Raw genomic sequence first — 144,179 nt, forward strand, 5'->3', positions numbered from 1 at the left:
AGAATAAAATGAGACGCTAAACCCTATTTCCTCTTCATTTCATTACTTCGAAAATGACTCAAAATTGTCACAGCATACATTCTGCTATCTAAAGGCTTTCGGTGCGTAAATGTTGTTGTTGTTGTTGTTGTTGTTGCTGCTGCTGCTGCTGCTGCTGGTAGTGGTGGATGTCTTCAGTGCTAAGACATATATGATGTAGCACTCAGCACTGGAATATCCTTTGCAAGCCTTTTCATTTCTTCATACCTACTGCATCCTACAATCCTGTACTTAAAAACGTAGGACCCCATCTACAATTTTTGCCCCCCAACACTACCCTCCATTACAAAAGTGACGACTTTTTGATGCCTCTGTATGTGTCCTATCAACGTTACTCGTAGACAGGTGAAGCTATACAGTTCCATTTTCCCCAATTAGATATTGTAACTTCTCCTCAATTACTCAGTCTACTTATCTAAATTAAAGCACCATATTTCAGAAAGCTTTCATTCTTCCCTTGTCTGAATATTTTTCATCCACATTTTACTTCTGTACAAGGGTACATTCTAGATCAGGCCTGGCCAAGTCTACTTGGCCCTCCCACTTCCTCCACCACTGCTCTATTCCAAGGCTTGTGAGTGAGACAGCTCTATGCAGAAGTCTGCACTCGCTGGAAACGCACTTCGATAGCATCGGTGTTGTCCACCAAATCTGTTACCAAATCACTTTGACCTCACTTTAAGACACTTAAAGAAGTCAAATAACTGGTGATAAGGCTATAAAAGATTTTGTCACCACTCAATTCTTTTCCATAATGGTCATCTTCAGTTCAGGCAGCATTTACCGTCGTTCAGCAGAAGACAAGTGCACCCTTTTGTGTTTGTGGCTGACACTGTGAGTGTTTCTTCCAGCTCATAAAAGTGCAATGGCACATTAAGCACTTTACATGGCGTTTAAACGATACGAAAGGTAGGATAATTCCGATTCGGTATTGAACGATGTGGTTTCTGCATTTTCCTTCTTTGGACAAGTGCATAGACGCCATAGTATTCCTAGTGTACTACGTAAATCTAACGCAAGTAGGTTTCTCAGCGAACTGCTTGGTGTCAGACAAAGCGACTTTTTTGTTGTAGCGGCGTCCGCCTGCTGCCTTTTCCTGTTCCTCTTAGCCATCTGCTCCTCTAACCACTGCCTCTTTTCTCATAAACGTTTTTCTTGATATTGCCAGTCTGCACTTTTAGGCAGTATCAATTAGATTGCTGCAACCAATACCAAAACTAATCTACGGTTTGTGGTGTCTCATTTCCTAGTTTAATTCCCTTGTGTTACCTTTGTTGATGTTCATATGAATGGCTTATTTCAGTAGTGGTACAAGTCCATTACCTCCACTTTTCAGCCTATAATGCTTCTGAAACTAATGACCCAAACAAACAGAAAGAAAGGTTCATTTCTAGCAAGAATCCATGTGCTTGAATATTTCTGGTATCTCAATTGCAGATTTTTCAGCGCTCATTTAACTTTAGGACTCTGTATCTCACAATGAAGAAAAATGGACTTTTACCACTATTGACATAAGCCCTTCATATTATAGCCACTTTCCAAGTCTTTATACGTTACATCCAACTATTCTTCGAAGACTTTACCATCTCAGTCACCACCACTACTGTCGTCACCAAGCACCAGAATTTTGAATTCTTATCCTGAACTTTAAGTCCTTTTTACAATTTTCCTTCATTTCCTTGACAACTTGCTCGGTTTACACATCGAATAACATCGGGGATAGGTTACAGCATGGTCTCACTCCCGTGTCAACTACCACTTCCCTTTTATGTACTTCAACTACACTCCTGGAAATGGAAAAAAGAACACATTGACACCGGTGTGTCAGACCCACCATACTTGCTCCGGACACTGCGAGAGGGCTGTACAAGCAATGATCACACGCACGGCACAGCGGACACACCAGGAACCGCGGTGTTGGCCGTCGAATGGCGCTAGCTGCGCAGCATTTGTGCACCGCCGCCGTCAGTGTCAGCCAGTTTGCCGTGGCATACGGAGCTCCATCGCAGTCTTTAACACTGGTAGCATGCCGCGACAGCGTGGACGTGAACCGTATGTGCAGTTGACGGACTTTGAGCGAGGGCGTATAGTGGGCATGCGGGAGGCCGGGTGGACGTACCGCCGAATTGCTCAACACGTGGGGCGTGAGGTCTCCACAGTACATCGATGTTGTCGCCAGTGGTCGGCGGAAGGTGCACGTGCCCGTCGACCTGGGACCGAACCGCAGCGACGCACGGATGCACGCCAAGACCGTAGGATCCTACGCAGTGCCGTAGGGGACCGCACCGCCACTTCCCAGCAAATTAGGGACACTGTTGCTCCTGGGGTATCGGCGAGGACCATTCGCAACCGTCTCCATGAAGCTGGGCTACGGTCCCGCACACCGTTAGGCCGTCTTCCGCTCACGCCCCAACATCGTGCAGCCCGCCTCCAGTGGTGTCGCGACAGGCGTGAATGGAGGGACGAATGGAGACGTGTCGTCTTCAGCGATGAGAGTCGCTTCTGCCTTGGTGCCAATGATGGTCGTATGCGTGTTTGGCGCCGTGCAGGTGAGCGCCACAATCAGGACTGCATACGACCGAGGCACACAGGGCCAACACCTGGCATCATGGTGTGGGGAGCGATCTCCTACACTGGCCGTACACCACTGGTGATCGTCGAGGGGACACTGAATAGTGCACAGTGCATCCAGACTGTCATCGAATCCATCGTTCTACCATTCCTAGACCGGCAAGGGAACTTGCTGTTCCAACAGGACAATGCACGTCCGCATGTATCCCGTGCCACCCAACGTGCTCTAGAAGGTGTAAGTCAACTACCCTGGCCAGCAAGATCTCCGGATCTGTCCCCCATTGAGCATGTTTGGGACTGGATGAAGCGTCGTCTCACGCGGTCTGCACGTCCAGCACGAACGCTGGTCCAACTGAGGCGCCAGGTGGAAATGGCATGGCAAGCCGTTCCACAGGACTTCATCCAGCATCTCTACGATCGTCTCCATGGGAGAATAGCAGCCTGCATTGCTGCGAAAGGTGGATATACACTGTACTAGTGCCGACATTGTGCATGCTCTGTTGCCTGTGTCTATGTGCCTGTGGTTCTGTCAGTGTGATCATGTGATGTATCTGACCCCAGGAATGTGTCAATAAAGTTTCCCCTTCCTGGGACAATGAATTCACGGTGTTCTTATTTCAATTTCCAGGAGTGTATTATAGATAGAGTCTGGTTTCTGCACAGTTTCTACCTAACCCATTGGCCCTTCTGTTTTACCTCTGCTATAGGCCTATTTCCCCCGTTGCAGTTCTACATTGCCTAACGCTCCCTCTGGATCTCTCAACAATTTCGGATTCATTCAGGTGTCTAGGTCCTAGCTCCTTAAATCCCCACCTTCTTGCAATGTATTCAGTTTTGACCTGCCGCTCATAATCAATAAATTACTGTCAGAGTCCGCATCAGCCACTGGAAATTCTTTACAGTTTAATGTCTGGTTTCGAAATCTCTGTCTCTCGATGACGTAATCTATGTATCTTAAACCTATCGTTGTTTCCAGGTATCGTCGATGTGCACGTCCTTCGTAAATGAAGTGCTAGCGGTGATTATTAACGTATGCCCCTTGCGAAATTCCACCCATTCCATGTTCTCCTACTATTCATCCTCCTCTTCATTTTTCCTACTAGCGAATCCCAGTCCTCCTCCAAAATTATATTTTCCTCTTCTGTAACTATCAGCATAATTTATTTTATATAATTATACAAGCTTTCATACTTCGACTACTGCGTTGAGGTTTCGTACCTATCTTGGTTACAATAATCCGTTCACAATGTTGTTCATACTGCCTTAACCGTGTTCCATCTTTATATGTATTATTAGAGCTAATACTGCATTACGTATACTTGGTATTTTGTAGATAAATTTGTACTCATCTGACTAAAAATCCAGTTCTTATTACCATGGCACTTCAGTAATTCTCACTATTTCTTATTTCAACATCTCTAGTCTCTTTTTAAATCCTCTCAAGTCCCTACACAGGGTGTTATCATCAGGAAAAACAAAACTGACGTTCTGCGGGTCGGATAGCTTAAAAACGTAGACGTAGGGTTTCACAGATGATCTGAAGGTTAGCAGATTCCGCCTCGCTGATAGATCAATAATTCACCTGGTCAGTACCAGTGAGGACCAGAATAATTAACAAGTCTCTGAATTCCGGAACTAACCTTAACTCAGCATATGTCAGAGTACCGAAAGATAACATCCACGCAGTAACAAGCTGTTAGGAAAAAGCGCTGCAGCAGTATGAAGCGTGATGTGTGATCGCGGGCTGTATATCGATAGCTCAGAAGATAGAACGCTGTCTGATAGCTTTTCAGATCAGATCTCAGCTCCCTGTCGAATACAGTGGTTGAATTCATTCGTTATTCCTAAATTTTAAATGTATAAAAGAAAAGTTGCAACCAATTTTTTATGTAACATCCCTTTCCATCAACGGTACACAGCAATAAGGCGATTCACGTACCTCATTTCCTTCGTAACTGCACCAGATGCGTCGATAACGTACCCAGCGAAGAACTGCTCGTACGCAGTACAACTGTTTATTGCTTCCAGACGTCTTCCTTGCACTTAAATCAAAGGCTAGCAGTCCAGTTATCCTGCAGTGCACGGCGAAGGCCACAGGGTATCGAAATTGATGAGAACTCACTGGACGACAAATATTTCAATAAACATTCGTGTTTACGAACACCTATGACGAGTACTTGACCAAATATCTTTACGTAAGAAGTTGCAGAAGTTCGCGTAGGAAAGTAACTTTATGTAGGCAAACAGGTTGTCACGGTCCGTATACCAGTGTACGCTTGTGTTTTTTTTCTCACTGCCTAAGACAAGATTCTGAAGCCGCTATATCTGGTTTTTGCTTCTTTCTTTGAGACATGTTGCAGTGCTCCGCTGTAGCGCTGATCAAAGAGCGGATTTTTCGGCTGCAGAGCTTTCGTGCAATTCCTCTGAGCTGGTTTGGCTGGACAGCAAGTGCAGAAGTTTCAGTTAGGTGCATCGAACTAACTGCTTTCTGTTTTTCTGAGAAATTTTCAATACGTCTGGGAACAGAAATCTTCAGAAACTATCGCATTTAGGTTTGCTGCAGAGGGATTGGAGATGCAGAGAAAGTTATTATATATTAAAATTTACTAACCTCTTTCTATGTAGTTTTTCTGTATGTTCTCGAGTAACGTGTCCTTTATATATCGTTGTCAACTGCTGAGCATAACTCACTGTTGGTTGGCCTTAGTTGCGTATGTGGACTGAATCGTGAAACAAAACTCAAATCATAAAGAAATTGTAAGTAGGCTGTTTAGGTTTTTATGTTGGTAACGCCACGTAGCGCTCTGTATGAAAAATCACTGACTGTGCTGTGTGCAGTCTGTTGCTGGTTGGACTCATTGTTGGAATATTCGCTTGTGTAGTGTTGGGCAGTTGGATGTGAACAGCGCGTAGCGTTGGGCAGTTGGAGGTGAGCCGCCTGCAGTGGTGGATGTGGAGACAGAGATGCCAGAGTTTTGAGAACAGACGATCTGGACGTGTGTACACCAGAAAACGGAAATTTGTATAGATGGATGTCATAATCTTTCATTTGCTAACTATGCCGATCAGTAGTTAGTGCCTTCAGTAGTTAGAATCTTTTATTCAGCTGGCAGTATTGGCGCTCACTGTATTGCAGTAGTTCGAGTAACGAAGATTTTTGTGAGGTAAGTGAGTCATGAAAGGTATACGTCATTGTTAGTCAGGGCCAGTCTTTTGTAGGGATCATTGAAAGTCAGATTGTGTTTCGCTAAAAAATATTATGTGTCAGTTTAGTGATGATCAGAATAAGTTGGTTGGTTGGTTGGTTTGGGGAAGGAGACCAGACAGCGTGGTCATCGATCTCATCGGAATAGGGAAGGATGGGGAAGGAAGTCGGCCGTGCCCTTTCAGAGGAACCATCCCGGCATTTGCCTGGAGTGATTTAGGGAAATCACGGAAAACCTAAATCAGGATGGCCGGACGCGGGATTGAACCGTCGTCCTTCCGAATGCGAGTCCAGTGTCTAACCACTGCGCCACCTCGCTCGGTCAGAATAAGTAAAGAGAGATCTGTCTGAGTACGTTCAGTTTTACTCAGCTGTCTCTGTATCAAATAACGTAGTTTACCAGCACAGTTATTCATAATTTTTCGAAGGGGAATTTGAAACAATGAAAATGAATCTTATTAAAGGCGAAAAGAAACTAATTACGTTCTCAGTGAAAACTATTTAATTGACACTAGATACTGAAGCACACTGTGAAACTTACATAACATGAAGAGTAATGTCTGATTTGAAATATCCACAAAATAAAATACTGCTCAACACGGCAGGAAATAACTATTTAATATTACTATTACTGTCCACTGTTAAATTAATATACGTATCTTGTACAATTCCTGAAAATTCTGACGACGTACTGTTTGCTCACAAGAATGCAAAGTGAGATCTCCCGTGAAAGAAAAGTAACTTACCTCTTGCTTAGCATGCCATTTTGTAGCTGCTGTACTAACGTTCTCGCAAGCAAATTGAAACCAGCAAATATAGCAGCTAAAGAAAATTAATGTACTCCAAATTTTCTTTGCTTGTCAGAAACAAGACGTGACTTGCATGTGGCACAAGGTGCAATGCACACACCATAGAATATTTTTAATTTTAATAAGACTAATGTACAGGGGTTTTGCTTTAAAGGAAAGTATTCTTGAAAAATTAAAATCATGACTAGAGTTAAATAAGGCTGTACAACTTAAGAAGACTCTAACATTTATGAAATTCTCTCATTACAAAAAATTATGGATATTTCAACTAACTGTGTGATTTATGATATAATGAAAACAAGGAGATCAAGCTGACATACGTCACGAATATTATTAGTTACTTAAAGGTCAAAGATTTCCTTCAGTTGACAGTTGCGACAGACAGACATTTCACTCTTTCGCTTGCATGGCTTATCTTGAAATATTCTTCCAAAAATCTTCTCAATCAGCACAATCAATAAAATAGCTTTACAAACAAGTTCTCAAACTCATAATAAATTATAGCAGACAATTTCTCCCAGGTTCACAGATATCAAGTCCCCTTTTCTAAAAACTCAACTTCTCGCTACTGTGCCTCTAATAAGAATGACCTAACGCTGCGCAGCAGACTGGCTACCAAGAGCACCACGAATCACATTAAACATTTATTTTACTTATTATTTATTTATTTCACTAACAGTACAGAGTAACCAAGTGCCTTGATATGTAAAGTGAGTCGGGCGTTCCTAAATTTAACATCAAAGACTCTGTATTATTACAATCTTATTGGTATACAGTTGATAATGCTTTTTTAAATAATATAAAGAACATAGCACAAACATTTATCCAAGATTACAGAGTGTGGAATGCTTAAGAATTGTTACGGCTGTTCTGTATAATTTATTTCTGCCTAGTGCATGAGAATTTACTTTATACAATGCAAATGTCACAGAAAAAATGTAATACAGAAAGTGTGGTGAAAGTAAGTATGTAGAGGGATGTGATATACTATATTTGGATGTGTAATATAGTCTATGCAGCTTGTTGGTTGATAATAGCCTATTTTTACCTACTTCAAGTGAAAAGGTCTCAGTAGAACCTCGAGCTATTCTCATCTGAAATAGTTTGTGATTATGTATGTTTATTGTGTTAGTGTGTTCTGATGTATTACTTGGAGTGTTGCATGTCAGGACACTACATGATATTCATTAACACTTAGTCAAGTATATTATCCAGCATCTTTGTCCTAGCATAGTAAAAGTGAATTATTAACAACAGAGATAACATATGAATACTTCACAGTGTGTGGTAACGAAAATTCCATATTCACGATAGTGAGTCGTGCATAATACTGGCTCGTTTAGTTGCACTTCCATAGATTTAATTTTGTAAAAGGCTGACGCTGTTACCAGAGTATGGAAAGACTTGAAGACAAGGATTGAATTTAAAACAACAGTAATGTTGTAAAATATTAATTATTTTATGTACTGTACCGTTGTAATTTTCTGCAGCTTTTTAAATTTTTCACTATTGTAAATTGTTTAATTAGCTTTCTGTACATTATGTGGGGAGTCATTCTGCGACAAAATGTCTAATCTTATCGTACTGTACTGTGTGAGTTTCCACCTCTTTCACCCCACCTCCGTGATAATCAGTGCAATCCTATTCATCGTACAGCAAAACTGAATGAAAGAGTGAGTAGTCGTTCTTATCTTCAGTTAGAAAAGGTGTAAGGCGATAAGTGACTTTTTTCTCATCTGCTTGTTACTCACTGGACACCTTGATACGCTTCCCTCTTATGCAAAATAATTGTCACGATTCAACATGCTCTGAATAGCATCTATGTGTAGATCCAAACATTCCTGCATCTCCTTCTCCTCTTGTATCCTTTCCCTATTGCCTCCTATTTTGCTCCGTTAATATGACACCACGTCAACCCGCCAAGTTAGCTGAGAGCGCTAATGCTTCGCTTCCTCGACTCAGATAGGCGCAGCTGCCCCACATCGAATCCGCCCAGTGGATTGGCGACGAGGGCCGGTGTGCCAGCCAGCCTTGATGTGGTTTTTACGCGGTTTTCCACATCCCACTAGCTGAATACTGGGCTGATCCCCATGGTCCGTCTCAGTTAGACGACTTGCAAACTTTTGGAAACGTTTGCACTATTTCATGGCTTACACTAGACGCAGGCAGCTGGGGTGCACTACCTCCATCCCGGCAGGTACACGGTGGTGAAAAGAAAGGCATCTGTCCACACTCTGACACTAACATAACCATATCTGTAGTAATAGGACCGACCCCACGTTGAAGTGGGACAAAGGCTCAAGACAACGATGATGATGAATATGAAACCACATCAATTGACAGAATGGTATATTATGTAACATGTACTTAAACCTATTGTAACAAGACTAGTATTCTAGTAAAAGTAATCATAATGGTAACTATTTTCGCTTTTATTATTCTCATAATTATTCATGTGGATAACATAAATAAATTCAGTGCAAAAGGAAAAACGACGCACCACGAAGGGATTATCCGAACAGGGCAAAAATCAGTAGATGTGACGTACATGTGCAGAAGAATACATATTACAATTTCAGTTAAATGGGATGATTTATTCAAGAGAAAGAGCCTCACAAATTTAGCAAGTCAGTAACAAGTTGGACCCCCTCTGGACCTCATGCTGGTAATTATTCGTCTTGGCATTGACTGATGATGTTCTTGGGTGTCCTCGTTGGGACATCATGGCACATTCTGTCCAATTGACGCTTTAGATCGTCAAATCCCGAGTTGGTTGAATAGACCTGCCCATAATGCTCTAAACGTTCTGAAATGGGGAGAGATCTGGTGTCTTTTTGGCTAAGGCAGGGTTTGGCAAGTATGAAGAGAAGCAGCTGAAACTCTCTCGTGTGAGGGCGGGTATTATCTTGCTGAAATATAGGCTGAGAACTGCATGCCACGAAAGCCAACAAAACGTGGGGCAGCATATCGTCGACGTACCGCAGTGCTGTGAGGGTGCCGTGGACGACAACCAAAGGGTAAAACTTTGAACATAGCTGCTAAGGTTCAGTGACCGTGTCAGAATTATATTGTAACAAATAAGCCCTCGGTCACAAATATTAAGTCAAAATTGACCTGGTTTCGGCGCTACTATGAGCGTCGCCTCCAGAATTAGACTAACTGAACTAAAACATTAGGTATATAGTACATTAATAAAATTAAATTTTGTACTGACTCGAAAAGATGCAGTATTCACAAGTCACATATTAAAAAAGATCTCAGCCGGAAAGGCGACGTCATGAACACTTGTCAGATGGCGAGCCGCTAAGGGCTGCTCGTACTGTGGACAAGGGTTGCAACAAGACTGTGGTGCCCACTTACACAAGATACGTTGATGATATTCTAGTCATCTATAACGGACCCGCCGATAGAATTGATCATATATTTAAACTTTTTAACGACCTCCATGAAAAAATTTCTTTCACTATTGAACTCGAAAACGATAACCGCCAATTAAATTATTTAGACTTGACGCTTACAATAGAAGACAATAACATCACTTTCAATATTTTTCTAAAAGAAACGTATACTGACTAAATCGTGCCTGCTTCCTCTTTTCATCCACAGTCTCAAAAAATGGCATTTTTTCACTCTGCCGTCCACCGAGCCACCTCCATACCACTTTCAACAGAAAAGTTTAATGAGGAGATTAATTTACTTTTAACCATAGCAGTCAATAATGAATATACGCCTAACATAGAGGACGATAACCTAAAAAATAAAACACCAAGAACTACCACGCTCAACACCTCATGCACTGAAATTAACCCAAAAAAAGTTTTTCTATTCCTTTCATAGGACCCATTTCCTATCAGATTCAGCGCATGTTTCGCAACAAATACAACTGCAATGTTGCCTTCTCTACTAATAATAATCTAAAGAGAAACTTCATTCATAATTTGAAATCCATTCGCTCCCCTACAGAAAGTTCTGGCGTTTGTAAGATCATCTGTGATACCTGCTCCTCCTATTATGTAGGGCAAACTGGACGTGCTTTCACCATCAGATGTAAAGAACATCTTTTGGGAAAGAACGGCACCAGTCCCCTAAATTCATCCTTTGCCGATCATCTCTTAATTACTGGACACGTGCCTAAAGCCAGAGGCGATAACAATATTCTGCATACCGAAAAGAAAGGGCATAGGTTAGATGTCTTAGAGGAATTGGAGATTTTCAAACATCTCACTCGTCATGATGGCCTCATTCTCAACGAACAGCTGCAGCTGCGAAATAAAAACTTTTTTGACTGTATAAAGCCATTGCTTGGTGTTTGATTCAGATTTCCTCATGCAGTTTACCGAAATGTTGTTTTCCTGTCACATCTTCGCTGTTTTCTTGTATGTCATAACTAACGTTTTTACGTTACAAAATGTATCTCCACTTAAAGCAGATATATATGTAACTTCATCCTGTTATTATTAATGCTTACGTTATGCCTGAATCAGCTGCATCACAATTTCATGTGTCTAATTTTGAATGTACAGTAGCCTAGTTGTTTCTGCGGCTACTAGATGGCGCTCGTAGCAACACCATGTTTACTTACCCACACTTTCTAACGTGGGCACCTCAGTCTTGTTGCAACCCTTGTCCACAGTACGAGCAGCCCTTAGCGGCTTGCCATCTGACAAATGTTCATGACGTCGCCTTCCCGGCGGAGATCTTTTTTAATATGTGACTTGTAAGTATTGCATCTTTTCGAGTCAGTACAAACTTTAATTTTATTAATGTAATATATACGTAATGTTTTAGTACAGTTAGTCCAATTCTGAAGACGACGCTCATAGTAGCGCCGAAACCAGATCAATTTTGACTTAATATTTGTGACCGAGGGTTTATTTGTTACAAGACAACCAAAGGGGTTGTTTTCCCCTCGCAAACTTGTTCTACATTTACGCATTAGCGTATCTACCAAATATCGCTGTAATACAATAATTACAGCCCACACTCACGCATTAGCGTATCTACCAAATATCGCTGTAATACAATAATTACAGCCCACACTGGACCTCTGTGCGTAGCTACACTTTAATTATAACCATCCAGTACGTCGCTTAGTACATTCACATGTTTTCCCAGTGAAACGTCTTAATTTATCACTTGTTCACTAATAAATCTATCCGCGACCAATTTCAAGACAGTAACCAGATATACCACCAAACATACCTGCAAAATTATATCATTGTATGACAGACAGTTCAGTAAATACGGCGTTTTACACATGAGCGTCCCAATTCTTTATAGAATAGGGGAGTTGGTTTACTGATTCTCCAGTAATCAGAACGTTGTCAGTTCATGAACGTGGACAGGTATTACGAAATTTTTGATTTCTTCGCGAGTGCGATATACATTGTTCTTTCTGGCTGCCAACTACGAGTGGCGCTGGTGACGTTTCGGAGAGGACCGAGCGAGGTGGCGCAGTGGTTAACACACAGGACCCGCATTCGGGAGGACGACAGTTGAAATCAGCACCGCTCCAGCCATCTTGATTTATGTTTTCCGTAATTTCCCTAAATTGCTTCAGGCAAATGCCGGGATGGTTCCTTTGAAGAGGCACGACCGACTTCCTTCCCAATCCATACCTAATCCGATGGGACCGATGACCTCGCTGGTCGGTCCCGTCCCCCCAAATCAACATAGATTTGCTGCGAGTTCAAATAACTCATGCGAATTTATGCGGGTAGCCACCTCGATAACCGCTGATATTTCAGCAGGTGAACACTCCGTGTGAGTATTGTTTTCTGACCACCATCTATGACTTGTGCCGTTTGAGGATGTAGAAAGAATGGTCTTGGTTCGCGTGAGGCGCGTGTCTAACGCATACCGTGACATGTGACTGGTGTATTGTGCTCAAGCGTCGCACTCGTTCACATTAGTTCAGTAAAATCTGCTGTTGCAGAACACTGTCTTACCTGTAATCCGGTGAAACGTAGCAACACCGACATTCTGGTACGCTTAGAGTTACTGTGATAGTGCTGCTACATTATGATGTTGAGGTTAATGTAGCACGTGACCATATAAACAGAGAAGGAGTTTGTTGCTTAAGTTCTACATGGAATCAAAATGTTCAGATGTGTGTGAAATCTTATGGGACATAACTGCTAATGTCATCAGTCCCTAAGCTTACACACTACTTAACCTAAATCATCCTAAGGACAAACACACATACCCATGCCCGAGGGAGGACTCGAACCTCCGCCGGGACCAACCGCACAGTCCATGACTGCAGAGCCTTAGACCGTGCCCTTAACGCTAGGATTTCATCCGGAACAAGTCCCGCCCATTCATCCCCCTCCACGCCTGTCCATAGTGTAAGGCCCTCTCCTAAACGGCCGCCAGTTCCGCAAACTGGAAGCTACAACAAAGTTGTTATCGTCGCAGTCCAACACGTGTTATACTGTGATAAAATTCAGTAACGATAAGAAATTTAAGCTTTTCTGGATAGTAATGTAATATGAATCTGCATTATTAAAGAAAAAAAAATATTTATAGAGAATTGAAAGCATCGCCAGCAATAGAAAACAAAAAATAACGTGATGTTATTTAAGGGCAATAAGGAGAAATTTTCATTAACTAATTCACTTACTATAATACGTTTATTTGAGGGAAACAGCAGAGCAAACATACAATGCGAAAACAATGGTCTTGAATCTGTCATGTCGGCAGTAAAGCCACGGATGCACTCGAATAACTCTGTTGTCTAAAATCACCGTTATATAGAAATAAGTGAAGGTTGTTTTGTTTATGTAGGCCCTCATAGTAGCTCACGAAAATTAAAGAATATAAGAATATCATAAAGTAGAAGTGCCTAATGAAAGCAGTAAGATATTTGCATGTATGACATATTTCGTTAGTATTTGCATGGGTAATGGGTGAATTTTAACTTGTAAATTCTTCTAATACCATACCTGCGCATTATAAACGAGGTTACAAAGAATTGTAGCTGTTTCTGCGTGATTAGTGACCTATATGCTGTTGCAAACGTCTCAGGAATATAATGTGTCGTTATTCTTTGTCCTGTCTGTTTTTAACCAAAAGATTTATTAATTTCGTAAACGTCATTCAAACCATTTAAAAAATAATAATAATGTGATGTTTATGTTTGTCACAGAGCAGTAATGGAGGAAATATATGCTGCGGTGTTTCATGGCTGTGAAACGTCCTTCATGCTGTGCTAGTTCTTCTTTCACCCCTAAAATATTTCAGCAAAACTATTCAGTGAATAGCACGCGAAATACGCTTGGATCGATCTAGCAACAACAAAGTAATTTTGATGCCCTCTGGAAGTATAGTGAACATTGGTGCTTGTTTCACATATACTGTCTGAGTTCTGAAACTTAAGTGTCAAGTGTACTGTGGTTCCTCTTTCTCCAAACAAATTATTCTTTGAGGGTAGGTTTATCCTGTTTTAGCTTTGGGTGCTATTCCTCACATAGAAGTATGTTTATTCATAGGCTATTCATCTGGATACTGAGTTCTCGTATTTAAAGAATTCAGTGCTACATTGTTTTCTGTTATGTTTGCTGTGGAAGTACCTGGCACAGCTGAGGCCAATTGTGCACGTTTCTTGTAATGTGTCTTTTAACTACCTGGGAAAATTTAAGACCTAGCAAGATATTAATGTAACATTCACTCCAAGTGCAGCCGAACGCGGTAAGCCATGTGGGTCAACTGAAACGATGCCCAGGCGCCGAACAAAGACCGGGAAACCGGGGGTGAGTGGGCGGGACTTGTTCCGGGTGAAATCCTAGCGCTGACGATTCCTAGCCTGAGACCGCTCGGCTAATCCCGCGCGGCCTACATGGAATCCTTACCTTTCCCTGGTCAAACACCAGACCAACGGAGTTAATAACATCCCGGATGCATACACGAAAATTGCCCGCTGGTAATCAACATTTCTATATAGCTAGCGTCTGATGTCGGCCACATAGCGTATAAATTTCTATGGAGTGAGCATTCGGATGCGCAGAACGAGAAATATGTCCGCAACACCTCCTGTTGCTCAAGTTACGTAGTATTGGGACGGCGCATGTTAGTCCGTATAGTGCTTAGCGTATTTTGAGTGTTATTACTGCGCTACAACAGATAGATCACCTTCAGAAGTATCCTGAACCTTTGTATATGCGTTTTAAAGACATCTTAACAATTTTATACCTGGAACTGAAACAGTTTTAAAGCTGTGAAGAGCAAGGGGATTGTATTTTTTGCCTCAGTATTATAGCTCAATTCCACTTCACCTACGTTTTTTCGGGTGCGGGAAAAGAAGTGTCAGCCAACAATACCTTTCTAGGTTCTCTATTGCACTTACTCATGTTGTCAAATCTCCGTTATAATCAATTACGTCACGATGACACTGTATTGGGCACCGATGTATCACAGGAGAGGGGGCAAAACGCATTTGTGGCAATGAAATCGCTAAAGTAAATAAGCAATTTACACCATCTGCGTGTTCATTATCTTCAGTTTTTTATTTATTTTTTGTAACTGGTCCTCCTTTCACGTATTTCTCTTTACATCCGTAACAACAACAATATTGCACCATGGCTTTTACTACTACTACTACAACAACGTGAAAAAGTATGTAAAAACAGGTGAATACGTCTAGTATTTAAGTTTCACTGTTACCACAAATTGCAGACAAGCAGCGACGTCCCATTACCACGTGACTATGCCGGTTTGACGTTGAGAACATGCGCAGTTTGCTCTGATCACGCCATAGATATTTATACTCTATGGTTGACCATATTTGTTTGTGTGATGGCACCAGTTGTAAACAGTGTTGTCTTTCTGGCTAGGCTGTCTTTGGTTCCTGGCTGGCTTACAAGGGAACGTTCCCAAGTATCAATAAGCGACCTTGATGAAACTTGGTGGGTGTGCCGAAGGGGCAAAATATTGCAATGCATATTGTTTTGTTAGGGCTCAGTTCCACTTTCAAGGGATAAAACACACCCTGAAAGGTAATTTCGCATATTAGGTTTAGAGGAAATATCTTCGAAATGATGATAAATAAAAAAGTTTCTCATATAGAAGTAGATAGGTAATTGTTACTTTTTTGTGGTCCTGAGACTGGTTTGATGCAGCTCTCCATGCTCCTCTATCCTGTGCAAGCTTTTTCATCTCCAAGTAACTACTGCAACCTGTATCCTTCTCAATCTGCTTAGTCTATTCCCTCTAAGGTTTTAATCCTCCACGCTTTCCTCTAGTACTAAATTCGTGATCCGTTGATTTTTGTGGTAAGATCTTATGGGACCAAACTGCTTAGGTCATCCGTCCCTGAGCATACACACTGCTTAATCTAACTTAAACTAACTTACGCTATGGACAACACACACACATCCATGCCCAAGGAAGGACTCGAACCTCCGACGGGGAGAGTCGCACGAACCGTGAAAAGATGCCCTAGACCGCACGGTCACCCCGCGCGGCAACATCTGATTTCTTTGGGATTGAAATTGTTATATTCTTCTTGAAGTCCGAGGGTATTTCACCTGTCTCCTAAATCTTGCTCACCAGATGGTAGAGTTTTGTGATGCTGGCTCTTCCAATGGTATCAGTAGCTATAATGGAATGTTGTCTACTTCCGGGGCCTTGTTTCGGCTTTGGTTTTTCAGTGCTCTGTCAAATTCTTAGCGCACAATAATATAACTCCCATTTCATCTTCATCTGCGTCCTCCTCCATTTCCATTATATTGCCGTGAAGCACATCGCCCTTCTATAAACCCTTTTTATACTCCTTCCACCTTTCTGCTTTCCAATCTTTGCTTAGAAGTGGTTTTCCATCTAGTGATATATGCCTCTACATCCTTACTTTTTGTCCTCCAGCCATCGCTGCTTAGCCATTTTACACTTCCTGTCGGTCTCATTTGTGAGACGTTTGTATTCCTTTTCGCCTGCTTCATTTACTGTATTTTTATATTTTCTCCTTTCATCAATTAATTTCAATATCTCTTCTGTTACCCAAGGATATCTACGAATATTAATCTTCGTTTTTTTACGTAGTCGATCCTCTGCTGCCTTCACTATTTCATCTTTCAAAGCTACCCCTTCTTCTACTACTGTATTGCTTTGCCTTGTTCTTGTCAATCTTTTCCTGACACCCTATCTGAAACTCTCTACAGCCTCTGGTTCTTTCAGTTTATCAAGGACCCATCTGCAGTTTCTTCATTTTTAATCTACAGCTCATAACCCATAAATTATTGTCGGAGTCCACATCTGCCCCTGGAAACGTCGTACAATTTAAAACCTGGTTCCTAAATATCTGTCTCACCATTATGTAATCAATCTGAAACCTTTCAGTGTCTCCAGGCCTCTTTCACGTATACAACCTTCTTTCATGAGTCTTACACCAAATGTTAGCTATGATTAAATTATGCTCTGTGCAAAATTCTGCCAGGTGGCTTCCTCTTCAAATCTTTACCCCCATTCCATATTCACCTACAACTTTTCCTTCTCTACCTGTTCCTACTGTCAAATTCGAGTCACTCTGACTATTAAATTTTCGTCTCCCTTCACTATCTGAATTCATTTATTTCCTCATACATTTCTTCAATCTGTTCATCATCTGCCGAGCTAGTTGGCATATAAACTTGTACTAGTATGGTAGGCGTGGTCTTCGTATCTATCTTGGCTACAATAATGCGTTCAATGTGCTGTTCGCAGTATCTTATTCGCGCTCCTATTTTTAATCTTTATTAAATCTACTTCTACATTACCCCTACTTGATTTTATGTTTAAGACCATCTAGTCATCTGACCAGGACTTGTTTATCCTGCCACAGAACTTCACTAATTTCCACTATATCAAACGTTTAACTGTCCATTTCCCTTTTTAAATTTTCTAACCTACCTGCCCGATTAAGGGGTCTGACATTTCACGATCCTGTCCGTAGAACGCCAATTTTCTTTCTTCTGATAACGACGTTCTCCTGAATAGTCGTTCACCCGAAGATGCGAATGGGGGACTACATTACCTCCGGAATATTTTACTCAAGCGGACGCCATCATCATTTAACCATACAGTGAAGCTGCATGCGCTCGGGAAAAATTACGGCTGTAGTTTCTCCTTACTTTTAGCCATTCACAGTACCATCACAGCAAGGCCGTTTTGGTTAACGTTACAAGACCAGATCAGTCAATCATCCAGACTGTTGCCCCTACAGCTACTGGAAAGGCTGCTGCCCCTCTTCAGGAATCACACGTTTGTCTGGCCTCTCAACAGATACCCCTCCGTTGTGGTTGCACCTATGGTACGGCTATCTGTATCGCTGAGGCACGCAAGCCTCCGCACCAACAGCAAGGTCCATGGTTCATGGAGGAAGGATGTTCTTGAAAACTATATAACCGAATTTTTTGATAACCTCAAATTTTGCAAAACACTGCAGCAGTATTAATTTTGTAAAATGGAAACTTCTATTACAACATGAATTAAAGGAGCTTTCAAGCTACGTATACCCAAGTGTAACAAAGCTGGTTTTTCGGGAAAAAAGTGCACAGTGAGCAGTCAGAGCATTTTCAAAATATGTAATTGAAATATGTGAACATTCATTATTAGTCTGTGCTACTTCTGTATACAGGTGTCCCAGTGTCAGCTTCACGTTTGAAGCACCTAACAGCTTTAACTACCGGGACGTAAACTTCGTCCGGAGCACATCATGAGGGTAGCCAAATTCAGATACCAGTGATGAAAAACTAGAGACCTGGGCAGAGAGTCATGATCTTCAGCTAATTCATGATCCAAAGCTGCCGGCATCCTTCAACAGTGGGCGGTGGAGGAGAGGCCACAACCCCAATAAAATATTCGTGTCATCAAAAGTTGCTGGGAGCTGTGTCAAGATGATGGATAAGCCCATCCCATCCACGCGACCTAGACCTGTAATCTGCAAAGTGAATGCCATGGTAATGCCGGAGGAGGTGCCTTTCATACGAAGATTTAATTTTCAGAAGGCCGACTGGGAAAGATTCACCAACGAGCTCGACACAGAGATTGCCAAGATTCTACCGCAACCTGAGATGTACGATGCAATCAAATGCGTCCTGACAGTTTCAAGAAGGACCATCCCAAGAGGCTGTAGAACAAGTTACATACCAGGACTGACCGATAACAGCAAACAGCTACTGAACCGCTACAAAGACCCTTTCGAGGTAGATCAATTTGCTGATGACACATCGAGGTTGGTGAGGAATTGCTGCAAACTATCTCAGCAAATCGCAAAAGTAAGTGGACCTCGTTGGTAGAGAACCTTGATATGAACTGAAATAGTAGCCGGGCTTGGAAACTCCTGAAAAACCTGAGTGGTGACGCAACGAAATCTAGAAACGTCACCGAAATAGCAGCAGACCAGAGTACAACACAATTACTAAAGAACGGGAAGGCTAAAGGTCGGAGTACACGGGAGCAACTGGGACGAACCCCAGAATGCCAGAGCCATAACCACCGAGAACCATTCACCTTGGATGAACTAGACTCTGCCATCTCCACCTTGAAATTGAACAAAGCTGCTGTCATCGATGACATCAAAGTAGAACAGATCAAGAAGTTAGGCCGTACCACTCTGCAATGGCTGTTTACAATTTCTAATGAATGTGTATCAAGGTTACATATTCCCAAGCTCTGGAGGAAACCTCGTGTGGTTGCACTACTTAAGCCTGCCTGGTAAGGAACGAAACGACCCTAAAATCTTTCGCCCAGTATCAATGTTATGCCATTGTTTCAAGGTCTTCGAGCGTGTTATCCTTAACCAAATTAGAGGCATCCTCGAAGAAAAGTTCACCCCTCAACAATCTGGCTTTCGGCCTGGAAACTCGTGCTGCAGTCAGATACTGAACCTCACTCAACACGAAGATGGTTTCGAACAGGGTAAGATAACAGGAGTTGCCTTTGTCGACCTAACAACTGCATACAGCACTATCAACCACAGGTAGCTGCCTATAATCAAGAAAGCTTTCAAAACTACACCCCTCACTGGACAGCAGCGGCAAGGCGAGGAAACGTACACTACCGTTACATACACTAAACCCCCAGGGCAGGTAACTGGGGCGTTAGCGGCAACCAGGCAGGAAAAATACCGCTGGATGCACTTAACCAATAGCAACAAACTGAATGCAACAAATAATAATTAGACATCCATGAAAGCTAATCATATCCGTCTTCCCCATTCACTCCACTCGCTGCTCTTTGCCTCAGCAACACTACGAGCATCAACATGAACCCAAGTCACTGGAGAATCGCAAGATCCCGCAGTGGTGGAGGTTTCTCTACTTGAATCCAAATGCACTCAAAGCTTGCAGGATCCGGTATATGACGAAGTTGTGCACCCTCGTGACCACAGTCCATTTTCGCGCCGCCAGCGGTGCTGGCGCGTTCCCGCACTGCGCAGACCTGGCTCCTCCTGAGTGCCCAACCCAACTGCACACTGACACAGCCTCGAAGAAGCACGATGGCTCCACAAAGGTAGGGCCACAGTTACTGCATATCGATAACCCCCGCTGCTGCCACTGGTGGACAGGCAACGCTTGCAAAACCAGGTGGCGCCAGTCAACACGAGAAGAAGACAAACAACCACAACCATGTCAACTAAACGATGTAGTCTGGCCTCCAACAGAGGAAGGAGACCTACAAAGAGCACCAACGTGAGCCACAGCACGGCTCAAGAAACATCCCAGCATTAGGTTTGATTCATTTCGGGAATCTACGGAAGACCTGAATTAGTATGACTGGACAGACATGTGAACTCCACTCCTTTGGAACGTGAGCTGGATACCTCATCCACGGTGGCCTAATTAGTAGTTATTTGAAAGCTAGTGCATCGCTTCTGTTTTCTATACCAGTTTTAGACGTCCGGAAAGGTACTACCGATGTACGTCGTGGAAAGCTGGAAGGACCCGAGAGAATACATCCACCGCCCCACACCCATGTGGCATCGTGGCTACAAGCCTAAGTTATCCCTTTAACCGTACGCCTCATGGGACAGTAATGACAAAGTCGTCACGTGTCCTAAACCTAGCTACGAACAGCAATACCTCCTCCTTTGAGGAGCTCAAAATACACTGACGTGACAAAAGTCATGGGATGCCACCTAATATCGTATCGGACCTCCTTTTGCCCGGTGTAGTGCAGCAACTTGACATGGCATAAACTGCTCAAGTCGTTGCAAATCCCCCTCAGGAATATTGAGCCATACTGTCTCTATAGCCGTCCATGATTGCGGAAGTGTTGCTGGTGGAGGATTTTATGTCTGATAAATATCCAATGGCATTCATGTCCGGCGAACTAGCTTCCAAATCGTTAGCTCAAATTGTCCCGAGTCGTCTTCACACCAGCCATGAACAATTGTCGGCCAGTGTTGTGGCGCACTGTCAACCAAAAAAAGTCCATCGTTTTTTGGGAACACTGAGTCCCTGAATGGATGCAATCGTCTCCAAGTAGCCTGACGTAAACATTTCCAGTCATCGATCGGTTCAGTTGAACCAGAGGACGCAGATCATTCCATGTAAACACAGTCCACACCATTATCAGCACCCACCAGCTTGCGCAAATCCTTGTCGACAACATGCATCCATGTCTTCGTGGGGTTTCCACCATCAGCTCTTACCAACTAAAATAGGGACTCATCTGGCCAGACCACGCTTACCCCGTCGTCTTGGGTCAAACCGATGTGCTGACGAGCCCAGGCGAGGCGATAAAGGGTATGTGCTGTTGGCAAAGGTACCCGCGTCGGTCGTCTTCTGCCATAGCCCAGTAAAACCAAATTTTGCGGCACCGCCCTAACGGATACGTTCGCCGTACATCCCACGTTGATTTTTGAGGTTATTTCACGCATCGTTGCTTTTATGTTCCACTGACAAATACATGCAAACGCCGCTGCTCTTGGTCGTTACGGGACAGCCATCGGCAATTGTGTCGACCGTGGCGCGAGGTAATTCCTGGTATTATCAGCATACTCTTGGCACTGAGGATATCGGAATATTGAACTCCCTAACGATTTCTGCAGTGTAATGTCCCATGCGTCTGTCTCCAAGTACCGTTCCGCAATCAGAGACTGTTAATTCCCGTCATGTCGGAAACTTTATCACATGAATTACCAGAGTAAAAACGACAGCTCCGCCAAGGCATTGCTCTTTTATACTTCGTGTAGGCGATACTACTACCATCTGTATGTAAACAAAAGGGCACTGATAATTTTTTTGTAACGTCAGCTGTAAAAGTATAGTATAAAAACCATTAGTGCAACCAACGATTGTGAAAAGAGGTTAGTGATTGACGGAAAGATCACCGGAAGTGCCGAAACGATCACCAATACTTTCTCCAAAGGGCGTGATGGGTTCAACTAGATGCCTGTGAATATTCGATCTGCACAATGAACCATGACTGAAATTAACTATCTTTGCAAGCCCCTTGCCGTGGTGGCTGCATTGATAGCGCGTGCTTAGTACTCATTAAATGTGTGAAAGATGGCTGCAGAAGTGGCTGGAAATTCTTAAGTCCAGCTCGGCGTCTGTACTTTGTTCCAAGTCGGAAACATCTCTCTCCGAATATCTCTAGTGGCTGACAAGGGAACCTCCCCATCGCACCCCCCCTCAGATTTAGTTATAAGTTGGCACAGTGGATAGGCCTTGAAAAACTGAACACAGATCAATCAAGAAAACAGGAAGAAGTTGTGTGGAACTATGAAAAAAATAAGCAAAATATACAAACTGAGTAGTCTATGTGTAACATATGCAACATCAAGGACAGTGTGAGGTCAGGAGCGCCGTGGTCCCGTGGTTAGCGTGAGCAGCTGCGGAACAAGAGGTCCTTGGTTCAAGTCCTCCCTCGAGTGAAAAATTTAATTTCTTTATTTTCGCAGTTATGGTCTGTCCGTTCGTTCATTGACGTCTCTGTTCACTGTAATAAGTTCAGTGTCTGCGTTTTGCGACCGCACCGCAAAACCGTGCGATTAGTAGACGAAAGGACGTGCCTCTCCAATAGGAACCGAAAACATTTGATCGCAAGGTCATAAGTCAACCGATTCCTCCACAGGAAAACACGTCTGATATATTCTATACGACACTGGTGACGGCATGTGCGTCACATGACAGGAATATGTTGTCGACCCGCCTAACTTGTACACTTGGCGAATAGGTAAAAAGATTCTTCTACCTTGCCCGATTTAGGTTTTCTTGTGGATGTGATAATCACTCCCAAAAAAGTGATGAAAACATAAGAGTTTGTCACATAAACTGCAACAAATGACTGCAACAGTCGCACAGTTTTCCATGTGATCTGTCAAAACATATGTTTTTAACGTTTTCAAATTTTTCCGTGTGTAGACCTTCAAATCCTGCATATGTCCAAGCAAATCTGAACGTGTCCTGGAATTTTGGAGAACGAAGTTAATTGTGTGTGTGTGTGTGTGTGTGTGTGTGTGTGTGTGTGTGTGCCTGAACTTTGATAATTGTCTGAAAATAAAAAATTAAAATTTTCACTCGGGGGAAGATTCTAACCAACGACCTTCGATTCCACAGCTGTTCGCGCTAAGCACAGGACCACGGTGCTACTCAGGTAGTACTATCCTTAATGTTACATATCTTGAACATGGACTATCCAGTTTGTATACTGTATTTTGCTTATTTTTTTCATAGTTCCACACAACTTCTTCCTGTTTTCTCGATTGATCTGTGTTCAGTTTTTCAAGGCCTATCCACTGTGCCAACTTGTAACTAAATTTGAGGGGGGTGCGATGGGGAGGTTCCCTTGTGAGTAAACTGAAGTGCATTTTCAGTGGCGTCCCTCTAGCAAGACTCCACATTGATCTCTCTGCCACAAGTGTGTTCTGACTTAACATAACTTATCTGGTTGTGCCAGTGTGGGAATCTCACCACCCAGTAGCAGAAGACATCGTGAGTTTTGGCTGGTTACACTTTCTTAAACTAGTTCAACAAATCCAATCCCACTGATTTTCTCATGGTTAACCAATAGGGCAAAAAATGGTTCAAATGGCTCTGAGTACTATGGGACTCAACTGCTGTGGTCATAAGTTCCCTAGAACTTAGAACTACTTAAGCCTAACTAACCTAAGGACATCACACACATCCATGCCCGAGGCAGGATTCGAACCTGCGGTCGTGCGGTTCCAGACTGTAGCGCCTTTAACCGCTCGGCCTCTCCGGCCGGCCAATAGGGCATGCCACAGGGAAGAAGGCAGAAAATGACTTCCGCTACACGATACATTTCCAGCCATGGTGAACAAAGATTTTTGCATGTATGCGTGTGCGGTCTCATCCCTTCCACTGAAATTACTGCTACGAGCCAATCACAGAATGCCTTACTAGTTGTTGAACAAACGTTCCTGCACGGAATGGCAGCACGCAGTGGCTGCTCCCACTCTCTCAATCACTATCTTTTCACCTGGCCTTCAGATCTTCTCTAAAGAAAAAATTTTATTTGTTGCATCTCTTGCAATGTAATTATTTCAGTACACATCCCAGCTGCCTTGCCCCATTCTATACCTGCCCTGAGACAGCTTTCAGCTCCCAATCTCCTAAGGTTACTACCCTGTCATGATGAAGCTAAAAAGCCCCCAAGGTTACAGAAATGACATATCTCCTTCACCATTTTCAGAGGAAAAGAAATGAACTTGAAGAACGCCTACTTATCAGTGCAGTCATTGGTAGCAGAGAATATTATTAGCAGTTTTCAAGACATATTAAGAAATTGACTTTGCCGACTTTTGGGATTGCATATTATGTTACAAAATTAGGTTACGTGAGAGTCACGGCATAAACTGCAATGGAACACCTTCTACAGTCCAAGCATAACCTTCCTTCATCTCACAACATCACAAATCACTAAAGTGACCTCGCGAAATTTGTCTGGGAACGTCTAGATCAGAGTCAGTCGTGCTGAAAGATTGGCAGAGTTCGCTGTGTGGTATGATGGCAAGGAAATAGGTGTCTAGCTGCTGGTTCTGAGCAGCCAATGAGAGACCAGCACACAAACCCTGTGTTTCAAAGCAAGAGGCGAAGGAATACTGTCACATTCTCACCTCAGTGTACCACAGGCCCCAAACTGTAACACATTTAAAAGAAACTGACCAATATTTTGACAACCAAGATTATTAATTTAATTTAACTTGCGCAAGTAGGTCACAGCCTCACCACAATCCCGTAATTCGTGACATGCTTGGAGAAAGAAAACGACTCGTTCCCTCTCGTCTGTGATTAATCGTCTTTTAAAGTTTCTTGATGTGGAAGTGTAACGCATTATAAATATACACTCCTGGAAATGGAAAAAAGAACACATTGACACCGGTGTGTCAGACCCACCATACTTGCTCCGGACACTGCGAGAGGGCTGTACAAGCAATGATCACACGCACGGCACAGCGGACACACCAGGAACCGCGGTGTTGGCCGTCGAATGGCGCTAGCTGCGCAGCATTTGTGCACCGCCGCCGTCAGTGTCAGCCAGTTTGCCGTGGCATACGGAGCTCCATCGCAGTCTTTAACACTGGTAGCATGCCGCGACAGCATGGACGTGAACCGTATGTGCAGTTGACGGACTTTGAGCGAGGGCGTTTAGTGGGCATGCGGGAGGCCGGGTGGACGTACCGCCGAATTGCTCAACACGTGGGGCGTGAGGTCTCCACAGTACATCGATGTTGTCGCCAGTGGTCGGCGGAAGGTGCACGTGCCCGTCGACCTGGGACCGGACCGCAGCGACGCACGGATGCACGCCAAGACCGTAGGATCCTACGCAGTGCCGTAGGGGACCGCACCGCCACTTCCCAGCAAATTAGGGACACTGTTGCTCCTGGGGTATCGGCGAGGACCATTCGCAACCGTCTCCATGAAGCTGGGCTACGGTCCCGCACACCGTTAGGCCGTCTTCCGCTCACGCCCCAACATCGTGTAGTCCGCCTCCAGTGGTGTCGCGACAGGCGTGAATGGAGGGACGAATGGAGACGTGTCGTCTTCAGCGATGAGAGTCGCTTCTGCCTTGGTGCCAATGATGGTCGTATGCGTGTTTGGCGCAGTGCAGGTGAGCGCCACAATCAGGACTGCATACGACCGAAGCACACAGGGCCAACACCCGGTATCATGGTGTGGGGAGCGATCTCCTACACTGGCCGTACACCACTGGTGATCGTCGAGGGGACACTGAATAGTGCACGGTACATCCAAACCGTCATCGAACCCATCGTTCTACCATTCCTAGACCGGCAAGGGAACTTGCTGTTCCAACAGGACAATGCACGTCCGCATGTATCCCGTGCCACCCAACGTGCTCTAGAAGGTGTAAGTCAACTACCCTGGCCAGCAAGATCTCCGGATCTGTCCCCCATTGAGCATGTTTGGGACTGGATGAATCGTCGTCTCACGCGGTCTGCACGTCCAGCACGAACGCTGGTCCAACTGAGGCGCCAGGTGGAAATGGCATGGCAAGCCGTTCCACAGGACTACATCCAGCATCTCTACGATCGTCTCCATCGGAGAATAGCAGCCTGCATTGCTGCGAAAGGTGGATATACACTGTACTAGTGCCGACATTGTGCATGCTCTGTTGCCTGTGTCTATGTGCCTGTGGTTCTGTCAGTGTGATCATGTGATGTATCTGACCCGAGGAATGTGTCAATAAAGTTTCCCCTTCCTGGGACAATGAATTCACGGTGTTCTTATTTCAATTTCCAGGAGTGTACTTAGTTAATACAGCGCAGACCACAGAAGCCAACACTTAGAAGCTAAATTAGTAATTTCATGTGCATCACTTTTCCTTATTTCAAGCGTTATATTCAAGTCAAAGTGTCCCCATAATGAGGGAATGATTGTGGGGGAGCAGACGTAGGAATTCTGCACCGCCGCTCATGACAAGGTACTCGTGGAGGCGGTTTACAGTTGCCTTTCTCCAGCGTAATACGAAGTGTGTATGTATCTCGGCCGTTTGGCTGACTCTGGTGAATGCTTGTACAGCATAGTGTTGGAATTGTGTTGTTACAGATGAAAGGAAGGTGGGGGGTGAAACCGAATGCTGCCACACAGCCTATTCCGCTTGTATAGAACCAAGGGCGCCACTGGGCTTCACATCTTCATCCAATGGATAGACCACCAACAACAACGCCACATGCCCTCACTATATCAGGCACTGTGCAGAGGTTTGGACTTTAATCTAGGCCGCGCCCGATTAGCCGAGCGGTCTAAGGCGCTGCAGTCCTGGACTGTGCGGCTGGTCCCGGCGGAGGTTCGAGTCCTCCCTCGGGCATGGGTGTGTGTGTTTGTCCTTAGGATAATGAGGTTAAGTAGTGTGTAAACTTAGGGACTGATGACCTTAGCACTTAAGTCCCATAAGATTCAACACACATTTTGAACTTTAATCCAGGGCATTGGCGCGAGGACTGGTGATCAGGAAGTTTACCCCATCACCTGTCGTCTCCTTGACGGTCAAATACTGGCAGTGAACATTTTCCTCCACCAGAATTCGAACCGACTTACCCCCCAGGTCGAGCGCTACAAGCGTATGCTAGCAACCTCGGCTGTGGATTTGGATTGCCTTATACTGGCTTTATATTATTTCTTCACTCACTTCTTAAGTCTTACTCAGCTGATCACCTCTTTCATTTCAGTTATTTACAGTACTTCCCTAAAACCAAACGCAACTTGAAGGTGATAAAGACGATTTTTTTGATTGTGCTTCCTTTAAAAGGTGCGGTAAAGATGGTTATAAATAAACGAATTTAATCAATCTAATGAGTCTAAAATAAGTAGCAAACTCCTGAGACTTGGTTCCAGAAGTTTGATGAGAACGATGCTATTTTTGCAAAGAACACAAAGTAATTCTTTTGTATTTTAGACACCGAGTAGTTTATTGTGACATCTAGTCATTTGATCATAGATGTTTGCTTGTTTTATTTATTTAGACAGAGTCATAGGAAGGTGAAGCTGTCCACAGCACGAACTTTGAGTTGAAGTTGTTATTTAATAGGCATGGTCGTTCCGGAGGTGTGTGACGTTACTTTCCTCCGACCTCTGAAATGGCTCAGACATAAAGCAATACAGAGACCTCCAGTTTCTCTTTCCTTCTTGGTTTCTTTTCTTTTTAAGTTAAACATAACATATTTCATTCTTGTGAGTTACAGTTCCGAGGAGTGATATAACGACAGAGGGGACTGATGTTGGTAACATTACTACGATGGCGAAATTCCCAGTATTTCACGAAACAACAGTTGATTGCTTTAATTTAGAGTGGGAACACACAGATTTACAGGCGTATTATGTTTAGCTCGCTTTCGGATAATTTTTTTTTTTATTGACCTGAAGCTTATACCATACAGCCAGCTTATTCTTAAATGAACTATACTCACACAGCATTAGTGTCAGGATATTTATTTGTTTCTACACACGCACACGCACACACACACACACACACACACACACACACACACACACACACACACACACACATACTTATATGTGCTCATGTCGAAAACAAAACACAGATAGCTAAGATAGACCAAAACAGTACGTTCATTATTAATGCAGATGGTATACAACACTTTTCTGTAGCCCATTGGCTGAGATATTTTGGTGTTAGATGGAGATACTTGTGGCAACAGTGAATCTGTACATCGTGTTAAATATCGTTGTGAAATACCTGTGCAGTAAGCACCCAGTCTTCATCTGATTGGGTATTAATTACATGTGGTGTTCCTCAACGTTTAATCTTGGGTCCATTGTTTTTTCTTGTATACATTAATGACCTCTCATCTGTTAAACTGCCAGATGCTACGTTTGTTTTGTTTAGCAGATGATACAAACATTGCAATAAGTAGCAAGTCAAGTACAGATGTAGAAATAGCTGCTAATCAAATTTTCACTGATATTAATGAGTGGTTTAAAGCTTATTCACTGTCAAACTTTGAGAAGACCCACTATATACAGTTCAGAACCTGTTAGAGTTTTCCTTGCAGCATGTGTATAACATATGAAGACATGCAGATCGAAGAGGTTGACAGTGTTAAATCTCTGGTATTACTTCTCGATGACAAATTCAGTTGGGAAGGGCATACCACGGAATTGCTTAAGCACCTAGAGAAGTTTCTATTTGCAGTAAGAATGATGTGAGATGTAGGAGATTTAAATATAAAAAACTTGCGTACTTTGCTTACTTTGATTCTATTATGTCATATAGGATCATATTCTGGGGCAACTCATCAAACCAAGCAAAAGTTTTTAGGGTCCAAAAGCATGTGGCGTAAATTAAAGATCATATAGAAACCTGTTCAAGGAAGTTAGTATTCTAACCACAGGTTCTCAGTATATTCATTCCTTAATGAAATTTTTTGCAAGTAATACATCTCTATTTCCAACCAATAGTATCAATACTAGGAATAATAACAATCAACATAAAGACTAAGATCACTTACCTTGATCCAAAAAGGGGTCCAATATTCAGGAACACACATTTTCAATAAATTGCCAGCAACCATTAAAAACTTGGTTTAAACAGAGTTTGAAAGATCTTTTGATATGCAACTCCTTCTACTCTATAGAAGAATATCTTACCAGAGACTGTTCAGCCAGCTTAAGTGAAAATGTTTGTCAGATTTAGGTTTTAACAGCACTTGGTCACGAAAGTCAAGATTAGGTATATTGTGTATGATAAATTTATTAATAGTGCATTACAATGTTTCATTTTGACAGTGTGTTAATTCTGTAAATGTAATCTGTTGCAGTTTACCACATTGTATTCACCTGTTTCGAAAATCTCCTGTGAAATGATAAGGGCAATAGGTATTGTATACAAATGTTTTATGTTTTTATGTTATACTTTCTGACATGTTCCACACCTACGAGAATCATCACATTTTTTTGGGTCCATAGAACGTAAACTGAATCTAATTTAATGTAATCTAACCCAATCTAATCTAAACAAACTGTGACGGGGTGTTGCTAACAAAAGGGCCACGCAGGTCTGCCCTGGATGACAAAGCTTCACAAGTTCTTGTGAAGAATTGTAGTACTTCCTTGCAGTCTGGGTCACCCGAAGAAAAGCTAATCTGCGTCGCTTTCTTCTCCACAAGAGCAGCACAAAATCGCCTCTACGTTGATCAGCCAGTGGAGGTGTTTACAGAAACAGTTGTGTTTAAGTTTGGCTATAGGAGAGGCGAGGTGCCATTTAATGTGTACAGGTTTTCGTGGAATAGGAGACCGACGGGTGAATTACTGCTTAGATATCTTTGTGGCTTATGTAATCCGGAGGTCCCGGGTTTGATTCCCGGTTCTGCCAGTGATTTTTCATTGGTGGGAGGACTGGTGCGGGGTGCTCTCAGCCTCGTGATGCCAAATGAGGAGCTACTTGACCGAGTACTGGCGGCTCCACCGTCTGGAAAGTCTGCAAAACGGCTGGGAGACCGGTGTGCTCACCATACGCCCCTCGAAACCGCATCCACATGGCACTGCAAGGCAGAGGATGACACGGCGGCAGGTCGGCATTCGCTGGCTCTTCACGGTCTTGCCGTGAGCTCGTTGACTTTCTGCCTTGAGGTTTCCTCCCAGTCCCGTGGCACGTATTCTATGATGACTCTGTGTAATACTTATCAGTAATCTGTAATAGGGATTGGAGTCATTATACTGTGTCCTGTAACGGCAGCTCCCAGCTAGAGACCGCATAGTGTGATTTCACTCAAGCAGAAGTTAGTAGTGTGGCCTTCTTCACGAATCGTCTCCAGCATCTGGATAATCCTGTGAACAGAAGGTTTTTTTGGTCATACAAGTGCTAAAATTCTCAAGTACTGTTAGAGCAGATCGTATGTACAATGTGTCCCAGTTCCGTTAGGACCGCTTGTGCGAAATTCCAAATTGCAGTGCCATCTCGTGGCGAGTTGCGGCGTTACGATCCTTGAAGTTTTAAAAACAGCCGTGTGGAAAGCAAAAGCGCTAGCTTTTTGCAGAAGGCATCCAGCCTTTTGGGGGCAAGAATTCGTCGAATTCGACCCGAATACCGAGACACAGGTTCCCTTCTTAGTGACACACCAGCTCACAAAGGGAAGATTGTGCACGAGCGTTTGGCCAGCGAATGGATCACAGTGCTGGATTACCATCGTATCCGCCGGATTTGGTCTCAATATACTTCGGGTTGTTCCGCAGATTGAAGACGGCAATGAAAGAACACCGCTGTGATCAAGGAAATGCGAGAAAACTGTACTGCAGTACAAAGTGCAGCTCCAAAAAATTTTAAAACGGTCTAAGCTGCGTTTTGATTCTGGGAGAGACTATTTTGAACAAAGACAGCGATTTTTGAACGTAATGCTTTTTTTTTCCGTAGCTACACTCCTAACGAAATTGGGACACGTCCTGTATTGATTCGCTGTGTGGTTTTATTGCATAACGCTGTTGAACGCGGGTGACCTTGAAACGGACTTGGTCGCTGGACGTGGAACCGCGCGGATCGCGCTAGAGTTTTAACTAAGCGCGATCCGCTGGCAAAGTCTGCTTCCGGTGTCGCCATTGCGCTACTGAGCGGGCTTACTTCCTGCCACGCTCTGATAAGCTTATCAGTATGACGTTACTGGACTGTTTATCTCTCTCTCGAGAGAACAGCATGCTTATTCGACTCGAGGCAGCAGCACGAGCAACAGCATGTTATAGACAGCCATGCTTCATAGCAGTAGCATCTTAAGATACAAAAGTTTAATTATATTACTACACATTTATCTTGCCAAAAGCCAAGAAGCGATTCTTCTTAGTGTTGTAGCTCCCTGGGGCAATCTGGGATGCTCTCTGGGTTCTCCTGTTCACTCTGGGATGGTCTCTGGGTTCTCCTGGGCACTCTGGGATGCTCCCACAGTACTCTTGGATTATCTCTTTAATGATCTGTATCTTGTAAAGGGTGCGGGAGTTCCCACTCCTGGGGAGGTGGGTGGTTTTTTTTGCATGGCTGTCTCAAGTTCTTTTTAATTCTTTTTATTAATTTGAGTTATTATTACTATCATTTCATTCAATTCTTTCTTTTTATATCGTGAGATTTTTTTTAATTAGTTCAGGTGACATTTCTATTTAAGGATGTTTATGAGATTTTGATCCTTTCGTTGTATCTCGTGAGATTCTTTTATAATTAAAAACGTACGGGGTAGCGATATGCACATACGCAGATTGCGGCAGTCTCCCACACACAAAGTGCAAAAGAGCAGTGAATTGGCGGTGCTGTCATCTGCACTCAGACGATTCATGTGAAAAAGTTTTTGACGTGGTTATGGCCATACGACAGGAATTAACAGATTTTGAACGCGGAACGATGGTTGGAGCTAGATGCATGGGACATTCCATTTGGGAAATCGCTGGCGAATTAAATTTTCCGAGATGCACGGTGTCAAGGGTGTGCTGATGAAACGAAATTTCTGCCATTACCTCTCACTACGGACAACACAGTGGCCGACGTCCTTCACTTAAGCTGCGTTTACCTTCAGTCGTCAAAGCCGACAGACCAACAACATTGCGTAAAACAATCGCAGAAATCAATGTGGGGCGTAAGCCGGACGTACCAGTTAGAACAGTGCGGGGAAATTTGGCGTTAGTGGGCTATGACAGCAGACGACCGACGCTAGTGTGTTTACTAACAACACAGCATCGCCTGGAGCACCTACCGGGTTCGTGACCATACGGTCAGATCCTAGACGACTGGAAAACCGTGTCCTGGTCACATGAGTCCCTATTTCATATCGTAAGAGCTGATGGTAGGGTTCGAGCCTCAAAGAGCCATGGACTTAAAGTTGTCATAAAGCTGATGGTCGCTCCGTAATGCTCTGGGATGTATTGAAATGGAATGGACTGGATCCTCTGGTCAGACTGAACCTATCATTGACTGGAAATGGTTATGTACGGCTATTTGGAGACCAGTTGCAGCAGTCCGTGAACTTCATGTCCCGCAGACAATGATTTCGTGGCAACAGACCACAACTGTTTGCGATCGGTTTCAAGAACATTCTAGACAGTTTGAGGAATGACTGGGCTACCAAGATCGCCCGACATTTATCACATCGACCATCCACGGGACATAATCGAGAGGTCAGTTCGTGCACAACATCCTGCACTGCTAACACTTTCGCAATCACGAACAGAGACGAACTGCTTACACTTTAGCAACAATGGACAAGATCATAAATTTTGCCTCACTTGGTAATTCGGATTTCCCCGCACTTCTGCAAAAGTGATAGGTAATTCACGCTTCAGGCAGTGTCACAGCGTTTGGAGTTGTTACTACGGATTGCCTCGGGATGCTTTTTTAAAACCTGTGCCAAAGTTTTTCTGCTGATGCGGGTCAGTTAATTGTTTTGCATTTGTGTATTAATGCGGATTAACATGCTTCGTATATAGCCATTATTTTAGTCTCTCTTATTTCGTAACGAAGGAAGGAAAGAAAGTCATTGCCCTACTGATAACTAGGTGTTTAGAGCGAAAGCTCCAGGTCAGCATTAACTCATTGGTGTCAATAAAGATCAAATAGCTTACTCCTTAATGGGTATTTGTTGTAAACAGCCCTTTATAGGTCAATCTGAATATTCACTCTTCATCTTTACACCATCTTTCACAGTTTCACAGTTCTAAACTAAATATATTCAGTTTATAGCTACCTAATACAATGAAGCGAAAAAAGTCTTGGGATACCTCCTGATATCGTGTCGGATGACAACGAGACATGGGCTCCTCAAGTCTTTGCGAGCTCCCACTAGGCATATTGAGCCTTCCTGCCTCTACATCCGCCCATAATTCCGAAGCTGTTGCCGGTGCAGGATTTTGTGTACGAGCTGACCCCTCTGGTATGTCTCATAAATGTTAGATGGGATTCATGTCGGGAAATCTGTGTGGCCAAACAACGAGGTACTGGCGGAAGTAAAGCAGTGAGGACGGGGTGTGAGTCGTCCTTGGGTAGCTCATATGTTAGAGCGCTTTCCCACGAAAGGCAAAGGTCCTGAGTTCGAGTCTCGGTCCACCACACAGTTTTAATATGCCAGGAAGTTTCAATTCTCCGGAATTCTCCAGAGTGTCCTGACGTGGCACATCGTCATCCGTAGAAGTTCCGTCGTTGTTTGGGAACACGAAATCCATGAATGGCAGCAAAAGCTCTCCAAGGAGCCAAACATTACCATTTACAGTCAATCAGCAGTTTGTTTGGACCAGAGGATCCAGTCCGTTCCACGTAAACACAGGCTACGTCATTATGGAGCACCCACCAGATTGCGCAGCGCCTCATTGGCAGTTTCGTTCCATGGCTTAATGGGGTTTCCTACACACTCTAACCCTATCACCAGCTATTACCTAATAAAGTTCGGACTCGTCCGACCACGCTACGGTCGCAGGTTCGAATCCTGCCTCGGGCATGGATGTGTGTGATGTCCTTAGGTTAGTTAGCTTTAAGTAGTTCTACGTCTAGGGGACTGATGACCTCAGATGTTAAGTCCCATAGTGCTTAGAGCCATTTGAACCTTAATCATCAACGGTGTAGTCCTAAGCTACAAATCGAAATAGTTAAATCTGAAGCACAAAATTATTTTGTACGTCGATACATTTACAAGGCATAATTATTGATGCGAGATTTTTGTTAATTTCTTATAGAAAACTTACCACTAACGACTACTTTCTAGAGTATTGTGACCAACTAGCGTCTTTTATCTTTCTTGTTAGACAAATTCACTTACTTCTCAGTCTGTTCTTTCAGTTTATTTTGGTGCAAGACATTTTAACCGAATGCCAATATAACATCATTCAAATCACCGTATTTTCTTTTGGATATTTACAGCATCCAGGAGAGCCTTTCACTGCAGTCCTCCACAGATATCCAGGATAAGGCGCGCTCCCTAACCTCTTCCGTTTCGTTCCAGCATTCGTCTAAAATTATTTGGGGAAAAAGCAGAAAATCTGAAACTCAAAAGCGTTCTTTTGGTAGTGTATCCACTCTCGTATAGACAAAATTCCAGAGCGGATATACCATACTCTATGGAGAAATCCAATATTTTGTATCATTTTCACTTTATCAGAAATATAATCAACAAAAGAAGATCGCTATGAAGATATTTTAGGTATCCTGTAGTCAAGTGTTACGTGGTTCTATTAATCATATACAGTTGCTTTTCATGAGTTATATGGAATCTCGCATTTATCTGTGATAATGGTGTAGGCCAGAGAAATGTATTTAAATTTTTGCCAGCATCAGGATTCGAATCTAGGTCTTCTACTTACCACACAGATGCGCTATCCATTACGCCATACTGTCGCTACAGGTACCACTGCTGCACAGACAACCCTTAGTACACTTCCTCACCGATATAAATTCCAACTCACACGCCAATCGCTGTTCCCCAATACATGCACCAAGTATATACCATTAATATGTCACCTACACCTGAGGTACAGACAGCAATAACGCTATTTCGCTCATTGCCAACGTGCTATTCCAGTATGGAAGAGCCTTTGCAACGCTGATGCAAGTTTGTAAGGGGAATAGCAATGGGCTGACGCGTCAGTTGGAAATGTGTTTCAGTGACGCAGATGTGTTGGAGGTAGTCCGTGTAGTGCTAGTCTGATGTAGCTGATGGCCCGTCTCCGTAGATAGCAAGATATCTGGATTCGAATCCTGGTAATGATACAACTTTTAATTCATTGGTTTGGTCTACACCGTTATCAAAAACTTTTTAGTTGCTTCAGTTGAAACCTTAGAAACGACTTTCGAAATGTCACTTTGCTATTCCCTAAATAGTTACGCCCATGAGTCACAATCGACGATTACTTGCTTTTGTATGAAACTGAATACTGTCAGGAAATTTACTGACACGTGATTTAAACGTCGGCGTATAAGAAATTAGGGCAACGGCTTTGCCGCAGTTGTACCACCGATTCCCTTCAGATCACCGAAGTTAAGCGCTGTCAGGCATAGCTAGCACTTGGATGAGTCGCAGTCCGGGTCTATCGAGCGCTGTTGGCAAGTGGGGTGCATCAGCCCTTGTGAGGTCAATTGAGGAGCTGCTTGATTGAGGTGTAGCGGCAGCTGATACCAGCCTGGTGAGCAGTGTCTCACCTCATGTCCCTCCATATCCGCATCCAACGACGCCTAGCGGCAGAGGGTGACACGGAAGTCGGTCGGTACCATTGGCCCTTACTTACAAACAACAGCCAGGTGAGCGGTGTCTGACCATATTCCCCTCCATATCTGCATCCAGCGACGCCTAGTGGCAGAGGATGATACGACGGTCGGTCGGTGCCGTTGGTTTTACGAACCCTGTACGTACGGAGTGTGTACGTCGGAAACTGGGGCTGTATAATATACGACAGAGTTTCAGACCATAAGGAGAAGTTCCAAAAGTTTATTTTCTGGGGACAGATTGCAATGTACATCAGAGTACTTCCTGTAAAATCTACCAGAGCGAGTGCTAACTTATTTCCGTATCACAGAACAGTAATGTGAAATCCTCAAGCATTGGCTATCTTTCGTGATTTGGCTGGCTATACAAGTCTTCTCCTTTCCATGTGAATACGGTACAGAAAATGTCTTCTCGTATACCTATTGTGCTGATATCAGTAACAGACCACTTGCACTCCATCTGTCAATGAACATATACGCAACAGCACGTCTATCGTAGAAATTATGCAAGAAGACGGAAAACGGTGGATGGCAAGCTCACAAGGGTAAATGATGCTGTGAGTATTTTATTACCATCTTTAGCTTAAATGCTGGATTTAAGATAACGATGTTTACAGCCACTGACGGAAAAAATAGAAGGACCAGAAAGTAATGAAGCTGGAGTAATAACTTTCTTGGAGTACATTTGTCTAGATAACATATTTAAGTGATTAACATTGCAAGTTCACATGTTAACGTACGTGGGAGATAAGCCATTGTAATTGCTAAATGCTGGTACATTAAAAACCGATGTAGCCACCAGAATGTTGAATGTAAGCATGTAAACGTGAATGCATTTTGCTTTACAGGTGCCGGATGTCAGTTTGTGGGGTGGAGTTCCGTGCCTATTGCACTTGGTCGGTCGCTACAGGGGCGGTAAATGCTGGCAGTGGATGACACGTCCCACACGTCCTCGGTTGGAGACAGATCTGGTGGTCGAACAGGCCAAGGCAACGTTTCGACACTCTTAGCGCATGCTGGGTTACAACAGCGGCACGTGGGCGAGCGTTATTCCGTTTCAAAACACCCCCTGGAATGCTGTTTAGGAATGGCAGTGCAGAAGGTCCAATTACCAGACAGGCGTACAAATCTACGCTCAAGGCACGTGGGATAACCGCGAGGATACTCCTGCTGTCATGCGAAACCACACCTCAGACCTTAACTCCAGGTGTGTGTATCACGCAGACCAATTGCTTGCAGGCTGTCACCTGACGGTCGGCCTGGGTGGCCGAGCGGTTCTAGGCGCTACAGTCTGGAACCGCGCGACCGCAACGGTCGCAGGTTCGAATCCTGCCTCGGGCATGGATGGGTGTGATGTCCTTAGCTTAGTTAGGTTTAAGTAGTTCTAAGTTCTAGGACTGATGACCTCAGAGTCATTTGAACCATTTTTTGTCACCTGACGTCCTCCTAATCAGCATAATTGCTCCTCCGTGTTGAGATTTTTTTCTGTAAGTGTCCTCTTCCTCGCCTCCCCCCTCCTCTCTCCCACCCACTTACGCGTACAACGGGAGGATGTGGAATGGGTAATGGGGATCGAAAACGGACTCTGAAGTGCTGTCTACCAGCCTAAAGCCATTCACGTTGGTAGGCCCTGGATCAAGAGACGTTGGCCTTGGAGAGCGTGCGAGTCGAATTTAACAGCCACTCAAACAGTGGTGAGACAGTTGAGCGTGCATGATGTTGGACAGGCACACCGGTGGCCTTGAGTTCGATAGATGTAGTGTAACATTCTCAAACTCAGATAACAATGACAACCTGTCGAGTGCACAACATGTTTAAGGGCCATGATAATGCTTTCGAAATAAAAGCGAAACGCGTCAGCAGTAAAACAGTCTTAAATTTCAGCACGCCTAAAACAGAAAAAAACAAATAATTGTTGATACATACTGCGTAAAATGGCCACGCCAACAGTATATTAATTTTCCTTTTTCGGCGACGGAACGCGTTAGTGTATGTGCACCAAAATAGGGGAGAATTTCGCTTGGATGCTGGTTTAACCCGGTTTAAAAAAGGTCTATACATATGAGCCAAGACTACAGTTGGTATTTAAGGGAATAATATTCATAAATTATTAAAGGTACAATAATTTCAAATTTTGGTTCTGTTTGCTTATCTACCGTTACACCTGTTGCAGTATTATGCAGGGTGTTCTAGGAGTAATGGTCAGTATTGAAGGATACAACAGGAACAACCATTCGAAGCAAAAATGTATAGTAAACATGGGCTCTGAGACGCTTCTCCAGTACTGTCAGACACATCTTAACTACTGTAAGCGCTTTGGTTTACATCTTTTGGGAGGTGGTAGTATGGAGAAAAACAAGAAAAAATTGTCTAGTAAACAGGGGCTCTAAAATGCATACGTCAGGAGATATGAACACTTGTTCAGTTGAAGAGATGTGTTTGATAATAACGAAGATGAACAAGTGCCCATAGATCTTAAAGTTTGCACCTTACTGCCCGTGTTTACTACACACTTTTGCTTCGAATGACCGTTCCTGTGATGTCCCTGAACGTTGGCCATTCGTCCTGGAACATCCTGCACAATTTCGACCGTATTTCCACTTACTTTCCCCACAGAGTTCTTACAGACGCTAACGTGCCACATGCTCTTCGACCAGACTTGTCATCGAAGCGTAAGATCCATAGGATGCAACAGAACGGTTTTTGTGACATAACAGGAGGAAAGACGGCTCTACCTGTTTTTGAATCCCATAGGCTCTTTGCTAATTTAGCACACAATATATACTCAACAACCATCAATCACAAACCGGTATAAGCTTCAATTGTCATTTAGTCTAATTCTTCTCAGGTGTCACTATAAATTTTTCGACGCTCAATATTTTCACGCCAGTAGACGTACTCTGAATATCATGGTTGGTTGGTTGGTTGTTTTGGGGAAGGAGACCAGACAGCGAGGTCATCGGTCTCACCGGATTAGGGAAGGACGGGAAGGAGGTCAGCCATGCCCTTTGAAAGGAACCATCCCGGCATTTGCCTGGAGCGATTTAGGGAAATCACGGAAAACCTAAATCAGGATGGCCGGACGCGGGATTGAACCGTCGTCCTCCCGAATGCGAGTCCAGTGTCTAACCACTGCGCCACCCGAATATCATGGTTCATAAGAGCCGGAAAAGGGGTTTTTATATGATCTTATTCTGGATATCACATCTTGTTGGACCAGGAGTCAGTTGTATAGCGTTTGAACTGCGTGCTCTTCCACATCTAAGACACTTGCACCGCTACCCCATTTCAGTATGAAGTAGGCCGTACTAATCCTCAAGTGTCTTCTGACTCAGATACACAATGAATGCTGTCGTCACTGCTGTGATAATCTTCTTCAGAAATATTCTCTTCGCTGCCAGATGCATTTACTAATTCTGCCGACTGAACGTTAAAAATTGGTTCAAATGGCTCTAAGCACTATGGGACTTAACATCTGAGGTCATCAGTCCCCTAGACTTAGGACTACTTAAACCTAACCAACCTAAGGACATCACACGCATCCATGCCCGAGGGAGGGATTCAAACCTGCGACCGTAGCAGCTCGCGGTTCCGAACTGAAGCGCCTAGAACCGTTCGGTCACAGAGGCCGGCAAGTGAACGTTAGAAAAATCGATTCGTCAGGATAGCCGCGCAGAAAATACTACGTCAGACACATGAATTACGTCCGCACCAAACAATTGATAAAATATTACTGGTAGTGATTATGCTTTCCCAATTTGAACGTAATAAACGACCTACATATGTTATGTAACTTCACATATTTCGACAATAAGTAAGTCAATACCTGCATTGTTATAAAGAAAAGACGTTACAATACGTGTCATGCATTTAGAAATAAACCTGTACTAGCGGTATTTGAGTTGGTAGTAAATTCTTAAGCAGCTGGGTCATATGCACTCAAGGGATACAAATCTAAGAACTTACGATGTAAGACGGGGAAGAAAACAATTTTCTTCCACTTGAGCGTTGAGCTATATAGAATGAACAGCGAAACAGGCATTATAATCCGATTAAAATTGTTTTGTGATTGACATTCAAGCGTATCGAGTCTCGGGGGCCACCCATAACCCACCCATAATCCAATCGTAATCTGTTCTTGAGTACCACGTGCTCTCTGTATTGCGTGTTCTGTAGGTTACGTGTTTTAACCGGAATATGCGTTTATGGAAGAACAAACTCCTCTCCGGATCATACTGATCCGAAGATAGCAGCAGGATTAAGGATATTTACTTTAAAATTCTTCGATTTTTGGAGATACATTTTCTTTTGTGGGTTCTTTTGTTTTGTGTGCTCACTTTGCAGGGCCCTGCTTTCGATGATCAATTCAAGAACCAGTTCCAAAGAGCACTTGGAATGTTACAGAACGAGAGCACTGTTTCTAAAAGCGAGGATTCAATTATAATACATTCCGAGCTTCACTGGATGTTTTTGCGCTCACCTTCATTAACTAACCTGACAAACTAGGCATGAGAATGATAAAAAAACAGGGTAATCTTAGTTAAACAAGTTTGTCCCTAAATTAAATCTTAATACTACTAGATTAAACTGTGTGCGTGTGCAGCACAGGGCGTATTCAAAATGAAAATAGCGATTACGGTTAGGGCTATCTAATGTAGGCGTTACTTGGATACCAGTTAGGGAGAATGTAAGAGGAATTTGAAAATTTCGATGGAGCACACGCTCATATTTTTAAATCAACATCTTCCATACCGTTGGAGTATTGCTGTAGGACGTGAAGCTGATGTATTCTGGTCTTGGTATTTAGATCTCGGGACATGATAACCACGGATTTATTTCTTTGGGGTTACGTGAAAGATCTTACGTACGCCTCTCTTTTGCTGAAGACAGTTCCGGCTTCGAGTCCCGCTGCAGCACTAATTTTCATGTTATCACCGATAGGTATGATTTCCATAGCTAGTACAGCTGTCAAAAATATTCGCAGCTACGACAAAATTTCGTAATATTACTACAGCTGAAGATCGTCACCAATGTCTGCTCCTTCAGACACGCAATCATGTCAGACAGAACAGACGTTGCTATAAGAATTGCAGAACTCAAATTGCACAGTTCTAATGCGCTCGCGTAGGTGATTCCATACGTACTGCAGGATGTATGGCGTGAACTGGATTATCACCTGAGTGTTGTCCGTGTGTCGAAAGGGTGTCACAAAGATTCTGAATAGTTTTGTGTTGGTCAGTCAGGCAGAGACATAGCAACTCGCGTGGGTGATCGTAAACGCAGCTGGAGGTAAAGGAATCCTGACTCCGCTTAGGTTAGCGTGTGGTAAGTGAGGGCCACAGGTACCATCTGTAGTCCCGTGCTCTCCCCCTAACCAACGAAGTCCTGGAAATCAGTAAGCATTTTGCCCGCAGTTGCGATTTAATCCTAAATGACCAAACACAGCTCAATACGTTCTGTCTTCTAAACGTTACTCAGTCCTCACAGATTCCCAATTGTTCCCAAACTGTCTGTTCTACAGCAGTCACTCATTTTTCTTATATTTATTTACTTTATTCAAAACTGGCTCTGAGCACTATGCGACTCAACTTCTGAGGTCATCAGTCGCCTAGAACTTTGAACTAATTAAACCTATCTACCCTAAGGACACCACACACATCCATGCCCGAGACAGGATTCGAACCTGCGACTGTAGCGGTCGCTCGGCTCCAGACTGTAGCGCCTAGAACAGCTCGGCCACTCCGGCCGGCATTTTATTTATTGTGACTGCGTTCATACTCTATACATTTTGCAGTAATTTAAAAGATCGCAGGTTCGAATCGCAGGTTCGAATCCTGCCTCGGGCATAGATGTGTGTGATGTCCTTAGGTTAGGTTAGGTTTAAGTAGTTCTAGGTTCTAGGGGTCTGATGACCTTAGATGTTAAGTCCCATAGTGCTCAGAACCATTTTTTATTTACAGCTGAGCGTGTAATTCACTGTTTATCAGTCAAACAGCTTTGTCTTGTATCGCGAACTAGGTGAAAGGTTGCAGTTTTCTTTGTGGTCACTCTGTTTACGAAATGCAGAACTGTATATGTCATTTTTTGTGTCTAGAGTGTCTTTCATTTCTGCAGTTGTTGCCAACTTCCCCAGCTTTTGCCTGCAATTGTTTCTTGTTTGACTGTATGTATGTTGAGGTAAGTTCTGTGTGTGAGTGTATGTGTGTGTGTGTGTGTGTGTGTACCCTTTTTATTTTTATTATGTATTTATTCCCTTACTTATACTTATTCTATAACCTGTATGTGCTGATGATAACCCGTTTGTGCAAACGAAAAAATTGTGTAATATTTCAGGAGACCCACTGAACATGTCTTGTAAGTTAGGCGAAACGCCTCTTGGGGACAAGTTGTATAAAAAAAACGGGCAGCAAGCAAAAACGTGTTTCTCTTTTGAACTACTGCAATTTGCACGCAGCTTCTGCGAAAATGGCCACTGCAAGAAACTTGTGCCATACATGTTATTGTTACAGATGTCAGTTTCATCTTTCATTTGGTTCTCTATTGCCTTCTCTTCAGTTTTCTCATCAGTACTCTTGTCACACACTAATTTTACTTTATTGGGATTGTTAATTTAATTTTAATTATTTTAACGCACCTAGTTTTTTAATTGAGTTTGAATGTCCTTCTGGCTTTTTCCCTTTATATTTATTTACTGTTTAACGTTTTAAATTGTTTAACCAGTGCGCTGTCAAAGATGACATTTACCCGAAATTAGTGCCTGATTCTCGAAGTGTAGCGCTTTTCAGTGTTTTTGTTCAAAGTTGCACACTCTTCGGCACGATGGTCAAAATCTGATGATGGCTTGTAAGCCAGAAACTGTTTAACAAACTACATTAACATTGTAGAACATTAAAAACTTGTTTACAGTTATGAAGTTGTTTCGCCAAGAAACGACAAAAGTATCGTTTAACGTCATACAACACACCTGCGAATCACGTAAAAATGTGAACTGTCATTTACGTCCTCTGGAATTCTTATCGATATTTCACTACGCATGAAATATTTATAGCCGTCTGCAATCGATTTATTCATTTTGAACTGTACCGTAGTAAATGTGGTACAAACTGTGTATTATCTTTTTGTTATCTATTTTGTAATAATCGTGGTGAAGGCCTAATCAGTTTTCATCAAAAGCGAAATAAAACGGGAATACAGAAAACGAGAGTAGAAAACAACGTACATTTTGTCCGGTGATCAAACCTACGCCACGCAGCGTAGAAGCTTAGCCTGTTACGCGACTGAGGACTACAATAGATGTAACTTGAACGGATGTTAAATTCCTCTCGCGCGCTTTTCCGAGGCTGAACGACGGCCTTCCAGCGTGAATGGCTTAAGGGTAACATAGATGGAGCCTTACACCAGATGAACTATTTAGTCCGTTCTCTAAGCTGTACGCTAGAACAACCGCTCTCCTCATGTTTAACCTATGAATCGGGCTCGCAACTGTAGTATAGTGGAATGCTGACACGTGTTTAGCAACGCTCGAAAATTATAGAGGTTAGTGAAAAGAAAATGAAATAAAACGACCGTACGGCACTGATAGTCCACACCTGGGTAAGATCGGCAGCCTAGTTACAGTTCTTTCCAGTTGACGCCACATTGGGCGACTTACATGCGATAAAGATGATGATGATGAGGACAATACAACTGCCAGTCCCCAAGGGAAAAAAAAGATCTCTGGTTTCGCCGGGAATCGATCCCGGGCCTGTTGATGGTAATCAGACGCGCTGAGCACTTTCCGCATTTTCTGTTCGTTATTGTTCGTTGTGTTTGGTTGTAGCGGATGTCACATGACATCCGTTGAAGTTCGTTGTTGATCCTTTCACTCGGTTTTTTTTTATTACAGAGAGCAGCAAGCTCTCTGACAGAACACGCTCACCTACCGTGCTGGCTCAGCTAATAGTTTGGACGGTTATTGGAGAAATATTGTGAGAGAAACTCCACGTGCATGTGTGATATCCAACATACGAACATATTAGAACTACAAAGATACTCACGAATAATAACAGATTCCCTGATCTGATGAGGGCACATTCCTCAAGACTTAATTAGCAGGAACCTTTTTTGTTTGTTACTGAACGGCGAACAACTCTCTGGGTCAAAGAGGAAAGAAGATAAACGAAAAAAAAGAACGATGCTGCAGATCTGCTCAGCAAACAGCAGACGCCAGCAGCCGCCAGCTCCGGGCAGTATTATTTTCGTAATTGCCGCCGCTGCGCGCAGGTCGCTCTAACTATGGGGAAGGGCTACTCTGGAATGACGTCACGGACGGACGTAATCCAGGCCTGCAGCCAGAGCCGTTGGAGGGGGTGGAGAGCGGGGGGACGACGAGAATTTTCTTCCGATTGGTGGAAATCCGCGGCCCGGCCCCTCCCAGCGCGGGCATAAATTATGCAAAGCAGAGCCGCCGGCGGTTGGCGGTTGCGGCCGCGAGCCAACATGGCCGCCGTGCGCTCGGCCAATGGGAGCGCTCGCCGAGGCGGCGGCCATAAGCGGCGCGCGCCCTTCAGCTGTTCGTTTTGCCGTCGGACTTCGTGGTTCCGCGTTCGGCCGCCAGGGGGTAGCGATCCGGCGGGATTTTCGTCGAGTTTTTAATTTGTCTGCTGTTTCGAAGAGTGTGGCTAAATAGCTGAAAAATCTCTGGCCCAGTCAGATTGACGCCGGTGGCACCGTCAGATTTCATACTGCCGACAAAATTGTTTTGTTAGTTCTGAAAACATACAAAATACTGAATTCTGAAGTACCACAAGCTGTGAAAGTAGAACTGTTATTGAGTCAGATTACTGATCAAGACGACACAATTCCAATAATGTTTTGTCTTACCACTCTTCATTGTCTTAAAAGTATTCCTGTTAACAGATACACAGTTTGAATGTAATAGCTTCAATTGCAATAAACAGTAGGCCTATATCGACAGAAGTTACAAGGCAAAGCATACAAAATAATCAGTGGTAGAAAATCGTACACCAGTGCAGGCGGAAAAATTATCATAAAATACGCTTTAAAGCGTGTCTGAACTTTTGATTACCGTGAAACAACTGATAGCTTCACCGTAGAAGTGATAAAGACTAAGACTGTAAAGAGGCGATTGATTAAGTTTTGAAATTAATGTGAATCTGGAAATACCCGATATAGTGTCTACATCATCACCTAGAGCCACTAGTAGATAGTTGGTAAGGGAGGAAGATGAACGTTACTCTATTTTCAGGTGAGCATAATTTACTGTCATTTGTACATTAGGCAATACATAAAATAATTTTATCGCGACTGTGTAATACGACAAGAAAAACAGCAATTTCAGTAATTTTTTTTTTTTTTTTGCATTTTCTGCACTTCACATGCAGGCAGCGTCTTACTAAATAGCAGAAAAAGTCTGAGGACATCATAACAACATATAATGGTATCTGCCAACAAATATTTTTTTTTTTACTTTTCCAAGGAGAAAAGTTGAAAACAAAATTATTCGGTGGTGAAGGCTATTGCTATAATTGCTATGACGTTCGTTAATGTGGAAAGTGCCACCTGCCAAATTCGTTAAAAAAATAGAAAGAAATGTGTGACTTCATTGTGAAGATGCTATTATTAATCTAAGAAATTGCAAATTTTTGATTGCAGCTGAAAATTTTATCTCTTACAATGTTATTATTGTTACTACATTCACTCTTATCTATTTGATCTTAGAAATCCCCAATAACGTGCACATAATCTTACCTTCTCTGTATTAGTTGATTCTTTTTGTCCATTGAAATTTGGCGTGAAATAGTCACACAACACATTACAAAACACGTTTGCCAATCTTCCACTCCTTTTAAGGGCTCAATAAGTAAAAACGGAACTCTTACAGAAGACGACTTTCTTTTCCGTCTATCTTTTGGTATGCCCAAAAGTTAAAAACCTCTTTCCCGAGGAACGGGTCGAAGTGTCCTGTTGAAATTTTTGTCGCACATTAAGGTCAATTGTCCCTTGGCGGCATAAATAATTTAATCTTCCAAACCAATGGAATCACAATATACGGTCATTTATTTTACGTATTATGATACACGAAAACTCACTCAACAAAATCCATGGGGCACTTCCTGTTGCTTTAAAAACATAAAACTTGGAAAGAAGCAACGGGTTACAGTGCAGCTAAATGAAAAAATCCGAAAATTACTAATTTGTAATTATATCACACGAAAAAGAAATATATTTTAATCATTTGTTTTCCAACTGTGTGACTGTCCTACTGTTGCGCCACTTTTCCTCAGCAACGGATTGACGCATCAAGTTGAAACTAATGTCCCGGACTCAAGTCTTTAGTCTCTTGGCCCTGTGGAAACTTCAGGCTTCTGAGTCAACGTTACCAAAAGATAGGTCCAATTATGTTACGCATTTTACTCTCGCGAATTCAATCAACAAAACGAATAGAGTACTTTCCGTAGTCATAGAGTCATGATTTCGGCAAGAAGCAAGGGTTCACAGTTCAAGCAAAAAAAAAAAAAAAAAAAAAAAAAAAAAAAAATTTACCAATTTCTTTTTATCATTTCTTATCCGACTCTGTCTCTGCGTCCGTCTGTTAAGACCTCCTTCATTCAGGAATGGTTGGATGTATGTCCTGCCTATATTGTTACTGATAACCGAGAAAAACCTTAGAGATTCTCGATATCCAGGATGGATGAACACTCTGTACACATAACTAAGTTTTCACGGAAAGCGCGGTGCGTGGGTCCTGCTTGCTCTTATCAGTATTTTTTATACCTTTGTTTATAGCACTTCAGGAGGGAAACAGTTTACAAATACGGAGCGAAATGCTAAACATTCATAAATTCCCATCATTCGGCTGATGAAATTTCCAGAATCAGCTGAGTAGCTAAAACACTTGTGAGAACAGGATAGCCGGCCGGTGTGGCCGAGCGTTTCTAGGCGCTTCAGTCTGGAAACGCGCGACCGAATCCTGCCTCGAGGATGGGTGTGTGTGATGTACTTAGTTAGTTAGGTATAAGTAGTTCTAAGTTCTAGGGGTCTGATGACCTCAGATGTTGAGTCGCATAGCGCTCAGAGCCATTTGAACCATTTTAGAACAGGAATGTGCTGCTGGGTGACTGGCTCACCCAGGTTTTAGGTAAGAGGTCAGCCAGTCACGATTCCCTCCTTGTTTCCCTTCGGTTTCTGTTCTCTTTTCCTTGTGTTTCCTTTCCTTTTTAGTGTTTTTCTTCTCCTCTTGTTTTGCCTCTGTATGTGAGGATTTGGAACTGCGTCAGGTCTGTGTCTTTTAGCCGTTCTCCATGTTCGCTGTTCGTCTTAGTCCCTTCACTGCATGTGTTCCTGTTTTTATGCGTTTGGGCGCTGATGACCACGCTGTTTAGCGCCCGTAAACCTCAAACACACACACACACACACACACACACACACACACACACACACTAGAACAGGAATAGGAAATATCGTCCTTAGTGGCCACCTGTTTTGCGTGTAATTACCCCGGCGTTTCTACATGAGAAAATCTAAGCAGATATGCCAGTGACTGAAGTGGCTAGCTGTTGGCCGTATTAAGAAATGCATCTCTGTCATTCCGACAATAAATGACATGTTTATGATGATATCGCTCTCATCAACGCAGATCCAGTTCCAATTAAAAACGTGTTCCGTCTTCTCAGTTATGAACTAAGTTACTTAATGACGGCAGTCAGACGGAAATAAAAGTTTCACGGCTCCTGACTCAACTACACTGCGTAATCTGCTATAGACAGTGTTTCATGGCAGCCAGCATCGCTGTGGAAGCGCGTAAATCACATTTGCGGCTTTGCCGGCCCGAGATAGCAGTCACGCGCCTTCGTTCATTGACGGTGCTCGGAGTCGTGATCTCGAATTAATCACTCCATAAGAACGCGGACGCAACAGACTGGTGACGTATACCGATCTCCCGACGACCGGAAAGGGGAACTGTGTAGAGACGGGACTGCCGGCTGAGTGTCAAGTGCGAGAAACGAGTATCAGATGGAGAGCAACGAGGCCTTTAAAGGCGCCAACTCGCCCCGCAAAGTGTTTTCCGGCCCGGCGCAGGTCGCGCTATAAACGGACGCTTCCAGGCGCGTGATGTTTCTGTTTTCCTCGGCGCTGTTAATCGGACGCACAGTAGGCCGCGCGACCTTGGACTGCAGCCGACGCTACATCAACCCAGACAAGTGTTCTCGGCTCGCGTAAACAAGCCACCTATTTCTGGCGCGGGACGACCTCGAAAAACTCCAAATAGAAAACGCAATCTCGCCTCCCACCACTGCATATTTATTTACTCTCTCCACTTTGCTTTCCTACTGCCTGCCCCCTCTCCGACGCCTTCATTCTCTTTCTGACAGTTTATTTCGGAAGGGTAAAGGGAGCGGGTGGGGATGAGTAGGGCAACATAGGGTGCTGAAGAAGGCAATTTGCTGATGTGCGAGAATTGTTTTTACTGCTCACAGCCCCTGTATTTCTATCTTCGTCTGCCGCTTTTGGTGTTGCCTTTTAAGATTCGTTTTAGAGATCGAGACACTCGTTCCGATACCAGCACCGCCTTTAGATGTCAACAGTTAGTTCTCTTGTTTATCAGTCATGTAAACGATCTTCCGTTAGTAATTAATTAGCAGAATTAGTTATTTTTTTTACTTGACATTAGTACTGTAGCCAATCCAAATATAGGCTGCATGCAGAAACAGATTAATAAGACTAGGTATATCTTTGCTTGCTAAGTCCTTTGGAACTATGTGACCTTGGCTTAATCTTCACTGATTACTGTGGACTGAGTTAACACAGAGTTCTTAAAAGTATTGTTATAACAGACCTGTTTATAAATAACTCATCTGCTATCAGTCACGATTTTCTTTATTTTTTTCACACGACGCGTGTAGGGAAATGATTCCCATTTTCAAATGCGTTTTTTTTGTGTTTGTTATGCCATTTCTGTGTGACGTTGTCGATGTGTGAGAGTCTGCTTCATTTCGTTCACTTTACTGCAATATATAAGAAAACACGCGAATTTTAGTTGGTTGTCGATCTTTTTTTGTGAAGTTAGTGGCGAAAATTAGAATAATTTGTACTTACAGTCCATTTGTGCAGAGTCTCACAGACACTCACATATCGACAATATCACACAGAAATGGCATAACAAACACAAAAAACGCACATGAAAATGGGAATCATTTCCCGAAACGCGTCGTGCGAAAAATAAAATAAAGAAGATCGTGACTGGTAACAGATAAGTTATTTATAAACAAACCTATTGTTTTCACAGTCGCAGGATTTCATAAACATTTACAATGGATCAAATCAGAAAAGTATTATGCAGTGCTTTTCTGCAAATGGATGATGACGGTCTTATGAAGGTTTCATAAATACATGTTATGATTGTATTATACGGTACTATGTTTAGAAATATATTACTTTCCCAGCTTAGTATAACACTGAATAATAAAAATAATAATATTCTATTCAACACCTTAAAGGAGTCTATAGCTGACAACGAATCAGTTGCTATCATAAAAAGCGCACTAACAAACACAAAATACAAAATTAAATTTATAAGTGAAATTTCCAAGGCTTTTAAGGTCAAAATTTGCGTAATGTAAGGAGTGGATTGTCCACACAAATGTTCAATCGTGTACTAGAAAATGTAGTAAGGGAATGGAGGAAAAGAAGAGAAATAGAAGGAATTTTTAAAAATCACCACTGAGAGAAAATGTGGTTATCTGAGTGCTGATTGTTTGGATTTTGTTAACGATGTAGCTATCTCAGCTGTATTTATAGAAGATGAAACAGTGCAGATAAATCTCCTACAAGAGACAGCTTCAAAAGCAGCCCTAACTATATCGTTTGGAAAACAGACTATCGGTATAGGAAAGGTGCGTTGGAGATACCAAAATACACGGACACTAATTATGGAAGAATAAGAAAGGCTACAATTTTTTAAATATTTCTGTGGATTAGTACAATCAAATGCTTTGGACGAAGCTGCTCACTTGGAAAGGCCAAGGATAATGGAGGTTGCTTTAATTAACTAAAAATTTATGTAACAAGAAATATGTGTCCAAGAAATGCAAAACTCTGACACTACACATCTGTCAATTGACCAGAATGCCTTTATGTTTCAGAATGCCTTTCGTTAAACACAGCCAAAGAATTTGGCGAAATAAAAAGGGAGGAAATGAAAATGATCATGAAATCTTGGAATAAAGATATTGCAGCTGGAAATTAATAAGTAACAAAGAAGTTTATGAAACAACAGAGCGAATATTAGACACAATGAAGATGAGAAGAGTTGTATTCTATGGTGTAAAAGGGCTTGAAGGAAATACAGTACCAAAAATATTTTTAACACTTTTGACAGAAATCCATTAACATCAGTGACATGGATCAAAGAAATTGAAACAGAGCCGAGGGAAATGGGAACAATCAAGGAAGAAATAGGAGAAAGAGAAAACAGCACAGAACAATTAAAAAGTTTCAGGCGCTATCAGGAGAAAACAAAAGAAAGTCAGGCAAAATGTGGACAGAAAAAAGAATAGAACAACATAGGGAAAGAATGGAAAAGTATTGGAAAGATAGGAGAAAAAGACATAAATTATTTCATGTGGCACTTTGTAGGTCAAATCAATAAAAAATAAGAAAACACAAAAAGTTTATTGACTGAATACTAATTAAAGAAACAAGCGGTTTGAAATAAAGATAAAGGGCTAAAATTATACACCAAATGTAGCATGTTACATACTTCACGAGTTCTAAAAATTGAGTCACAGCACCGTCTGCTCTGCCTGTCAACTATTTCAGTTGTCTAGATGAGCCGGTTGCCTTTGTGGGACTCGGTGGAGTTCGAATCGCCGCATCTCAGGTTTTAGGTACATGGTACACAGCTCGTAGTAAGTTCCACTTATTGTGTTCCAATTGGGTCTATCTTCAACAACAATAAATAAAACATCTACTCCAAGTAGAAATCGTAATAGAACATATGAAGGACGCAGGGTAATATAAGTGTTTCATGTATCAGGAAATAATAACTGGTCTTACTGTAATGGGAAAACTTGAATACTTTGATGTGTTCCATGCTTCAGTTTTTTGCATTTAATTGTGCCCTGAAACTCATAACTTTTATGTAGAATATGTGGGCAGCAATGTTGTTTGTGATCGCATAGGGACGTGAGGGTTTCTTAACGAACTGGAACATCCTTTTGGTACCTTTCTTCCATCCATATTTGTAAGTAACAGGTATAGCCCATACTCATCAAAAATATATACGTGAAATTCAGGCGATAACTCACAACTGATAAAAGTGTAAAAGAGCTATTTATTTCGTTACTCACTCAAATATGTCGCATATGTATGAACTTGCCCTATATTCTAATGAATGTGATTAGGATCGAGTTAGTTGAAGGAGTGAATAACAGAGGGTCTTTCACAGGTCGGGAATGGAACTATAGAATGGACAAATTAGACTTATTTACCATTTTGGCACCGAGTTCATAGATTTTTAAAAAGCTTTTGACTCTGTTTAAGCAAAATCCGAATCTACAGCTGTTGAAAACCAAGGTTTTGATCCATCTTCCGTCTTTATAATGAAAAATATGTACATTAGTGCCGTGCTTGATGAGGTTTGTGAGAAATTCACGGTTGAAAGACGAGTCAGACATTAAAGTTGCGCATCACAGAAAAATATTCTCAGCAGTTCTGGGGAAAATTTTCAGATTTCTAAACTGGCTAATAGAAGGAAAGAGGCCTAAGTTGTCTGCTATTTGAAGGCGATTGTCAACAGCTCTTAAATATGGTACTAAACGTATGACACGCAGATATCTGTATGTTCTTTATTATCCGTACCGGTTCCAATTAATAACCACCCATCACAGTATAAAAATTCGTCTATTATTAACGTATTGCGTTATGTAGTGGCAGAACTACAATGCTATTAATACTGCGCCGTTAGAACTGTTGGTTAACAGAAGAACAAAGAGGTGTCCTCACCCAAAAGGTAGAGCGTCAGATCTGAAATACCAGTTATAAGTAAAGATTTTGAGACAGCAAGGCTATCTCTAAGCCCCCGTTAGTGCTTCTTTTTTCTTTAAATTCTTTCCCTTTGCGTTACAGCCTGTTTTCTTCCTTTTTTTCATGTCAGTTCAGATTCTAGAAGGACTCGGGTTACTTGCAGGTGGATACTACAAGGCAGTTGCCGTAACACAGCCGAGGGAATCATCCAAGCATTCACAGTAAAGATGTTAGCCATGTTGCGTGCTTGGGTGTGGCAGTTATTCAGTGCAGTAAACAAAATCACATTCCTGCCACTGTCTTTTATTAGTAATGCTACCTTTCTTTTTTAGTAACAATTGCATCAAGTATGAAAACATTTTTCGGACTGCAGAAAAGACCCGTAAGAATAATAAGCAAAAATAATAGTAGAATTCACTATAAACATCTGTTCTAAACACTGGGAATTTTAGCAGCATCATATGAATATATTCAGTAATCAGTCATACACATCAAAAATAACATCGTGAATTACTACATAAAAAACTCTCTGTTCATGGAACAAGATGTAGACTGAACTTACATTTACCAAGGAAGAATAAACATAAAGCTCAAAACACCATTTAACCCCAATCAGTAGAAGAGCGCAATAAATTGACCAAATAGGTAAAAAGAGATTATTAAAACGATTTAAAAAGGCAGGCAGAGTGCCTCTTAAGCAGTATATTCCATACAGTGAAGGGTTATTTACTTAACACGGAGTTGGGGTTTGGTAAAAAATGCAACAAACAAAATAACAAAAACAATAATGGAACACCTATAATTTCACTTAACACATTTACAGTATGATCGTCCCTTCGTTTTCTTCTCTTATTTTCTTTTTTCCGTATTCTGGAACTCTTTCTCCCCAAAGCTATGCAACCTTACCCTCTTTCTGAGCTCAACATCTCACTCATTAGAGAGGTGCTAGGAAATCTAATGTCGCTTCTGGCATATACTGTAAAATGGGAAACAAACTTCTTTGCTACGATCCTGACGTCACCTGACAGTCTGAACAGTGCTACGTTATAGTGTGTGCTGTGACTGGGAGTGGGCAATGATTGAACGGTGTAGCACTAGTCTTTTAAATTATCAAGTAACTTGTTCGTTAACGCTATTGTACTCCAAGGACTGATCGAATGAGGCAGGAATGTTGTTAAATAGAGTGGCCTTGTATTCGGGACGGCGGAGGCCCCACTTTTCATCCGGCCAACCTGATTTAGGTTTTCCGTGGTTTCCCTAGATCACGTCAGCCAAATTCCGGAAACCCCTGTTTTTATGCCATCTTTATCAAAGTATAGCTGTAGATCAGCAAATGTCCGAATTAAGTCGTTTTGTTATTGTTTATTTGTATTATCACACGACACTTACAGTACCCTTTTAAAAGTGATTTACGTATGAATAGTAATACTGCTATCATCGCAACACTAATCGTCAATACTGTATTACCTGGTAAACAGAAGCGCATTTTTCAAATTGTCCACCGATAAATTTATTGAAAGTAATTAAAAGCAATGCTCTAACAGTATTTTTTTTTTTTTTGATAAAATGTTACTCGTCTTAACACAGACAACAGTCGCATGACAAAAGATAAGTTAGCAGCTAATAATTTTACTTCGACCTCTGCTCCTCTTAATGACAATGGACGGTACTAGTTAAACCTTCAATTTCCGTATCTTTAGTCGTTCAATGAGTAATATTATTAGAATCGATTACGAGCCTTTATTTTCTAAGTTGTCACGTCTCCAAAGAATTTCGACGATGTTGGGTGTTAACCGTAAACGTGAAAACAGAGTACCATGGCTCAATAAACTGGTGGCTGGTAGCATACTATTATCCTTTTAACGTGTGAGTACAACTGTTGACGTTAATGTGACATTTTCTTCATTAAAGCATTGACAAATTTGTTTCAGGAGGCAACTTCAGTTTCTATCTTCGTTGTTTCCTATTTTTCCAGAATTTCTTCATCTTCTCCTCAGCTTGTCGTTCACTTTCTTGTTCCCGTGTTGTTTTTGATTTCCTATTTTCTCTGTCTTCAAGGCATCCTAAGTTTAGCATTTTTTACTTAAAATAGTTTCTATCAGTTATTTTCGCTTCTCTGGTGCCGTTTATTTTTAATTTTCTAGTGTTTATTTCTTTTACGTAGATCTTATTTATTCGGTAGAAGTGTACAACCTACGCTTTGCCATCAAGTCTACTATTTTCTGTGTGTTTTGGTAGACCGCCTCATTATAGTTCTTTTCCATCCATCTGCTGTTTGTATCCTCAGCGTTTACGACTTTCTTTTATGGTATTAATTTTGATTACTCAGTTAATTTATAGCAGGACCGTTTTAATAATGTAATGCTGTTCGACACATGCCTGAAGATTCAAGATTAAACCCCCTTAACTGGTAGTATTATTAATAAAGGACATTCCAGAAACTTATGTACCGGAAAGCAAATCACAGAGAATATAAATTACGGCTCCCAGTCGCGGTAGCACGAGAAAATGGGCTAAAATTTAGACCGCGTTTTTAATAACCATCTACTAGCTATCCTACTTAGAAATTAATTTTGAGTTTGCGCTGTTTCCCGAAATCACCCGAGGGGGATGTTGGGTGGTTTCGTCCCTCTTTCTCCTACTATTCAGGAAGTGACCAAAGACTATGCTCAGCACGGTGCGTTAACATCGTTATATACCTTGAACTCGATGAATTAAATATTTCTTCCTGTCTCTCTCGTTCCACGATTTGTTCGACTGCGCAGATGAGCTCGGCAAATGAAAAATTGGAAGAACGTTCTTTTTGAACTCGAAAATGAGAGAGGATAAGTTTTCTGCTGTATTAAAAGAATATAGACAAGAAGGAATTCTATTTGGTCACTTTACCGAATCCTGGAACAAGCAGTTTTGAAAGACAACTCTCCAGATGTGAAACTTGGGTAGTTTTCGGGAAATAACTGGACCTATATCTCAACCATGTTTTACTCGGTCGTGAGAGATAATTTTAAAGGTGCTTTGCACCAATATTCTACTATTTAATTTACTCTCGCTTCTGCTGACATAAATCTTCAGGAAGATTCAGAAAAAACTTCTTCACAGTGTCAGCGCTTGTTACAGGCATGAAATGCTTGAATTCATAAGCAGACGTTGCGTTACAATTCAACTATCTGGCGTCACAGTTGTTTTCATCATAAATGGTTTATTTCAGGGATTATTTGCTGAAGATTAAACAGTTTAAGAAATCGACAGGAGTCGTTTGTTTGGTTACATAACAACTACTCAGATCTAGTTACAGATCGCGACGCCGATTGTAAATAGTCTCATGATCATTGACGTTATTTGCGTTTGACGTATGTTGGCATGTGGCCAGCATATAATTGAATATTGCTATAGTCATCGAAAGGAAAGAAATCTCCCTCTGTTAGCTGTGGCTGGTCCTTCGCCATCGGATCAAGAAAGGTCGCGCAAACAATGACGATCCTTCGTTGCCAGCTTTTTTGTTTCCTGACTGTTTCGAACTATCCACGTGACCTTCTCGAGGTAGCAGATATTTGAAATTTGTCCAGTTTGTGGCTAAGAAAAGGAAAATTCCGAGAGGATAATTTGCAGTTTTGACGTTATGGATTATACTACGCTTGCTTGAAGATTATCTCTGTTACTCCCATGTGGTAATGACACAAGCATTAAATCAGTGTGCGCTTGGCAATACGGTTTGTTAAAATATCTTAACTGGCTGCCAGAGGCGAATAGTTAGTGGAGGTGTTTACGAACGTCTGACAGAAGATAAGCACGAGTTACTGCTTGTCACAATAATCATGCTCGGCCATGCACAAACGAGACAGAACAGCAAATTTTATTTTTACTTTTTTGAAGCTGTTATTGACTATTTTATGTCACTAGCAACGTGTATGGAATAACATCTTTTTCCCACCACTTCCTGTTCTCAAATAATAAGTTATCTGCGCTATGATGTGAGATATTTGACGCATCCGTTCCTAAGCGGCATTTTTTTCCATCACTGAGAAACCTTCACTTACAAAAACACAGAATTTCTAAGAACCACGTGCCGATTACCACATTCGCAGATTGCTGTTTCCGTAATGTGCTCTTTATAACTGTGCTACTTACATTTCGCCTTAATAACCTGTACATGACTTCGTCGACACACAATTAACAGTTCAAAAAATCGTATTAACTGTTACCTAATTTTCTGCTCGCCTTGGATGAACAGTGTAAATGGAACCGAAGGCGATCAGAAGTTTACCATCAACGTAATTTAAGTCATGGTGCTTAACAGTTCATGCGACTCGTTTGGCAACTGCTGATGGTATTAACGTAGGGTATGTGGCCCACCATAAGTCTTTATATGTCAGTCACCAATGACGGAGCTCAACTTGTTGCACGATTCTACAGACTGCGTTGTCCTTATAGTGGTTAGTGAAGCGCTGAAAAGAAACGAATGTCTCAAACACTGTACCAGGCTCATCCGATTGGTTGTAACCACGAGGAAACACTCACTGAAACTTCCGCTGATAAAGAGATATTCAACAGCTTCTTGCACAGAAAGCAAAAACATTCCCATTACAAAATCTTGAAAAATATTTTTCAGGTGTAAGCTTTCAGTATTTTCTCCACCTGAAAATATTCCCCCTTGCACCTGAAACGCTCTGCGTAGTTTGAACTAGAATAATACGAAGGCGCTAAAGCTATGTATGATGACGTGGTAACAGTCCAAGAGTCTCGACATAAAACGTTGATTATTGTCTATTGCGAACTTTATTTGAATAACTAACGATTTTAACTATCCACGTGACCTTCTCGAGGTAGCAGATATTTGAAATTTGTCCAGTTTGTGGCTAAGAAAAAGAAAATTCCGAGAGGATAATTTGCAGTTTTGACGTTATGGATTATACTACGCTTGCTTGAAGATTATCTCTGTTATTCCCATGTGGTAATGGCACAGGCGTTAAACTAGTGAGCGCTTGGCAATACGGTTTGTTAAAATATCTTAACTGGCTGCCAGAGCCGAATAGTTAGTGGAGGTATTTACGAACGTGAAAACATCTAATAAGTAACGAAATTGTAGCAGTCGCAGCGGTTATAAAAACATACAGTGGTGTGCAATAAATGGAACAGTGACCATTCTTACGAGGAGTTCCGATGATAACTATTTCAAACATTGAAAGTTTTATTTAAGTCATGATACACCCAAACATCATAATGACGTTTTTTCTTTTTTTTTCTTTTCAGAATGAATTTTCATTCTGCAGCATTTTGTATACTGATTTAAAAATTTGTTAGATTAAAACTGTATGCCGGACCGGATCTCGAAACTAGGATCCAGTTTTCATCTTCCTGGAAGTTTCAAAGTATTTTTTTCCCTACTGGCCTACGTACTACTTGTGTTGGTGATTCTCACATTACAGAGCGCTAAAGGAGGTGCTGTTTACTCAGACAAATAGTAAACACATAATTCCATTTTTTAAAGACGTGCGTTAGTCGGTGTACATGTTTTTAAACTCTAAAATTTGCCGGATAAAGACATAAAAGTCTCGAAAGTAGACGGTCCACAATAAAGAGTTCAACAGACTCTTAGCCTATCCAACACTCGTAGATGCCGCTTATTATAAAATACTCAGTATGTTATCTTCAGACATTATGCTGTGTGGTTATTCTGTGAAGTTTCTCTTGCAGATCCACTAGTACGTCTATGTCTAAGTAACTTATTCCTTACCTAAGAAAAGAATCACACGTTACCAACTTCGTTTATTTTGGTGACACGTGCCCCTAATTTAATTCGTTCCTCCGATGTGAACTTCAGGAGTAACACAAATGTTGTTCGAGAAACTTTTTAAGATTAATTCTTTTAACTAAAATACAATTTCGGTATCGCGTACTACAGGGCCAACGCCAATTAAAAATAAAACTTCAGACCGTCGTAAAAAAATTCTGACATCTCATCCTGATTCGCCTAATGCTTCATACGACTGTCCAGAACGTTTCCGCTTGCTTTCGAAGCTACAGATACAGTATTCGGAGTCGCAGTAACCACTTTACGAGTTACTGAGCAGTACAAATAAGGGGAAAAATACACATAAAAATGCATAAGATGTCTTATAGGTTTCAAACCAAATGTCAGTTTTTATTCGTAAAAGATCAGTTTTTCTGCTAATATACGGTATGCTTTGATGTCAGAGAGAGAAAAGGAGCTGCAAGAGCAGCTGAACGGAAGTAGTAGATCAGTTCTGCTACTTGTGGAGCGAAATAACTGATGATGGTCGAAGCAGAGAGGATATAAAATGTAGACTGGCAATGGCAACGAAAATGTTTCTGAAGAAGAGAAATTTGTTCACATCGAGTACAGATTTAAGTGTCAGGAAGTCATTTCGGAAAGTACTTATATGGCGTGTAGCCATGTATGGAAATGAAACATGGACGATAAATAGTTTAGGCAAGAACGGAATCGAAGCTTTCGAAATGTGGTGCTACAGAATAATGCTGAAGTTTAGATGGTTAGATCACGTAACTAATGAGGAGGTACTGAAAAGAATTAAGCAGAAGAGGAATTTGTGGCACAACTTGACTAGAAGAAGGGATCGGTTGGTTGGTCATATTCTGAGGCATCAAGGGATCACCAATTTAGTGTTGGAGGGCAGCGTCGAGGGTAAAAGTCGAAGAGGGAGACCACGAGATGAATACACTAAACAGATTCAGAAGGATGCAGGTTGCAGTAGGTACTGGGAGATGAAGAAGCTTCCACAGGATAGAGTAGCATGGAGAGCTGTATCAAACCATTCCCTGGTCTCAAGATCAGAATAATATCCTTCTAGCGGAACATACCCACTCCTCATTCATACGAAGAAATAGCTGCTATAAACAGAGGATCTCTATTCCATATTTCCGGATTACCAGAATGCTTTTGACATCGTCCGTTGCAAGCGGACTCCAATCAGATTGCGTGCTTGTGGAGTGTCGTCCTAGTTGTGCGACAGGACTAGCGATTTCTTGTCAAAAAGGTCGCATTTCGTAGTAACTGAAGTCATGTCACATAGGCAAACATAAATGATAGCTGATGTTTTCCTAGAAAGTTTTACACGCCCTACGTAAACATCTACGTACATATTTCGCAAGCCGCCGCAGAGGGTATCATGAACCGCTACTAGTATAATTTCCTATTCCACTCGCAAATAGAACGAAGGAAAAGCGACTGTCTATACGCCTCCGTACGGACCTTGATTTCTCGTACTTTACCTTCGTGGTCCTTACGCAAAATGTACGTTTGTGGCGGCAGAATGGTTCCACAGTCAGCTTCAAACGTCGGTTCTTTAAAACTTCTCAACGGTGTTCCTCGAAAACAGCGTCCCATTTGAGTTCCCGAAGCATCTCCGTAGCACTAGCGCGTTGTTCGAACCAAGAGGCAACATATCTAGCAAACCGCCTCTGAATTGCTTTGATGTTTTCCTTTAGTCCTATGTGGTGCGGGTCCCAAACACCCGAGCAGGACTCATGAATAGGTTGCGTCAGCGTCCCGTACTCGGTCTCTTTCGCAGATGAACCCATTAAACCAAAGTCCACCATTCGCCTTTTCTACCACAATCCTCGCATGCTCCTTCCATTCCATATCGGTTTGCAACGTTGCGCTCTGACATTTAACCGACGTGACTGTGTTAAGCAAGGGTACTATTAATGTTGTATCCGAACATTAACGGTTTGTTTTTTCCAATTTATCGGTATTAAATTACATCCTTCTACATCTAGAGTTAGGTGCCACGCATCACACCTACTAGAAATATTCTGTAAGTTATATAGTATCCTCCTAGAGTCACCCAACTTCCTCTGTTCTTAACCGATATGAATATTTGCAGTGAAGAGACAAAGAAACTTGTACACCTACCTAATATCGTGTATGGTCCCCGCGAGCACGCTGCAGTGCCGCAACACCACGTGGCTTGGACTCGACTAATGTCTGAAGTAGTGCTGGAGGGAACTGACGGTGAATTCCGCAGGGCTGTCCATTAATCCGTAAGAGTACGAAGGGATGGAGATCTCTTCTGAACAGCACGCTACAGGGCATCCCAGATATGCTCAATAATGTTTGTCTGAGGGGTGGCCAGCGGAAGTGTTTAAACTCAGAGGGGTGTTCCTGGAGCTACTATGTAGCAATTCTGGACGTGTGGAGTGTCGCATTGTCCTGCTGGAATTGCCGAAGTCCGTAGGAATGCACAATCGACATGAATGGATGCAGGTGATCAAACAGGATGCTTATGCACGTTTCACCTGACAGAGTCGTATCAGGAGTCCCACATCACTCCAACTGTACACAATCCACACCATCACAGGGCCTCCACCAGCCTGAGTAGTCCATTACGTGCAGGGTCCATGGATTCATGAGGTCGTCCCCATACCCGGTCGATACAATTTCAAAGGCGACTCTTCCGACCAGGCAACGTGTTTCGTCATCAACAGTTCAATGTCGGTGATGACGGGCCTAGGAAGGCGTAAAACTTTGTGTCTTGCAATCATCAAGGATTCACGAGTGGGCCTTCGTCTCCGAAAGTCAATATCCGTGATGTTTCGTTAAATGGTTCGCACTCTGACACTTGCTGATGGCCCAGCATTGAAATCTGCAGCAATTTGTCGAAGGATTGCACTTTTGTCGCGTTGAACGATCCTCTTCAGTCGTCGTTGGACCTGTTCTTGGGGGATCTTTCTCCGGCCGCACCGATTGTCGGAGATTTGATGTTTAGCGGATTCCTAATATTCACGGTACACTCGTGAAATGGTCGTACGGAAAAATGCCTATTTCATTGTCACCTTGGAGATGCTGTGTCCAGTCGCTCGTGCGCCGACTATAGCACCATGTTCAAACTCACTTAAATCTTTTTTAACTGCCATTATAGCAGGAGTAACAGATCTAACAACTGCGCCAGACGCCTGTAGTCTTATATAGGAGTTTCCAACAGCAGTGCAGTATTCCACCTATTTACATATCTCTGTATTTGAGTACGCATCCCTTTACTAGTTTCTTTCGCGCTTCAGTGTAGGAGATAATCTGATCAGCAATCTTGTTTACAGCTGACGCTGTCGTTTACCGTCTAGTAGTCATCAGTAGATCAAAACAAGTAGACAAGATACGTTTTTGTTGTTCTGGTTTTCAGTCCAGAGGCTGGTTGGATGCAGCTCTTCATGCTACTGTATCCTGTGCAAGCTTTTTCATCCCCAACTACCTACTGGAATCTATATCCTTCTGAAGCTGCTTAGTGTATTCATCTCTTGGTGTCCCTCTACGATTTTTACCCTCCACCCTGCCCTCCAGTACTAAATTGGTGATCCCTTGATGCCTTCGAACATGTCCTACCAACCGATCCCTTCTTCTAGTCAAGTTGTGCCACAAATTCTGTTCAGTACTTCATCAGTTACGCGATCTACCAATCTAATCTTCAGCGACTTCCTGACACTTAAATCTATACTCGATGTTAACAAATTTCTCTTCTTCAGGAACGCTTTCCTTGCCATTGCCAGTCTACATTTTATATCCTCTCTACTTCGACCATCATCAGTTATTTTGCTCCCCAAATAGCAAAACTCCTTTACTACTTTAAGTGTCTCATTTCCTAATCTAATTCCCTCAGCGTCACCTGATTCAATTCGACTACATTCCATTATCCTCGTTTTGCTTTCGTTGCTGTTCATCTTATATCCTCCTTTCAAGACACTGTCCATTCCGTTCAACTGCTGTTCCACAATTACAATGTCATCGGCAAACCTCAATTCTTTTATTTATTCTCCATGGATTTTAATTCCTACTCCGAGATACGTACGCGGAGCTAAAAGTGCCAATTGACCATAATAATGAAAAGTGTGAATCCTTCACATGACCACAAACAACTTCCGTTTAATGTCGGTTAAGGGATATATCCATAAATTTAAAGGTGGTCGATTCAAGCATGTACACAGCTGTTACAACTACGAAAAACGTGAATTGGAACCATCACATAGAAAATGTTCTTGACGGAGGCGAACTAAAACTGCAATTTATTGGCGGTATGAAAAGCGTGCATGCCTAAGGCCTTCCGTTTCGCATGCCGGTCGCTTGGCACAAGGCTTTCTAGCTGACGACAGTTTGGCGAATTGCGTGTCGATGAGGGTAAAATGATGATGAAGACAAGAAACACGCGTGCCCGGAGCTGAGAAAATCTCAGACACGGCCAGTAATTCAACCCGGGCACCTTGGCCTACGCTACGCTTGTTCGTCCTCTTCCGGAGTACCTCTGCGTGGTATGGGATCCTTACGAGATAGGTTTGATGTATGTCATTCAGAAAGTCCAAAGAGCGGGGGCTCGTTTTGTATTATAGCGAGATTGACAAGAGATGATCAGGAACATGTTAAGGGATTCCGAGTGGCAACCATTTAAAAAAAAAAAAGAAAAAAAGGGCGGTGTTCGTTGCGGCGAGATGTTTTCGCGGAATTTCAGCTACCAGTTTTCTCTCCAGTTTGAGACTCCTAATTACGTAGTGAGAAACAACCATCGTAGTAAAATAAGAGAAATCAGAGCTGACACCGAAAGGTTTACTTGTCCATTTTTTCCCGCGTGCTGGTCTGAAAGCGATTACTTGAAGCCTGTGACAAACACGTAAGTGTGAGTTGCTGAGAAGTGATGTACATGTGCATGTTCATTGTGAAAGAATAGAGTTGCTGAGAGAGTGCTTCGTATGTGTGCTCCTCAGTAACGGGAATAACTAATTTTCACGTTCTTTGAGCTAGTTGCCACGTATACTGTTGATTCCTGGTGGTCTATTGTTTCAAAACTGCGTGAGTTACAGGCAACATGAGAATGTACTGACTAATGTCCGCCCCTGTTAGCTGAGTGGTCAGCGCGACGGAATGTCATACCTAACGGCCCGGTTTCGATTCCCGGCTGGGTCGGAGATTTTCACCGCTTAACGACTGGGTGTTGTGTTGTCCTTATCATCATTTCAGCCCCATCGACACGCAAGTCGCCGAAATGGCGTCACCTCGAAAGACTTGCACCAGGCGACCGGTCTACTCGACGGGAGGCCCTAGCTACACGGCATTTCCACTTCCATTACTCACTAATAACAATAAACAACGGAACGATTATAGACAATGACATAAAATTCACGTTGAAGAGTAAGTGGCAAAGAGAACAGATTTTCAACGATATTCTTGCTGCATTATATACTCATTATATTTTTTGCTTAGTCGCTACGCATAGATTTCCAGTGGATCTTAATTAATTAGCGTTTGATACTAGTAGCATAGTTCCATGATTATTTTTCCAGACAAGTAAACGTAATGGCGTGGTGTTCAAACATTCCTGCACCTCGCCTGTATTCCACCTTGTTAGAAAGCAGCGATGTTTATCAAAATACACACAGCGGGCAGAGGGAGTGATGTTGAGTCTGTGGCAGAGTATAAAGAAAGAAAAGTAGCCCTGAGTCCATATCTACAGAACAGAGGGCGCGAAGACCCGCGATGCATAAATTTTCAGACAGTGTAACTAACGAGCAAGGGTGCAGTAACGGAGCATCGAACCCAGTTCTCCGGCTCAAGGATCCCACACCCGCCTTGTGCGCAGTGCCGCCACAAAACAGCTCACGACTGCGTAAAATACGCATCAGATCTGACAAGGAATGCAAACGAATTAAAAGTGTTACACGTTTTGCCGTTGAGATGGAGATATTGTGTGTACAGGATTTGCCAGTGACTTCAGCACCTAAGAACCAAATGTACGACCGCACGCCACGGCGTAATTCCGAGTCTTACAAGCAGGATTTTACGAAATATAACTGGCTTAGTGTGCTAATTCTGCACGTAAAAAACCTTGTCTACTCCTCCTGTCCCAGATTACTGCTGGGAAAGCGAGAAACGTATTTTACGCAAATCCGAACGAGACACACCTTTCTTTGTGCGCGTGCTATGCCGGTAACTGTCAACGTAAGCAACCTCATTGTATCTACAGAAGAGAAACTTGGCGTTTCTGTGTCATTCGTTTCAGAGGGGAAGTGATGGCGGAGATATAAAACCGTTCCTTCGGTGAGAACCAGGTAAGAAGTTTAAACATAATGTTAAGACTATGGAAGTTTGAAGTGTGCCAAAGAAGTAGAAAACTTATGGGAGTCTTACGCAAATGGAGACGAGTATAATGCAGTTGAAAGGGGCATCGAGATTGTTTCATTAATGACGGTGTGCCCAACCACAGTAAATGAAAATGGAGAGGGATATTAGTTCTGGTGTCACGGAACTATGCTGCAGTTCGCTCTCAATTATCGACACGCGCAGCTCGTTAACGACCATAGCCAGGTACAGCGGCCTGCTGAGTAGGCTTTTAGCAGTTCCCCACTCTCGTTTACGCAAATGCTGGGCTGGTCCCCCCAGCTCTGAAGTCAGGACGAGCACTCGGCCACAAATATTCAAAGAAAAGTTTGCCAAATGCAGAAAAGCAGACTAGGCGGGATAAAAGTTATGGGAAAGAAGAAAATGAAGAAGACGGAGATTTTCTAACCTCCAACACTTATTTCCTTACTCCCGACTGCATTTACAGGTTTTCTACCGCCTTCCGAGGTGAAACGGAAATTAAAAATTTTGGAAGTGTCCTGATGAACACCGATTCTCCTCCATGAACTTTTTCTCTTTTGATCTGCACACTAAGGTGACAAAAGTCATGCAGTACCTCCGAATATCGTGACGGATCTACTCTTGCGGTGCATAGTGGAGCAACACGAAGTGCTATGGACTCGACAAGTGGCTGAAAGCCCCCTGCAGGAATACTGAGCCATGCTGGCACTATAGCCGCCCCTAATCGCTAAAATGTTGCCGGTGCAGGGTTTTCTGCACGAACTGACCTCTCCATTACGTCTCATAAATGTTTGACGGGACTCATACCGGGCAATCTGTGCAGCCAAATCATTCTCTAGAACTGTCCAGAATCTTCTACAAACCAATCACGAACAATTGTGGCCACGTGACATGGCTCATTGTTATTTATAAAAATTCCATCGCTGTTTGGGAATATGAAGTCTATGAATCTTGTGAAGGGTTTCACAGTAGCCGAACATAAACACTTCCAATCAGTAATCACCTCATGTGGATCAGTTCATTCCATGTGAACACAGTTCACACCATTACGTAACCACCATCGGCTTGCACAGTGTCTTGTCGACAACTTGAGTTCATGGCTTCGTGCTGTCTGCACACATCTCGAATCCTAACTGAGGTCGAGACTCATCTGACCAAGGCAAGGTTTCCCAGTTGTCTAGTGTCCAAGCGAGATGGTCACGATACGAGGAGAGGAGCTGCAGTCGTCACGCAGTTAGCAAAGCCAGTTGCTTCGGTCATATGTTGCCCTATCCCATTAACGCCAGATTTTGCCACACTGTCGTACCGGATATGATGGCCATACATCCCTCATTGTTTTCTGCGGTTATTTCATGCAGTGTTGCTTGTCTGTTATCTAGGACAACACAACGCATACGCCACTGCTATGGGTCGTTACGTTTAGGGCGTCGACCACTGCGATGACCATGGTGAGAGGTAATGCCTGACGTTCGGTATTCTCGGAACGCTGTTGACACAGTGAATCTCCGAGTACTGAATTCCCTAAAGATTTCCGGAATGGATGTCCTATGAGCCTAGCACCAGCTACCATGCCTCTTGCTGTCATAATCACAACGGAATCCTTCTCACAAAAAACACCTGAGTACAAATGACAGTGTCTTCAATGCACCGTCCTTTTACATCTATATATTTGCATATCGCTATCTTGCGAATCTTTTCAACTCAGTTTACTGTCAGTAATTACTTATTTCGTTATGAGAACGTCAGATGGTCGGCACTGGAAAAATCAATATCTCGTAAACAATTTTGATAGTGATTCGACTGCTTCTGGCTTCTGTTTGCATCAGATCCATTAATACTCCACTTATGGCTATAAAGACCAGCGTCATAGTAACATAAACAGTCAGAGTGCAGTTTTCAGTACCCGCGACAGCTACGAATAAATATTCGAGGTGCTCTTAAAGTGAAGTGCACTATCTTGCATTCCACTTAAGCGCTGTTGACACACACACACACACACACACACACACACACACACACACACACACACACACACACACACACAGAGAGAGAGAGAGAGAGAGAGAGAGAGAGAGAGAGAGAGAGAGAGAGAGAGAGACGTAGAAATAGTGTGAGTGGCAACTGTAAGTATAATATTCCACACGAAAAATTTCAAGAAAACTCCGACCAGCTATCCTAACATCTCAAAACAGTACGCCATTATTCGACAGGTCATCGGCACGAGTGATACCGAGCGCCTAGATTGGATATGAAACAATGTAACTTCTACATCGGCGACACACACTTTGCTGTCTCCAGGTGCCGTGTATGCCTAATTGTGATTAAACTGCTGGCTGTTGTCAACTGTGACATCAAAAAATAAGAAAACCTGTCTATAGTGCAAACAGCAGCGTAATATTTATGAACGCTTTGCTCCTTATAGGGACATTTCTAGAATTTGTTTATTTATGACTAATGCATTACCCGCAGTTTCCAAAGAAATTCTGTAGATGACTCAAAAGGGCGAAACGCGTTAATAAAGGTTTTGCTGTCAGTTTCAACCTAGACTGTTTTCCTTACCGAAAATACATCACCCTGGTTTCGGCACCATAGTCATGGAGGAAGAGGACATCAAAGTTTTCTCGGCGGCATCCTTGTGTAAAATTCTTATAGTGTTGAAAACAATGTTCAATATCCTGCCGTGGGTGAATCCATTACAGATGGAGTACAAGCTCGTATTGAGCGGCGGATGGGACGTGTGCTTCCCCAAGGAACCATCCCGTCATTTGCCTTAAGGGCTTTGGCAAAACCGTGTGAGTCGTAGATCCTAATTGCCGGTGTTGCAGACCATCGAGTCCGGTGTTCTAGGTACGCAGCCCTCGCTTTGCTCCAACAGAAGAATCAAACTCTGAGTGTCTCTAGGTGCGGGAAAAACAGATCAAGTAAGATTCAAATTGTTCACATGGCTCTGAGCACTATGGGACTTAACATCTGAGGTCATCAGACCCCTAGAACTTAGAACTACTTAAACCTAACTAAATTAAGGACATCACACACATCCATGCCCGAGGCAGGATTCGAACCTGCGACCGTAGCGATCAAGTAAGAACAGTTGTTGTAAGCATCTGCACAGTTAGGCAAGACGTGCTGTAATCCAGAAACAACCGTTCACGACGGAGACTGAACTTCAGCAACTCCATCACTGGGGATATCGCAAGTAGATGGTCACAGTACGACTATCTCGTTACAGCTACACCTGAGGTAATAAAAGTAACGGGCTAGCGATAGGCACATATCAGATGGCGTTAGCATCAGGTACACAAGGTATAAAAGAGCATTGCATTGGCGGAGCTGTCTTCTGTACTCCGATGATTCATGTGAAAATGCTTCCGACGTGATCATGACCGCACTACGGGAATTGAGACTCTGAATTAGGAATAGTAATTGGAGCTACACATGCAGGACATTCAGTTTCGTAGCTCGTTGGGAGATTCAGTATTCTGTGATCCACAATGTCAAGAGCGTGCCAAGAGTACCAGATTTGAGACATTCCGCGGCATTACCTCTCACCTCGGATAACCCAGTGGCCGACGGCCTTCAGATAACGACTAAGAACAGCGGCGTTTGCCTTTTGTTGTCAGTGGTAACAAACAAGCAGCACTGCGAGAAGGAGCACCAGAAATCAATGTGGGACGTACGACGAACGTATCCGTTAGGAGAGTGTGGCTAAATTTGGCGTTAATGGACTATGGGTGCTTTTGCTAACAGCACGGTATGGCCTACAACACCTGTCCTTGGCTCTTGACGATATCGGTTGGACACTAGACGACTGGGAAACCGTGGCCTGGTCAGATTAGTATCGATTTCAGTTGGTAAGAGCTGATGGTATGGTTCGAGAGTGGTGCAGAACCCACGAAGCCATGGACCCAAGTTCACAGCGAGACACCGTGCAAGCTGGTGATGGCTCCGTAATGGTGTGGGCTGTGTTCAGCTGAAAACAGACTGGATCCTGTAGTCCAACTGAACCGATAATTGGGTGTAAATCGTATGGCTAGTGGTGGTGCAAGGCACCCTGCCCCACGCGCCGTGTAGTGTCTTGCACAGCATTTATGCATATATAGATGAAGATGCAGGTGTCGTTGTGCTGTCGGAGGGTACTTTGTTCCGTGATGTGTAACATTCTGAAGTTTTCTGGCTCGCGCTCTTGTTAAGGTATCTGATACTTACTCATGGGAAAGCTAAAACTGTCTGTATGTCCTGTGTTCCGTTTTTGAAGAGATCGGCAAGTTAACGATCTCTTCTTGACAGCTTCGCTTCTTGTGGAATTTCTTCTCCTGGAATATCTGCTTTGGAATGACCTACAGTAAACGAAAATGGATCCTGGCTAGAATTTCACTTTTCAGTCCCGTTAACCGGTTAAGTTATTCGATTCTGTAGTCCGGGGAAGGGAGGGACTTCGCCCTCAGTAGCACCGAATATCAGTGATGTTAACGGCCAGCCTTCGGAATTAGGGCCATTTATTCGAATTACACATAGGCCGTACTTTCTGTTTTTTTCGTATGTAATACTTAACCTGTATATATTCGATCCTTATATCAGGTAAGAAAAAACAACTAAATTTAGCTAAAATAATTTTTGTGATTTGGTTTTGGATAAATAATTACAGCTTTGTCGAAAAAAGTTATTCTGTTTTTTTCAAAAAAGTTCTAGTCATATTTCGCCGATGTTGTAGCATCCTTGGTGGGCTTCTCATCTCCTTTTTTTTCTTTTTTTCTCTTGATACGGAATTTTAGTTTTTAAACTGAAGCATTCAAAAATTTAAAATAAAAACAAAAACATATGTTGTGAAAACACGCTGTGGTTTCTTTTACAGTTTGTAATCTGCAACCATGGAGAATTGGAAAACTTGTTCGCATCAAAAATGACGCCAGCAATGTTAAACTTGTGTGGTTTACATTATTTTACTCTGTGTAAAAGATAGCGTGTGTTTGTATCTGTGTGTTTTACTCAGCAGAAAGCAAATAAATAAAGCCATCGAAGATGCAGTAATTTAAACGAATTATCTCTGGGGAAAAAAAACGGAAAAAAAGACAAGAAATTGTGTTTACTCAAGACGAAACCCATCCAAAAACAAAATCATTTTGAAACATGAACGCAAGAGTGAGCTTCAACGTGAAGATAAATTATTGGAAAAATGTTGTGATTATATTAAATTCAATGGAGATAAATGAGAAAATAAGCATTTACAATTTATTTTACATTTTTAGTGCCTTATTGTCAGCATTATGTCGGTCTCTTGGGTACTACAGCCGGCCGCGGTGGTCTCGCGGTTCTAGGCGCGCAGTCCGGAACCGCGCGACTGCTACGGTCGCAGGTTCGAATCCTGCCTCGGGCATTGATGTGTGTGATGTCCTTAGGTTAGTTAGGTTTAACTAGTTCTAAGTTATAGGGGACTGATGACCTAAGATGTTAAGTCCCATAGTGCTCAGAGCCATTTGAACCATTTTTTTCTTAGGTACTACAGTTTGAGAGAGAGAGGAGGAGGAGGAGGAGGAGGAGGAGGAGGCAAGATCAGTGTTTAATCCCTTGTCGATGATGATTTGAGTAGAGGCAGCAAGGGCAAGGACGGGTAGCGAATGCCACGGTCTGCGGAAAGCAACCATCCCGGAGAGAACCCATAATCTGAATAGTAAGTCATGTTTCTAAGCTCCCATCCAACTTCGCTCAGTAGAGACAGTAGTCCTACAGTATATTACTTCCCCGTGATAAGCTAAAAGAGTGCCCGTTTCTTAAGTAAGTGACTTAGTTAGTTCGCAATTCATACAAATCTACAATTCTGTCCCGATCTTGGTGTAATATCGTGCACATTACCTTCAAGACAAGAGGAAGATCACACTGTACATAAATTTTGTAATCTAATTTGAAACATGTTTTATGTAATATACAAAGAGCGAAGGTTGTCATCAGACTTCTCTAAAATTAAATGCCTAGAAACGATATGTATCGTGGTAAACTGATGGTAATTCCTACCGTGAGAATAAATTACAGTGGCAATACCCGTCTTGGACATGGTACCATCAGGCGATACTAGATAGCACGACGAGCGAAAGTTCAAGAATTTGGCAGAAACATGATTGCAAACTCTTATTTATTTATAACTGTTTTTGTTACGTGTGACGTACAGCCTAGAAGATACTTTAGTCCCTGTTGCACAGTTAGTTTTATTATTGAAATCCACAGTGCCATACAAACGCAGGCCGTGAATATAATACAAACAAATTCACTAGATCACGGGCCGATCAAAAGATCGAATAGAACCCGACATTTCCCGAACTGTGACATAAACTATTCGAACAGTTCGAGTAGTGCTTAAAGACAGCCGTACTTAAAACAGTGAGCTGAAACAATAGAAGACTGTAAACATGTATTTAAATTGTACGAAATGTTAATAAGTATGTGAAATATTCACTTATTGGGCATATGTACATATTTTAAGAGTCAAGATGTTTCTTGCAGAAAATTGAGCGTACTGAAATAATAAAAGTATCTGCAGAGTGATTCAAAAAGATACGCAGATAATTTAATATGTTATTCTACAAGTAAAACTAAAGAAAAAAGTTCCTGTAAACATAGGTCCGAGAATATTTAGTTCGGGAGTTAAGGCTAATAGAAGATTTTGCCTGAAATTTAGCAACTTCACTAATATGAAGTCATCGCAAAACTGTACGAGGTTAAAGTACAGCACGATTTCCATTTATTTTGTCGTTATTGGTTTGGTGAATCTAATAAAACATGTCCCAGACATGTATCTTCAGTGGTTTTGCAGAACATCCAGAGAAGCAAAGATTGTTATAAAAGTAAAGTTATTGATTTTCCATTAACAATGTAAAAGCGTTTATGTCATTGTTGTAAACCGTTGGTGTGTTTCTTCTGTCTTTTCCTAACCTTGAAACGAGTTAGTTTTCTTTATTTTTCAGTTAAAGAACGTAATAACAACTGTGTTTTTAAGAGGAACCACATAGTAACTGTTGTAGTTTGTAGATTATTTATGAAACACGGATGTCTTTCAAATTTACGACAGAGGAATCTGCCAATATTGTGATTATTTATGGCAAATGTGATGTTACTGCTATGGCTGCAGTTAACGAATATCGCGTACATTATCCAACTCGAGGGATTCCGAATGCACGAACCATTAATGGAGTATTTCGAATGTTACGGGGGACGGGGTCTCTACCTAGGCTTGAAAACGGCTGCGGATACACGTCTGGGACATGTTTTCGTAGATTCACCAGATCAATAACATCAAAATAAATGGAAGTCGTGCTTTACTTTAACCTCGTACAGTTCTGCGAGGGCTTCCTGTTAGCGAAGTTGCTAAATTTCAGGCAAAATCTTTTATTAGCCAGAACTCCGTAAGTAAACATTTGCGGACCAATGTTTACTTGGACTTTTTTCTTTAGTTTCACTCGTAGAATAACATATTAAAATATTTGCATCTCTTCGTGAATCACCCTGTATTTTACAGTTATATTTTAGGGAGATTATCATTACACATGTGGGCCTGTTACTTTCATTTGTAGTTGGAGAAAGAACCAAAGCGTAATCTGCTATTTAATTGTTATTACTAAACTTTGGTTTGAAATTGGTGTATATTTGCAAAAGTCAGAACCGGAAGCAGACATATTCATTCGTCGCATCCCGTAAAGACCCCGTGTTTCAGATATCTCGTTAGACTTAAAGGGGTTGCAGTTTCCTGTGCGGCTTGGATTTGCTGTGTCAACAACGCACAGGGCCAGTCACTTTGTAAGCAGATATTAAACATCGAGGCTAACGCTGGGCTCTGCAGCTAGTAGACAATACGCGCAAGCATTTCAGTACTTCCTGTCGCCATCGATGTTACCCCGCGCAGTTGGTCAGCGCACCCACCCTTCGTGAACGAGTGGGTCTGCCTTCATGTCCCACACCTGGCCGGATACGGGACAGCTGACGGTATGGAACGCGGGAAGCAGCCGAAATTTCTGTGGTTGCGGGCGTCGGTGGCACCAGCAAGTAGTTTGTAAGCTACCGGCGGTCGTCCACATAAGGGCGGCCCGTGACGCGAATGCCCAACCAAACACTACTGCAGTGCTGTAGCAGCTTCACAGACACCTGACGTGCAGTCCTGCTACTATTCATATTTCCTATACAATTTACCTGTTACCTTTCTATTGGTGTTCTCCTCATCTGCTTAAAAATACTCCACAGTATCAACTTGTAGGCGCAAGGAGAAATTTAGTACACGCTGTTGTATAAATATAGCCTCAGCAAACGAAAATAATTCCCTATAAGGTGAAAAATGACGTTGCTTGTAGGATTTTGTCCTGGCGCTTTACGTGACGAATCCGTATCTCAATTCTCTGCGAACCAATAACATGCCCTACCCCCTCCAACCAGCGAGTCTTTAAAAATAATCGACCTCCTATAAATAAAACTTTAAACGTCTGATTACTTTCAAAAGAGTTAATGTGTTAAATATTTGACGTTTAACACGTAAACCCTTCATGGTTGAAGACGTAAAACCATAACTACGTTGCTTTTATTACCTTCGGATTATTAACTCAAAGACTAAAGGATTTAGACCTGAAACATCAACTAAAAATGCCCTGTAGAAAGGAAATGTAGTTTAGGAAAGACTCCGTAGTTGCAGTAATAGATATAAAAAATGCTTATGACACTGTGAGAAGGGAAGAGGGATGGAAACGTCTGAATAGACCGGAACTGTCAAAAGGAATGTAACTGGGATTCAGAAACATGTTCAAAAGGACGGCAATAAATCAGAATGGTATCAAACGGACAGAAGGGTTCGGCAAGGAAGAGATATTCAATATAGTCACGGAAAACATCATAACGAAAGTTCTCCAAGGGTCAGCAGCAAACGATATGAAAATCAAAGCATATGCAGATATGACATTATTCGTGAAGAAATTGAGCAGAAATTGGAAGAACAACTAAACACCTGCCAAATAGTCATTGAAGAAGTAGGCATGAAAAAAGTGACATAATCAAAATTAGCAAAAAATAAAAAAATGAAGGATATAACTTTCATTGGAGAAATTATTAAAGAAGTAGATCCTTTCAGGTATTTAGGAAGTAAAGTAATCAAGAAAGGAAACATCATAAATGAAGTTTGGGGGAGAGTAGATATTGTTAGAAATAGTATTGTTGTGGGTCGAGCATAATTATAAACTGCAAAATGCCAGCCAGAGCAAAGACCATAATGTACAAGTGAAATTATATACCGATTTTGACCTGTGGATTCAGAATGTTGAACTTGGACAAAGAAATATCTGAGCAGAATACAATTAACTGAGATGCACTTTATACAAAGGATACTCGGTAAGACGAGAAGCGACAGGATAAGGAATGAAATAATACGGAGCATTCTGCATTTCAAGGCCCTAAATGAAAGTATGGAGAGTAATATGCTTAAATGGTATGACCACATTGAAAGAATGGGAACAGAAAGCCGGCCGCTGTGGCCGAGCTGTTCTTGGCGCTTTAGTCTGGAACCGCGCGACCGCTACGGTCGCAGGTTCTAATCCTGCCTCGGGCATGGATGTGTGTGATGTCCTTAGGTTTGTTAGGTTTAAGTAAATTTCTAGGGGACTGATGCCTCAGATGTTAAGTCCCATAGTGCTCAGAGCCACTTGAACCATTTAGAACCATTTTCTTCCTTTACCTATTCAGTAGACAAATTACACATCATCTGTGACAATAAACAAACCAGCCTGACATTATTCTCAGTTTTCGCCTTGTGTTAGACAGAGAAAGTAATAGAAAAGCGTGGATCCCGTAGACAGCGATAATTTTGGCTTTGCGAAAGCTGAAGGCACTAAGATGAAGTTCTGATGTAGCGCTTGAACTGAGGCAGGACTTAAGAAAAGTCAAGACACGTTCATAGAATTGTCGACCACGAAAAAGCATCCGGTAGCGTAAAATGCTGTGTGGTGTTCCAAATTCTCTCGAAAGCAGGTGTAAGCTGAATATGAGAAATGCATTGTATGTACAAGAACAAAGAAAGTTAAGAAAGGGAATGGACAACCGAAAAAAGTGCTTGGACTAGCAATGGTATGGGATAGATGTTTAACTCTTTCGTCCTACGGTTCAATCCATACGTGAAAGAAGCCACGACAGTAGAGACAGAATGCCTCAGCAGTGGAATTAAAATTCAGGGTGAAAGGCTATCAATGATAATTTTCAATGATGACATTGCTATCCTCAGACCCTGTGAGGAATAAATGCAGGAACCGTTAAATGAAATGAACTGTCTAATAAACAAGCAGTATGGGTTGATAAGAAGGACAAAAATTATGAGGAGAAGCACAAATGAGTTTAGCTGTAGACTTACTTAACCATTTAATGGTTAAAATTTATTTATTCGAAAAATAAAAGGTCAAAACCTGTCATCCTTTCTTATAAATAACACACTTTTACCACCAAAAAATTTTTAAACTGAATGATTTTGGAAAGTAGGCTCATGTTTTCATGTGAACCTAATATTTCCAGAGTAAGATTTTTAATCTTAGAATGATTTTATCAGGATACCAATTATGGAAGATGTATAACAAATGAGTACCGATACACATTCTTTCCTCTGAAGAGGAAAATCATGAAATACCACAACAGATTTTCAACATAATATTTGATAATGACTTTGACATACCACACAGCTATGTTTTACACTTTCCGTGAACTATTCTGGGGCAACAATGCCCGACTACCCAGAAACTATGTAAAAACCAGCAGATACAGACGTCCTTGTCATGTTTCAAAATTATGTCGATGATGTGTAGCAAAACTCAATTAGTTACTTCAGATTTCCTGGTACGCAGAGATGATTTGACCTTATTTCCGCGAAACAGTAGAACTCTGCCGTCTATAAACACATGCCGCTTCATTTGATCGGTCACAGTTTTCTATATATCCATCCTGTGGTCCGCAGGATTTTTCTCCAAGTTAAGAAAGCGTCTTGTTACATGATAGCACTAGACGGATTGAGATATAGCTGTCCCAAGGCCCAAAACCGGGTACTATTGTAGTGGGACATACGTATCCCGCCAACTACGAAAGGGTTAACATCCAAATTGGGAGCCACGAAGTTACTGAACCGGCTACCTTGGAAGAGGAATAGCACGAGATGGATGAAGCAAGGACGACTCAAAAAAGACCGATTACGTTGGACGAAGAGGGCATTCCAGACCAAAGTAGGCCTACCAGTATCAAACAAATTGCCCCAATAATAGCACTATCATATTGTATTCAACTAAGAACCTTTATCTGAACAGGTTGCGGAAGAATTTTGAAAAAAGGATGGTTGGTGCACAGTATTGTATAGCAGTGAATGATAGGCTGCGGAAACAATAAAAAAGGAGAGAATCGAAGCGTTTGAATTTTGGTGGTATAGAGGGATGTTGAACATTAAGTGGATTGACAATACAGACATCAAAATAAGTTTTGCATCACCTCGGTTCCGAGAGTTCCAGAACCTGTACAGGCAATAGGAATAGAGATCACCGTAAACATCATTTCCACCATTTTTATTGCTCACGAAAAGCACACATTGCATGTTGTTCCACCATACAGCGAGACCTTCAGAGGTGGTGGTTCAGATGCTCTACACACCGGCACGTCTAGTACCCAGTAGCACGTCCTCTTGCATTGATACATGCGTATATCGTGGAGTGGTATCCACAAGTTCATCAAGGCACGGTTGGTCCAGATTGTCCCGCTCCCTCACAGTGGTTGGTGGATCACGTCGTCCATAAACAGCCCTTTTCAATCTATCCCAGGCATGTTAGACAGGGTTCATGTCTGGAGAACATGCTGGCCACTCTAGTCGAGCGATGCTGTTATCGCGAAGGAAGTCGTTTAGAAGATGTGCACGATGGGGGCGCGAATTGTCGTCCACGAAGCCGAATGCCTCGCCAATATGCTGCCGATATGGTTGCACTATCGGTCGGAGGATGACATCCCCGTATCGTACAGCCGTTACGGCGGCTTCCATGACCATGCTTCCATGACCACCAGCGGCGAACGTCAGCCCACATAATGCCACCCCAAAACAGCAGAGAACCTCCACCTTGCTGCACTCGCTGGACAGTATGTCTAAGGCGTTCATCCTGACCGGGTTGCCTCCAAACACGTCTCCGACGACACTCATCGGTGAAGAGAGCGTGATGCCAGGCCTGAGCGGTCCATTCGGTATGTTGTTGAGTCCATCTGTACCGCGCTGCATAGTGTCGTGGTTGCAAAGATGGACTTCACCATGGACGTCGGGAGTGAAGTTGCGCATCATGCAGCCTATTGAGCACAGTTTGAGTCGTAACACGATACCCTGTGGCTGCACGAAGAGCAATATTCAACATGGTGACGTTGCTGTCAGGGTTCCTCCGAGCCATAATCCGTAGGTAGCGGTCATCCACTGCAGTAGTAGCCCTTGGGCGGCCTGAGTGAGGCATGTCATCGACAGTTCCTGTCTCTCTGTACCTCCTCCTTGTCCGAACAACATCGCTTTGGATCAGTCCGAGACCCCTGGACACTTCCCTTGTTGACAGCCATTCCTGGCACAAAGTAACAATGTGGACGCTATGAAACCGCGGTATTGACCGTCTAGGCATGGTTGAACTACAGACAACACGACCCTTGTACCTTCTTCCTGGTGGAATGACTGGAACTGACCGGCTGTCGGATCCCCTCCGTCTAATAGGCGCCGCTCTTGCATCTTTGGGCGCGTTTAGTGACATCTCTGAACAGTCAAAGGGACTGTGTCAGTGATACAATATCCACAGGCAACTTCTATCTTAAGAAGTTCTGGGAACCGGGGAGATGCAAATTGGTGGCACATTCCAACAGTGCTGTGTAATACGTTCCACGCTCTAGCCTCATTCCACACTGATCACGTATTCCTTTCTGATGCCCCGCGCCTTCGACGAGGCACTGGAACGTCAACGAGAGAAAGAAATCTGACAGTTTACGTCGAAACGTAACACTGCGCAAACCCGTGGAAGTTGCTGCGTTGTTAGCTGTGTAACCACTGCCAGGACTGTGACGCGGATATGCAAGGCCTTCTCGAGCTGGCTGGCAGAGTCGTTCGATCTGAAACTTCACGACTCGCGAATGCCGTGCCAAACAAGTCGCGTGATGCAAGTCCCCAAGGCGAGAGCAAAAAGGAGGGAAAAAAAAGTAAGTAAAAGGAAGGATCCGGCGCAGACTTTGGAAGGAAACAAAAATGGACTAACGGTGCGTGGAGAAACAGGAATGACTTCGGGAGTTGGCTCCTGCTGGGAAAGAACTAGTAGATCCTGGAGGATAAGACCACGGCCATGTCAGACACTGTGTATGTGTGTGTGTGTGTGTGTGTGTGTGTGTGTGTGTGTGTGTGGTGTGATTCTTTTTGTTACTCTTGAGAATATTTGTGATGATCTCACGTATGCGACTCATTGTCATCATTGTTTACGTCTAGAGAGGGGATGACGTTCAGCCATTTGCAAAGAACGAGATGGTCGAGGGTAAATTGCGGTTCGCGGAGACGTTAACTGGGGAAGAAATACAAGGGAATTCTTTCGGCGTAGCGCTCCCGCCAGGTCGTGAACTGGAGACCGCGCAGACGGCCCAACAGCAATCCCGCAGCTGCAACAACGTCGGCCAGCGCGAGAGGCTGCGCCTGTTGCAGACGCGTGTCGGAGGTCGAAGGACCGTCGCTGTGTAGGCGTGGCGGTGACAGCTGGTGGTGGTAGGCGGCGCGCCCCACACGTGTCACTCCAGCCTACCCTGATCTGCGACCAGGACACGTGTAACTCGACCTGCGGCCCAGACAATGCTTGCGCCATAGCTTTAAACTGCCGGAGCACGCCCGGAGAGCGAAGGAGTGCAACATTGTCGCCGCTGTACCTCTGACCCTGTCACGTCGAGAACGCACTTCTCAAGTTTCGGGGCGCGCTTGAGGCTGCGTGAGCACGGGCGTCATGCTCGCCTAGCTCGAACCGGGAATTCTCACCTGACTTTACTCTACTGGTGTTTGTTTACATTTTGGCCGAATATCGAAACTTCGACGTTGCTTGTACTTGGCCAGTTTTTTACACATGTACAGGAATAGTAATGATAAATAAGTGTTGCTACTAAGAGTCGAGGGACATGAAAGGGAAGCAGTGGTTGGGAAGGGAGTGAGACAAGGTTGTAGCCACTCCCCGATGCTATTCAATCTGTATATTGAGCAAACAGTAAAGGAAACAAAAAAAAAGTTCGGAGTAGGTATTGAAATCCATGGAGAATGAATAAAAACTTTGAGGTTTGCCGATGACATTGTAATTCTGTCAGAGACAGCAAAGGACTTGGAAGAGCAGTTGAACGGAATGGACACTGTCTTGAAGGGAGGATATAAGATGAACATCAACAAAAGCAAAACGAGGATAATGGAATGTAGTCGAATTAAGTCGGGCGATGCTGAGGGAATTAGATTAGGAAATGAGACACTTAAAGTAGTAAAGGAGTTTTGCTATTTGGGGAGCAAAATAACTGATGATGGTCGAAGTAGAGAAGATATAAAATGTAGATTCGCAATGGCAAGGAAAGAGTTTCTGAAGAAGAGAAATTTGTTAACATCTAGTATTGATTTAAGTGCCAGGAAGCCGTATCTGAAAGTATTTGTATGGAGTGTAGCTATGTATGGAAGTGAAATGTGGACGATAAATAGTTTGGACAAGAAGAGAATAGAAGCTTTCGAAATGTGGTGCTACAGAAGAATGCTGAAGATTAGATGTGTAGATCACATAACTAATGATGAGGTATTGAATAGAATTGGGAAGAAGAGGAGTTTGTCGCACAACTTGACTAGAAGAAGGGATCGGTTGGTAGGACATGTCCTGAGGCATCAAGGGATCACCAATTTGGTACTGGAGTGCAGCGTAGAGAGTAAAAATCGTAGAGGGAGACCGAGAGATGAATACATTAAGCAGATTCAGAAGGATGTAGGCTGCAGTAGGTACTGGAAGATGATACTGGAAGATGACGAAGCTTGCACAGGGTAGAGTAGCATGGAGAGCTGCATCAAACCAGTCTCAGGGCTGAAGAGCACAACAACAACAACAACTTGATGCAAAATAGGTGTCCGCAGCTCGTGGTCGTGCGGTAGCGTTCTCGCTTCCCGCGCCCGGGTTCCCGGGTTCGATTGCCGGCGGGGTCAGGGATTTTCTCTGCCTCGTGATGACTGGGTGTTGTGTGATGTTCTTAGGTTAGTTAGGTTTAAGTAGTTCTAAGTTCTAGGGGACTGACGACCATAGATGTTAAGTCCCATAGTGCTCAGAGCCATTTGATCCAAAATAGGTCATCGGGGCCTAGGGGCTCCGTCTTTAAATCCTAAGCAAAACATCCAGCGTCACAATCCAAGCCATTGCTTGGATATTTAATTATAACAATAATCATAGTAATAATAATAATAATAATAATAATAATAATAATAAAACATTAACAGTACATTAAAAGTACATAGAAAGAGTGCCACAAGACAAATCGCCTATTGTGACAACCCATGGGAAAACCTACAATTACCACATTTTAAGTACCTGGGAGAAATAATCTAGCCATCACGGATCAACCTAAAGGTCAATGAGGAAAGAATAAAAAAAAACTACAGAAAGCATATAAACTCACGTGGAACTATTATAACAACAGTCCATATCCATTAACGCAAAATTAAGGCACTACAACACTGTCGTACTTCCGGAGGCACTGAATGCATCTGAAACAACACAAATAGGTGGGCAAACTAAAATCAAAGAAATAGAGAAAGAAGAAAGGAAAATTCTCACGAAAATTTTTGGTCCGATACAAGAGCAAGGAATCTGGAAGAAGAGACCAGCATCAGAATTATATAAATACACAGACGAGATGACTGATACAATAAGGAAAAGAAGAATGCAGCTCTACGGACATATCCACAGGATGAATGAAAACAGAATTTCAAAGCGAATTCTTAAACTCATCAACTCAGGCAGGGGAAAAACAAAATGGATAAAAGAAGTTGAAGAGGACGTCACACAAGCACACGTAACAGTAAACGATGCAGAAAACAGAACCGAATTCAGGAACATCATCAAAAAACATAAATTTGATACCACAACGCAGAAGAGACCAGGATGCAAATGGGCAGCGAAGCGAAAGAAACAACACAGTGAACACGATAACTTTCCGAGATTTTTAGTAACAAAGCTAAACAACGACTTGTCTTTATATATCAGTATAAAGTACTGACACATGCTCGTATATTAAAAATATATAGCCTGTGTCCGTCCGAATGTGTATTAGAAGTATCGCGCAAAAATTTGAAATAAATCGATTAACTACTTTTGGCGATTTTGGTAACAACGTTGAACCACATGTTCGTATAGATATAGAAAAATCTGACGCGGTATTGACTCTTGTGAATATTTTTATTTGCTACACAGACTGTTCGTGAGATTTTAAACGCTTCAGAAGGACAGACCGCAATCCTGCATTAACCTTATTGTAAATATTTACCGGGCCAGTTTAACGTATTATGTGTGTATATCTCATAATGCCTTCGAGATAAAATTAGAGAAACTATGCATAAGAAGAAGGAATAGACACCGACGTTGAGGAAAAAAACAAAATGAATCCTCCGAAACACACCGTGTGCTTACTCGCGGGTTACGTACTACGAATTTATGTAAAATAAAGTATGTTAATATTGGTGGCTTTGCAAAAACAGATCTGTTAACAACAAAGGCGCTCACAAATTTAAAATAGTTTTGAGATGTCCATCTGACAGGCCAAAAATTTCCATATGGCTTAACAAAAAACTTCAGTGTGGGTCTAATGCATTGGTAATAAAGGACTTATTTCTTTGTTTGTGGGAGCCTACACATATAACCCAGAATAAAAATCGGCTGCTTCTAGCTATGTACATATGACAAATAGGGTTTATCCGTTAAATGAATAGAAGAAGAGTAGTCTCTAAAAGTATAAAGACGATCAACAAAAATTTTTTGAGAACTCTTACACACCAGAATTATGGTAGAGTACAAAGTTGACAGAACAAAATATATTTATAGTATCTCTCACCGCTTCCAGCCTCACTGGAGAAATAACATCCAGGCTTTTTACTGCGATACCTTGCACCGAAAGACTGATCTGCAAAGTTCTGCTTGCACTATGAAACAACGGCAAGACAAGACAACAGCAGACTTATAAAAGTTTTAAAGAACGGAAAATTCTTTTCAGATGAACTGCAATGCCGGTTGAAACCCAATAAGACATCGTAAATATTTTCATGCGATGTAGACGCAGCAGCGAATGAATGTTCGTTGTGAGAGATCTTTTTAACTATTCCTTCCAGATAAAGCAATATCTTAACCCACGAATCTCATTGCTAAGGTCTGTTAATGCAAGTAGGTCTACATTGCTTAATTTTCCATTTTTCTACTCGAAAAGAATACCTCGTCGCTCTAACAGAAATTATTCCTTTGCGGAAGATAGTCTTAAATTACTCTACTGTAGAAATAAAATCACGCAGAAATCTAACATTGTAATGCAAATAGCCTTACGGATATTTTGGACTTAAAAATGAGTTTACTACAACTGTATATGCTCCACACATTTACTGTTATTAATTGGTAATTTAGCATGAAAACTAAGAAATATTATTGAACAAGATTGTCCCCATAATTCAGTATTCACACCATAGGCTATTTTTATAACGTACGTAAAGCTGCTTTAGGTGGCATGCGATGCATGCCAAGGACTTCCAACGCTTAGAAAACACATCGAGGCGCAACTTCACTTTCGCTACTCCCGCCATTAGTACCAACCAGTTGTGTTGTCTCTGTCATTTCCGCCTATCATTGTCACTCAGGCACCCATAGACGTTCTAATTTTGCTTCCCCATGCTTAATTCCATATCCAGTTTAGTTAGCGATTCCGAGTATCTCCTTACGGATTTAATTCAGTTCCGTGTTGTCTTCAACCTGCCTTTCATGGAATCGCTTATTTCCAGTGAACTATTATGTCTCTCCTCTCTCAAAATTTAAAAAAAAATTATCTACGGTCTCCTTCCATTCTTTGTTACTAAAAGTTGTCCTTAACTGACTGTGTCGTCTCTAAAAGAACTTGAAGTACGCTCGTATCGTATAGGAGCATTTAGCCGGGCCCCATAATTAATGAAAAATTCCCTTTCTGGCGTAACTGGCGAAAGAGACAAACGAGCAGTCGTAAAAATTTTCAGTTATGTAAGCGTCATTAATTTATGGTCTCCAGAGGCAGAGGTTCAGTTCAATTACGGTAATTAGTCGATCAGGCTAAACAACAGGCTTATTTATAGCAGTAATAACTGTTTTTACATTTCAGTACCGATTAAAAAAGTGAACTGCATTGGAAACAGAATTATGAATAGAAATTTATCTCCTTGCAAACTACTGCGCATCTTTGTAATGTTAACTCGTGCTTTTTATGGGTAAATCTTCATGCTTGCAAATTTTATTGTACGTATATTAGTGACTTTGATGACTTTCGCTAATATTAATAGCCACCTGCTTCAAACACTGCCATCTACTGGCTACACGCAGCGTTTACGGCACAGTATGGGCTATAACGAACGGTAAACAGGATCTAATTAGTACCACAACACGCGTACCTAGTATTCCTCTTTCCCATTTTTTTATAAAGACGCGATTAATAATTTTCTTATGGTAACGCTAAAACTCGTATTTCTACAGTAAACGGCATGATTTACAATATAATAAAACCCTGACGTCTAAACATGGTACTGTATTTTATTCTCCCACTAAGATTTCTGATAAGTGTATTAAATGTACACATTAGTTGTAATTGCTTACCATCTGGCGTAATTTTGTTGCAAAAAACTGTTGACCTTTATTAAGTGCCAGTTAAAAACAAAGTATTGATCTAGAGTTCCCTTACAAGGAAGCAGATATTACCTGTCGTAGATTGATGCTCCTGCTAAAACACTCCATAATCCTGTATCTCGCGAGGTAATCTTCTTGGTTTTCCGCTCTGGGTCATAAAATTTTATTTAATTAGTTATTTATTTAATCATTTATTTATTTAAGCTGATCTGATTAGGGCGACAAGGTGTCCTTTACGGGATTTCACCCGTACAATACCTTTCTTTACAATTTAATTACGTCGTAAACTCCCTGCATGCGCAAGATGTAACATCTCCTGCAGAACAGCTAAACATAAAACACATTAGTGTAGCGTGTCTTAACTTCCGTGCTGGTAATAATTTATCGCCCAGCAAGTATTCTAGACCTGGAGGGATGGTACTAAAAATGCGATTCTCTTTGTTTACCTCACCTCACCTCGTCTAATTTTCATGTATTCCTTTTTTTTACCGAATTTTGTTTAATATAAAATACTGAGACGCCCCTGAAATATTCTAAGCAGCATAAATGATTCTTTTGATATTTTCAAAGGAGTATAATGCATAATTTAAATTGTAAGAGGATCTTTTTTGTTGGATGGGCACACGTGAATTGTTGTTAGAACCCTTTGTTTGCTAGTATGTGCTGTTTTTATGTAGAATCCTCTGAATTAACCAAGTACATCAGCTGAAATAATACATACAGGTTAGTAATATGTGCATCCGATTTCGTACGTTCGGCTTAAACTTTAGGCTTAAATTGCGTGCAATCCAATCTTTTGTTCTGTACGTAATTCGATTCACGTGAAATAAATAATTGACATTAAGAGGCATACCAATTATTTTCAGGTCGTGCAGTAGCGTTCTCGCTTCCCGCGCCCGGGTTCCCGGGTTCGATTCGCGGCGGGGTCAGGGATTTTCTCTGCCTCGTGATGACTGGGTGTTGTGTGATGTACTTAGGTTAGTTAGGTTTAAGTAGTTCTAAGTTCTAGGGGACTGATGACCATAGATGTTAAGTCCCATAGTGCTCAGAGCCATTTGAACCAACCATATTTTCTGGTATTATTCCTGGAATCCGTAAGAGAAAGTCGTTGAACTCTTGAAAATACCACCTGCACAGAAACCTGAGTAAAACTCACGCGAAACAAAATATTTTCTTAGTAAACGCCACGCGTGCAGTAGTCACTGATTATTTTGTCTACGTTAGCGTCGGAAACTGTTTGAAGTGAAAGATGTAGTTTCGACACAAAACATGTATAACTGACGTCATCCAGTATTCTCTTCCTGATTGTTTAGTGAACTATGATACATTACTGTAGTATCACACTTTTTATTTAACTAACTGATAACTGATGCTCCCCAAGAATGAAAACTGGAAGTACATTGTAATAACATAGCAGACAAAGCTAGAAGCAAACACTTCAAACAATAGTGGAGTAATTACGTTTAACGTAGAAACAGACATCTGGAAGGAAAGTGCGTCAGTGCATTCCTAACAAGTTACCAGCTACAGCATTTCAAAAGCTGGTATGTCTTATTCTGCGCACTAGGATCTTTATACTTATAAGTAAAATACCAAGACGCTCCTGGTAAATTGTGTTTTGAAATCCTTGGGACAGACCGATGACTTACAATGAAACAATGAGCACAGATATAGGCCTCTTGTCGACATGTTTTTGTAGCGGTACTGATATAAGGGCTGGACGAAAACGGGGGAAAGGTTTACGTAGTTAATTTCTCAATATTTCTAGATTACACTTTTGACCACGATCATGTGTGCTTAATATCTTTATTTCACCTCAGATAGACGCTGTTCTAATAACATATCCTCGCAGAACTCTAATTGATTTGGTAACTTTAATCACACACTAAGAGCTAGGTGGAACTTGAGCTAAACTAAATAACATGACATTCTCTACCTTTGTCTTATATGTAGTTGTTACTGTAACCGATCGAATTCGACGGTGTTCCGACTATTTTTGACGAATCTTTGTAATATGCTTGAGGCACTATTTGTGACGTATAGCATAAAGAAGAAAGTACTAATTCGTTTCCCATGGATACAAAGTGTGTCTGTCAGCAGACAACGGCCATTTCCGATTTTTTTTAACAAATCACTAAACTCACAGCGTTCAAGACTTCCCAGCAGTATTATATCTTAATTTGTTACACTTAGCGTAGAAGCTGCTCGGTTTCCGCGAGTCTAATGAATTTTCTAGGTACCTGGTACTATGTGCTGTGTAGTTCTGTACAACGTTGAATTTATATAAACTGTTTTCTGGTGCGTTTAGCCATTAATTCATTGATAACTCGAGTATGATTCATGTTAGTCACATTTTACATCTGTCATGCTTACGGTGGTGCCTAATTATGCGAAGCACTGTACATGCTCACAAACGGCTCCCTTTACCATAGGGATATTCTAAAGATATATAGCGGATCACCTACATCTATTTCTAATGTGCGTATTATACAGAAGGGGCTACCGGTTAAAAATAGCTTTTATGCGTCTTTAGACGTCTTTATTTTAACGATTTGTCTTATTTATCTTTCTAGGTGTATTAACAAAGAGTTTTGCAAGTATATATATCATTCAGCTATAGGCAGCGAAGATTACTTCCATTCCTAGTACTGTATGGGCTATACCCCTATTACTCTGAAATTCAGATACCCTCTTCAAAATCAGTTTTTATAATAATCAGTCTGCTGTGTGATAATTCCTACTACTTCGAATTGCAGTCATTCAACGTTTTTTTTTTGCAGTGCTAGTTAACCTACAGTGCAACAGCGTGTACTAACGCTTGCATTAAAACTGGCAAAGTAAGTTGACGTACAACCTTACAGTTTCGTATGTCAGAAGAACAGAAGAATGAGAGTCTTGCCGTAGAAATTATATATATTTACTGCATACTCTGAAGCACGAAACATTCAATCCGGTTCGTTATGCTTTTATTCATACACTTACGTTCTTGTCAGAATCAGAAGTACGACGAAATAAGTCAGGTATTCTTCACACTTGAGTGTTCTCATCGCATATTTTTATAATATTATGCAGATGCAAAATTTGATACTCTGAGTGGTTTCGATGAGCCGGTAAAATCAGTTAGTAGTTATTAAGTAAACAGAGTCCGTGCAACTATGACTTATATTTTTCTCTGTTTCCTTGTGGCTAGTATTTACCATGTCAATAACAGAGAAAACTATAGATCTACAAAGGTGTCCTAAATAGAACTGAAACCGCTCCCACTACTAAGGCACTATTTATTGTAGCATGTTCTACAACATTGTTCGCTGTGGCAAGGTTAATCAAATGCTGATCTATTGCTCTTAGTGACCAGCAGTTTCTACAACACGTCGGAAGGTAAAAATCTCGGAACTTTCTGGAAAGCGTTTTTACAGTGATGTTTTAAAAAATGAAAGGAAAGAATACGGACGCGTGTGAACTGAAATCAATTCAAATCTTGCAAGAACAAACGATTGTAAAGTTAGTCAACGTTGCATTTATGCCGTACCTCGTGCAAGACAATTTTCGGCCGAACACAAGCATACGTGTGTAGTAATTTGCTCGTTCACTGCCAGTTAACCGACTGATATTTTAAAGCGTTTCTCAGCGCAAAGACACAGATCACGATATAAAAACAGTCACGCAGTGATGCATAATGTTAAAAACTTGCCCAGAAATTATGTAACTTACATAATACTCCTAATCCTTGGAGAAGAAATGGTGATAGATGTAAGGCGAACGTATTTATGTGGATTGTGACTTGGTACCTGTAAATAATATCAAGGAACACATTACGAGTTCTAAAGATCACATTGCATTAAATATGTACCTTAATAAAGCGAGAAACGTCATTTCGGTTTTGCAGAACCTAATTTTTTCCAGAAGTTATCACTCGTTTGGTGTCGCTGTCCGGTCAAAAGGTAACTGTCAGAAAAAAAAATTGCATTTTACATGGAGGCTAAGAGCTACGAAACGAAGACAAGTCCAATTAAAGCGTAAGGGTTTGTCGATTGAGGTGAGACTCGCCAATATTTTTATAAAAATCATTTTATATATGTACCGAGCGTACATACTTCAAGTGGAGCTATTCAAGGACATCCAATGTGGGCTGTAAACATCATGTGGCAACAAAACGCAGTAGACATACAGATGCGTTAATGAGGAATCGATTTAAAAAGGTTAGTTCCAATAATGGCCACCATGTACAAATCTGGTGTATTGAATAAAGAAAGAGGTATAGAAATGTTTCCACATTAAATGGTTTAGGAATGGGATGAGGGTGCTCAAGGTTAGACAAGTGAGAAAGGATTAATATTGATCTTATTATTAACCCCTGCCTAAGGCAGCATCTTTGGCTATCTGAATGCCATCACGAAGAAGAGCTCAAGAAGTCATTGGAAATGCTCGCGAGTGAGGCGTCATTAGCATTAGCATTAACCTTTCCGTACGAGATACCGTCGATTCGCGCAGTCGTTATTGCAAAAGATGTCAACAAAACTAACCACTTCGTTGAATATCAACGAAGCACAGCTGTAATACCAACCTTGCTGTAATACAACAGCCACTGCCCACACTGGACCTCCGCAAGCAACCCTGCACCTCAGCCATGACCTCACGGCACATACCTGCATGCATACTGGAATGTATGTACCTACGTATGCTTCACGTCTTCTCCTAAACCAGTGGACAGATTTCATCCAAACAAGAAGCACGTGTCTCTATCTGGAAAAGAGCATTGTGCGCCTATGAACCAGCCTCTTCCCATAGGGGTGGGGCTAGGGGGAGAAAATGTGGTGACACAGAATCGTAATTTAAGGACCTGTGGGCCATTATCAAACAAATTTTATATAAACTTTACTCATTATTTGTGTAAAAATATTGTGGGCTTAACACAATTATGCCACATACAAGTGAAAAACCGCGAAATGGGAAAATACATAATAACTAGCTATATTTCTATAGAATCCGTAGATCTCAAGGTCGCTAGAGTCATTGGCGACAGTAAAGATGACATTTCAGCCGTAACGGTTGGCAAAAATGGGGCGGGGTGCCAAAGAAAGGATGTCGTTGTAACGCCTGAAGGAGTTTTTACCAAATTTGGCACACATACCATTTGCTACCTCGAAAAAATGTGTAGTAAAAGTAAGACAACCCCAGCATCTTCGCGGTTTATGGCCGTTGCGAAAATGGGTGACACAAAAACATAGCTCAGAAGCATTTCTCAGCACACCCTCAGTGTTTTTATACAGACAGTGGGTCTTGTATATACCGAATTCCGTTGAAATTGCTCCACGTGTTCATGACTTAAGCTTCTATGTCAACTCCTTGCAAAACTGCATCTCTATTCTTATATCAAATAAATGATTCTTACCGTCATACTGCTTCTATCTAGGTAATAAATAACACATGCACGACGATTAGTTGATATCGATCCTGTGGTTTAGAAGGGGTATGGAATTTACAGGGTGGGCAAAACAAAACTGAGCAGAAAACATTTCATGCACCTACAGATAGGCAAACCTAACCATCATTTGCGCAATATGTGGCAGGTGTAGATTGGGTTGCCTATCTCCAGGCGCATGAAATGTGTTCTGGGCCGGTTCTGTTTCTCCCACCTTCTACACGCATACGACGGTACTTGTAAATGTATTGACACACAGGTGTTCGAAATAACCGCGAGTGTGGGAAGTGAAGTGATTTCATATACAGTATGATTCCTTGATGTTATTACAAACTTTCACGGATGACGGAGAAAGTTAAATGCACACTACTGGCCATTAAAATTGCTACACCAAGCAGAAATGCAGATGATAAACGGGTATTCATTGGACAAATATATTACACTAGAACTGACATGTGATTACATTTTCACACAATTTGGGTGAATAGATCTTGAGAAATCAGTACCCAGAACAACCACCCGTGGCCGTAATGAAGGCCTTGATACGCCTGGGCATTGGGTCAAACAGAGCTTGGATGGCGTGTACAGGTACAGCTGCCCATGCAGCTTCAACACGATACCACAGTTCATCAAGAGTAGTGACTGGCGTATGGTGACGAGCCAGTTGCTCGGCCACCACTGACCAGACGTTTTCAATTGGTGAGGGATCAGGAGAATGTGCTGGCCAGGGCAGCAGACGAACATTTTCTGTATCCAGAAAGGCCCGTACAGGACCTGCAACATACGGTCCTGCATTATCCTGCTGAAAGGTAGGGATCGATTGACGTGGAAGAGCCACGGGTCGTAACACATCTGAAATGTAAAGTCCACTGTTCAAAGTGCCGTCAATGCGAACAAGAGGTGACCGAGACGCGTAACCAATGGCAGCCCATACCATCACGCCGGGTGGTACGCCAGTATGGCGATGACGAATATACGCTTCCAATGTGCGTTCACCGCGATGTCGCCAAAGACGGATGCGAGCATCATGATGCTGTAAAAAGAACCTGGATTCATCCGAAAAAATGACGTTTTGCCATTCGTGCACCCAGGTTCGTCGTTGAGTACACCATCGCAGGCGCTGCTGTCTGTGAAGGAGCGTCAAGGGTAACCACTGCCACGGTCTCCGACCTGATAGTCCATACTGCTGCAAACTTCGTCGAACTGTTCGTGCAGATGGTTGTTGTCTTGCAAACGTCCCCATCTGTTGACTCAGGGATCGAGACGTGGCTGCACGATCCGTTACAGCCATGCGGATAAGATGCCTGTCATCTCGACTGCTAGTGGTACGAGGCCGTTGGGATCCAGCACGGCGTTCCGTATTACCCTCCTGAACCCACCGATTACATATTCTGGTAACAGTCATTGGATCTCGAGCAACGCGAGCAGCAATGTCGCGATACGATAAACCACAATCGCGATAGGCTACAATCCGACCTTCACCAAAGTCGGAAACCTGATGGTACGCATTTCTCCTCCTCATGTCAGCACGTTGTAGGTGTCGCCACCGGCCCCAGCCTTGTGTGAATGCTCTGAAAATATAATCATTTGCATCTCACAGCATCTTCTTTCTGTCGGTTAAAATTCGCGCCCGTAACACTTCATTTTCATGGTGCAGGAATTTTAATGGCCAGTAGTGTATTAATCTGAGGCAAGGGACCGCGGTCCTGAAACGACCAGGTCGAAACTTAATAGCTAAAATCGTTCCGGATGTCAATGATTGTGGAATATCTGTAGCGGTACTGTAGTTACTAAGGCTGTAGTGTAAAAAACTTTCGGAGTTGGTAGAATGGACCAAAGCAGGAAAAAAAGTCCGGTAAACATCGGCTCAAAAACGCATACCTGAAGAGCTATGACCATTTCTTCATCTTCGATATTGCGAAACGCACCTACTGCAAACTCTCTTATTTCCATATTTTCGGAGAAGGCAGTATGGATGAAACAAGGAACAAACGTCCAGTAAATGTGAACTCTATAGTGGATACCGTAAGAGCTATAGGCATTTGTTCAGAAGAAGACTTGTTTCTTCACAGCGAAGATGAACAAGCTTCCATAGCTCTTAAGCTATGCACTTGTATATCTATTTTCTTGTTTTGGTCCTTAGTACCACCTCTGAAAAGTAGCTAGTCCTACAGTTTCAGCAACAGCGGAACCGGTGCACGTGTTCTATTGTCAGAAGTACCAGAACCATTTTCGCTTATAGCTTTCGACTCTGTCGTTTGGGTAGGAGGGATCCTTACCTCAAATTGATACATTTACCCTTCTCCACCGTCCTTGAAAGTTCGTAACATCATCGCGGCATCATACACTGTTCAGGTGCAGTTTTTGGCGTGAGTGACGGAAGATATAATCTGCTCAAAGATGCTGGTTGCTCCTAACACTGTATCTACCACTCGTGTACGCATTTTTCTTTTTTTGGGCTCATTGCTTGTGCTGTTTGCGGAATGCCGCACGTTCGCTCGCACGCCTGCTCCACGGCCGGCATTGACCTCCGCGGGTCCGAGACAAGCATCCGCAGCCCACGGAATGGTCGCGCGTGTCGTCGACGTCATCAGCGTTGGTGTCGCGTCTCGGAGTGGGAGGCGGCGGCGCGCAGCGGCTGTCGGCAACTTTTGCCAACGCGTCTGAGGGGATCATCTCCTCTAGCTAATCGGACACGTGGTGGAGTGACTGCTGCACTGCGTCCCTCCCCTCTCCCCTCCTCCCTAGCCACAGGGTGAGGGGAGGGAGGGTGGGGAGGGAGAGGAAAGGTGGGGGGGGGGGGGGGCGACAGCTTTGTAAGTGGAGCCGGCGCCAGATAACGCGACATGACGGATTTATTGGCCGTCCGTCAGGAATCACACACACGCGCGACTATGTTGCGCCTCTGGGTCTGCCGTCGGGCACGTAAAGCTGTCATAACGGATAGCGGCTGTGGCGTCGTGTCTAAAGTGTAACACTTTGTGGTCGTGTACGAATGATCTGCGGCGGAAGTTTGCAACATTGCACTCCCATCATCGCGTCAGAGTGCCGCTGTGAGGGAGAAGGAAAAAAAAAAAAAAAAACTGCGTCGCCCTCTTAAAGAAGCTGCGACGCGATTGTCTGTCACTCTTAACTGGACGTCCTCTTATTAAACAACCGCTCTGCATCTGCTCTGTATCTCCCAATAACGCTGCAACTTTCTGGTATTCTGTGTTAAAACTGCAAATTACTGTGACCAATCACAGTTAATTACTATTTCCACTACGCGTTTCGGTCGGTTTAATGTCCATCATCAAGTGATTTAATGGTCATTAATAAGATATTTCGTCTGTAATGGATGCCACTATTGCGGGTTCAAATGGTTCAAATGGCTCTGAGCACTATGGGACTTAACATCTAAGGTCATCAGTCCCCCTAGAACTTAGAACTACTTAAACCTAACTAACCTAAGAACATCACACACATCCATGCCCGAGGATGGATTCGAACCTACGACCGTAGCGGTCACGCGGTTCCAGACTGTAGCGCCTAGAGCCGCTCGGCCACCCAGGCCGGCTATTGCGGGTTGCGACTGTTCATAACTACAAGTAAAACAGTTTCTGCATCAGTCGTTTCCCCCCCCCCCCCCCCCCCCCCCCACGTGTTTCGATGGTTCACACCATATTTTCAGGTACGGACGTCTTTCACAGTAGCAGACCAAGGACAGTGTAGATTATGTTTATCTCAAAAGCGGCTTTTCTAAACAAACAACTTTCGTCATTAGCATTGGTCTCCTGCTGTAAAAAGACGTCCGTACGCTTCACCAACACCAGATATGTAAATAAACAATTCTCCACCGGAGCATAATGGTGTGAAGCAGCGAAACGCGTAGTGACAAAAGGAACAAGTCACCGATGCAGAAACTGTTTTATTGGTAGATATGAATGTGTTGTATTACCTTGCAATTACTTGTGGTAGCAGTGTTCCTTCTGCTGCAGTACGTAAACTCGGTAGATAGGGGTGTAACTGTCCGAAACACGTCGTGAAAATAATAATTAATTGTGACTGGTTACAGTAGTGTGTAGCTTCAATTGGAATTAGTTTTCTGAGATGTTCGTATATACAATTAGTTGTATGCTCACTGTAAGTAAATAAAGAAGTCAATTAAAGAAGGTTAATTAACTGACGTTCCATTATGATTTCATCGATCACGAAATTAGCATAATCATTCCACACAATGATTATCGCCAGGTGACGTGAACACTTACGTGTATTCTAGCGTTCACCATAACAGTTACTGGCCATACACGTCAGATATATTCATGAAAAAAATTATAATCACACGTAAGAGCGGGTAGGACTGAAGCGCCGAGGGTTCCGCACAAACTTAATTATGTCTGTAGACAGTTTACCCATCCAAGGAATTGAGAATCTCGACGATTTTTGTATGTTGTCGATATCGCTACAGGCAAGATATATGTCTGCCCATTCCTGAGAAAAAGGGTTCTTAACAGGACAACAAACCTGCCTGTAGGCATTCGCATAACAAATGACAAAAAAATAGTTTTTTCTCGTGATATAATCACGAATTTTTCGGATTTCTTCCCATACTTGTACTGTGAATCCTTGCTCATGCCCAAATTTCGTGGTTGTAGGTCAACGGGAAGTACGTTATAGGTTCTGATTAGCAAGTTTGCGGGTATCAAAATATGTGACATAAATGTCCGCATCTTTTGATAGTATTGAATTAGAAACTTCAGTTTTTTACACCGCCAAGCGAACGAAGACCTGAATGTGTGACATAAATGTCAACTTGATATGTCTTCTCGTTCCTGAGACAGCGGGTTTTCAATAGTCGGACGGGCCGACAACAACATATTGCAATATGGTTACCGATTTTGCCGATTAGTGTACAGAACCCTAAAAATTATCCTTCATTATACAGAAACAATTACAAAACTTACCACTGTGCAAACGTTAAAAAGACTTACTATATTCAGTAAAAGCGACTAGTTATAATATTTTGTGTAACTATAAGAAAAGCATGCCTTTCGCTTGAGTCAATCTAACGCAAAACGCTACCTTCTGTACTAACTAGGCAGCACAAATATTCAGTACTGAATGCAAATACTTGTTGTACATGTATGTAAACTGTTACCATGTTGTCCTTCTTCTGCTTTCATTTTCTGTTGAAAATATGCACGGGGCGAAATTTTGGTACAAGCATTTTTGCGCTGTTATAAGCGCGTTGGGATGTCCGGGGGAGGTATTTTGGTTCACCCTGAATGTGTGTGTGAAATATATGTGACATATACGTCCGGAGACGAAGCCGCGGGAAAAAAGCTACTGTGTGTGTTAAACTGTTGTTTAGAATATGTTAGTGGTTTCATCTTTGCGGATGTGAAACTTCTTGACGGAAGCAAGGTCACTTGCGGAATCATGGAACAATGTACGGGGTGTCGTCAACAAGTAACGGGGATTTTTTAATTTTGTGGCTTTGTAAATCCGACTTTGAATCTTGTTGGTACACATGTTCATGATGTATGTTTGGATTTTTAGCTGTTTTGAGTGTTTAGTTTATTACTGATGGTCGAAAAGCTTATACGTGTTTTCGAGTGTTTGGCGACTTTTTAATTTTTAAAAAAATGGATCAAAGAACTTGCATTAAATTTTGCTTGAAGAATAGAATAAAGAATGCAGCGCCGCTTTCGAAATGTTCACTGTGGGTTTTGGGGAATATACTATGAGTAAGACTGAAGTTAGCGAGTGGTAGGAATGATTCAAAGAGAGTCGAGAAGACGTTGAAGATGACGACCGCCCGGAACGGTCTTGCACATCAGTTACTGACGACATTGTGGAAGTTTTTAAGAAAATGATTCTGCAAAAACACGCTAAATCACAATCCGAAATGTTGTTGTTGATGCCGGTATGGCCTGTAGCTCATATCAAGCATTTTTCGGATGTTTTGTTCATTAGACGTGTAGCAACAAAGTTTGTTCAGAAATTGTTAAAATTCGACAAAAACCTACGTCGCATAGACATCGCTCAGAAACTGCTTAATGAAGTCGGCAACGATCCAGAACTTCTAATGAAGGTTTTAACAGGTGACGAAACTTGAGGATACGGGAATGACGTCGAAAGCAAGGCCCAATCGTCCCGATAGAGACTGCGTGAAGAGCCAGGACCGAACAAATTTGACAAGTTCGGTGGAATTTGAAGGTTCTTCTCACTGTTTTATTCGATTTAAATGGGCTAGTGAATCATGAGTTTCTGTCTTATGTTAATAGGGTAAATATGGGATACTGTCTGAAAGTAATGTGTCGTTTGTGTGAAGCAATCCGAGGAAAACGCCCAAAATTGTGGCAAAAGCACTCCTGGAAATTGCATCACGATAATGCTCCCTCTCACTCCTCAATCGTTGTTCGTGATTTTTTTCCAAAAAATATAACCGTTATCTTGCCTCAGCCGCCATATTGGCCGGACATGGCCCCCTGCGACTTCCATTCCAAAGACGGGAGAAAACCATGCAAGGACGTCGTTTTGCCACAGTTGATGAGATAGAAACAAAATCGCTAAAGTAACTAAACACCACCCGAAAATTTAAATATTATATTTGAGGGGGATTACTTTGAAGGGAACAAAGTTGATATTGATGAGTAAATAAAGATTCCTTAAGAAAAACAAAAATTCACGTTACTTTTTTTTCACACCTCGTATATGAAACTCGCTGAAACTGGTGGACAAATGTGGATTCCAGTTTCCTTTAGTTCTTGCTGTCACAGTTCAATGACTGCGCCTGGCCATTGCCTCAATACCGGACGCAGGCGGTCTCCGACTTGCTGCAGTTAAAACTGTGACGTCCGGGAACAAGTGGTTGGAGATGCACAGTGTCGGGGCAGTAATAAATCCCTCCTCTTCGCCTCCGACCGCCTCGACTAATACCCAGCTGCTACCCACCCTGCCGGAAGCGTTCTCCAATCTAGCAGCCACCCTCCCACACTCCCTCCCGGAGGGTTAGCGAGTGATTTACAGCGACCGCCATGACATATGCCAGGTGACCTCCAGCCCTCCTCCCACGCAAACATCGCGCCCACATTGTTGGTGTGCTCTGTCTGATTTATGCTTTTACGTCACACGGCGCACAACCAATTACGAAGAATATCCGTTCCTGCACACTAACCGTCTAACAAAAGCAACCCTCTCCTCAGTCTTGATGTTACCACCCTTACAACGGCGTCACAGCTATTCTTCATCATCTCTCGATTAGACTAAAAAATTATTTAAGTGAATCACTTATTAGTTGTAGACAGGAAAAATGGCAGTATTGCCCACGAGGGAGCGTACAATGAAGACATACTTAAATCCGACGTTAGATGCGACGCATGCTCTAAATCACTACTATCTCGAAATTAAGCCTAAATGGTTCTTTCTCGTGTCCTCAATTGTTCGTCGTATACTTCTAGGACTCTTCGAATGTGTATCTGAAAATAACAATCGCTATTTGAAACGAACATACTGTCTCCTTTATTTTGAGAAAGAGTCAACAGCATTCGGAAATTTTAAATTATATTTAATGCTATGCCAACTTCAGTACAGCTTGAAAATTGGTGCTAATGCCCGTCTCATTACAGCAAACCAGGCTCAATATACTACTACCCTACCATACGTTGGTTAATTTAAATTTCGAGGGACACATTTGTGTGAGATGGTATTGCCGTTGTTGCAGCTTTAGCTCTTTTAGAGTATATTTTGGCTAGTTGTTTAAGAGACGAAGCAAAAAAAAAAAAAAAAAAAAATGTCGACGTGATTGAAGGTCTGCCGGAGACATGGAAGATCATATGAACGGAGTGGATGGTATATTAAAAAAAATGTTGTAAGATATACGCGAAGATCGGTAATGGGAGTCTAGTGGCATTAGGGAATACCATGCGGAAGAAATTACGTTCGGAAATGAGATGTTGAAAGCAGTAAACGATTTGGGCAGAAAAAGAGAAATATGGTAACGTGAAGCATAAATTTAAACTTTAGGAAGATTTTTTTGGAAACTATTTCTGCAAAGGTTTATGAGGAAATGAAACCTGGACTATAAACAGTACAGATGAGAAGTTTTCGAACTAAAACGGAGCTGTCAGTTCTTACATTAGCAGTAGGATTTTTATGAAACACTAACACTGTGTATACTGTGTTCCATTTTCGTCTTGTTTATTCGTTTTAGTATACTCTGATTGTAAAACTTGTTTTATGTCGAATTCGTGCTTTGTTAATCCTACTTCACATCCTACATGGGTTCAAAAAAGGCTCTGAGCACTATGGGACTTACCATCTGAGGTCATCAGTCCCCTAGAAATTAGAACTACTTAAACCTAACTAACCTAAGGACATCACACACATCCATGCCCGGGGTCGCGCGGTTCCAGACTGAAGCGCCTGGAACCGCACGGCCACACCTGCCGGCTCGTACCTGGGTACTAATTAAAGTAATGTCCCCATGATTTGTCAGAACCAATTGTAATATAACATTTCCTGTGTTTGAGTGGGTAAATGGCACGTTCCGAAAGCAAATAAATAAAAAAAAAGTTTTAAGATGTAGCGTTACTGGAAATTGCTGAACATTTGATGGTAAATCAAGTAAATAAAGAAGAGATACTGAATTGAATAAGGGAGAAATGAGCTGTAGCAAACAGCTTGACTAAAAGACAGGATAGTATGACATGGCACTGTGATGTAGTAATGGGTATTTCTTTTCCATTTACTCTATATGTTCGAAGTTTTATTTTTACCGAGCTATTTATACTTTGAATTTTACCATTTTTAAACATTTTAGTTGAAATTTATATCATGAGCTATTTCGGTTTTACCATCATTTTCCTGTCTTCGAATTCCAACACCTTCGGACTTTCCCACCAATGTCCTTGTTAGTACATATGTGGTCCCAATATAACCAGTTTTCCTTGTATATAGAATGTAAAAAATACGTGTTGCTCGTAATGAATATTTGTCTAATGATTATGCCTGAAGCCATAGGCATTACTGTCCCTGACCCCATGTACTGGTGAGATTGTTTTGCCTCTACGTTGTCGAACTGCGTAAGTCAGTTCGGCACTGATGGTGTTACGCAGTTGAGATTGCCTAGATATTCTGTATTCATTGTCACAGATATCGTCTTCAGCTTTAGTATGCTGTTGCAATGCATTCCTTTTAATACCTCGTCTCATATCTTACGCTTCGTGCCACAGATCTGATGATGGTATTCTCCCAAACGTGTCATAAGATGAGAAATAAAGTTATACTGCCGATCAAATAGTGACTCCATTTTGCTTGTTTTGTATCAGTGATTCAAAGTCCGACACGTGCTTTACTGCTGAGCTTACAGTAGCCATCACACAGCTAAATAGAATACCTGCAGAACAGCCACACGGAGTGTTGTAAGACGAATTTTAATTTACGCAGTTTTCGGCATTTAGCTGTATGCTCATTCTTTTCTTCTCATCCTCTTTGGCAGTCGAGCACATCTCTTTCGTTAACGTACGGTGTACAGTGAAAAGTAAAAGTCAGCGTTACGGGTTAGAAGTGAGAGACAACGGTTAGATAAAGTGGTAACCACCAAAACTAGATGGAGTTAGCACGGTAGTTACTTATAAAAAAAGTGTCCCAATTCAGTTTCCAGATAGTTTTGTTCTTTTCATATGTAATAGATCTTCAGATCTACTACAAAACACATTTTTTCCTAATTACAATTGGTGCAAATTACAAGTGGTTTAAAATTTGGGTGTAGAAAGTTTTAAGATTCTTAAGAAATTACATATAATACAAATTTATGCAGCATACCATTTGTTACAGCTACAGAATAACCTGTGGATGTGGAACTGGGGGTTCGCTGTCATAATTAGCCATGCTGGTCTGCTGCAGCTTTATGACTTTTTTTCTTTTTTTTAAGAAACCTAATTGATGCAAGTCCTACAGTGTCAGAAAGTGTGTCAGAGAGTGGATCATTGTAATTCATAAGAGATGCTCCTAGCATAGCATAAAGCACATACGTGGAATTTAATAGAAATAAAATATTTTGAAAGAGCTCTATAAACCAATTATCAAAATTATTTTTTAAATTCATTTTGTAGGGATGCTAACTGGTGCAAAGTATCTAGCGCTCGAAGAAATATGTAAAAGATGATCCTATATGTAACAAATGAACCAGCTATGAGGACATTATCATCAAATACTTCAAAAGAGCGTTACAATATTCACAAATATATTCTCCTGCTGTCTCTATAGAGCCATTTCAGTCCACGGAGGCATCCTTGAAGTACTCATATATTTTATAAAGCCAGAGGAGGCTAGTACATGGCTAGTTACGACAGTAAACTCTTAGCTCCACATTCACAGATGGCTCTGTAACGGGAAACTTCTACATCTACATCAGTACTCTGCGAACCACACTTACATGCCTGGCAGAGGCTCCATAGAACCACCTTCACACTAATTTTCTATTATTCCACTCTGGAACAGCGCGCAGAAGAAACGAACGCCTACGTCTTTCCCTGCGAGCTATGATTTCCCTTATTTTATTATGGTGGTCGCTTTTCTCTACGTAGGTTGGCGCCAATGAAATATTTTCGTATTCTGAGAAAAAATTTGGTGATTGCAATTTCGTGAGAAGATTCCGCCGCAATGAAGAAAACCTTTGTTTTAATGGTGTCCATCATCATGTTCGTGACAATCTCTCCCCTATTTCACGATAATACATAATGTGCTGCCCTTCTTTGACCTTTCTCAAAGTACTCCGTTGATTCTATCTGGTTCAAAAATGGTTCAAATGGCTCTGAGCACTATGGGACTTAACATCTGAGGTCATCAGTCCCCTAGAACTTAGAACTACTTAAACCTAACTAACCTAAGGACATCACACACATCCATGCCCGAGGCAGGATTCGAACCTGGGACCGTAGCAGTCGCGCGGTTCCGGACTGCAGGGCCTAGAACCGCGTGGCCATCGCGGTCGGCTTCTATCTGGTAAGGATCCCACACCGCGCAGCAGTACTCCAAAAGAGGACGGACAAGCGTAGTGTAGGCAGTCTCTTTAGTACATCTTTGCTTCTTCTAAGTGTTCTTCCAGTAAAACATAGTCTTTAGTTATCCTTCCTCATGACATTCTCTATGTGTTCCTTTCAATCCAAGTTGCTGGTAATTGTATTTCCTAGGTATTTAGTTGAATTTACGGCCTTTATGCTTGATTAATTTATCGTGTAATCGAAGTTTAATGGATTCCTTTTAGCAGTCATGTGGATGATGTCATACTCTTCATTATTTAGGGTAAATTGCCAATTTTGGAACCATTCAAGTATCTTTTCTAAATCCTTTTGCAATTTGTTTTTATCTTCTGATGACTTTAGTAGACGATAAACGAGAACATCATCTGCAAACAACCTAAGACGGCTGCTCAGATTGTCTCCTAAATCGTGTATATAGATGAGGGACAGCAGAGGGCCTGTTACACCATCCAGAAAAGACTTCCGTTTTACTCGATGAATTTCCGTCAGTTAATACGAGCCGTAACCTTTCTTCTGACAGGAAATAACGTATACAGTCGCATAACTGAGAAGATGTTTCATAAGCACGCAATTTGATTACAAGCCGCTTGTGAGATACAGTGTCAAAAGCGTTCCGGAAATCTAGAAATACGGAATCAGTTTGAAGTCCCTTTTCCAGTAAAGAGGTAACTGTGTTTCAGAAGAATGACGTTTTCTAAATCCTTGTTGACTGTGTGTCAGTAGACGGTTCTCTTGGAGGCATTTCATAATGTTCGAACACATATATTCCAAAATCGTGCTGCATATCGACGTTAATGATCCGAACGTTTGATTTAGAGGATTAAAACCACAACGTTTCTTGAATATCCGCATCAAGTGCGATACTTTCCAGTCCTTGGATGCGGATCTTTCGCTGAGCGAGCAATTGTATATGATAGTTAAGTATTTAGGTACTGCATTAGTATACTCGGAAAGGAACCTAATTTTTATACAATCTGGACCGAAAGACTTGCTCTTATTAACTGATTTAAGTTGCTTTACTACTTCCTGGTTATCTACTTCTAAATTTCTGATGTTGGCAGCTGTTCGTGATTCAAATTATGGAATATTTACTTCGTATTCTTTGGTGAAGGAATTTTGGAAGTCTGTGTCTATTAACTCAGCCTAGCAGCTCAATCATCGATAGTATTTACATTATTATCGTGGAGAGAAGGCATTGATTCTGTCGTGCCGCTAGCATACTTTACATTCCAGCGGACTCTCTTTGAATTTTCTGCCAGGTTTGAGGACAAAATTTCGTTGTGGAAACTGTTCTGAGCATCTCGCACTGAAGTCCGCTCTAAATTTCGAGCTTCTCTAAAAGACCGCCAATCATGGGGGTTTCGCTTTCGTTTAAAAGTGTCATGCTTTTTTTCTGTTGTTTCTGCTACAGTCTTGTAACCTGTTTCGTGTTTCATGGAGGGTCAGCTCCGTCGTTTGCTAATTTATTTGTTATAAATTTCTCAATTACAAATTTCTCAAACAAATGGCATGTTGTGCAAATTTGTATTATAACTAATTTCTTAAGAATCTTGAAGCTTCCTGAACTTCAATTTTAAACCATTTGTAGTATGCACCACATGTATTTACAAAAAAATTAATTTTTGTAATCATCTGAAGATGGGCAACTGGTCCGAAACCGATCATATGGAAATAAAGGAATGCGATCTGGAGTGGGAATTTTGACACATTTTTTTTTTAAAGTGTGAATCATTGTAAGGTAGGAAATATCGTAGTGGGATGTCCAGCACTTGAGTCGCCTGTGCACGGATCGGTACGTGTCCACTTGCACAGCTCATTGGCCGCGAAATAGCCCGTCCGGGCAATAAAGTACGACCCCTCGAGGCGCGCCGCGCAATGTAGACCTGTCACACGCGATACGTGAGCCGTCAGCTGCACTGCAAATGAAATAGCGAGCGAGAAACTTGGGTCTGAACCCGTGACCTTTCGAGATCCAAACTCAAAACTTATGGGTGCTGTAAAAGAACGACAAGTCTGAACGCAATGGGTGTTCTCGCATGAATATCAGCTGACGTAGTCGGTCGAGATGTATCCAGCAGTTCTGCGTTTCTGCACTGACGTTCTCGTGTCACACTTATAAGTAACAGTGAAAAAGGCGTCTCTGATAGTACAAAGAACTACAAACTTTGGCTGAATCTCAATGAAACATGCGATTTCAGATGACCCTACTATTTATTGGTCTATCTGAAAATACACGGCAGCAGTTTTGGTATAAAAACTGGTACAAATACGAAGGCTCGCACGGACGGTGTAACGTCGTTGAATTGTTTTTGTCTTATTTATATAATTTCTTGTTTTTTCCTTAAGATCTGCTAGAGATAACGTTCCCAATATAATTATAAATAATTTTTTGTATTTTAATTTTCTTTCATCACTCATTCATTGTTTGAAAGTGTTTCAAATAATGTTCAAATGCGTGTGAAATCTTACGGGGCTTAATTGCTAAGGTCATCCGTCCCTAAGCTTACACACTAAATTATCCTAAGGACAAACTGACACATACCCATGCCCGAGGGAGGACTCGAACCTCCGCCGGGACCAGAATGTGTATTTTTATACTCTTCTCATACCACTTTATGCCAGTTTCCTGTTTCCTAGCACCTTGCAGTCCTTCCAGTTTTAAAATGTTTATTCTAACAAACTCTCTTTCCAATACTTTTTTAATATTATGCTATTCCTTCCCAAGTCTTTCTTAATCTAGTGAATCCAGATTATTATTAATTTATTTTTCCTGAAATATTTTAAAATCTGCTTCTTCAGTTTACTGTCATCGGTTCTGCAGGTAATCCAAAACATAACAACCTCCTCTTCCTTATTGTTTCTGATATCTTTTCTATGTTCCGTTACTTTTTAATTTCCGAAACGCTGCAGTTTTCTGAAGACGTCGTACTTTCCGTACAATTCGTTTTCTAATATTTCCTAGCCGAGAGAAGTCCGCTAGTTTCAAACATAGGCCTTAACTTGAGGAATAAATTTCTGAGAATGTGCATCTGGAGCACAGCATTGTATTAATTGTACGTAGTGAAACGTGGATTGTCGGCAAAGCGGAACAGAAGACAGTCGGAACATTTGCTATGAGGTGCTACAGATGAATGTTGAAAACTAAGTGGACTGATAAGGTAAGGGGTGAGGAGCTTCTCCGCAGAACCGGAGAGAAAAGGTAAATGTCGAAAATACCGACAAGAAGACGGGACAGGACGGTACGACATCTGTTAAGGCGTCAGGGAATGACTTCCACGGTGCAAGAGGGAGCTGTAGAGGGTAAAAATTATAAAGAAAGACAGACATTGGACTACGCCCAGCAAATAACTGAGGACGTAGGTTGCAAGTGGTATTCCGGGAAGGGATTAAGAGGCTGGCGCAGTAGAGACATTTGTCGCAGGCCACATAAAACGGGTCAGAAAACTGTTGACTCAAAATATAACTTATCCGACTTATAATTTAATACTAGACGTTAGCTAGAATACATACTTTCTGGTTTCGCCACCGTGTTCTCGTGCATTTCTTTTATATGCATTTTTTCTTGTAGATAATCTTAGTTCTGTGGTAGGCTTCTTCTATCTTAGTATTTTTTCGTCTACAGAAAATATTTCTAAAAAGTTTTCTTGCAAAATCTCCCTTAAGTATTTGAATAGTTTACAATTTCTATTTTTCAAGTACGTGTTATTAAATATTTTGAAACACTCTTCTTATCTCACTTTTTTTTTCTCTGCATAGAGTCTTCAGCCTGACACGTTGGTTGTCTCTTTTAGAAGACTGATTTGCACTGCTGCGTCTCTTAGGCTTTCAGAAAGAATGGTAAAAATCATGCACAAATGCTTGGCAGCTTATTGCAATACCTTTGTTCTTTCTTCTTAGTACGAATGGCGTTATTTTGGATTATTTCAATTAACCACCCATAGTCTTACAATTTTTTCTATAACCAGTTGGAAGCAAGTGGATATAAACCGTCGCCTTGCCTGTCTCCTGTGCTTATTTTGAAAGGTCGACATATCATGTGCTTCAACTTTAATTTTGAGACTGTGCATGCGAGAGATCCTTAGGTTAGGTTTGCCAACTTAGTTATTTTATAATATACAAGATGTTCCCAGCCACGCACTGCTTAATTAAGGAGAAAAAAAGAAAAGAAAAGCCTCACGTTTCTGATATGTATGGGAACTGAATATACGCTCTAATCTCTTTCTCCCCCTTTTCTCTGTTCATATTCTCCTCCTTCCTCCTCTCTCCGTTCATCATCTCTCTCTGTTCATCACCTCTCTCTGTCTCTCTCTCTGGCCATCTTTTACTAATCCACACTCTCTCTCTTTCACGTCCTTTCCTCTCTGTCACTCCTCCTCTCTGCCCATCACGTCCTTCCCTGTTTCCCCGTCCAACTCCATTTCTCTCCATCTGCTCGGCACCCTTTTATCCCCCTCTCTCTATCCTGTACCTCCTCTCTATTTTCTGTTTCCATTGTCTCTTCCCCCACTCTTTCCATTTTCTCCTGCCCCTTCTCTCCACGCCACTCCTCCTTTCCTTTTACTATGCCCATTTCCTAGCACCTTTCTGTCCATCTCATCTTCCCTCCACTCTTTGACATTGAGCCGTGTTTATTTTTATTGCCAATTCTGATTCTGTAGTAGTATTCTAATCATAAGCTGATAAGACATAAATACAACTTTCCTGTTTTCTAAAAACGTTTCCCTATTATACATACATACTTATATATATTTTATACATTAAAATATATAGTCTCTATGTGACCAATCTTTTATGAGAGTAACATGTAAAAATTTGAAGTAAACGGCTTGAGTACTTTTTTGAAGTTTTTAGTAACAATGTTTCCCCTTTATATACTACATATATGTTTATACTTTGTACTGAAAATATATAGCCTATGTCCGAATGTTCAGTAGAGTGTTGAATAAAAATGTGAAATAAATCGGTCTAGAATTTCTAGAGATTTTTTGCTTATAACGTTCCCCATTTATACATTATATGTTTACTTATATATCATATATATTTAAAAATACGTACATAAAAACACGCGCTTGTTAGAATGCGACGTTGTGTCAAAATTTCGAAGCAATCGGTGAAGAAATTTCGGAGGTAAACGATTTTGCAGAAAGGAACATTTACATTTTTTATTTACATCGATTTATCTGGTACCGTGGGACCATGCGAGCCAAAGCTGTTTGCTTATGAAAAGAGGCAGCATGTAGTTTAGAGAATACTGATTAGTAAATTTATAAACGCAAGAATTAACACAGGACGAACAAGTTGTGGAACAGTATACGAATACCACACTACAGAGAAAATTTTTGAAATTCTGTGAGGAACTCCTGTATAAAATAGGAGTGTGCTGCAACCAGACCTATCAGCTATGTTTTGAATACTCGCAGTTTGTCGCTCAACTCATTTCAGTTCTGCTGCAAACCTGCTGGGAAAGAGACCTATTGTACAGTGCTCACCTTTTTGTGCAACGCTTACGGAAGAGTTATTTAAGCGGATGCTGTTTTCCGGCTCCTTTTCCCTTTATGGATGGTCCAGTTATACTACCGCGACATCTTACAAAGTATTAAAACGGTACAAATACCGGCCGAGTTGCAGCTCTGGCGGCTTCCCCTTCTGAGAAATCGAATAAAGGTTGTAACCAGTGCTCTTTAAGATCATGTTTTTATTGTTTTATTAGGGTGAGCCGTCTCTGCTAGCAGCCTGAAATAAAATTACCCACGGAAATACTAACTTTGCAGCATAAAAAAACTGGTACTCCAGAAGATCAGATGACGGCACCTTCAGAGTGCTGAAACCGGTCATCTAGTAAACGATATTGAAACGATCGTGGCTTTTCAATTATTTTAAATAAATAATGGTCTCGGCTCCACGTCCAATGAATAATTTCAAAAAGTGCTCACTGCACACATTTACTGAAAACTAAATGAGAATATTTTCAGTTTAGTCACTCTATCAACGAAACGACAATCTGCTGAGGACAAAATAGAATATATTCTGCAAATTACAAAACAGACACAGACTGAACTCCCCCAATAGTTATTTTTAAAATAGGAATCTTAAACACAATGGTCCTCGCGCGACGCAACTATAAACACATCAGCCAATAACGGATACAGTGCAAAGACTCAGGAATTAATAGTTCAGTTACGGCATCATTTGTGGAAAGTGCACCGCAGTTATCCGGGTACTGGATGGCGGATTGGAAGTTCTTTGACGACGATATGGAACAAATTATTCCATAATTCGTTAATAAAAAGGATTTCTCCACAGTGTACGCCCTTCTTGCTTTTACCGGTATCAGTCTGAACTTAATGTTTGTACTCACTTACATCTGAAGTTGATATGTTACCTGGGAATAAAGAAAACAGCGTATCTAACTGGACCACTTTATAGCGGCCTTCATCAGAGTCGTCCTTTGCCTTTAGAGAAGCCTACCCAGAGCGGCGGAAACCGGTTAATTTACTATTTCGGTGTCCCATAAGACGACGTGGCAGAAGTACTTTAATGAGTATAAGAACTGTAGCGCCTGACATACCAAGAATTTTCGTCGAAGGCCTAAAGGCTGTTAATATAAATCTTAATATTAAAGCGGTTTATGAGCTGTTTTTATTTCATACCTTTTGATGTTAGATTTAATGATAGTACTATATTACATCATACAAAACCACACAAGAAAACTGTAAAATAATTCGAAGAGTTCTTTAAATATCTTTGTAGTGCAACAGAAGAACGAGAGACACGCAATGAACATTCGGAAGCATTGACAGATGATTTTATTTGAAGTTTTACTAGCGTGCTTCCGGGACAAATTTATTTCTTCTTCCTCCTCAAAGCGAGTCGACGACTGAATTAAACCACTTGACTCACTAATGTGCTGTCATTTAAATCAGTCATCGAAACGCCGAGATTTCAGCTTTACGGTGTGCAGCTGAAACAGTGGAAGAAGAAATACAGGTGTCTCGGATACACGCACGAAACACGACGGAATAAAAAAAATGCCAGACAAGGTTTGTAAAACCACTCAAGGAACGAAGAAAAGGAGAAACAACAGAAACTGGCGGTATTTAATTACTTGTGTCCAAAGCTGCAGAGATAATCATGCATATGCGTTTCGTCTTAATTTGTTAAATCATCACCACTGGCCTGAGATAGTTACGCATTTTCATTTGTATGCAGCACTTTCACCTTCAGTCAGTTGCGAATGGTTCTGATGTAAGTCTCCTCCTTTCAGTATACATTTCTAGAGTTGCACTCTACCAAAAATACGGTTCGGTAGATCTACTTCACTATATAAATGATTTGGTGAACAGTAGGGTTACTGGTAGTATTACCAGGGAAAGAAACATAAACGAATGTGTAAGAAAGAAAATGGCAGCTGAAAACTTCTCTTTGTATTTTTCTCTTTGTTTTTTTGTTTGTATGTTTGTTTGGTTGTTTGTTTTGCAGATAAATAGAACCACACATCATACAGTGTTAGTTCACTGTGGTTTTGATATCGTTGCAGAATATAAACTTAATTTATAAGTAATAAATATTAGCTGATCGTGTAACTTCTGTGCTTTTCTGTAACCAAAGCAATTAATTTTGATATAAGCGCAGTTTACGTGCACAAAATATGTGATGATGTACTCAATAGAATGTTCATCATGATCGAAGGCAAGAGTTTCTTATTATTTTTGATAAAGGCGAAAACTGTTTATGAATAACAGAAACATGTTTTATTTAAGCTAGACGAAGCATTGAAGCGATGTTTGATACTTTTTTTTTTGTTCATTGTTTTTGTAATTTTACCTTTATGTTTAGGAAGTAGCGTTTTCTAATGCTACATTATCTATCTGTATTCTTGCCTTTATTTTTGATACAACATCCTTCTATTTCACGTTAAAAATCACCAATTTTCTAGTAAAACCTGAATTAAACATTGACAGTTTCAGCTTCGCTTTAAATACTGTATATTCTTAAGCAACAGACAGGAGGATACCTATGCGGATCAAAGATGTTACCGAGGTTATCTGGCCCTTTGTGTGTCCTTACTCATTTCTAGATGTTACACTGCTTCCGGTTTTTAAGGGAATCTACTAAGACACTAATCGCATACGTAAAGAAAGTGATCGCTATGTGGTAACGCATGATACGTATGCAACACGCCCAACGCACATGTTTCGCGGGTGCTACCTTAACTGACGAAAGCTAGCAGGAAAATTACTTCAGTCTACCCTTACTTACGGCAGACGATGGCAGCCTATGGTAGTTTTACAGCTCTGTGTGTTTCGTTACTTATCATACGTGTTGATGCTGGTGTACATGTGATTTTGCTGCACTGCTGGCCAACGACGGTAAATTAAAAAATGGAGGCGTAGATCGCCTGTTCAGCTGCAAGACAGTGCTACACACACACACACACACACACACACACACACACACACACATGCACACACAAGGAGAGGCGCGATAAAAGCCGGAGAGAAAACGTAGAATTTGTCGGGGGATATAAGTAACAGCAAACAACATTTTATTTGTGTAGAAATCGTGATGTGAACTTTTTCCATCTACAAGTATTGCACGTAAAAATAAAATTGTATAGTTTCATGAAAAAGAAGTCACTGAAGACGTCTTTAATGTAAGGACGAAACACATCTGGAAAGTAAATATCATACGGCAGCCATAAAAATGACTATGTAACTATGTTTATTACTACCTCTGGGAATATAAATCAGTAGTACCACTTCTATGAGACTTCGTCTGAATAGTGAGGGATTTAGAATTAATATAGATGTCACGTAAATAAATTTCATATCGCTTAAACGACTCGAGCCAATCCTAAAGGAATTTTTCAGACTCTGAATGCTTATTATTGGAACACGCCTGAACAACCGTATTTCTGTCGAGGAGACTGCACTCTAATACCGCTCAACTTCAGCAATGAATGATAGAAATTTGAAAGTGGCGTGAAAACAAAGTAAAATAACGTTACAGTAAAGCATGACCAACATGTCGAAAATGAAACAGTATTAATTCACAGGGAAGTAATAGAACCACTGGATGACATATTTAGACCCGATTGAGACAATGCGCGCATGGACACTAGAAGGAAATAAATTGGGGATTAAGAATGGTCTGTGGTTATTTTGGTGACCTAAATAGGACTTTCGAAAGTAAGTACGTGTGCCGCAACGTCTAAAAGCATTTTCGGCTAACTAATCCACTTTTTTGGAAGTAAAGATGATTTCTGAGCTCGACTAAGTACAGAACATTTCCAGTGCGATTGCAAGCGTAGTCGGTAGCTGAGTGTCTAACGTGTCAGTCTAATACTGAAAATCCTCAGGTTCCATTCTCGCTAGTAGCAATGTTTTTTACTCGTATTCAAGTTTTGTATTTATTGCCAGGGCCTGGTGGTCTAATGGTTAGTGTTGCTGAATCGATCACGGGATTGCCAACCGGATCGGGAATTTTCTCCGCTCAAGACATCGTGTGTGTGTGTGTGTGTGTGTGTGTGTGTGTGTGTGTGTGTGTGTAATAAGGAGAGAGAGAGAGAGAGAGAGAGAGAGAGAGAGAGAGAGAGAGCATGTGTTTTTGTGATCATTATTCCATTATCATCATAGACGCGCAAGTCGCCGAAGTACTTCCAAATAAAAAGACTGGCATCTGTCTAAAAGCGCCTTAGGTACGTTTAATTTTTTCCTGTATTTATTGTCAAATGTAAATATTAATAAAGTGAATCATAATGTAACTAAAGCTAAATCGCCGAAAGTCATTCGCTAATTCCTTTCAAACACTGACACAACGTTGCATTGGAATAGGCGCGTGTTTTTATATACATACTAGAGCATTATACTGCGTATAAGTACACATTATATAATAATTAATAAAATGTTATATATAATATCTGTATGTATGTACTATATGGCGCTCTTGGTAGTATTCAAAAACACGTGTGTATTCGAATGCAATTTTGTGCCCAAATTTCAAAACAGTCGGTGAAGAGCTTTGGAAGATTTACAGTTTTGCACAAATAAAGATTTGCATCTATGCAAATAAAAATGTAAATGTTTGTTTGCTAAAAATCTTAAATGTCTCTAGGTTCTCCACCGATTGCTTCTTAAAATTTTGGCACAAAGCTGCATTCGGGTACTCAGATGTCTTATATACTTACTGCGGCGCCATACATAATATATAAGTATATGTGTAATAATTATAGAGGAAAACAATAGAAATGCAAATGTTCGTTTGTACAAAACCGTAAATCTCCGATTGCTGTAAAATTGTGACAGAACGTTGCAGTCTAACAGGCACCTGTTTTACATATCTATCTTTAGCATATAAAAAAAATATGTAATATACAGAGGGCGGACGTTATTACCAAATTCTTACACAACAACTTAATGAACACTGGAACGAACAAGTAGAATAAAATTGTTATCACGCGGGAAAGTGGTATTTATGGCGTATCGGCTTAAGAGAGAATAAACAAGGCTGACGGTCATAGAGAGGTGGGAAGAGATGGTGGGCAGAGGGGTAGGATGAAATGGAGATAGAGAGTGGATGGAAAAGAGAGATAGATAGAGAGAGAGGGGGGGGCAGAATAACAAGAATAGGTGGAGAGAGAGGGAGGATGGGGGGAGGGGGAAGGAGACAGTGGACATTGAAACGTGAGAGGAGGTGGCCGAGAGACCGGCGTGGTGAGAGAGAGGACACAAGTAGATGGAGAGAGAGATGAAGCAGGAGAAGACGGAAAGAGATAGAGGAAGTAGGAGGTGGAGAGAGACTGAGGAGAGAAATAGTTTAACTACGTATATCTGATTCCCATTCATGTTGGGAACCTCTGCTTCCTGTTTTCCATCTTTGCCATTTAACCATACTTAGCAGCAGCAACTCGTTTGTAAGGAAATAACGTCTTTTCATTTTTAGTTACTACTTACACGAAAATAGATTGAAATTTGATGCAGAAAAGCGAATATGCGTTATTGTTAAATGAAAAAAAATTATACACTGCTCTATCTCTAGAAATAAGAAACTCTCATTTGGTACTTGATGTTTCACATTTTTATAGAAAATGTACTTTCAATAAATCATTGCGGCATTCTTCCACTTAGGGTCTTCTTTATTCAAAGTGAGTATCCCCAGTATATGCATTGCCACGTGACTAGTAATGGAAAAATAAGACAATGTTATTTTTATGACAATTATTGTTCAATGGCTCTGAGCACTATGCGGCTTAACTGCTGAGGTCATCAGTCGCCTAGAACTTAGAACTAATTAAACCTAACTAACCTAAGGACATCACACACATTCATGCACGAGGCAGGATTCGAACCTGCGACCGTAGCGGTCGCTTGGCTGCAGACTGTAGCGCCTAGAGCCGCACGGCCGCTCCGGCCGGCCAAATATGGTTAGATACATGTTCATTAACATTTCCATTTCAAGGTATGCATTAATTATATAATTTAAATAAAAGCGAAAACTGTTGCTGTTAGCAATAATGGAACCAGGGAACTCGGGATGACAGGAGTCAATTGCAACACACTTTTGAATGATCACTTTATGCACACTTCATTTTGTTTAGCACATAATTTCCATATACCGAATTCAGTTTTACATAAAATTATTCTACTATAGCTACAATCATTAATCACATTCAAATTTCGTTTTGAAACGGAAGCATATTTTTACTTGAATTTTATTTTTCTGAGTGCTTATGCACTCAGATGCGAACAACAGGGTTAAAAAAATTTGCAATGTTTTTCAATGACCAGGTCTCAAATATCCCCAAGTCTTCAAAGACAGTTTTTTTACAGTTTTAGAATCGTACTACCTTAGGAAAGTGATTGTCTGGGCACTAACCTTCCAGTCCTTTGGATATGGAGTTAATCTATGCAGGACTCTGTCTGAGGTCCTCCTGTGAGACACGGACTTTTAATGCAAAAAGTGCTAAGAAACTGATAGTTGCCGTGAGAATAGTAGAGAGATACGTAGTAAATCAAAAGGTGAGACAGGACGACAAAGATGATGGAACACACTGACGCGGAAGACGTAATTATGTGGGTGATGGAAATGTAACGGAGGTGAATGAGATATAAATACAGATGAGAGGATGCAGAATGACCCAAAGAAGTTACCTGGTAGATCCCAAAGATAAGCTATGACCAAGAATACGCCCTGATGGAAGACGAGTTGATGACATCAGAAAATACGGAGTTGGAAAAGTGTATGAATGGGAGGCATGTATTCAGCAGCTGAAGGCAAATGGCTCATGATGTTGATGGTAATGGTTCTTATGGCAATAGTACAATTATTTTATCTAAATTCTGTTCCGAACTTTTGATGCAGTCTAAGACAGTGACAAACAAGAGATTTTAATTTCTCTTTAGCAAATTACATGGTTTATGACCTACTATATAGTATTATGGGCAATTACACGAGACGATTCTTCGACAAAAGAATAATGAACTGCAAATGCTGTAAGATATCCCTGCTGTATTAAATCTGTCGCCACGGTCGAAAGCTACGAATTCAATCACCCTTTCGTCGCCGTAAGGACAATTGTCAACAAATTGCATATGGTGAACAAAGAACATGACTGCTCGAAGAATTACAAATATTTAGTAATAATTTTCAAAAAGAACATGTAATACTGAAAAACGTCCCATTCACATCCAGAAATATATTGACTCATTTTATATACATACTCCTGTTTACGAATAAAAGAATTATTTACTTGTTCATTTATTTATTCATCCTTCCACTATTAGGGTCAGCAGGACATCTTTTACTTGTAACCAGGTGTTGTACATCATGCACTTGACATTCAGCGCTACATACGCGTTATAAGTAGTCTTACACTTAATACTGACTCTAATACTCAGAGAAAACTATAAAATAAATAGCGAGAACAGTAATAGCTACAGCAAACCGACGTTTCTGAGGAATGTGTTAAGTTGAGCAGTAACCCAGTTCCTCCCAGTTTGTAACATATATTAATGTTAATGTTATGCTTCGTAACTGTTGTATATTGTGCGAATCATAAAACTGCTTTCGCATCGCAGTTGCAGTGTGACGTAATTACTGTGCGATATTGAAGTTTACTCCGTCACGTAATTCACACGTTGGAAAAAAATGTGGTATTCCGTAACTGGCTGTGGGAGTACAACAAATTACTACATACAGCAACTGCAGTGCAATCCTGGATTTATCACTTAGACATTTTATAATTTCCCAGTTATGAATGCACCAGTTATCATTTTGTCTTCCTTTCTGAAGAGCTTCATCTTAAAAGTGACGCAGCGGGATGGGAAGTTACATATGGTTCGAAATAGTAATAACTGATACCAAGAGATCGTAGTAAAATGTAAAAGAAACTGATGCTATAGTGGGTGCTGGAAACGGAAAGTGTCATTCAAAAGTAAACACGAAATACTGACTCACTTAGTGAAAATTCTGCAAGAGCTTCAGTACCTGCCGTAAGTGTAGCAATATTAAACTGTGTTACCGTCGATAGGCCGCCCGATAATTACGACGCTTAGTACTGTTGTGACAAACACTGCAGTACAAGCGTTAATACTGTGATTTGTGTGACATTAGGAGAGGGCAGTTATAAAGACGGACAGGGTAGAAACGTCCTCTGTATATGAAAATATGAAAGAGCAGTACGAAGGTGATAACAGGAAATTTATTTACTGGTTTGAGTGAAGAATTAATGATAAATCTATGTGTGTATGCAACGGATATTCAGATGAAGACTTTCAATAAAGCAATGAGAAACCATGATCAGTAAATTAGATTCTGTGGGAAATGTGAAAGTGAAGACTGGAATGCGCTGGCGTAATAATAAAAAAATTAGTTACTATATGAGGTCAAAGAAATGGAACAGTACCAGTACATGGATAAAACTAAGTAGATCTTGCTCGGAGAAGATGGTCAGTGTATAATTCATTATTTTTCAGTGATTATTAAATGCCGCTGATTTGGGTATTACTTTCATTGAATTTTACAAGGGTTTTTGACTGTGTTCACTGGGAAACTGTACGTGTTTTAATCCGACAAGTGAATCATTCTAATTTATGAAACTTTCAACGAAGACGATCTCAAAGTAAACCAAACATTGAAATATCAAAACCTTTCGTATTATGCAGACGAGTAAGACAATGCGATGTTTTATATCTAATCATCTTAAATCTATTTTGGAGAAAATTGTACAAATATGGAAATGAGAAACGTAATTTACATTTTTGTTTAACGGCATTCGGTATACCGCGAGATGGGTACCACAGTATAAAATACGTACCCGTTATCAGCCAACTTAAAAAAATAAATAAATAGGTAAAAACGTGCATCGATAAACGCTAAATTTGAAGAATGCACTGTTTACACGACAGTAAAAAGTAACTGCAGTCTTTGGCAAGGCTTCGCCCTCAGATTTAGCGCATCTGGCAGTTATTTCTAGGAAACATTTAATTTCTAATGTGTATTTTACCTACGTACTGCCAAACAACTGTTCAAATGGCTCTGAGCACTATGGGACTTAACAGCGGAGGTCATCAGTTCCGTAAATCTTAGAACTACTTAAATCTAACTAACCTAAGGACATAACACACATCCATGCCCCAGGCATGATTCGAACCTGCGACCGTAGCGGTTGCACGGTTCCAGACTGAAGCGCCTACAACCGCTCGGCCACTCCGGCCGGCGCCAAACAACTGTAAAAAGGGCTTGTAATTACTTCAGTTCCGCGGCCTACAGAATTACAGAACTTGTTAAGAGTATTAAGCGTATAGCGAAATGTTAGCCTTTATGGGTTGTTACATCCGTTGTGTGAATTTTGTCTGGATGTGTCGAACAGTTTACACAATATTACTCGTGTTAAGCATAAGTGGGTCTCAACGCATATTCGCTCTGTACTTATTCGATTTCTGGATGCGAAAGGTTTTAACTTTTCCACAGAAATGTTCCTCTAACAATATTGTCGACACAATAAAAAGTCTTTTAGGCAGTTAGCGAATTTCACATTATCTCTCTGTTTTGTTTGATTCGTACTATTATGTTTTCCGCATATTATGATTGTGTAATCCTCATTGTAACATACATTACGATAGGCTTAATTACTTTAATTACTTTGAAACATATGGCTTGTAATAAAAGTGAAAAGATTCTGACAAAGTCAGCAGATGCGCTGCCAGTTAAGTTATATACAATTTGAAAACAATCACTGTGAACAGAAACTATTTCCGCTTAGTGACATCAAAACAAAAATCTGTCAAATCGGCTAAATATTTAGGTTTTACGTGCACCTTATTCCAAGGATCGGTAAGTTGAACCTACCCATCTGTCGACGTCGTTGTCATTAGAGATAGATCGAAAACTCAGGTGGAAAATGGTGTAGTAGAGACAATCCAACAAGTTAATGAGACCATACAGACAATAGCTAGAAACAAGCTAGGGAAAGCCTAAATCGGAACTGAAGACAGCGACCATCAACAAACTCAAAACAAAAAATAAAAAGAAAATGTGTCCAGTGGGTGAAGCAGAAAGCTACCACGTACGGCGTTTGCGCTGATATTTGTGTGTTATTCCTGTTGCTGATATTCTCGCCTTGGATACAGTGCTGTCCTGCCGCCAGTAGAATATTTTTCTGTAATTTACATTTACATTAGTTGCTGTGTTAACGATTCATACGCAATTCGGTTTCTGCCTGCAGGAAAATCATGTAAGGACGAAGTTACAAGCATATCTGTTTGGAAACAGTAAGCAATGAACTTCGAATATAATTAAGAACAACGAATAACCAGTAAGGTCTAGGTTACGTGTTTTCATTTCAACTGGATTTTACGACTTATTGCTGATTTAGAGGCAGAATAATGAATCTCTTCAGCAATGAATGACGGTCTGTGTGTGTGTGTGTGTGTGTGTGTGTGTTTGCGCGCGCCTGCGTGTGTGCTTACAAACATTGTGTTACCTCGAAAGGAAAACAGCCCATAGTTGCACTAAATTCTGTTTATTTTAAACCTTGACCATGGTTTCTGCTGTAATAATGTAGCCTTCTTCAGAAGTCATACACACTAATAAATGAAAAATGTCTTAGACCAGCGGCTGCGCTCGAGACCAATAAAATAACTTGTGCAGACATAAACCAGTTTCGGACATAAGTAAAATTACATATGATACCGTATGTCCTCTGCCACTACCTCTGTAGTGTACATATGTAATTTTACTTATGTTCGAAACAGCTTATGTCTGTTGAAGTTATTTTCTTTGTCTCGACGCAGCCGCTAGGCTAAGACATTTTTCATTCATTAGTGTGCATGACTTCTGAAGAAGGCTACATTATTATAGCAGAAACCATGGTCAAGGTTTAAAATAAACAGAATTTAGTGCAGCTGTGGGCTGTTTTTCATTCGAGACAATTTCGTAACGGTTGCTCTTGTCGCTGCCATGATGAAAATAATGAACATTGTGTTACTAATATGGTTCGGAATAGACTTTCTCATTTACACTGAAATAAAGAATCTACGCAAACCCCGCTTCGACATTTCTGTTTAAAATTGAATTTTCCATTTTGCTAACAACATTTCTACTGACTCCAAATATTTCCATTTTCGTTTCGGTAATCGGTCTAAGTACTACAAGTCAATATAACGTAATAAGGACGAAAATTTCATTTTTCAAGACACATTTAGCAGGCAATATTCAGCCAGCGGCATACGTATGTTGTTAAAAATGGCGCAATTACCATATTATAAAAATGTTTAATGACTCTACACCTACACAGATGAAATTAACTTAATATGTAAGATGCACTCAACAGGAAGTTTTATACATGTAGAATAAAGCGACGAATGAAAATTTGTACCAAGGTCGGGTTCGATTTCCGGCCTTGGTACAAATTTTCACTCGCCGATCAGTCAATATACATAAAAACATGTATGACTGAGACCAGTCAATTTTTTGAAATTTTGTAATTTCATTTCAACAGAAAGTGTAAAATGCCCACAAGCATAGCCAGGGTCTAATGCACGTTGTGTTAGCAATGAATAGATTAACACTATATTTTCTAAATAAGTTTAGAGAGGAAATGTTTTGTTGTTGTTGCGAATTTGTGATTTTCCCTAAATTGAAGTTTTCACTTACGTCAACTGTTGATCAGTTTTCTATTTCCATAATATGAGAGAAATATTTTTGTTAGTGACGTTTACATAAGGAAAGTATGTCGTCATTCTAGTTTAGAAATAGAGCCATGACGCAGGTTTTCTATCTGAACTGTTGTCCCGTCTAACAGTCAACGAGTTTGACTGGCGTCACAGATAAAGAAATACTCACGGCGTTTGCTTCGTGTATGGCATTTTGTACCGTCCTTCAGTTTTCCTCTTCGTAACTGTTCTTCTGTGGCGTTGTCGTCTTTCGTTAGGTTGTTTTCATTTTCGTATCATAGCCAGATTCGCCTGTGAAAACAACAGTAGCGTGAAATACTGGATTAATCATTGTACGAGCGGAGTGAAACTTACTAGCCAAAACGTTAACCTCCGAACAAATGAACGAAATGGTGAACAATTGTTTACCTCGAAATAGCAGACGAATGTCTGGAATTTTATAGGAAATAAATTCGTAACCAACATTTCTTATCTACTAATAGCCCACAAGTAGGAGTTTAGAAGATCTAGACAGATCTTTAAATATTTTTGATAAAGTTTAAGAATTTCCTTGTGTTATTGTTAAACTATATTTTTTCAACAAACAAAATTTGTTGCCACAAGATACGTCAAGAAGAAATTATATACAAATGCAGAAAAAGCAAGAGAGTTCGTTCAGTAAAACAGCTTCTTTTGCCGGTGAATTTCGTTGTCGTACAAAAGATATCAGGACTTCCTAAATGCAAGAACCGTGACAAATGCTTAAACGCTATATTTCCAACTTGTAATCGATTAAAGGAGGATAAACAAAAACACACAAAATCAGACAGTCAAGTTTCTGACCCGCTTATTCATTACTGTACAACAAAACTGAAAATACGAAGAGACAACGCAACTACACTTCGGAATCCAAAGACTGTTTTAAGAATTATTGTCAACAGTCACCGTATAGGTCGATTGCGCGGTTCACTAGTTGGGGATGGGTACACAAAGCTGCAAGCAAGACTTTTTTTTCGTATCAGCTACAACAGACGAATTCAGTTTTCAGTCTACAGTAAAAAGAACAAAGAAAGAAATTTACTACACAAACTTGCTTATGTAGTTTAACGGGACTTTTCTTGTGCTGTTAAAAACTAGCATTTTCGGTTACCTGTACTATGACTCCTGTTCGTTTTCGTTTATTGTTCTTCTGCGTTTAGAAACGTAGATTTATAATACCTAGTGCATTTGATATTGACAAGTAGATACCATAAAAGCGAAAGTGTCAAACGTGAAAACGTTTTTACATCTGTGAAACTCTCAGCCGCTAATTTCAGCCAACACTTACCCTCAGGCCATTGAAATAGAAGTGTATGATGAAAGAAAATCCCATTTTCTCGTGATAGAAAGATGAAAAAGCTTACGAAGCTAGTAGACAAAACTATATTGCTACACAAACCGGTAAGACATAGCCGTAAGTAACATAAATGGACATTGGTAGGTAACTTACAGTAAGATCTGCCACAGCACTTGCTTCAAAAAGTCAGGTTGTATTTCTGGACTTTTTGCAGAGAAGTAGAGGTCTGCAGAATACGAGGATATTATTCTGACTAACAAATTGCTTCTTTTACAACAGGTGATTTTTCGCCATTCTTCCTTTCCTGTTTCCAAAGCGTCAATAAGCGTTTTCACGTAAAGAAATTTCTGTGCTAGGAAATCCCTTCAAGAAGTTGCAGAATCTATACGGAAGTGGATCTAAGCAAAGACGATTTAGACTTCAGCCCCCGTCAACAAGTAGGTCTTCAGTGGTGGGTTACGAGTTTGGAAGGAGGACTGATGCGGGAAGCAAATCGACCGTGTCCTTTTGAAAGGAATCATCTCAGCATTTACTACAGTTTAGGAAAACCGCAGAAAATCCATATCCGATTTGATCGGATGGCGATTTGATCCCACTTGGCCCCAAATGCGAATCTATCGCCACCTCTCCCTGACAAGAGGAATTAGTGTTGTGTATACTGGCAGACAGAATTAGAAGTTAAAAAGTATATCTGTACACTGTGCCATAAAACTGCTATATTCCACATGCGTGTACACAGGCTATAAATTACGGTATTCGAATGAGAAAAACGCAGATTCAAAACAGACTGTCCCTTGCTCTGTTATGCTAAGTACCTGCTGCTCCCTGAATTCAGTGGTGTAATTATCATAGAATACCACTTAACTACATTCTTTACGTTAAAGAGACCAGTTTACAGTGCGATTGTCGTGCTACTAACGGTACATCCAAGTCCTTGAACACAGATATTCAGATAATTTGTAGGAGGAGGAATGTCCAATGAAACACGTTTTTAATTTCGTATGCTCACGAACCGCTGTTTCTGATGCTCCTAGACTCAACGTTTAAAATGTAGCTAACTGTAGGGGCGTATGCTAACATTCACAAACAGGCACGGGTTGTAACTCGTTAACCCTTTTTTTTTTTTTTTTTTTTTTTTGCAACTGTGAGTATAAATGTTGACACCCTTCGCGAGTTACGGGAATCGCTAGCAACAAATACACCTGTGTATTCTGCCAAACGACAGTCGCAGTGGGAACGCTAAATACTGTAATCTAAAATTAAATGCAGCCCAGGACACTGAGGAAACGCTCCTTTACACGTGCAAGAATTGCAATCGTTATTTCGAAGAACATGTAGTGACAGTCGGGGTATCGATTTTTCATTATTGGCCTTGGCAAGAAACCTCACAGCCACGTCACGTAAGCAGTCGTTTAATAGAATACGATATGTCTTGTATTCGACAATGTTCGTGATAGCCGGGAAAGAAAACAGCTTTTTCTGTTTAGCATTTCTCGACTCCAGCGTGGCCACTATATTAACTTTAATTTATAGCACATACGTGTTACAACCGTCTGTTTTTGTAGACGGTATCGAGTGTAAATGTGATTTTTAACATTGCGTCGGTTGTGAGAGGGAAGGCGGGGGAGAGGGGTTCAGTACAACTGAAGGCGGACGTTGTGAGTAGCCTTTTGTTTCCTAATTTACTGCATTTGATAAAAATGCAAAGTTAAAAGGAGTGTCCATAACGCTAAGTCAGGAGTGTTACGCGGGCGAGACTCATAAAGGGAAAAGTTACGTCTAGTGTGCTAACTGTTACTGTGTACAAGCGAACGGGATATTTTGAGAGTCGGAGGTATGAGCCAAATAGATTGATTAATGTACGAGCAATGAAAAGAATTTCGCAGTGTGATTATACTTACAAGGGAACCTCCCCATCGCACCCCCCTCAGATTTAGTCATAAGTTGGCACAGTGGATAGGCCTTGAAAAACTGAACACAGATCAATCGAGACAACAGGAAGACGTTGTGTGGAACTATGAAAAAATAAGCAAAATATACTAACTGAGTAGTCCATAAGCAACATAGGCAACATCAAGGATAGTGTAACCATAGGAGCGCCGTGGTCCTGTGGTAAGCGTGAGCAGCTGAGCAACGAGAGGTCCTTGGTTCAAATCTTCCCTCGAGTGAAAAGTTTAATTTTTTATTTTCAGTTTATGTGACAAACTCTTATGTTTTCATCACTTTTTGGGAGTGATTATCACATCCACAAGAAAACCTAAATTGGGCAAGATAGAAGAATCTTTTTACACATTCGCCAAGTGTACAAGTTAGGTGGGTCGACAACATATTCCTGTCATGTGACGCACATGCCGTCACCAGTGTCGAATAGAATACATCAGACGTGTTTTCCTGTGGAGGAATCAGTTGACCTATGACCTTGCGATCAAATATTTTCGGTTTGCATTGGAGGGGCACGTCCTTTCGTCTACTAATCGCACGGTTTTGCGGTGCGGTCGCAAAACACAGACAGTAAACTTATTACAGTTAAGAGAGACGTCAATGAACGAACGGACAGATCATAACTCTGCGAAAATAAAGAAATTAAACTTTCCACTCGAGGGAAGACTTGAACCAAGGACCTCTTGTTCCGCAGCTGCTCACGCTAACCACAGGACCACGGCGCTCCTGATCTCACACTCTCCTTGATGTTGCCTATGTTGCGCATGGACTACTCAGTTTGTATATTTTGCTTGTTTTTTCATAGTTCCACACAACTTCTTCCTGTTTTCTCTGTTGATCTGTGTTCAGTTTTCAAAGCCTGTCCACTGTGCCAGCTTATAACTAAACCAGAGGGGGGTGCGATGGGGAGGTTCCCTTGTTGGGTGATGGTTAAAGTGCTAGCATGTGTTTAGAGATCGGTTTTATTTAGCATCTGGCTGTATTCCTCGTAAGTAGAAGCCTGCGATATCTTTTTGTAGATGCGCACAAGGCTGTGTTTATAACGAGACTGCTAACTAATCAGACAGAAAGCTTGTCAGGTAGATAAGCAAAAAATAAACTGCTCTTATCAAGTTGTAGAGTAAGGCTAAGATAACGTTGACAGCGTTCGCTTTTCAAAAATATAGTACTAGCCTTTCATAAATATCTAGAGGACATCTTTCGAGGAAACGGGTGGTCGTTGTAGCACAAAGCAAATGTTAAGACAAACGAGGACAATGAGGTGGAGAGAAAATTGGCAAATCGCAAAGAAGATATCTAGGTGTCTTATAGATATATCGATAGACGTAAGAAAAAAGGAAGGAAAATGCCGAACAGATAGACTTCGGGGTACTTCTCAGCAAAAACAATGATCAGTTACTCTCAGTAATGGCTTATTGGCAAGGAAGGAAACTGTTGAATTGTTTCAGCAGAGCGATATATGGACACTGGCGAAACTGTGTGAAAAATTGAGCTGAGGCAACAGAAATGTAGAAAAATAAAACAGGAAATGAACAGGTTTAGAAGAAATTTTTCTAGAAGAAGAGACAAACCGTATGGAGCAAAATCACCCGAAGCTAACTCACGCGCGGATCGTGGCTACGATACAGCGAGTCCAGATATCGCGGAAAGGTCAGGGATTAGCCCGTTAAGAATACTGCAGGTACGAAAATAGGAACAGATTATGTTCATATAAAAAATTCACTGATAAATGAGTCGGTTTCACAGATACATACAAATTACTAAAGATTTAATTATACATACCGTAGTAGAACTGCTTGATCCGAAAGCACGTATACACCGTAGTGGCTCGGAGACATTAGTCATTAGACGTGCATTCAAGAGAAGCGGAGCTGAAATTCCAATTCGGCCATTCTGATTTAGTTTCCTGTACTTTCTACAAATTATTTCGGGCGGGCGACGTGATCCATTCCACTAGCACACGCTTGCTAAGTTTGCTTCTGAAATTCAGTTGGTTTTTAGCCTGTAGTGACCCAGACGTAGACATGACGTCAGAATCAAATCTTCCTTTCTTATGTAAAGGAAAAATAGTTTTACCTAGCAGACCTTATTAAAGGTATGATTTTATGTTTTATTTACTGCTGAACGCAACCTCATGACTACTACATTTAGAAGTTTTCCCAATTGAGTAATTTCAGTTATCTACGTTGCTGATATGACCATTTCCAATTTGCATAGATCGATAATATGATTTCCGAAGGCAGCATTCTGCTGAAAAATAACTGGCGGAGAAATACTGAAGTTTGTATTGCAACGTAAAAAATATATTTGCAACGCTATTTTCTCTGTGCTGATGCTCGTTAGACATTTAAGAGTCAAGGGACATCGCGACCGAATATGTAACTGGTCAGTTTGCATCACGTTTGGACTTCATTATCACAGTATTTATGCATGAACTGTAAAGATCTACAGTTCATATAATTTTAGAAAACAAACACTTAAAGAGAGCGTTGAAGTCTGTGCATTCCGGAGAAAGCAAACGTTAGGTGACCCATTTCCTGAAATCAACGTTGGTTTTCAATAAGCAGAAAATAACAGTATGAATAACGAAACGGAAATTAACAGTATTCGATGAAACTTAGAAAAAAAAACACAGTTATTTAATAGAACGAACATATGCACGAATGGATCGAAAAATAGGACCAAAAATTAAAAAAATTTTCAAGTCAGAACTAATAAATTTTTTTAAGTGATGAGAAGTCAGAGACTGTAACGGACAATGAAATTACAAAATTTTTGTGATGTGACAAATCATAAAACGTCATATTCTATGAATTTTTTGGAGACTGGAGCTCTATGAATTTTACAGTACTAGTTTCAGCGTAACACTCACCATTAGATGGTCCGCCCCGATAGCGGAATAGTCAGAGTGACGGACTGCCGTCCTAAGGGACCCGGGTTCGATTCCTGGCTGGGTCGGGGATTTTCTCCAATGAGGGACTGGGTATTGTGTTGTCTTCTCGTCATTTCATCGCCATGCGGCGTGCAGGTCGCCCAATATGGCGCCGAATGTAATAAGACCTGCACCAAGGCGGCCGGACCTGCCCTCTAAGGGGCCTCCCGGCCAATGACGCCAACGCTCATTTCCAATACCATTAGATGAAGTTATCAGGTAATTAAAAATTAAGACAAAATAAGACCAACGAAAGTCAATGAAATTATAAGTAAAAATATGTTCGTTACAGAGTTATATGTACACTCATGTTTTTGTTTATACGAGAAAAAAGAGCAACCACAATTCTGTCCCGTCCATTTAGAGGGAATACTGTTGTGTGAGTTATATACTGTTAGTGTTAAATTTTTCCTTATTCAGTACGCCCATATGTACTTGCAACTCTTCTGGCCAGAGGACGGAACACAAGTCATCGCACTGTAATAAATGTCGAAACGTGAGACACTGTTGCAGTTTATTAGCCAGAGGACAGTTTCCTGCTATGCATCGTGATTTCGCATTTCTTTGAAGAAAGCGCCTATTGAAGCGAACTTGTCTTTAAAAAACATCGTATACGTAATATTGCATTCTTGTTTGTGCAATTCTTCGACTTGGTGGTTAATACAATAAATGAGCTGATATTAAACTGCCGTTTCGACCAAGGATTTCACACTGTCACAGATACTCTCGCATAATGGGGTATTAATGCATGACATTGATGGAATATATATTGTGTGCAGGTTGTACCTTCTTTGAAGCTGTGTATTCGGAACCCACTACACTCTACAAACCTTTCTTCGTGTCGCAGTATGTTCTGTATACCATTACTTACTCTTACCAGTTTGTGACTACGTCCTGGTTGCGTCTGATTCGCGGACAGTACAATCATTCTTTCTACTTTTTATCTCACAACAAACTGGTGCGTGGTCAATTTCCAGATGGTTCAGAATACTTGTTCCCAGAACCATTTCATTTGGTGGGGGAAGGGTTGGAAGGGGGATAGAGAATAAAGAAAATGAGCAATTAGTCACGTTAATTGTTATTTACACTAAACATTTCGGGCACCCAAGTCGACTGGTCGGAATATTTAAACGAACAAGGGTTACACGATATTAAACAGATTATTCTTTTCTGGGAAATTTGTGGCACTGTGTTTTAAGGGTCCTGGTTGCAAACAAGGAATAGTACGTACGTGTGGTATTTGTGTTGTTAATCTGAAAAAAATACTCGTTGAAGGAGGTTTAATCACTCGAAGGCGGCGCTGGGAATATCCATAAGAAATCTGGTTAAAGTTACTTGGCTGCTTGAATTAATAATCATAAAAGTCATGCCTTAGACTCAACTAAAGCGTTCACTGCGATATTACTTGCATGTACACACTATTTTATTCTATCTAAATGTCGGACCTGATGATCCAGCAGTAAGCGCGGGGTTGCAAATCGGAAGGTCTCGGGATCGAACCCTGGTTGGGCCACGAAGTTTTTCAGTCTGCCGTCAACCTAGCTTTAACATCCAACGATGTGAAGATTCTCCAGCAACGACACGTGAGGGATTCGACGCTAAACTGTACGTTCCCCTTTTCCCGGAGGAAGGATGAGGAGATTAGTCTTTAACGTACCGTCGACAACGATGTCATTGGAGACGGAGCTCAAGCTCGGTTTAGATAAGGATGGAGAAGGTAAGCGGCCGTGTCCTTTAGAAGGAACCATCCCTGTTTTTGCCTTAAGTGATTTAGGGAAATCACAAAAAACCTAAATCAGGATGGCCAGACGCAGTTTCGAACCGTCGTCCCCCCGAATGCGAGTTTTGTATGCACTGCACCACCTCGCTCGGATCCTTCCGCAGCAGCAATATTGTGGCAGGTTAGTGCCACGTAGGTCGCTGAGGTGGACCTAATTAATAGACTGGCTGCAATCCATGGAGTTACACGCAATAATTGTTATTGCTATCGTAAATAACTTCCTTCACGTCTTTTCAATTTCCTTATGATTTTTGTGTTAGCACCACTCAGTTGGCTGTTTAGTGGTTAGTTCAAATGACGGTTCCATAGCCGCGTTTATAATTAGTTCTTTCCTTCATTGCTACTAGTTTCGAGGTCGCATCCCCATTCCTAATGTCTCATGCTCGTTACAATCGGTCAACGTTTCCTATTGCAACCACCTGGATTCATCACTATCAACAGTTAGAAAAAGACGATGATAATGATGATAATAATAATAATAATAATAATAATAATCAACAAAACAAATCAACAACTCAACCAATTACTGAAGATAACAGAAGTATTCAGCAATGATATAAATATGGCTTTTGGAACAGACAAATGTAAGAAAAATAGAATAGTCAAGGGAAAACACACTAAACAAGAAGATTACATATTGGATAACCACAGCGACTGCATAGAAGCGATGGAAAAAACAGATACCTATAAATATCTAGGATACAGACAAAAAATAGGAATAGATAATACAAATATTAAAGAAGAACTAAAAGAAAAATATAGACAAAGACTAACAAAAATACTGAAAACAGAATTGACAGCAAGAAACAAGACAAAATCTATAAATACTTCTGCTATACCAATATTGACCTACTCATTTGGAGTAGTGAAATGGAGTAACACAGACCTAGAAGCACTCAATACACTTACACGATCACAATGCCACAAATAGAGAATACATCACATACATTCAGCAACAGAAAGATTCACATTAAGCAGAAAGGAGGGAGGAAGGGGATTTATCGACATAAAAAACCTACATTATGGACAGGTAGACAATTTAAGAAAATTCTTTGTAGAACGAGCAGAAACTAGCAAAATACACAAAGCAATCACTCATATAAATACATCGGCTACACCACTGCTATTTCATAACCACTTCTACAACCCTTTAGATCACATAACATCAACAGATACAAAGAAAGTAAATTGGAAAAAGAAAACACTACATGGCAAGCACCCGTATCATCTAACACAGCCACACATTGATCAAGACGCATCCAACACATGGCTAAGAAAAAGCAATATATACAGTGAGACGGAAGGATTCATGATTGCAATACAGGATCAAATAATAAACACCAGATATTACAGCAAGCATATTATTAAAGATCCCAATACCACAACAGATAAATGCAGACTTTGCAAACAACAAATAGAAACAGTAGATCACAACACAAGCGGATGTACAATACTAGCAAATACAGAATACCCCAGAAGACACGACAATGTAGCAAAAATAATACATCAACAACTTGCCATACAACATAAACTAATAAAACAACACTTTCCCACATACAAGTATGCACCACAAAATGTACTGGAGAATGATGAATGCAAATTATACTGGAACAGAACCATTATAACATAAAACACCACCACATAACAAACCTGACATCATACTCACCAATAAAAAGAAGAAATTAACACAACTAATCGAAATATCCATAACCAATACAACAAATATACAGACGAAAACAGGAGAAAAAATTGAAAAATACATCCAACTGGCTGAGGAAGTCAAAGACGTGTGGCATCAGGATAAAGTTGACATCATACCAATTATACTATCAACTACAGGAGTCATACCACACAATATCCACAAGTACATCAATGCAATACAGCTACGTCCAAACATATATATACAACTACAGAAATCTGTAATTATTGATACATGTTCAATTACCCGAAAGCTCCTAAATGTAATGTAACATATACCGCACAGTTAAAAGGAAGTGACGCTTGATCAAGGTCCGCGTCACTTTCCATTTTTAACCAGACATAACGTCTGAGAAAAGAAAGAAATAATAATAAATCTGTTGACAGAGAAAGTATAGTTAAGATAACCTGAGAATTTGGTGTGAAGTCTAAATTAACACACTTATTTCGTGAAACACATCCAGACACAGTATCGAAAGAGAAATTGGTCGGAGAAGTGTCTCAGTCCTTCGAAATAAACACAGGTGTACGGCAAGGTAACAAACTACTCTCGTTTCTTCGAAATTAGCTTAGGAAAAAATAAAATAAAACAATAAGAAAACTTCACTTCTGCAGATAACGTTGTTTTACGTTCTGAAAATGTTTCATCTCTTGTAATAGAAATCAATCTTTTTTTAGAGGAAATAGCCAACAGGATCAGCTTAAAAAAATCTTCAGGAAGAAGGTAAGTTCTTCTGAGACATAAGAACGCACAGAAATTTTTGAAAACAGAAACTGGCCGTAAACAGAAGGTAAAAAACTTAAATATATCGGGGATATAATGCAAGAAAACGGTTTGTAAAAAGGTACAATAGAGGAAAGGACACACAAAATTGGAAGGAAATAAGGTATGGCCAAAGAATTTTACAGTAAAATTGCTTGTCCCAGAATGCAAAAATAAGACATTACAATCAGCAGTGAAAACGGAATGTCTATATGAACGCGAATGCCTAGTATTAAATAATAGTTTAGATAAATTAGAAGTACTAGAACGGCGAATCATTAAGAATATATTACGCCTACGAAATACTATAGATAGTTGGAAATTAAGAACGAACGACTGCAAGCAGTAAACATATCAAAAGTAATGAGGAAATGACGACTGGTATTTTTGAACATTCATATCGAGAGCAAGACAGTGCATAACCAAAAAAACTTCAAATAATAGTGCGGGGTAAGAAATCAACAAGTTTCATTCACGAAGCGAAAAACAATTTAGAAGTAATGGACAACAGTTGAAGAAGGGGCTGACAGGGAATTTCCTAGAAAAAAGTATTGAAAATGGAAGAATTCCAACATAAGAGAGTGAAAAGTGGCCTGCGGTAGACAGAAGAGAGGAAGAAGAGGCATAATGAACAGATGGAAGAATACTGGAAGGCAGAAGTTGGCTGGTTGCGAGTAGGACTCCCACACTGAGGATTCCGTACGAACTTAGTTATGTGTACGGACAGTACATCTGCCGGCCAGAGTGGCCGAGCGGTTCTAGGCGCTACAGTCTGGAACCGCTCGTCCACTACGGTCGCAGGTTCGAATCCTGCCTCGGGCATGGATGTGTGTGGTGTCCTTAGGTTAGTTAGGTTTAAGTAGTTCTAAGTTCTAGGGGACTGATGACCTCAGAAGTTAAGTCCCATAGTGCTCAGAGCCATTTGAAGCATTTGACAGTGCATCTCTCCTGAGAATCGATAGTCTCGAAGATTCTTGCCTGTACCGACGTTGATACTGGCGAGACATCGGTCACGGGAAGTCCAAGAATTTGAACATCCAAATCTCAAGTTAGAAGCCAGATAACAAATGAAGATAAATTCTCTTTTGTTGCGATATAATTACAAATTAACACTTCTGTACTTTTTCCCTTGTTTCCACAGTCTAACATTGCTTCCTGCCAAAATTCGGGATTGTATGTTAACTGTAGGTACCGTATATGTTTTAATGAATGTTCGCAAGTATGAAAATATGTGACATAAATGGCAGTATCTTTCGATTGCATTGACTTGATTTCACCGACAAAGGACCGTACACCTTAGTATGCGACATGAATCTCAACTTGATACGTCCTTCCATTCTTTATTAAAAAAAAAGGTCTGAACAGACAGACAGTCCAGTAACAAATGAAAATAAAATTCCGGGTGACATAATTATAAATTATAAATTTTCTTCCTTTTTCCTTTAGTTGTGCTATGACACCTTGCTTCTGCCAAATTTCATAGGCTTTTGATTAGTAAGTTTGTGAGTATGAAAAGTATGACATAAATGGACCTGTCTTTCGATTGCATTGACTTAGAAGCTTCGATCTTTTACATTGCTAAGGGACCGTAGATGTTAGTATGTGACATAAATTTCAACTTGACACCGCTACCAGTTTCTCAGGAAGAGGGATTTTAACATTCGGACAGACAGACAGACAGACAGACAACGAAGTGGTCCTATAAAGGTTCCGTTTCTACCGTCTGCGGCACGGAGCCCTAGAAAGAACAAGGAATAATGAACTGGCACGAGGTCTTTAGTTGGCCCATCCGAAAAGGAAAAAAAGTTAGTGGTAACGTTAATCTCTGTGCAATGATGATGAGAGGTTGCAGTGTGATAGGTTGGTTGTTTGTACGAGAATAAGGAGTTGATAATAGGGCTAGGCCATTGAAAGTAGTAAAGCGGAAAGAAAGAAATATAAACTAAAAAATGCAGCTAGGCAACTGTCATTTACAAAAAAATATAATAAATACTGTCAGCTATAGAACCACACATAAAATTTTTGTTGTGGAAGTAAAAATAAAATTTAACACAAACAGTAAAGCCTAGCGACCCATTATGTCTCCAAAAATGTTCCTGCTCTCACTTCCCCTGCTTTCAGTGCGATGTAACAACGCACAGAATATACTTCTGACATCGTCAGGGTGGGGGTGACCTGCAGTATTATGAACAATGAATAAATTTACAACTGCCAAAGTCGCTAGAATCATTTATTCATATAAATTACCGATTTCGGCAACTGTCAGTTGCCATCTTATGATCTGGAAAAGATGAGATGGAAAATGATACGATACAGCAACTAACATTACAGCACATATAATTATGTCCTAGATTTGCAGTACGTGGATTAACAATATACCCACGTTTACGTCATTACACAATTTTCGCATTCAGTACAGTATGTGGTGATATACAGTGTTTGGTATTGTGAACTATATTACAAGTCGGTATATCAGTTTTAAAATAACTTGTATCTACGCATATTTTATTGCCCCCAATGCAAACACTCACGTTCATCACTGCTTTACAACTGACAGATCCCAGCGTAAACATGCGTAGAGACACATAAGTACAGCACATGGTGCAATGCTTGTAGGAATCGATATTATAATCTCACATTCGACTGAGGCATGAATCTGCCATTCCGTATCCCTAAATTATTATCGTAACATGTAAGCCAAGTCACTGTCTGTAAAATCAGGTGCTACGTAATATATAATTTTTACATAAATATTTTAAATCATGTCAGAATCTTTTTTTTTTTAATTTAAAATATCTTTACCAAATTTCTCTTTACACAAACTCACACTTACTACTTACTATACTGAATGAGAAGATTTTGTAATGATATAAACATTGTATGTTGTTGTTCCATGAACTGCAAATATTGTATATTATTGTATGTGCTGTTACGTTACTTGCTGTATTCTAGCCTTGTCGGTACCGTATTTCACATATCCGAAAATGGCAACAGAAACAAGTAATTGATATGGATACGCGGATCTTGGCAGTAGAAAATTTGTTCGCTGTTCATAACGAGTAGTATTTTGAGTTAAAACGCGATTGTATTCAGTCACGCGGGAGGGGTGGTTGGAAATATCTCTGGAGAGTGCTTTGTCCGAAACTCACTTGGAGTACACACACACGCGCGCGCGCGCGCGCGCGCATACACTCACACACACACACACACACACACACACACACACACACACCGGAGCGCGCGCGTGTACAATAAATAAGAAGCAGCAGTAATGCGAAGATTAGCGTAATGCGGCATGGACAGCAAAAGTCGAAGTGTTAATGCAGAAGTTGAGCAGCTACGGAGAGAGAGTGGACGAGTGGCTGTGAGCAGCTGGGTAGAGGTTCCGGGACGCGCCTGGCCCCGCCCGGTGCGGCTCTGCGCTGCCAGTGGAGAGGCTGGCTGTGGCAGCCGATGCAGACAGGGGCGGCGGCGGCGGCGGCGGCGGCGGAGGGGTCGCCGAGGAGGGGAGGGGTCCCAGGCCGACCCGGCCACACCGTGTCCACAAAGTCGCGCGCCGCTGCCTGGCCGCGCCGCACTTGCTGCGCTGTCTGTACAATAGACGGAGAACGGCCGTGAGGGAACACAGCAACAAGAAAATTACCACGCTACATAAGGATTTTCTCATCTCGATGAGTAAATATTGTAAACCATGTGATCGAAAGTATCCGGACACCACCAAAAAGATACGTTTTTCATATTAGGTGCAGTAAGCTGCCGCCTATTGCCTAGTACTCCATATCAGTAACCTCAGTAGTCATTAGACATCGTGAGAGAGCATAATCTGGCGTTCCGTGGCACTCACGGACTTCGAACGCGGTCAGGTGATTGGGTGTCACTTGTGTCATATGTCTGTACGCGAGATTTCCTCACTCCTAAACATCCCTAGATACACTGTTTCCGATGTAGCAGTGAAATGCAAACGTGAAGGGATACACACTGCACAAAAGCGTACAGGCCGACCTCGTCTGTTGGCTGACAGAGACCGCCGACTGTTGAAGAGGGTTGTAATGTTTAATAGTCAAAATCTATCCAGACTGCATCAGGATCCATTGCAAGTACTGTAACAGTTAGCCGGGAGGTGAGAAAACTTGGATTTCATGGTCGAGCAGCTACTCATAAGGTAAATACGAAACGACGCCTCGCCTCTTGTAAGAAGCATAAACATTGGACCACTGAAAAGCGGAAAAACGTCGTGTGGAGTGAACAATCACGGTACACACTGTGGCAATCCGATGGCAGAGTGTGTCTATGGCGAATGCCCGGTGAACGTCATATGCCAGCGTGTGTAGTGCAAACAGTAAAATTCGGAAGCGGTGGTGTTATGATGTGGTCATGTTTTTCATGGCGGAGGCTGGCATCTCTTGTTGTTTTGCGTGGCACTATCACAGCACAGGCCTACATTGATGTTTTAAGCATCTTCTTGCTTCCCACCGTTAAAGAGCAATTCGCAGATGTCGATTGCATCTTTCAACACGATCGAGAACCTGTTCGTAATGCACTGGCTGTGGCGGAGTGGTTACATGACAATAACATCCCCGTAATGGACTGGCCTGAACGGAGTCCTGACTTGAATCCCATAGAATACCTTTGTGATGTTTGGGAACCCCGACTTCGTGCGAAGCCTCACCGATCGACATCGATACCTCTCCTCAGGGCAGCACTCTGTGAAGAATGAGCTGCCATTCCCCAAGAAACCTTCCAGCACCTGACTGAACGTATGCCTGTGAGAGTGGAATCTGTCATCAAGGCTAAGGGAGGGCCAACACCATATTGAATTCCAGCGTTACCGATGGAGGGCACCACGAACTTTCCAGCCAGGTGTCCGGATAATTTTGATCACATAGCGTAGGTGCAAAAAAAAAATGTTCACATGTGTGTGAAATCTTTTGGGACTTAACTGCTAAGGTCATGAGTCCCTAAGCTTACACACTACTTAACCTAAATTATCCTAAGGACAAACACACACACACACCCATGCCCGGGGGAGGACTCGATACTCCGTCGGGATCAGCCGCACATCCCGGTCACTGCAGCGCCCTAGACCGCTCGGCTAATCACGCGCGGCCACTAGCTGCAATGACCGGGATGTTCAATATCTGCCACACAAAGTGATTGGCCCTGTACCTTCTTGGTACACATCGCGATCGTATTACGCATGGAAAACACCAATCGCTTTATGTCGAAGGGCGTATTTAAATCACTGTCAACGGTAATCGAAAACTGAATACGTCTTCTCCTGTAAGATGCTCAGTTGTGCCTTCTGTTACTACCTTTTGTGATAAATATGTTACTGCATTTTTGGAGAATTCCTTTTGTTTAAACTGAATTTTCATTGTTTCGAGCAGGTCTGTTCGAGCACGACTTGAATTTTTCGAACAGTTTACGTCACAGTTCGGCAAATCTCGTGTTCTGTTCGATCTTTTGATCGGCCCGCGAAATAATGGCTTTTGTTCGTACCATATACATGACATGCCGTAGCGTTTGTATGGCACTGTCGATTTTCGTAATAAAAATATCTGTGAAACAAGGATTAAAGTATCTTCTAGGGTATGTCATATGTAACAGTGGCAACTAATCAGTAATTAAGAGTTTGCAATCATGTTTCTGGAAAATTTACTCGCTTTGGCTCTTGCGCTATCTAGACACGTCTGGTGTTATTATATCCGAGACGGGTTTTACTACTGTAATTTATTCTCACGATAGGAATTACAGTCAGTTTACCACAAATTGTTTGTTTCTTAGGCATTTAATTTTACATTGTTCTTCTTCTTTGTTTCATCTGAATGCTGAAATTTGAAGTAAATCAGACAAGAACTTTCAGAGAAATTTGGTAACAACCTTCCCCCTTTATACGGCATATTAAATTCATATATATTTCAAATCAGATTACGAAATCGTATGTAGACCGTGATTGTCCCCTTATCTTGAAGGTAAAGTGTGCAAATTTTCATCAATGGCTCTGAGCACTTTGGGACTTAACTTCTTAAGTCATCAGCCCCCGTAGAACTTAAAACTACTTAAACCTAACTAACCTAAGGACATCACACATCCATGCCCGAGGCAGGATTCGAACCTGCGACCGTAGCGGTCGCACGGTTCCAGACTGAAGCGCCTAGAACTGCTTGGCCACCGCGGGATAAAACTGTTGATTTTTATGAATTACATACTGTAAATTGTTTGTAATATAATTCCAAAATTGACACACAGGTTTTCGTCCAGAAAACGGGTTTCAGCGAAGAACACTTCGTCAATTAGGTGACGGGAGGATGGGGAAGTGGGAGTGGAGTGATGTGTCTACTAAACATGAATCTGTACCTGATTGTGTTCAATTTGTTTTCGCACACTGAAGTTAGGACAAATTGCACCGGTCGACCGCCCTCCTCTACACACACACACACACACACACACACACACACACACACACACTAACACATAGAGCAATATCAGACGTTATCATACACACATAAAAATAAGAATTGTGACAGTGAGCACTGAAGATGTTTTAAGTAAAGTGAAACGCATCTAGCTCAAAGTAGATTTTATTATAGTCGCCAAAGACGCATATTATGAGGTGGACAAAGTAAATATTTCATGCACCTTACGATAAGCAATGAAACTTACTTCATCCCCTCTGGGGGCAGATGATGTAAGTTGAGTTGCCTACTTTAAGGTGTAGGACATATTTTCAGCTGCCGTTTTACACGGTCCAATCACATTAACATGTTCTACGTCAGCGTGCAATAAGCACTCAAAGACGGCAGGTGGGATCACTACCGCTGAGGCTATATAAGACGTGTCGGAAAGGGGGAGGGCGTTGTCGTAATGGGGAAACGGACCGATCTAACTCACGTCCAAAAGGGCATGATCACAGGATTTTGGGCCAAGGATGGAAGCATTTCCGAAACTGCTAGGTTCGAAAACTGTTCAGGTAGCGTGTTGGTTAAGTTATACCTTGCATGCCAAATGGCGCTATGCAAAACTGGCTAGGGGCAACTGTGCTGCAACACAGGCCACGGATGACGGTAATGAAAGACGGCTGCGGAGATGTGTGCGTTCGGACAGATGTCAGACTGTTGACCAGCTGACATCCCAGGTGATCTAAGGGGCTACCAGCAGCGTCTTCTCAACCATCGTTCAGCAAATATAGCCGCGTATGGGCCACCGCAACAGGTCCCTGGTTCATGCCCCCATGCTGTCTGCTGTTCATCGCTGATGAAGGCTGAAATTTGCACGCCAGTACGGCAGCTAGACGTCCACTGACTGGCGATGGGTGTTCTTTTCAGATGAACCACGTCTTATGCTCTATAGGAGAGACGGCCAGTCGTGGGTACGGTATGAAACTTTTGAAAACAAAGGGTCCGTGTCGGTGGATGGTGCGTCATAGTTTGCGGAATATTTTCATGGCATTCCTCGAGTTATTTCGCCATTCTAGCAGGCACAGTAGATCAACACATGTTTGCATCTATTCTCGGGACAATGCAACGTGTGACACAGCCAGCAGTGTTCGTTCGTTGTTCGAAGAGCAGAAGGATAAATTTACCGAACTCCGGCTACCACCTCACCGATCTCCCCGGATTTAAAGTGGTTGGACCACCTGGATCGGGCAGTGCGCGCCGTGGATTCTCAACCGAGAAATCTAAAGTAGCTGGCCATGACACTGGAGTCAGAATGGCTCCAAGGCCCTGTCGGTAACTTCCAGAACCTCACTGACTTCCTTCTTTCACGTCCTGCAGCTGAAAAAGATGGTTCTTCAAGCTCTTAACAGGCGGTCACATTAAAATGACTACACAGTGTATATTGCCCAGCCTGTACTAGTCACAAATTCATGTGTAAAACTACAACACTGTACAGACCTCATGTTGCTCCTTTGTTTAAAAGAAGAAAGTGGTTATAAAATTGACGAAAAAATTCAGTAGTGAAGCAATTGGAAGCGATAACATTACAGACATCTCTTACTCCAGGCATGGGTCGCCCGGCACTTGTATAGTGTGTCGAGCGGATGTAGCACGTATTTTCTGATATGTATCAGTGACCATCACGTATGTCACCATGAACTAGGAGGTCTCTTTCAGGACTGCTTGTTGCGATATCACTCCAACAGGCGGTTATCAAAGGACGTTTCTGTAAACAAACAAAAATAGTCATTAATTACCATCCGAGCAAAAGAAAATTGGCCGGACGAAGTGGCCGTGCGGTTAAAGGCGCTGCAGTCTGGAACCGCAAGACCGCTACGGTCGCAGGTTCGAATCCTGCCTCGGGCATGGATGTTTGTGATGTCCTTAGGTTAGTTAGGTTTAACTAGTTCTAAGTTCTAGGGGACTAATGACCTCAGCAGTTGAGTCCCATAGTGCTCAGAGCCATTTGAACCAAAAGAAAATTATCTTTACTTTCTACGGGCATTGTTTCCATTTGCATCGAAAAGTAGGCTACCTGCCTCACCTACGACTGAGCCTGTGTATGAATTCCATTTATTCTCTCCTGAACTTCTTTGGGAACGCAGGATTTCTGCACAAATTTCCTTGATGAAGTCTCCTCGGGTTATCAGCAGAGTCGTGGCGTCGTCTTGTCGTAGCGTTTCGACGAGTTTTCTACACGTCATCTTCAGGCGAATCGTCGGATTCATGCCTCGTTCATTCCTTTATAACTACAGAGAATGTCAACTAGGAGACTCGTAGAAAGTTTGGGACAACACTACGCCACGACTCGGCTGATCATCCGAGAAGATTTCATCATATCCTCACAACTTGTTACAACTTGATATTTGTGTGGGTTGACTGATTCCAACTTCGGCACATTCATACTGTTATCTTAAAATACTGCATTTATACGTTTCGACGACATAACATAGCAAGGGAGGGGGGGGGGGGGGGGGCGCACAAAGGTGTAGCGACGATCGGACGCTAATCTTGTCAAACACAGAGTAATTCATCTGAGCTGTTAACCTTAGGGATTTTCAGAACCGATCAAGATATCGTAATACAGTTTCACTCAAATACATACAAGAGAAGCCTCACTGAACGATGAGTAGTTTCTTCTCATAGATCCATTAATGACAAAAAAAAACTGTATCGACTTAACTTTTTCAGTGCTACTGCCGTAGTTGTAGAAGCGACGATTTCGACGGCGTTTCATTCTTCATATTCCGATTATTAGTTTCGGAGCAATTACAATACTTAGAACTTAAGATTTATCTGGTTTGAACATTTCATACGTGGAATTTCATGTTGCAGTATGGAGCTGTAGAGTCAAGTTGATGCGGTGTCCCCGTCCGCCGCAGCTAAGAGCGTCAGCTTGCAGAAGCAGAATAATGGAGAAAGGCTTAGTTTAAAACTGATTCTAAGCACGCTTTGCTGCGTGTTGTTGGACTCACACACGAACTGTAAGGCAATGGACGTGGTTCACCAAAATTAGATGTACTCGTCTTCATGAAGATACAGCGATTGCTACTGTATAAAACCTGTCCAAGTTCAGTCTTCAGACGGCATTCTCTTATTTCCACATGGTCGGTTTCAGGCCATCTGCCTATCTTCAGATCCATGACAAAAAATAATAATTGCAATTCTTTCATGTTACATGTAGTTTATAATTTAAGTTACAAAGCTTCAAGATTCTTAAGAAATTAGTTATAACACAAATTTGTGCAGCATACCACTAGTTGTAGTTACAAAGTGAGCTGAAAGTTCGCTCTCATTACGAGGGATACATGAGCCTGCTGTGGCTTTATAAATAAATTTTTAAGAAACCTGTTTGGTGCAACACCTAGAGCGCTAAAAAGCCTCCTGTAGGCAGTTTTTTTACAAAGTTCTTTTAAAAGTTTTTAATGCTGCTAAACTTCATACCAATGTCTCATGCTACAATTAGGAGCCTTTCGTATGATTCAGATGAATCCACTGTCTACAACCAGAGGAAGTTTTTCAGCGCTGTACCTGTTGCGCCTCATCAGGTTTCTGAAAAATTTATTTTTAAAGCTGCAGCACGTTGGTGTTAGGCTAGTTTTGATAGTGAACATTCAGTTCCCTGTTAGACAGACTACTCTTTAACTGTAAGAAATGGTATGTTTGACGCATTTGTATTACAAATAAATTCCTAAGAAACTTCAAACTTTCGGACTTAAATTATAAACTATATATATAAATTGAACGAATTGTAGTTATAAAATAATTTTTTGTAATAGATCTGAAGATGGGCAGATGACCCGAAACCCGTCATATTGAAATAAAGGAAAGCGATCCGGAGACTGAATTTGGACACTCTTTCAGTGAACGTGGCATCTAAGAATGATTCACCAGTTAACTATGGAAAGAGTGGTGCTCTGGTTTCTACTAGAGCACTGAAAGTAAGAACAGGGAACTGAGGTATGAGGATTGTTCAAAAATGGTTCAAATGGCTCTGAGCAGTATGGGGCTTAACATCTATGGTCATCAGTCCCCTAGATCTTAGAACTACCTAAACCTAACTAACCTAAGGACAACACACAACACCCAGCCATCACGAGGCAGAGAAAATCCCTGACCCCGCCGGGAATCGAAACCGGGAACCCGGGCGCGGGAAGCGAGAACGCTACCGCACGACCACGAGATGCGAGCTGAGGATTGTTAAATAGTAGCTTTTCATCATGGTGTTAAAAACAAGATACACATTTACGTTGCAGAATCCCATTATTTAAATTCCACTAAAAGAAAATCACAAAAGAACTTGACCAAAACACTTCATTAAACATCCATCACAGTAATGAAATGCTCGCAAAACACGTTTGCAGTCGCTAGTATAAGGACTTCTGGACACACACAAGAGATTTCTTCGGTATCGTTAAATACTCTGTAACAGTCAGATGTTTGAAATCCCATTGGATCGACGGAACGTGTGCATAAACATCATCTCTGAGTTTACCGAAAGAAAAAAACTACCTGCAGTGGTATCAAGTGAGACGAATATTCAGGAAGGCGATGAGGGGTATAAGCGAGTAGTGAGCCGGGTTCCCATCGCCCTGCTACCATGCACATTCATGTATTTTAAGTAGTACTTTTTGTCTGGGAGAGTTGGTAGCGCTTGATTGAGAAGTTGTTCGTATTTTTTACCCGTTAAGATTTCTTGAATGAAGTGGCTACCAACCACATAGTCCCCAATACCCCCACAAAAAATTTTGACAAGCTATCGCCTATAATGTTCAGTCTGTCTCAGTCTGTGTGGATTCTCAGCAGCTCAGTAACGTTTCCTACTTTGACCTCTCCATGGATATTTAATGGTTGCTACATCGGCAAAGATAATTCTTTGAAGAAAAGGCTATTGTCCTGATCTTCCAACAGACCCGAGCGACAGAATTCCGTGTATGTTCTGCAGTCCCGCTGGTTAATCTGCTCGTTTGCAGACAGACACTCCAAGTCAAAATCAAAAAAACAAAATGTAAATTTCATTTCTTCGAGCCGAACATTCTTTACGAGAAAGAAAAAGAAAGACGCAGCACGAATGGGTCGGAAATCTGTAGATGCGCTGTACATGCACGGATAAACAAATAATAACAATTTTAGAAAAATTATGTGAGTTGTTTAGTAAAAATAGTTTCACAAATTGGACAATTAAACAGCGCGTTAGTCCATCTCTGGCCTTTAATGCAAACAGTTATTCGGCTTGGCACTGGTAGATATCGTGCCAGTTTCTGTTCAATTGGCACCTTAGATTGTTGAAATCCCGAGGTGGTTGGATAGCACTGCCGGTAAAACTCCAGACGCTTTCAGTTGCGAGGTGCCGGGGCTAGCAGTGTATTTAACACTAAATTCTAGAATCTACATATGTAAATGATGCTCTAAGCCCCCCCCCCCTATTCTAACTCCGACTTTTGCTGTTGCAAAAAAAAAAAAAATATACGCGAACTGACTGTAACCAGCCCTGCGAGTGGAGTAGAAAAGAGTTTGGCACCTGCAATAATTTAATTTGATAAATAAGTTAAATAAAGGAAGGTTTCATTAACGTAGTGAGAAATGATGGGTTGCTCTACCAATTAACAGAATGAAAGTTCTGTCCAAAATAACAATATGATTTATTAAGACTAAGCACAAAATAATAAACAAAAACACATGAAACATTTATAATACATCAAATTGGCTCAAATTGGATACTCAAACAAACGGTGTGAAGGTGAAGTTGTCCCTAAACTAGATTGTGAAGTTTATGACGAAGTGGTATGTGGAGCCAATTCCTTGCCACTCAAATCCTAAGAGAGACACACAGCTAACCCAACATTAATTGCTGCTATTCAAGACACAACAAAGTTAGAAAAAAGACGAACAGCTCTGCTGAGCTCTGATTATCACCTAGGAAAATCCCTGTCTGCCGGTGCTGCGGACGTACATTACCAAACTGTCTTCTTAACTGCCAGAACACGATCTGGCGTACCGAAGACGATGGCTGGTTGCTTCGACGTCCTCGACCGAAAGGCGAGAGCCGACTACCCTAGAGCACCCGTACATGCCGAACACCGAACATTCCCGCCCCCACGACAGTGGCCGTGGTTAAACGTTCCAATCAGCAACTCGGAAACCGGCGGAAAATTCCACTCCATTGCCGGAGCACTACCATTCCACCAATGGAGATTCTTGGCGCCAATTTCTGCGCTGATTTTGCTACGTCACGGAGCTATGCCCTGAGCAAGCCAATCACAGTTACTATTTTGCAGAAAACGCGGGAATTTGCGCGCCAAGGCTGCTTGGGAACACAAGTCATTCCCACGCCTCGCTGGTAGCCCGCCAGAAAGTGTTTTCGCTAAGTTTCTGCGAAGTAACGGAACCTCTAGCCCAGCCGCTACTTCAGGCCCCGGCGGGCGTGTCTCTTGACAATGTCGGCGTCTGGAAAGCATTCACTCGACTGCCTCACACACGTCGGCTTAACCCTCTCGAGATCAGTAGAGCCCGCCTGTCACCGGACCACCTGGGTGACGAGAGACGGTGCGTGGGAAGTCCGCGTGTGAAGGAATAGCAACTTTTCACCGCATGCAATTAGAGACGGAAATCGTAAGATAGAAATATGAGAGGGGGCTCATGCCACCTCTCACAGTTGGGGAGAGATCCGGCGACCTTGTAGGCCAAGGTAGGGTTTTGCAAGCACAAAGAAAAGCTGATTGCTGGTCACTGAGCCCCATTTCGAATTGGGACTAATCACCAAACACAGTTCTACTCCAGTTAATGAGATTCCAGGCTGCAGAAGTGCCTAGAGACGCCCGGGACAGCGGCGAGTTACCAACCTAAGTGTCCCCCTACCCCCTCCCCATACGGCCCGACAAGGAGTGATGGTCTGGGGTACCATTTCTTTTCACAGCAGGACTTCTTTGGCTGTCAGCTACGGCACCCTTCAGTACAGAGGTACGTCGACGATATTCTACGCCCAGTTTTGCCCTTCATGGATAGACAGCCTGGTTTTTAGCCTGATTATTCCCCCCCTGCGAACGGCGAGAGTTTGTACTGCTTGTCTTCGGGTTCGCCAAACCCTCCCTTTGCCAACAACGTCACCAATCTGTCCTCAGTTGAGAACTTTGGAGCATTCTGGGTAGGGCCTTTTAACAAACTCGGGATTTTGGCGATACAAAGCGTTATTTGGACAGAACTTGCCACTCTGTCCCTTAGGAAGACATCAAACCACATTATGAATCAGTGCCAAGCCGAATAACTGCTTGCATAAGGAACAGAGGTGGACCAACGGGTTATTGATTTGCTCAGTTTGTGAACCTCTTTTTCTTGAATAAATCGTCCAATTTTTCTGAAATCGTTATCATTCGTTTGTTTCTACATCACGTTTACCGATTTCTTGAACAATGATATTTGAAATCAACGCCTGTATTGTAATACAACGCCGTTTATTCAAAACATACTGTCAGTTTCTACACTAAAAGTCGCCATCTTCAGGCTCCAAGCATAATCTGCTATCAGTGTGCGGACCACAGTGACAAAGACCAACTCAGTCTTCAAATGTCAACAGTACAATTTATTAAGCGTGTTACGCCAGCATGTGCGACCAACAAAGTCCAGTACAGAGGAGCCAAAATGAATTGGATCCTATAACTGCCAGTAAAAAGTCCACCAATGTTCGACTTATAACAGCTATAAATATAAGTCTGCAAATGAAGAAAATGCTGATGTAATATTGTTCAGTGCGTCATCCTAAGGCACTGGTAGAATTTTTTCTACTTATACTCGTTACATTCTGAATTTCTGACAATTAAGCTGGTCAAGAAGAGAATCCTGTCACCTTGAGTGATTCGTGGACAATATGTGGTGAACATCTTAGTTCAGTCACTCTGCATGTTCCCACACATAAACATACACACCCTCCACAGAACTTCGAGCGCCCAGCGGTAGCGACCGACCACTGCGTCATTCTCTGGCAGTGCCATGGCGGCGTTGGGTGCGTTTTCGAGGGACGGAGGGCCAGACACCGTTCTTCCAGCCGTTACCAGTCTTCGTGACTGATCCGTCAAAGTAGCTCGTGACATGCTCCCATGAAGCTGAGTGCACCTCCTTCCTTTCCTGCGAAAAAAGAAAATAAATTTCCTGGCACTACTGGGAATCGGACCTGGGTCCTCCGCAAAGCAGCCACGCCGAACATTCAACTACGGAAGTGGACCTCTGTCACACCTAGCCTTGCGAAATGTAGATGCACTTAGAGCTCCGCCCTACCTATCCTTTGTCTTGCGTCTTCATTATGGCGTCTGTTTAAAAGATAAATACTAATAGTGCTTTTGATGTGCAAGCAATGAACACACTTCATCATTCTTCCAGAGAAGAAGTGTCACAAAATGATCTTTCGGTCGGTATTTATAGGTTGGTCACAACAAATCAGGCCTGGAAAGTACACTGGCCATTAAAATTGTTACACCACGAAGGTGACGTGATACAGAGGCGACATTTAACCGACAGGAAGAAGATGCTGTGATATGCAAATGATTAGCTTTTCAGAGCATTCGCAGAAGGTTGGCGCCAGTGGTGACACCTACAACGTGCTGACATGAGGAAAGTTTCCAACCGCCGCGCGGGATTAGCCGAGCGGTCTAGGTCGCTGCAGTCGTGGACTGTGCGGTTGGTCTCTGCGGAGGTTCGAGTCCTCCCTCGGGCATGGGTGTGTGTGTTTGTCCTTAGGATGCTTTAGGTCAAGTAGTGTGTAAGCTTAGGGACTGATGACCTTAGCAGTTAAGTCCCATAAGATTTCACAAACATTACATTACAAGGTTTCCAACCGATTTCTCATACACAAACAGCAGTTGACCGGCGTTGTCTGGTGAAACGTTGTTGTGATGTCTCGTGTAAGGAGGAGAAATGCGTAGCATCACGTTTCCGACATTGATAAAGGTCGGATTGTAGCCTATCGCGATTGCGGTTTATCGTATCGCGACATTGCTGCTCGCGTTGCTCGAGATCCAATGACTGTTAGCAGAATATCGAGTCGGTGGATTCAGGAGGGTAATACGGAACGCCGTGCTGGATACCAACGGCCTCGTATCACTAGTAGTCGAGATGACAGGCATCTTATCCGCATGGCTATAACGGATCGTGCAGCCACGTCTCGATCCCTGAGTCAACAGATGGGGACGTTTGCAAGACAACAACCGTCTGCATGAACAGTTCGACGACGTTTGCAGCAGCATGGACTATCAACTCGGAGACCATGGCTGCGGTTACCCTTGACGCTGCATCACAGACAGGAGCGCCTGCGATGGTGTACTCAACAACGAACCTGGCTGCACGAATGGCAAAACGTCATTTTTTCGGATGAATCCAGGTTCTGTTTGCAGCATCATGATGGTCGCATCCGTGTTTGGCGACATCGCGGTGAACGCACATTGGAGGCGTGTATTCGTCACCACCATACTGGCGTATCACCCGGCGTGATGGTATGGGGTGCCATTGGTTACACGTCTCGGTCCCCTCTTGTTCGCATTGACGGCACTTTGAACAGTGGACGCTGCATTTCGGATGTGTTAGGACCCGTGGCTCTACCCTTCATTCGATCCCTGCGAAACCCTACAGTTCAGCAAGATAATGCACGACCGCATGTTGCAGGTCCTGTACGGGCCTTTCTGCCGTGGCCAGCACATTCTCCAGATCTCACACCAATTGGAAACGTCTGGTCAATGGTGGGCGAGCAACTGGCTCGTCACAATACGCCAGTCACTACCCTTGATGAACTGTGGTATCGTGTTGAAGTTGAATGGGCAGCTGTACCTGTACACGCCATCCAAGCTCTGTTTGACTCAATGCCCAGGCGTTTCAAGGCCGTTATTACGGCCGGAAGTGGTTTTCTAGGTACTGATTTCTCAGGATCTATGCACCCAGATTGCGTGAAAATGTAATCACATGTCATTTCTAGTACAATATATTTGTCCAATGAATACCCGTTTTTGATCTGCATTACTTCTTGGTGTAGCAATTTTAATGGCTAGTAGTGTACTCCAAAGACTGACGCTTAATCGAACATTCTGAATGAACAGCATTACTGTCCGTCACAGACAATGCTGAAAATTTTCAGATGGAACAGCACCCCGTTGTAGTCACATGACTATGCATCCCCGCGCGCTCTACCGCAAGTACTTGGTTGCGTCATTACGTCTCACAACGTGTGGCCCCCAAGATTTGGATCGACTTTTCAAATCCATTTATCTACAGAGTGATGTAGGTTAAGGTCGCAGACAAATTCGCCACCTGCGGCCATTCTCTGTGGTAGTTTCTCGTTTGCGAATAATTGGCTAAAAACCAATTTCGGAATTTCAAGTGATATGCTCAATCAAATACAGTAAAGTCACAGAGAGGCGTTGTGGTGTAGCGGTTAAGGTACCCTCCTATTTTATGTAAGATAGTTGGTTCGAATCTCATCAGGTTCTGTGATTCCTTTAAAAATATTTATCGAAATGTCTTTGATTATTAATTTTATTTAATTAATTCATTCAAATGTAATCTTTTTAACTTATAATGCTTTTCAATCGTCGATTAGCTATTCCATTTGCTCTTATTCTGTCACTAAATGGAAATGCCGTTTGGCTAGGGCCTCCCGTCGCGTAGACCATTCCACTGGCGCAAGTCTTTCGAGTTGACGCCACTTGGGCGACTTGCGTGTCAATGGGGATGAAATGATGATGAGAAGGACAACACAACACCCAGTCCCTGAGCGGAGAAAACATCCGACAGAGCTGGGAATCGAACCCGGGCCGTTAGGTATGACATTCCGACGCGCTGACCCCTCAGCTACCAGCGGCGAACATTCTGTCACTCAATCGCTCTTTTTCCATTAGGAATTCTCGTGCACGTGATTTC

Source organism: Schistocerca piceifrons, chromosome 10 (assembly GCF_021461385.2).
Source record: "Schistocerca piceifrons isolate TAMUIC-IGC-003096 chromosome 10, iqSchPice1.1, whole genome shotgun sequence".
In the NCBI taxonomy this organism is placed as follows: domain Eukaryota; kingdom Metazoa; phylum Arthropoda; class Insecta; order Orthoptera; family Acrididae; genus Schistocerca; species Schistocerca piceifrons.